This window comes from Schistocerca americana, chromosome 1 (assembly GCF_021461395.2).
Source record: "Schistocerca americana isolate TAMUIC-IGC-003095 chromosome 1, iqSchAmer2.1, whole genome shotgun sequence".
Lineage (NCBI taxonomy): Eukaryota > Metazoa > Arthropoda > Insecta > Orthoptera > Acrididae > Schistocerca > Schistocerca americana.
In genome coordinates, this window is record NC_060119.1 from 155,234,493 (window position 1) to 155,378,671 (window position 144,179).

Here is a 144,179-nt window from a genome sequence, read left to right on the forward strand (position 1 = left end):
CCCGCCATTGCGACGGAAACTCCCCCTCGACCCAAAGACGGTTGTAAAGATCGAGAAGGCGCCGCTGGCAGTCCACTGAAAGGTGTTTCAGCATCTGACAGTGGATGCCATCTGGCCCAGGAGCGGTATCAGGGCAAGCAGCGAGGCCACTGCAAAATTCCCACTCACTGTAAGGAGCTTTGTAAGATTCCGGGTGGTTGGTGCGAAACGAAAGGCTCCGACGTTCCAGCCGCTCTGTAATGGAGCGGAAGGCCTGGGAGTAATTCGCAGAAGCGGAACTCATAGCAAAATGCTCGGCTAAGCGATTTGCAATGACGTCGGAGTCAGTACAAACGGCTCCATTCAGTGAGAGCGCAGGGACGCTGGCAGGGGTCCGATAGCCGTAGACGCGTCGAATCTTGGCCCAGACCTGCGAGGGAGTGACATGGAGACCAATGGTGGACACATACCGCTCCCAGCACTCCTTCTTGCCTTGGCGGATGAGGAGGCGGGCCCGCACACGCAGCCGTTTGAAGGCGATAAGGTGGGCTAAGGAGGGATGTCGCTTGTGACGCTGGAACGCCCGCCGGCGTTCTTTAATCGCTTCAGCGATCTCAGGCCACCACCAAGGCACAGCCTTTAGCCGAGGGGACCCAGAAGAGCGGGGAATTTCAGATGCGGCGGCGGTAACGATACCGGTGGTGACCGATTGAACCACCGCATCAATGTCATCAGTAGAGAGAGGCTCAAAAGAGGCAGTGGAGGAGAACAAATCCCAGTCAGCCTTATTCATAGCCCATCTGCTAGGGCTATGAGAAGAGTGACGCTGTGGTAGTGACAAAAAGAGCGGAAAGTGGTCACTACCACACAGGTCGTCATGCACACTCCATTGGACAGACGGTAAGAGGCCATGGCTACAGATGGAAAGGTCAATGGCGGAGTAGGTGCCATGCGCCACACTGAAGTGTGTGAAGGCACCATCATTTAACAGCGAGAGATCGAGCTGCGACAATAAATGCTCAACGATGGCGCCTCGACCTGTTGCCACTGACCCACCCCACAGAGGGTTATGGGCGTTGAAGTCGCCCAATAGCAAGAAAGGTGGCGGCAATTGGGCGACCAGTGCAGCCAGGACATGCTGCGAGACATCACCATCCGGTGGAATGTAAAGACTGCAGACGGTAACAGCCTGTGGCGTCCACACGCGTACAGCGACAGCCTCTAAAGGCGTCTGGAGAGGGACAGACTCGCTGTGCAGAGTGTGAAGGACATATATGCAGACGCCACCAGACACCCTTTCATAAGCAGCCCGGTTCTTAAAATAACCCCGATAGCCACGGAGGGCGGGGGTTCGCATTGCTGGAAACCAAGTTTCCTGGAGAGCAATGCAGAAGAAAGGGCGAAGGCTGATAAGTTGGCGGAGCTCAGCTAGATGGTAGAAAAAACCGCCGCAGTTCCACTAGAGGATGATATTGTCCATGGCTGAGAAAGGCGTGAAAGGACTGGGAAGGCAATTTACGCCGCTTGTTCAATCACTGCCACCGATTCAGTACCCGTACGAGAGGCATCCATGGCGTCTGAGGGACCAGTGAGATCAAGGTCCTCAGCGGACGCTAGAATCTCGACTTCATCCTCAGACGCAGAGCGCGAAAGGTGCGGTGGGGTTGGTGCCACCGCAAGTTCTTTGGCCTTAGAGGTCTTTTTCTTGGTTTTCTCTCGCTGAACCTTGGGTTTCACCGGCTGGGAAGGCTTCACTGACTCAGTCTCCGGGACAGAGGAGGATCGTGAAGCCCTACGCCCGGCCGCTGGTGAGGACTTATGCCACTGGCGGCCGTCATCCTTCCTGCTGGTGGAACCCTGGGAAGGGAGGGTCCCAAGGGAACTCTTACGGGCGAGAGTAGCTGAAGAAGTTAGACGCTTCTCCGGATGATAAACGGGGACGGACGTCCACGACGGGTGGCAGGAGGTTGCTCCTGAGGTAGGTGGTGCAGGAGCAACCGGTGGGGTAGAGCCCCCCACGGGCAAGGGGGCAGGAGGAGTCTTACTGCTTATCGAGCTGGCTGGAAGTCTCGAAACTGATGGGGCTAGCACAGGTGTTGTAGCAGCTGCATAAGAAGATGTCATTCTCACAGGATGGAGTCTGTCATATTTCCTTTTGGCCTCAGTATATGTCAGCCGGTCCAGGGTCTTATATTCCATGATTTTGCGCTCTTTCTGAAAGACTTTGCAGTCAGGCGAACAAGGTGAATAGTGCTCCCCACAGTTGACACAGATGGGAGGCGGGGCACATGGAGTATCGGGATGAGATGGGCGTCCGCAATCTCGACATGTGAGGCTGGAAGTGCAGCGGGAAGACATATGGCCGAACTTCCAGCACTTGAAGCACCGCATCGGGGGAGGGATATAGGGTTTGACGTCACATCGGTTGACCATCACCTTGACCTTTTCCGGTAACGTATCACCCTCGAAGGCCAAGATGAAGGCACCGGTAGCAACCTGATTGTCCCTCGGACCCCGATGAACGCGCCGGACGAAATGAACACCTCTACGTTCTAAGTTGGCGCGCAGCTCGTCATCAGACTGCAAAAGGAGGTCCCTATGGAAAATAACACCCTGGACCATATTTAAACTCTTATGTGGTGTAATAGTAACGTTAACATCCCCCAACTTGTCACAATCAAGTAACCTGCGTGACTGGGCGGAGGATGCCGTTTGTATCAGTACAGACCCAGAGCGCATTTTAGACAAGCCCTCCACCTCCGCAAACTTGTCCTCTAAATGCTCGACGAAGAACTGAGGCTTTGTGGAGAGAAAAGACTCCCCATCAGCTCTCGTACAAACTAAAAATCGGGGCGAATAACTGTTACCTCCATCCTGAGACTTACGCTCTTCCCACGGCGTGGCCAGGGAGGGGAACGTTTTCGGGTCGTACTTCTGAGCATTAAACTGAGCCCGAGAACGCTTAGAGACTGCTGGCGGCTGGCCACCAGCGAGAGATGATGTACCACGCTTCATTGCGGGTCATCCGCCCTGATGCCACCTACTCCGACCAAGGGCCCTCCCCACGGGCGCCACCCAGCCACAGCAAAGGCCACCTGGCAGGATGGCCGTTGCCGGGAGTCCCGATACCCCAGGTTGGTTGGTTGGTTTGGGGGTTTAAAGGGACGAGACTGCTATGGTCATCGGTCCCTTTTTCCAAAGACAAAGAACACCCACAGAGAATAATAACGAGGAACAGAAGAGATCACAGACGATACAGAACAAGAGAAACCGAGTCAAAGACAAGACAAAACGAACTAAAACCACACAGAGTGTGATGGTGGTTGGCCGACCATAGAAATAAAAAAGGAAAAGCCAACCACTTAGAAACACATTAAAAAAAATCAGTTGAAAATCATAGGCCAAAGGCCAGAATCAACATAAAACAATAAAATAAACAGAAACACTCAAATTAAATGATAAAATTCCCCTGCCCGAATAAAACGTAAAACTAAGTCAGCCATAGTGGAGTCGTCTGTTAAAAGGGCAGGGAGCGTATCAGGCAGCGCAAATGTCTGCCTGACCACAGCTAAAAGGGGGCAGGCCAACAGAATGTGAGCCACTGTCAAAGCGGCCCCGCAGCGACAAACAGGAGGGTCCTCCCGGCGCAGTAAATAACTGTGAGATAGCCAGAAGTGGCCAATGCGGAGCCGACAAAGGACGACGGAGTCCCTGCGGTTGGCTCGGATGGATGACCGCCACACAGTCGTCGTCTCCTTAATGGCACGGAGTTTATTGGGTGTAATCCGATCGCGCCATTCAGCGTCCCAAAGTGCAATAACTTTTCGGCGGAGGACTGCCCGCAAATCAGTCTTGGGATGCCAACATCCAGAGATGGTTTACACGTGGCCTCTTTCGCCAGGCGGTCAACATGTTCATTGCACGGGATATCGACATGACCGTGGGTCCACACAAAGACCATAGAGCGGCCGCAACGCGCAAGAGTATGCAGGGACTCATGGATAGCCATCACCAGACGGGAACGAGGAAAACACTGGTCGAGTGCTCGTTAACTGCTCAGGGAATCGCTACAGATAACGAAGGACTCACCTGAGCAGGAGCGGATATACTCTAGGGCTCGAAAGATGGCGACTAGCTCAGCAGTGTAAACGCTGCAGCCAGCCGGCAAGGAACGTTGTTCGGAATGGTCCCCTAGAGTGAGCGCATAACCGACTCGACCAGCAACCATCGAACCGTCGGTGTAAACAATGCCAGAGCCCTGATACGTGGCCAGGATGGAATAAATGCGGCGGCGGAAGGCCTCTGGAGGGACCGAGTCCCTCGAGCCCTGTGCCAAGTCGAGCCGAAGGCAAGGGCGAGGAACACACCACGGGGGTGTACGCAGAGGCGCCTGGAGAGGAGGCGAAACAGGGAAAAACCCAAGCCCGCAGAGAAGCTCCTTGACGCGTATGGCGATCGGACAACCCGACCGGGGCCGACGTTCCGGCAGATGGACGACTGACTGCGGGAACAGGAGACGATAGTTAGGATGCCCGGGTGGGCTTAGAACATGGGCAGCATAAGCGGCCAGCAAACGTTGGCGTCGGAACCGCAGTGGAGGGACACCTGCATCCACGAGTAAGCTGTCCACAGGGCTGGTGCGGAAAGCACCAGTGGCAAGGCGTATCCCGCTGTGGAGAATTGGGTCCAGCACCCGCAACGCAGACGGGGATGCTAAGCCATATGCCAGGCACCCATAATCCAGACAGGACTGGATTAACGCCTGGTAGAGCCGTAACAGGGTAGAGCGATCGGCTCCCCAGCGGGTGTGGCTCAAACATCGCAGTGCATTGAGATGCCGCCAACACTTCTGTTTGAGCTGCCGGATATGAGGCAGCCAAGTCAACCGGGCATCGAAAACCACCCCCAAAAACCTGTGTGATTTCACCACCGAAAGAAGTTCGCCGTTAAGAGAAAGCTGCGGCTCCGGGTGGACAGTACGTCGCCGGCAGAAATGCATAACGCAGGTCTTGGCTGCCGAAAACTGAAACCCATGCGCTACAGCCCAAGACTGCGCCCTACGGATAGCGCCCTGTAGCTGACGTTCAACAGCTGCAATGCCAGTAGAGCTGTAGTAAAGGCAGAAGTCGTCAGCATACAGGGAAGCGGAGACAGAGCGTCCCACGGCCGCAGCAAGTCCGTTAATGGCTATTAAAAACAGACAGACACTTAAAACGGAACCCTGTGGCACACCATTCTCCTGGACGTGGGAGGAACTATACGAGGCCGCGACTTGCACGCGGAAGGTACGACACGACAGAAAATTGCGGATAAAAATCGGCAGAGGACCCCGAAGACCCCATCCATGAAGCGTAGAAAGAATGTGATGACGCCACGTCGTATCGTACGCCTTCCGCATGTCGAAAAAGACAGCGACCAGGTGCTGACGGCGGGCAAAAGCAGTATGGATGGCCAACTCCAGGCTCACCAGATTGTCGGTGGCGGAGCGGCCTTTACGGAACCCACCCTGAGACGGAGCCAGAAGGCCCCGAGACTCCAGTACCCAATGCAAGCGCCGGCTCACCATCCGTTCAAGCAACTTACAAAGAACGTTGGTGAGGCTAATGGGATGGTAGCTGTCCACCTCCAGAGGGGTCTTTCCAGGTTTCAAAACGGGGATGACAATGCCTTCCCGCCATTGCGACGGAAACTCCCCCTCGACCCAAAGACGGTTGTAAAGATCGAGAAGGCGCCGCTGGCAGTCCACTGAAAGGTGTTTCAGCATCTAACAGTGGATGCCATCTGGCCCAGGAGCGGTATCAGGGCAAGCAGCGAGGGCACTGCGAAATTCCCACTCACTAAATGGAGCATTGTAAGATTCTGGGTGGTTGGTGTGAAACGAAAGGCTCCGACGATCCAGCCGCTCTTTAATGGAGCGGAAGGCCTGGGGGTAATTCGCAGAAGCGGAACTCATAGCAAAATGCTCTGCTAAGCGATTTGCAATGACGTCGGAGTCAGTACAAACTGCTCCATTCAGTGAGAGCGCAGGGACGCTGACAGATGGCCGATAGCCGTAGACGCGTCGAATCTTGGCCCAGACCTGCGATGGAGTGACATGGAGGCCAATTGTGGAAACATACCGCTCCCAGCACTCCTTCTTGCCTTGGCGGATAAGGAGGCGGGTCCGCACACGCAGCCGTTTGATCTTTAATCGCTTCAGCGATCTTAGGCGACCACCAAGGCACAGCCTTCCGCCGAGGGGACCCACAGGAATGGGGGATGGCAGATTCGGCGGCAGTTACGATGCCGGTGGTGACCGATTGAACCACCGCATCAATGTCATCCGTAGAGAGAGGCTCAAAGGCGGCAGTGGAGGAGAACAAGTCCCAGTCAGCCTTATTCATAGCCCATCTGCTAGGGCGCCCAGAGGAGTGGCGCTGTGGTAGTGACAAAATGATCGGAAAATGGTCACTACCACACAGGTCGTCATGCACACTCCATTGGACAGACGGTAAGAGGCTATGGCTACAGATTGAAAGGTCAATGGCGGAGTAGGTGCCATGCGCCACACTGAAGTGTGTGAAGGCACCATCATTTAACAGCGAGAGATCGAGCTGCGACAATAAATGCTCAACGATGGCGCCTCGACCTGTTGCCACTGACCCACCCCACAGAGGGTTATGGGCGTTGAAGTCGCCCAATAGCAAGAAAGGTGGCGGCACTTGGGCGACCAATGCAGCCAGGACATGCTGCGAGACATCACCATCCGGTGGAATGTAAAGACTGCAGACGGTAACAGCCTGTGGCGTCCACACGCGTACAGCGAACACCTCTAAAGGCGTCTGGAGAGGGACAGACTCGCTGTGCAGAGTGTGAAGAACATATATGCAGACGCCACCAGACACCCTTTCATAAGCTGCTCGGTTCTTATAATAACCCCGATAGCCACGGAGGGCGGGGGTTCGCATTGCTGGAAACCAAGTTTCCTGGAGAGCAATGCAGAAGAAAGTTTGAAGGCTGATAAGTTGGCGGAGCTCAGCTAGATGGTGGAAGAAACCGCTGCAGTTCCACTGGAGGATGGTGTTGTCCATGGCTGGGAAAGGCGTGACGGGACTGGGAAGGCAGATTACGCCACTGGGTCAACTGCTGCTCTGATGGAGCATCCGTGCAAATGCCATCCATTGCGTCCGCGGGACCGGCAAGAGCGAGGTCCTCAGCGGACGCCAGAATCTCCACCTCGTCCTCAGAGGCAGAGCTTGTAGGAAGCGGTGGGATCGGTGCCACCGCAATACCGTTGGACTTGGGGACTTTCGTCTTTTTCTGCTTGTCACGCTGTGCCTTCGGCGGTTCAGGCTGCATGGGCTTCACTGGGTCAGTCTCAGGGACAGACGACGACCGCGAGGCCCGACGACCAGGGACTGGCGGTTGTTTCAACCACTTGCGGGCGTCCGCTTTTCCACTGGTCGGAACTTGCGAAGGGAGGTCCCCAAGGGATCCCTTCCTGGCGAGAGCAGCCGAAGAAGTCTTACGCTTCTCCGGCTGGGAAGGGGGAGCTGATGTCCCCGATGGTTGGGAGGGTGTTGCTCCTGGAGAAGATGGAGCAGGAGCAACAGGGTGTGGAGTGCCCCCACAAGCAAGGGGGCCGGTGGAGGCTGACCGATCGTAGAGCCGATACGTGATGACGGGAGAACCGTCGTTGCAGCAGCGGCGTAGGTTGACGGCATTGCCACAGGATGGAGCCTATCATATTTCCGTCTAGCCTCGGGGTAGGTCAGCCGGTCCAAGGTCTTATATTCCATTATCTTCCGTTCTTTCTGGAATATCCTGCAGTCCGGCGAGCAGGGGGAATGGTGTTCTCCGCAGTTAACACAGATAGGAGGCGGGGCACATGGAGTATCGGGATGCGAAGGACGTCCGCAATCCCGACACGTGATGCTGGAAGTACAGCGAAATGACATGTGCCCGAACCTCCAGCATTTAAAACACCGCATCTGAGGAGGGATATATGGTTTCACATCACAACGGTAAACCATCACCTTAACCTTTTCGGGTAAGACATCACCCTCAAAGGCCAAGATGAAGGCACCGGTGGCGACCTGATTATCCCTCGGACCCCGATGGACGTGTGGGACGAAGTGAACACCTCGTCGTTCGAGGTTGGCGCGTAATTCATCGTCGGACTGCAGAAGAAGATCCCGGTGGAATATAATACCCTGGACCATGTTCAGACTCTTATGCGGCATGATGCTAACGGAAACATCCCCCAACTTGTCACAACTGAGCAACCTCCGTGACTGGGCAGAGGATGCCGTTTTTATCAACACCGATCCAGACCGCATCTTGGACAAGCCCTCCACCTCCCCGAACTTGTCCTCTAAATGTTCGACAAAGAGCTGAGGCTTCACAGACACAAACGAGTCCCCGTCAGGTCTTGTACAGACGAGATACCGGGGCGAGTATCTTTCGCTCTCAGTCACAGCCTTTCGTTCCTCCCATGGTGTGGCCAGGGAGGGGAACGATTTGGGGTCATACACATTAGCCTTAAAGTGAGCTTTGGAACGCTTAGAGACTGTTGACGGCTGTCCGCCAGCGAGAGATGATGTACCACGCTTCATTGCGGGTCATCCGCCCTGATGCCACCTACTCCGACCAAGGGCCCTCCCCACGGGCGCCACCCAGCCACAGCAAAGGCCACCTGGCAGGATGGCCATTGCCGGGAGTCCCGATGCCCCAGGGTGATGGGCATCTACTCCTTGGCATACGTGGGGAGTTAACGGCGCAGGCATCAGTAGAGCGATCCCTGTGTTGTCAGGGGGCTACAACCAAGAGGGTACATGGCGGCCCCACCACAATGGACTGGCAACCGTGCTGGATCTTAGGTGCAAAAATGGCCAAGGTCGTCGTCGCAGTTAAAAGAAACACTGCAGAGGGCAGCGTGGTAATCGCCCAAGAGATCGAAAACGAGCGGGACACCATTGCAACGACGAGAAAGACGGCTAAAGGTCTAATTGCACGACGGATACAGTGCACCATGTAAGGCGCCCTTCCCCAATTGGCTCGCTCTTCGGATTAATTTAGAAAGATGGAGGTCAAACCCTAGAGGGGACCATCACATAAGGCCGAAACATGTGAGACTCCTTTTAGTCGCCTCTTACGACAGGCAGGAATACCGCGGGCCTATTCTAACCCCCGAACCCGGAGGGGGGGCGGGCAGCATATCAGGCAGCACAAACGTCAGCCTGAGGGCAGTTAAAAGCGCATAGGCCAACAAAATGTTGACCACTATGAAACCTGACCCGCAGCAATACAAAGATGGGTCCTCGCAGCACAGTAAATAACTGTGGGTAATCCAGGTGTGGCCAATGCGCAGCAGGCAGAGTGGGTTGGTTGGTTGGTTTGTGGGATTGAAGGGACCAGACTATTAGGGTCATCGGTCCCTTCCTCCAAAACCTTCAAACACCCACAAAAAATAAACGAACAATGGACATGACCAAAGACGACATAGGACAAGAAAGACGCAGACTGATACCAGACAAAAGGAATTCTAATCACACAGAGTGCGACAGTGGTTGGTTGGTTGGGGGATTAAAGGGACCAGACTGCTGCCGTCATCGGACCCCTTTTTCCAAAACTTGAAAACACCCACACAGAATAAAAACTAATAATCGGGATAACAACAGACGACACAGGACAAGACAGACTCAAACATAGCTCAGGCAAAACGAATTAAAATCAGACAGAGTGACAGTGGTTGGCCGACCATAGAAACAAGAAAGGAAAAGCCAACCACACAAAATATCGGAGTAAAATCGTAGGTCATAGGCCAGAGTCAACACAAAATGGCAAACACTTACATTAAGAGATTAAAGCCCCATGCCTGAATAAAACGCTAAACTATCTCCACCATGGCAGAGTTATCTGTTAAAAGCGCAGGGAGCGTGTCAGGCAGCGCATACGTCTGCCTGAGCACAGCTAAAAGGCGACACTCCAACAAAATGTGGACTACAGACAAAACAAAGCCGCAGCGACATATAGGTGGGTTCTCACGGCGCAATAAGTGGCCGTGAGTCATTCGTGTGTGCCCAATGCGCAGACTGCAGAGAACGACAGACTCCTTGCGAGACACTCGCAAGGAGGAGTGCCACACAGTCGTCCTCTCCTTCACCGCACAGAGTTTGTTAGGGGTGCTCAGACCGCGCCATTCAGCGTCCCAAAGCGAGATAACTTTACGGCGGAATACTGCCCTCATATCAGTCTCCGGGAGGCCTATGTCCAGGGGTGGTGTACTGGTGGCCTCTTTCGACAGGTGGTTAACAACATGGCCTGGGGTCCACACAAAGACCACAGAGCGGCCGCAATGGGCAAGAGTATGCAGCGACTCCTGGATAGCTATCACCAGACGAGAACGAGGGAAACACTGGTCGAGAGCTCTTAGACCGCTCAGGGAATTGCTACAGATCACGAAGGACTCACCTGAGCAGGAGCGGATATACACTAGGGTACGAAAAATGGCGACCAGCTCAGCAGTGTAAACGCTGCAACCAGCTGGCAATGAACGTTGTTCGGAATGGTCCCCTAGAGTTAGCACATAACTGACACGATAAGCAACCATCGATCCTTCAGTGTAAACAATGCCAGAGCCCTGATACGTTGCAAAGATGGAAAGAAAGCGGCGGCGGAAGGCCTTCGGAGGGACAGTCCTTCAGGCCTTGTGCCAATTCCAGCTGAAGACGAGGGCGAGGCACACACGATGGGGGTGTATGCAGAGGTGCGCGGAAAGGAGGCAGAAAAGGTAAAGCCCCAAGCCCAGAGAGAAGCTCTCGGATGCGGACCGCGAACGTACATCCAGCCCTAGGCCGACGTTCTGGAAGATGGACGTGCGACTGTGGTAATAATAGACGATAGTTAAGGTGCCCGGGCAAGCTGAAAACATGGGCAGCATAAGCGGCCAGCAAACGTTGGTGCTGTAACTGCAGTGGAGGGACACCCACCTCCACAAGTATTCTGTCCACTGGGCAGGTCCGGAAAGCACCAGCGGCAATGTGTATCCCGCTGTGGAGGATTGGGTCCAGCACCTGCAACGTAGATGGGAATGCTTAGCCATAAGCCAGGCTCCCATAATCCAGACGGGACTGGATTAACGCCCTGTAGAACTGCAGGAGGGTAGATCGGTCGGCGCCCCAGCAGGTGTGGCTCAAGCATCGCAGAGCATTAAGATGCCGCCAACACTTCTGTTTAAGCTGCCGAATATGAGGCAGAGAAGTCAACCGAGCATCAAAAACCACCCCCAAAAACCTACGTGATTCCACCACTGCAAGGAGCTCGCCGCTAAGATAAAGCCGCGGCTCCGGGTGAACAGTGCGGCGCTGGCAGAAATGCATAACGCAGGTCTTGGCTGCCGAAAACTGGAACCCATGAGCTACTGCCCGAGACTGTGCCTTACGGATAGCGCCCTGTAGCTGATGTTCAGCAGTTGCAATGCCAATAGAGCTATAGTAAAGGCAGAAGTCGTCAGGTTGGTTGTTAGTGGTTTGAGGTTTAAAGGACCTAACAGCAAGGTCATCAGTCCCTTGTTTCAAATATGGTCCATTCCGCTAATGGGACATCTCAGGAAAGTCAGGACAGTAAAAGGGAAAAACGTAAAATGGCAGTCATGTTTTCAATGGTAAAAAAAAATGAGGGAAGTCAGTAAGAGAACGAACCCAACGCTAAGCTCAAGCAGCATAGGCAGGACCACCTGTGACTTAAAAGGTGCAACCGCTACAATGTGGAAAGACGTATGGGAAAAGGAGACAAACCAATTCTTAAAAAAAGGTAAAAATTGAGTGAAAGGGGAAGAAAAGAGGATCTCGGTCAGGGAGGTGAATCTAGAGTCTCCAAATATGGCTTACAGTGGGAGACACCCAAACACTCACCACACTGCGCCAACACCAGAGAGATTAAGAACCTTAATACTGAGACGAGAAAGCACTTTCCAGGAAGAAACGGCGAACCAGAGAGACCATCCGGGAATCGTCAGCCAACATCAAAGGTAAAGTGTGGGTTGGTTGGTTTGTGGGATTAAAAGGACCAGACTGCTATCGTCATCGGTCCCTTTTCCCAAATACTAAAAACACCCACAGAGAATAAAAACGAGGAACAGAATAGATCACAGACGACACAGAATAAGTGAACCTTAGACAAAGACCAGACAAGACGAACTAGAATCACACGGAGTGTGATGGTGGTTGGCAGACCATAGAAACAAAAAAGAAAAAGCCAACCACTCAGATACGCATTAAAAACTCAGATTAAAATCGTAGGCCAATGGCCAGAATCAACACAAGAGAACCTAACAAACACTCAGAGCAAACGATAAAAACCCCCTGCCCGAATAAAACGTACAACTACGCCACCCATAGCAGGGTCATGAGACAAAAGGGCAGGGAGCGTATCAGGCAGCGCAAATGTCTGCCTGACCGCAGCTAAAAGGGGGCAGGCCAACAAAATGTGGGCCACTGTCATAGCCACCCCGCAATGACCGAGGAGGGTCCTCCCATCGCAGTAAATAACTGTGTGTCAGCCGGGAGTGTTCAATGCGGAGCCGGCAAAGGACTACTGAGTCCCTGCGAGTGGCTCGCAGGGATGACTGCCACACAGCTGTCTCCTTGACAGCACGGAGTTTATTACGCGTTGTCAGTTCGCGCCATTCATCGTCCCATAGCGCAGAAACTTTGTGGCGTAAGACTGCCCGCAAATCAGTCTCTGGGAGGCCAACATCCAGAGATTGTTTACTGGTGGCCTCTTTCGCCAGGCGGTCAACATGTTCATTGCCCGGGATACCGACATGACCGGGGGTCCACACGAAGACCACAGAGTGGCCACAACGGGCAAGAGTATGCGGGGACTCTTGGATAGCCATCACCAAACGAGAACGAGGGAAACACTGGTCGAGAGCTCGTAAACCACTCAGGGAATCGCTACAGATAATGAAGGACTCACCTTAGCAGGAGAGGATGTACTCTAGGGCACGAAAGATGGCGACCAGCTGAGCAGTGCGAACGCTGCAGCCATCCTGCAAGGAACGTTGTTTGGAATGGTGCCCTATAGTTAGCGCATACCCGACACGACCAGCAACCATCGAACCGTCAGTGTAAACAATGCCAGAGCCCTGATATGTGGCCAGGATGGAATAAAAGCGGCGGCGGAAGGCCTCTGGAGGGACTGAGTCCTTCGGGCCCTGTGCCAAGTCGAGCCGAAGGCAAGGGCGAGGAACACACCATGGGGGTGTACGCAAAGTGTCCCGGGAAGGAGGTGGAACAGTGAAAACCCTAAGGCCAGAGAGAAGCGCTTTGACGCGGACCGCGATCATACAACCTGACCGGGGCCGACGTTCTGGCAAATGGAAGACCGATTGGGGGAACAGGAGACGATAGTTTGGATGCCCGAGCACGCTAAAAACATGGGCAGCATATGCGGCCAGCGAACGGTGGCGCCGTAACCGGAGGGGAGGGACACCTGCCTCCACTAGTATGCTGTCCACAGGGCTGGTGCGGAAGGCACCATGGCAAGTCGTATCCCGCTGTGTAGTATTGGGTCCAGTACCCGCAACGCAGATGGGGAAGCGGAGCCATAAGCCAGGCTCCCTGAACCCAAACGGGACTGGATTAACGCCTGGTAGAGCTGTAACAAGATAGATCGGTCGGCGACCCAGTTGGTGTGGCTCATGCATCGCAGAGCATTTAGATGCCGCCAACACGCCTGTTTAAGCCGCCGAAAATGAGGCAGCGAAGTGAACCGGGCATCAAAAAGTACACCCAAAAACCTGTGGGTCTCCACCACAGCAAGAAGTTCGCCATCAAGATAATGCCACGGCGCAGGATGGACCGTTCGGCGCCAGCAAAAGTGCATAACGCGGGTCTTGGCAGCCGAAAACTGAAAACCACGCGCTACAGCCCAAGACTGCGCCTTGCGGATTGCGCCCTGTAGCTGACGTTCAGCAGCTGCAACGCCAATAGAGCTATAGTAAAGGCAGAACTCGTCAGCATACGGGGAAGCGGAGACAATTTCCCACGGCCGCAGCGAGCCCGTTAATGGCTACTAAAAACAGGCTGACACTTACAACAGAACCCTGTGGCAGACCATTCTCCTGGACGTGGGAGGAACTATAGGCGGCCGCGACTTGCACGCGGAAGGTACGATACGACAGAAAATTGCAGATAAAAATCTGAAGAGGACCCCAAAGACCCCATCCATGAAGCGTAGAAAGGATGTGATGACGCCAAGTCGTATCGTACGCCTTCCGCATGTCGAAAAAGACAGCTACCAGGTGCTGACGGCGGGCAAAGGCAGTACGATTGCCGACTCCAGACTCACCAGGTTGTCGGTGGCTGAGCGACCTTTATGGAACCTATCCCGAGACGGAGCCAGAATGCCCCGAGACTCCAGTACCCAATTCAAGCGCCGGCTCACCATCCGTTCAAGAAACTTGCAAAGAACGTTGGTGAGGCTAATGGGATGGTAGCTGTACACCTCCAGAGGGTTCTTTCCAAGTTTCAAAACGGGGATGACAATGCTTTCCTGCCATCTCGACGGAAACTCCCCCTCGACCCTAAGACGGTTGTAATGGTTGAGGAGGCGTCGCTGGCAGTCCACTGAAAAGTGTTTCAGCATATGACAGTGGATGCCATCTGGCCCAGGAGTGGTATCATGGCAAGTGGCTAGGGCACTGCGAAATTCCCACTCACTGAATGGAGCATTGTAAAATTCCGGGTGGTGGGTGCGAAACGAAAGGCTCCGACGTTCAATTTGCTCTTTAATGGAGTGGAAGGACAGTGGGTCATTGGAAGAAGCGGAACCAAGAGCAAAATGCTCTGCCAAGCTGTTGGCAATTTCGTCGGAGTCTGTACAAACTGCTCCATTCAGTGAGAGCACAGGGACGCTGACAGGGGCCCAAAAGCCACAGAGGCGTCGGATCTTGGCTCAGACCTGCGATGGAGAGACATGGAGGCCAATGGTGAACATATACCGCTCCCAGCACTCCTGCTAGCTTTGGCGGACAAGGCGGAGCGCCCGCGCACGCAGCCGTTTGAAGGTGATGAGACTTTCAATGCAGGGATGTCGCTTGTGACGCTGTAGGGCCCGCCGGCGATCTTTAATCGTTGCAGCGATCTCAGGCGACCATAAAGGCACAGTCCGCCGCCGAAGGGACCCAGAGGAACGGGGAATAGCAGATTCGGCGGCAGTAACGATGCCGGTGGTGACCGATTGAAGCACCGCATCAATGTCATCATTAGAGAGATGCTCAATAGCGGCAGTGGAGAAGAACAAGTCCCAGTCAGCATTATTCATAGCCCATCTGCTGTGGCGCCAGAAAGAGTGACGCCGTCGTAGTGACAAAGATCGGAAACTGGTCACTGCCACATAGGTCGTCATGCACACTCCATTGGACAGACGGTAAGAGGCTAGGGCTACAGATCGAAAGGTCAATGGCGGAGTATGTGCCATGCGCCACACTGAAGTGTGTGAAGGCACCCTCATTTAAAATCGAGAGATCGAGCTGCGACAATAAATGCTCAAAGGTGGCGCCTCGACCTGTTGCCACTGACCCACCCCACAGAGGGTTATGGGCGTTGGAGTCGCCCAGTAGCAAGAAAGGTGGCGGCAATTGGGCTATCAGCGCATCCAGGACATGCTGCAAGACATCACCATCTGGTGGATGGTAAGAACTGCAGACGGTAACAGCCTGTGGCGTCCACACACAAACAGCGACAGGCTCTAAATGTGCTTGTAGAGTGAGACTCGCTGTGAAGAGAGTTAAGGACATATATGCAGACGCAACCAGACACCCTTTCATTAGCTGCCCGGTTCTTATAATAACCCCGATAGCCACGGAGGGCGGGGGTTCGCATTACGGGAAACCAAGTTTCCTGAAAAGCAATGCAGAAGAAAGGGTGAAGGCTGTAAGTTGGAGCTCAGCTAGATGGTGGAAAAATGGTTCAAATGGCTCTGAGCACTATGGGACTCAACTGCTGTGGTCATAAGTCCCCTAGAACTTAGATCTACCTCAACCTAACTAACCTAAGGACATCGCACATCCATGCCCGAGGCGGGATTCGAACCCGCGACCGTAGCGGTCGTGGGGTTCCAGACTAGCGCCTTTAACCGCTCGGCCACTCCGGCCGGCTTATATGGTGGATAAAACCGCTGCAGTTCCACTGGAGGATGCTATTGTCCATGTCTGAGAAAAGCGTGACAAGACTTGGAAGGCAGATTACGCCACTGGGTCACCTGCTGCCTCCGATTGAGCACCGGTGCTAGCGCTATCCATGGCGTCCGAGGGACCGGCGAGATCGAGGTCCTCAGTGGACGCCAGAATCTCCACCTCGTCCTCAGATGCAGAGCTTGTAGGAAGGGGTGGGATGGGTGCCACCGCAATGTCGTTAGCCTTGGTGACTTTCTTCTTCTTCTGTTTCTCTCGCTGTGCCTTCGGTTGTTCAGGCTGGGAGGGCTTCACTGGGTCAGTCTCAGGTACAGACGACGACCGTGAGGCCCTACGATCAGGGACTGGTGGTTGTTTGAGCCACTTGCGGGTGTCTGCTTTTGTACCGGTCAGAACTTGTGAAGGGCGGTCCCCAAGGGACCCCTTCCTGGCGAGAGGAGCCGAAGAAGACTTACGCTTCTCTGGCTGGGAAGGGGGAACTGATGTCGCCGATGGTTGGGGGTGTTGCTCCTGAAGTAGAGGGAGCAGGAGCAACAGGGAGTTTAGTGCCCCCCACCATCAAGGGGGCAGGTGTGGGCCTTTGACTCAGAGCTGACTGGAGCTGATGGAACAGTAGGAGGAGTGACAGTTCCGGCATAAGAAGATGTCATACGCACTGGTTGAAGCCGATCATATTTCCACTTCGCCTCAGTGTACGTCAGTCGGTCAAGGGTCTTTATTTCCATGATTTTCCGCTCCTTCTGCAGAAGCAGACAGTCCGGCGATCAAGGTGGATGGTGCTTACCACAGTTCACACAAATTGGAGGCGGGGCACAGGGATGATCAGGATGGGATGGTCGACCGCAATCACGACATACGAGGTCGGAAGCACAGCGTGAAGACATATGGCCGAGCTTCCAACACTTGAAGCGCCGCATTGGGGGAGGGATGTATGGCTTGAGATCACAACAGTACGGCATCCCCTTGACCATCTCAGGTAACGTGTCACCCTCGAAGGCCAACATGAAGGCCCCGGTGGCAATTTCATCCCTCGGACCCCGGTGGACGCGCCTGACGAAATGGACACCTCGTCGCTCCAAGTTGCTGCGCAACTCGTCATCGGACTGTAGAAGGAGATCCCTGTGGAAGATAATGCCCTGGACCTTATTCAGACTTATGGGGCGTGGTAGTTATGGAGACATCCCCCAGCTTATTACAAGCAAGCAAGGCCCGCGACTGGGCGGAGGATGCCGTTTTTATAAACACCGATCCAGACCGCATTTTCGATAAGCCCTCCACCTCCCCAAACTTGTCCTCTAAATGCTCTACGAAGAACTGAGGCTTCACGGATATAAAGGAGTCCCCATCAGCTCTGGTACAGACAAGATACCTTGGCGAATACGTCTCACTTTCATTCAATGCCTTTCGTTCCTCCCATGGTGTGGCGAGGGAGGGGAACGATTTGGGGTCATAAACGTTACCTTTAAAGTAGGCCCCCTAACGCTTAGAGACTGCTGGTGGCTAGCCACCAGTAAGAGAAGATGTGCCACGCTTCATTGCTTGTCATCCACCCTGATGCCACCTACTCCGACCAAGGGCCCTCCACACAGGCGCCATCCAGCCACAGCAAAAGCCACCTGGCAGGATGGCCATTGCCCGGAGTCCCGATGCCCCAGGGAGATGGGCATCTACTCCTTGGTACACGTGTGGAGTTAACGGCGCAGGCATCAGTAGAGCGATCCTTGTGTTGTCAGGGGGCTACAACCAACAGGGTACATGGTGGCCCCACCACAACGGACTGGCTACTGTGCTGGATGTTACGTGACATATGGTCCATGGTCGCTGTCAGTGAAGAAAGTGGTCCTGCACATTGCTTGGCAGGAAGTGCACGCAGGAGCGTATCCATGCCCAAGAGATGGAGAGCAGGCAGGACTGCAACGCAACGACGAGTAAGCTGGCGAAAGTTCTCAACGCAAGATGGACACAATGCACCAAGCAAGGCGCCGTTCCCAAATCGGCTCGCTCTTCGGAAAAATTTAGAGATATGGAGGTCAAACCCGACAGGGGACCATCACATAAGGCCGAAACGTTTGAGACTCCTTTTAGTCGCCTCTTACGACAGGCAGGAATACCGCAGGCCTATTCTAACACCCGAACCTGCAGGGGGCAAAGTGTGGGCAAGTCTGTACTTAGCACACAGAGCCAAAAGAAGGGGGCATTCAACCAAAATGTGGGCTACTGACTGGAAGGCTCCACAACCACAAAGTCGGGGTGGCTCATCACGCAAAAGAAAACCATGGGTCAGCCTGGTATGCCAATGTGGAGACGACACAGTGTGGTCGAGTCCTTTCGGGAGAGGCGAAAGGAAGAACGCCACGGGCCTGGTGTCACCTTAATCGCATGAAGTTTATTAGACAGGGGAGTAGCCTCCCAAGAATTGGCCCATGACTGTGCGAAGTGGGATTTGATGTGAAGCCGTAAATCCACTGCAGGTGGGGTTACAGTAAACGAGGGGTAAGCGACTGCTCCCCCAGCGATCAGCGAGCTCATTACCCGGGATACCCACATGGCCAGGGACCCAAAGGAAGTAAATTGAACAAGCAGCACGGTGAATATCAGCGAGATGGTCATGGATGGCAGAGACGAAGGGATGGCGTGAAAAACACCAGTCAATAGCAAGAAGGCCACTCATCAAATCTGTACATAACAAAACGCGGTTGTGTTGGGACCGTTTAATAAAGGTAAGGGCCAGGGAAACTGCCATCAATTCCGCAGTAAACACCCCACATGTAGGTGGCAGCAGATGATTTTCCGTTCCAACAGAGGACGTGAAGGCATACCCAACATGATCAGCAGATTTAGAGCCATCAGTGTAAAAAACAACAGCATCCCGAAACTCCTACAGTATTTGGCGGAAAAAGGAACGGAACACCACCGGGGGGATGGAATCTTTCGGACCTCGGCGGAGATCCATCCGATTTCGAGGCCGAGGAACTAACCAAGGGGGGGTGGAGGGGAGGGAGCGAGGAAGACAGGACAAAGAAGGAAGATGAAAATCACGGCAAAGAGACGCAAGCCGGAGCCCAACCGGTAAACCCGACCGTGGGCAGGAGTCGGGTGGGCGACGTCCATGATCTGGGAACAGGATAGAATAGGAAGGATGAGTAGGAGAGGAACGGATAGCGAGTGTATAAGACACCAGAAGCTGTGACCGCCAAATAGAAAGGGGGGGGGGGATCCCAGCTTCAACCAGGAGACTATCAACAGGGCTAGTAGGGAAGGCACCAGTGGCAAAACAGATACAAAGATGGTGGACTGGATCCAGCATGTGCAGTGTGGAAGAGCAGCTGAACCATAAACTTGACAACCATAGTCCAAGGGAGACAGAACTAGAGCACGATGAAGACGGAGAAGGAGGGAACGGTCCGCACCCCAAGAGGAGTGGGCAAGGAAGCGAAGGACATTGAGTTTACAGAAACATCCTACCTTCGGGAGTCTGATATGGGGCAGCCAAGTGAGCTTGTTGTCGAAAAGAAGACCCAGGAAACGAAACTGGGACCACAGGCAATCGTTGTGCATCTAGATAGAGCTCTGGATCAGGGTTGGTCTTAGTACAGCGACAGAAGTGGACCACCCGCGATTTTGAAGGAGAGAATTGAAACCCGTGTGATAGGGTCCATGCAGAGGGACGCCGTAGAGCTCCCTGGAGCTCCCGTTCTGCAGATGCCATCGAGGAGGAACTAACCCAAATGCAGAAATCATCCACATACAGCGCAGGGGCGACCATGGGACCGACAGAGGCCACAAGTCGATCGATAGCAATGAGGAAAAGAAGGACATTCAAGACAGAACCCTGTGGGATGCCCGTCTCCTGGGTCTGTGGAGAACTAAAAACACTACCAACTCGAACTCAATGACCGATGGAACAGGAACTGGCGGATAAAACTCGGGAGTGGGCCTCGAAGACCCCACTGATGAAGGGTAAGTAAGATGTGATGGCGCCAGGCCGTGTCATAGGCCTTGCGAAGGTCAAAACACACTGCAACCAAATGGCAGTGCTGGGAAAAAGCCTGCTGAACTGCAGATTCCAAGCGAAGTAAATCATCGATTGAAGACCGTCCCTCTCGAAAGCCACACTGGTAAGGGGACAATAGATCCCGAGATTCGGGGACCCAATTGAGCCGACATGCTACCATCTGTTCAAGTAACTTACAACCAACATTGGTCAAACTAATTGGCCGATAGCTGTCAACAGATAGGGGGTTCTCACCAGGCTTAAGGACAGGAACCACGATGCTATCCCTCCACCGAGAAGGGAAGTCACCCTGGAGCCAGATATGGTTAAACACCCAAAGATGATGTCGCCGTTGTGGAGCACTGAGATGTTTAAGCAGTTGGTTATGATTGGAATCTGGGCCAGGGGCCGTATGATGAGAAGAAGATACAGTAGAAAGAAATTCCCATTCAGTAAAAGGTTCGTTGTACGATTCTGACTCACAAGGGGTGAAACATAAGGTGGAAGCTTCAGCCCGCTGTTTTTGGTGAAGAAAAGTAGCTGGATAGGAGGCTGATGCTAATGCCACTGCAAAATGGGTCGCAAGATGTTCTGCAAGAACTAATGGGTCCGTACAAAGGCCATCTGGGAGGTGAAGGCCTGGGAATGTGGACTGCCGATGGCAACCTTGGAGAGAGCGAAGTGTAGCTCATACCCGTGACAGAGGGACAGTAGAACCGAGGGAAGAAACGAATCGATACCAACATATCCGCTTGCTCTGTTTGATTAAATAACGGGCTTTAGCGCGGAGGCGTTTAAAGGTAGTAAGGCTGGCTACAGGTGGGTGCCTCTTAAAGCGTTGCAAAGCTCGGCAGCGATCACGGATGGCAATGGCCTTTAACGAAATTGGTCGTAATGAATGGAATTGATTTGAAATTTCGTTAAAGAAGAATAATAAATTTTATCTTTTGCTTTTGAGTTAATTTTCTTTCGTGCGAAGTTTGTTGTAGAACCACTCTCTTATTTTCGTGTGGTAATAAAAATTTTTACTTTCTTAAGAATTACGTAAATTTAAAGAAAAAATAATATTTACGTGAACTCTCATGAACTGGTTAAGAATATTAGGTTGAGAATTGAGTCCTTTAAATCATTCGGCCTTGGCATACACTATCCAGATGCAGTGGGTTTTTTGTTAAATATTTTTACTGAATTTTATCCCGGCACTAGCCATAGAACACAAGATTACCTCTATTAGCAGAAAATGTTTTAATTATTGCCAAGCCGACATTTATCACTGATCAAACCTACTTCATTACACATTTAAGATATTTTGAAAGAACCAAACTGTTTAAATTTCAATGTTAACTAACATTAGCTATCCGCCTACGAATGCACAAACGTATAATTAATTCAAATTTTATCAGCCACAGGATCACTGAAAAAGAAGAACAATTTCTTAAATCACTATTGATTTTTATGCTTCTATTCCCGATTTACGGGTTTGATAATTTTTTAAATGTGCCGCCTATTGCTGGTCGCGGCACAGCCCAGCAACACCGCTAAAAAATGCTGAAAAATTCTTAAAGAAATTTTATAGATGACGTGGGCAAGCTAATTTACATAAATAATTCACACTTTTGATAAACTCTAATATATTTAGATCAAACAACAATACAACTCACATTAATTCGTAACGCATCGTCTAATGGCGGCTAAGTCCAGACAGAGACAAAAGAAGTCTACCCATTCGTAAAAAACTCTTTCACAGTGTCCTACAGCAATGACTTCTGAACAGAGAAGACCAAAGAATACATAATACATTGTGCTTAAATAGTATTGCTGACTATTAACATTTCTTTGCAAATTGACGATATTATTCTCTTCTGACAACATTTTATATATATCTCTGCTATCGCAAATACTGACACATTTTACAATCACATAATCAATACAGAAAAATTCGTATCCTAAATACAGAGAAATATTACAACAAAAATATAAGGAGAATAACAAATGTCTTTTACACCACATTCAGTAATATTTTTTGTTCAATAATTACGATATATACAACTTGCCCAGAGCGGCGTATATGGTACAAATAAACTCTTGTTTAATAATGTGAGTTTGCCAGGGAACGTTACAGGCCGTACTCCACCATGGGACTTGCTGGCGACGAAATGGCCCAGATGAGCGCGGTAAGGAAGGCTAGCAGCGCGAACAATCGCTTCAGACACGTCACATAGGACGTAATCAATACAACCCGACAAAGAGGGAGAAAACACGACCTGTGCAGTATATACAGGCCAATCAGCACGTTGGAAAGACCAATGAGGTAACCTGTCCATCGGGGAGTGGGAAGGGAGCGAGATAATCAACGGAAAATGGTCACTATCACAAAGGTCGTCGTGTGGCGACCAGTGTAATGAAGGGAGGAGAGAGAGAAGAAAGAGAAAGATCAATGGCAGAAAAGGTACCATGACTGGCACTGAAATGAGTAGGGGAGCCATCATTAAGAAGGCACAGGTCGTGGTCTGCAATAAATTGGACTATAAGAAGACCTTGGCTAGATGGAAAGGCACTGCCCCACAAGGGATGATGAGCATTAAAATCCCCAAGGAGAAGAAGGGAGGAGGAAGTTGCTGAAGAAGAGGAGTTAAGGGAGCAGGTGTAAGACTCCTGTCAGGAGGGAGATAAAGATTGCAAACTGTGACCGCAGAGTCGAAGTGGACCCTAACAGCAACCGCTTCCAATGTAGTTTGAAGAGGAATCCACGTGCTAGCAATGTCTGTACAGACCAACGTACAAACGCCACCAGAATCCCGCAGGGGTCCGACCCGATTTCGACAGAAAACACGGAACCCACGGAGGGTCGGTGAGTGAGCATCAGTAAAATGAGATTCCTGGAAAACCACACAAGCTGCCGATTAGGACGAAAGAAGGGATTTCAATTCCGGAAGGTGATGATAGTATCCATTACAATTCCATTGGAGAACCACAGAACGATGGTTTAAATGGGGGCTGAACACGCTAAAGCCAGTCATACCGCCGGGTCCCCACCCGTCACCGACAAGGAGGGAGCGACATCCATGAGCGACAGGTCAGAATCCGGTTGTGAAGTTGGGGAAGGGACCTCTGGCGACAGCAGAGGCTCTTTGTCCCGGGACTTATGTTTCTTCTTCTTTTCAGGCTGAGATCGAGGAGGGCTGTGTGGCATGAAGGAGCCAGCTGCAGCAAGATCAGTAACAGAAAGAGATCGGGCGACCTGGGAGCCGACAGACTGCGGCTCTCGCGGTCGCCGCGCAGCAGCAGACCTTTGGCCTGGAAAGTGCCAAGAAGGGGCATCCTGGGAGAGGCGCCCTTGACTGTCAGACGCCGAAGTAGTGGGACACTTCTCTGGCTGGGGAGGGGGAGCAGCGCCCAGAGAAAGTGGTGTGGGAGCAGCAGGGGAGGGGGGAGGAGAGGGGTCTTGGATGGTGGTAAGGAAGGGGGAGGAAGGGGTTGAAGATTTAACCAAGGCATTACTACACGTCATGGGCACAGGGGGAAGACATGAATATTTCTTATGGGCCTGTGTGTAGGTTAAACGATCGAGGGACTTATACTCCAGTATCTTCTTTTCCTTCTTATATACTGGGCAGTCTGGTGAACGTGGAGAATGACTACCATGACAATTTACACACACAAGAGGGGGAACACAGGGACTCCCCTCAAGGAGTTGACGTCCAGTCACCACAGAGAGGGGCCTGTGAACAGCAGGAAGACGTGTGTCCAAAATACATACACTTAAAACACCTCATAGGAGGTGGGATGTACGGCTTCACATCACATCGATAAACCATAATCATAACTTTCTCAGGGAGGGTATCCCCTTCAAAGGCCAGGATAAAGGCACCAGTATCAATGCGATTGTCTTTAGGACCCTTCTGAACACGCCGAACAAAATGAACACCCCACCATCCGAGATTGTCCTGAAGTTCCTCATCAGTTTGAAGGATGAGGTCCGTGTGAAAAATCACACCTTGTACCATATTTAGAGACTGGTGGGGGGTAATGGACACAGGAATTGTGCCAAGATGGGTACAGGCACGAAGGGCCGCAGATTGGGCAGCTGAAGCAGATTTAATCACCAACGAACCCGACCTCGTCTTGCTCTGGGAGTCCACTTCGGCAAACTTGTCTTCAATGTGTTCCACAAAGAATAAAGGTTAGTGGTGAAAGTATCTCCATCAGTTCTGGTGCAAACTAGGTAACGGGAGAAAGGTTTCGCCCCTAGCCGACGGGCCTGACCATCTTTCCAGGGTGTAGCCATGGAAGGGAAGCCAGAGCGAGAGCACCAATAGCAGCGAGTACTGTTTGTATAAAGCGTTTATTTTGCATTTTGTTTACGACCTTCCACTAAGGAAGGGATTCTATTTGTGTTTATCTGCTCTGCATAGTAACTAACAGTTCTTGATAAAACTTTACGTAGTTTTCGTGTTAGATTTCTTAGTGTTTTCTTTATCATTTAGAACAGAAAGCGCCCTAAAACCATCTTTTGTTTGTTTCGCGGCCGTTAGCCACTAGTCACTTGAATCAGCAGTTGTCTTGTGACAGCCAGAGCGAGAGCACCAGCAGCAGCGAGTACTGTTTGTATAAAGCGTTTTTGTACTTATTTGCTGCGCTTAGCTTTTAAATAGTTTTTCTGGGAAAACCTAGCGTAGTTTTCGCGTCTCGTATTTCAGTGAGTGTTTCTTGATTATCAGAGTAGCTCATCAGAAGATTATCTTGGGAATTTGTCACCGTATAGAGTAGGGTAAACATAGTCATGTGTAGGGACTGTGGTTGTTGTGAGCGGACGCAAGGAGAACTGGCCACTCTTCGGGGGCAGGTGGAGGCTTTGTCTGTTAGGCTCATCGAGCTCGAGGCGCAGGCGTCGGCTCGTAGTGGCGTTGGGGCAACTGTGGTGAGACCTATGCCTACTTCGGTGGCCTTGGAACCACATGGAACCCCTGATGTCGCTGCGTCTTCCGGCAGTGAGCATCTTACCGGTCAGCCATCACTCCAGGGTGAATGGCGAACAGTGGTGGGCTCGCGCGTGCCTGGCCGAAAGGCGAAGGTGGGATCTGGCCGCGTGGCAGCTGCCTTCCCCCTTTCCAACAGGTACGGGGTGCTTCCTAGTCGTGATGACATCGTTTCCGAGCCACCACAGGATGCCTCGCCTGTTGGGCCAGTGGCCGATTCTCCGGCAAGGTCCCGACAGTCACAGAGGGCGGGTCTATTAGTTATAGGGAGCTCCAACGTTAGGCGGGTTATGGAGCCCCTTAGGAAAATAGCGGGTAGGTCGGGGAAGAATGCCAGTGTGCACTCGGTGTGCTTGCCGGGGGGTCTCGTCCGTAATGTGGAGGAGGCCCTTCCGGCAGCTATTGAACGCACTGGGTGTGACCGGCTGCAGATAGTAGCACATGTCGGAACGAATGACGCCTGCCGCTTGGGTTCTGAGGCCATCCTTGGTTCCTTCCGGCGGCTGGCTGATTTGGTGAAGACAACCAGCATCGCACGCGGAGTGCAAGCTGAGCTTAATATCTGCAGCATAGTGCCCAGAGTCGATCGCGGTCCTCTGGTTTGGAGCCATGTGGAGGGTCTAAACCAGAGGCTCAGACGACTCTGCGACTATAATGGTTGCAAATTCATCGACCTCCGTTATTGGGTGGAGAACTGTAGGGCCCCCCTAGACAGGTCAGGCGTGCACTACACACCGGAAGCAGCTACTAGGGTAGCAGAGTACGTGTGGCGTGCACACGGGGGTTTTTTAGGTTAGAGGGACCCCCCTTGGGCGAAACGATAAAATACCTGACGGCTTACCAGAGAGGACATTATCATCGTTGATAAAGAACGTCCGTCCTCAGAGACGAAAAACAGGAAAAGTTAACGTAATATTGGTAAACTGCAGGAGTATCCAGGGCAAGGTTCCTGAATTAGTATCTCTTATTGAAGGAAATAGTGCGCATATAGTATTAGGAACGGAAAGTTGGTTAAAACCGGAAGTGAACAGTAACGAAATCCTAGACACAGAATGGAATATATACCGCAAGGATAGGATAAACGCCAATGGTGGAGGAGTATTTATAGCAGTAAAGAATTCAATAATATCCAGTGAAGTTATTAGCGAATGCGAATGTGAAATAATCTGGGTTAAGTTAAGTATCAAAGGTGGGTCAGATATAGTCGGATGCTTCTATAGACCACCTGCATCAGCAACCGTAGTAGTTGAGCGCCTCAGAGAGAACCTGCAGAACGTCGTGAAGAAGTTTCGTGATCATACTATTGTAATAGGGGGAGACTTCAATCTACCAGGTATAGAATGGGATAGTCACACAATCAGAACTGGAGCCAGGGACAGAGACTCTTGTGACATTATCCTGACTGCCTTGTCCGAGAATTACTTCGAGCAGATAGTTAGAGAACCAACTCGTGAAGCTAACGTTTTAGACCTCATAGCAACAAATAGACCGGAACTTTTCGACTCCGTGAATGTAGAAGAGGGTATCAGTGATCATAAGTCAGTGGTTGCATCAATGACTACAAGTGTAATAAGAAATGCCAAGAAAGGAAGGAAAATATATTTGCTTAACAAGAGTGATAGGGCACAAATCGCAGAATATCTGAGTGACCACCATCAAACGTTCATTTCTGAGGAAGAGGATGTGGAACAAAAATGGAAAAAATTCAGAAACATCGTCCAGTACGCCTTAGATAAGTTCGTACCGACTAAGGTCCAAAGCGAGGGGAAAGATCCACCGTGGTATAACGATCATATACGAAAGGTACTACGGAAACAAAGAAAGCTTCATCATAGGTTTAAGAGTAGTCGAATCATAGCTGATAAGGAAAGGCTGATCGAAGCGAAAAAGAGCGTAAAGAGAGCAATGAGAGAAGCATTCAACGAATTCGAACATAAAACATTGGCAAACAATCTAAACAAGAACCCTAAAAAGTTTTGGTCATATGTAAAATCGGTAAGCGGATCTAAATCCCCTACTCAGTCACTCGTTGACCACGATGGCACCGAAACAGAGGACGACCGAAGAAAGGCAGAAATACTGAATTCAGTGTTCCGAAACTGTTTCACTGCGGAAAATCGTAACACGGTCCCTGACTTCAGCCGTCGCACGGACGCCAAAATGGAAAATATTGAAATAAACGATATCGGAATTGAAAAACAACTGCTATCACTTAGTAGCGGAAAAGCATCCGGACCAGACGAGATACCCTTAAGATTCTACAGTGATTATGCTAAAGAACTTGCCCCCTTTCTATCAGCAATTTATCGTAGATCGCTGGAAGAACGTAAAGTACCTAGCGACTGGAAGAAAGCGCAGGTCGTTCCCATTTTCAAGGAGGGTCATAAATCAGATGCGAATAATTATAGGCCTATTTCGCTTACGTCAATCTGTTGTAGAATAATGGAACATGTTTTGTGTTCTCGTATTATGACGTTCTTAGATAATACAAATCTCCTTCATCATAACCAACATGGATTCCGCAAACAGAGATCATGTGAAACTCAGCTCGCCCTATTTGCCCAAGAAATTCACAGTGCCGTAGACAGTGGCGAGCAGATTGATGCCGTATTCCTGGACTTCAGGAAAGCATTTGATACGGTTCCGCACTTACGTTTAGTGAAAAAAATACGAGCTTACGGAATATCGGACCAGGTTTGTGATTGGATTCAGGATTTCCTAGAAGAAAGAACACAACATGTCATTCTTAACGGTTCAAAATCTGCAGATGTAGAGGTAATTTCGGGAGTACCGCAGGGAAGCGTGATAGGACCTTTATTGTTTACAATATACATAAATGACTTAGTTGACAACATCGGTAGCTCCGTGAGGCTATTTGCAGATGACACGGTTGTCTACAAGAAAGTAGCAACATCAGAAGACTCGTACGTACTCCAGGAGGACCTGCAGAGGTTTAATGCATGGTGCGACAGCTGGCAGCTTTACCTAAACGTAGATAAATGTAATATAATGCGCATACATAGGGGCAGAAATCCATTCCAGTACGATTATGCCATAGGTGGTAAATCATTGGAAGCGGTAACGACCGTAAAATACTTAGGAGTTACTATCCGGAGCGATCTGAAGTGGAATGATCACATAAAACAAATAGTGGGAAAAGCAGGCGCCAGGTTGAGATTCATAGGAAGAATTCTAAGAAAATGTGACTCATCGACGAAAGAAGTAGCTTACAAAACGCTTGTTCGTCCGATTCTTGAGTATTGCTCATCAGTATGGGACCCTTACCAGGTTGGATTATTAGAAGAGATAGACATGATCCAGCGAAAAGCAGCGCGATTCGTCATGGGGACATTTAGTAAGCGCGAGAGCGTTACGGAGATGCTGAACAAGCTCCAGTGGCGAACACTTCAAGAAAGGCGTTACGCAATACGGAGAGGTTTATTATCGAAATTACGAGAGAGCACATTCCGGGAAGAGATGGGCAACATATTACTACCGCCCACATATATCTCGCGTAATGATCACAACGAAAAGATCCGAGAAATTAGAGCAAATACGGAGACTTGCAAGCAGTCGTTCTTCCCACGCACAATTCGTGAATGGAACACGGAAGGGGGGGATCAGATAGTGGTACAATAAGTACCCTCCGCCACACACCGTAAGGTGGCTCGCGGAGTATAGATGTAGAAGGGGCAAGAGAAGCAGCACTTGCAGAATCAGTTCCACGCAAAGAGACGGCTGCAGAAGAATGGCCAGAGTTCTGGACCCGTATGAGTTTCATTTGCATAGCGTCCGCCCCAATACCACCCACTCCAATCAGGGGCTCTCTTCACAGGCGCTACCCAATCACAGCAAGGACCGTCTGGCATGGCGGCCATTGCTGGGAGTTCTGATGCTCCAGGAGGACGAGCTACCACTCCAAGGCATGCATGAGGTGGTCACAGCTCAGGTATCAGAAGTGTGATTCCTGTGTGTCCAGGGCGCTCAACCAAACGGGTACATAGAGACCCTACCAACGGGCTGGCTACTGTGCAGGCTATGCACCCTAGCATCAGACAACGACATGAAAGAAAAAGTGGAATGTACTAGGAGGGCGCACGTCGGAGACACTAGGTAAGGTGCTCTTCCCCAAATAGCTCACACCACAGAGGAGAAATTTTGTAAAGGAGGTCAAACCCCAGAGGGGGACCAAGGAATGCCAAAAGGACGAGATGATTACGCAACAAAGCCGAATTATAAAACCAACAGAACCAGGAGGATAGCAGGGGCCAACATATGCAAAGACACCAAGAAAGGGAGAGGAAAGGGCGACAGGTAGGAGCAAGGAGGGGAAAGGAGGGGAAGGGGAAGGAAATGCAGCCCCAGAGAGAAAGACGGCTGCAATAGCTCGGGGCCCCATGCTCGCCACGCACGTATCCACAAAAGAGTTGTGGACCCCCTGGGGGGAAAGAAGTCGTCAGCATACAAGGAAGCGGAGACAGAATTTCCCACCGCTGCAGCGAGCCAGTTTATTGCAATTAAACACAGGCAGACACTGAGGACAGATCGCTGTGGTACCACTTTCTCCTGGACTCGGGAGGAACTAAGGGAGACCGCGACTTGCAGGCGGAAGGTAGGATATGACAGAAGATTTCGGATAAAGATTGGCAGAGGTCCCCGAAGACCCAGTCCATGAAGCGTAGAATGGATGTGATGACGCCATGTCGTATCGTACGCCTTCCGCATATCGAAAAAGATAGCGACCATGTGCTGACGGCGGGCAAAGGTAGTACAGATGGCCGACTCCAGGCTCACCAGATTGTCGGATGCGGAAGTGCCTTTATGGAACCCACCCTGAGACAGAGCCAGAGAGCCCCAAAACTCCAGTACCCAATGCAAGCGCCGGCTCACCATCCGTTCCAGCAACTTGCAAAGAACGTTGGTGAGGCTAATGGGACGGTAGCTGACCACCTCCATTGCGACGGAAACTCACCCTCGACCCAAATACGGTTGTAAAGGTCGAGGAGCCGTCGCTGGCAGTCCACTGAAAGGCGTTTCAGCATCTGACAGTGGATGCGATCTCGCACAGGAGCGGTATCAGGGCAAGCGGCTAGGGCAATGCGAAATTCCCACTCACTGAATGGAACATTGTACATTTGTGGATGATGGGTGCGAAACGAAAGGCTACGACGTTCCATCCGCTCTTCAATGGAGCGGAAGGCCATGGGTAATTCGTGGAAACAGAACTCAGAGCAAAATGCTCTGCCAAGCAGTTTTCAATGCCATCGGAGTCAGTACAAACTGCTCCATTCAGTGAGAGTGGTGGGACGCTGACAGGGGTTCGATGGCCATAGAGGTATCGAATCTTGGCCCATACCCGCGATGGAGAGACATGGAGGCCAATGGTGCAAACATACCGTTCCCAGTACTCCTGCTTGCGTTGGCGGATAAGGCAGCGGGCCCACGCGCGCAGCCGTTTGAAGGCGATGAGGTTTCTATGGAGGGATGTCGCTTGTGAAGCCAGAGCGCCCGCCGGCGATCTTTAATCGCTTCAGCGATCTCAGGCGCGCACCAAGGCACAGTCCTCCGCCGAGGGGACCCTTAAGAACGGGGAATGGCAGATTCTGCGGCAGTAACGATTTTGGTGGTGACTGAGTGAACCACCGCATCAATGTCGTCATTAGAGAGAGACTCAATAGCGGCAATTGAGGAGAACAAGTCCCAGTCAGCCTTATTCATAGCCCATCTGCAGCGGCGCCCAGAAGAGTGACGCCGTGGCAGTGACAGAAGGATCAGATAGTGGTCACTACAACACAGGTCGTCACGCACAGTCCATTGGACAGAGGCTAGGGCTGCAGATAGAAAGGGCAATTGCGGAGTATGTGCCATGTGCCACACTGAATTTTGGGAAGGCACGATGATTTAAAATCGAAAGATTAAGCTGTGCCAATAAATTCTCTACGGTGGCGCCTCCACCTGTTGCCACTGACCCACCCCACAAAGGGGTATGGGCGTTTTAGTCGCCCAGTAACAGGAAAGGTGGCGGCAATTTGGCTATCAGCGCAGCCAGGACATGCTGCACGACATCACCATCCTGTGGAAGGTAAAGAATGCAGACGGTAACAGCCTGTGGCGTCCATACCCGAACAGTGAGCCTCTAAAGGTGTTTGTAGAGGGACAGACTCGCTGTGAAGAGAGAAGGATATAGATGCAGACACCACCAGACACCCTTTCATTAACTGCCAGGTGCTTATAAGAACCCCGATAGTGTTGGAGGTCGGGGGTTCGCATTGCGGGAAACCAAGTTTCCTGAAGAGCAATGCGGAGGAAAGGGTCAAGTCTGATAAGTTGTCGGAGCTCAGCTAGATGGTGAAAGAAACCGCTGCAGTTCCACTGGAGGATAATATTGTCCATGTCTGAGGAAGGCGTGAAGGGACTGGTGAGGCAGATTACGCCGCTGGGTCACCTGCTGCCTCTGATTGAGCACCTGTGCTAGTGCTATACATGGTGTCAGAGGGACCGGTAAGTTCGACGTCCTCAGACACAGACCATGTAGGAAGCAGTGGGACGGGTGCCACCGCAAAGTCGTTATATTTGGGGACTGCTTCTCTCGCTGTGCCTTCGGTGGTTCAGGCTTGGATGGCTTCACTGGATCAGTCTCAGGGTCGGACGACGACTGAGAAGCCCTATGACCAGGGATGGGTGTTTGTTTCACCCACTTGGGGTGTCCGCTCTTTCGCTGGTCGGAACTTACGAAGGGATGTCCTCAAGAGATCTCTTCCTGGCAAGAGTAGCCGAAGAAGTCTTACTGTTCTCTGGCTGGGATTGATGGACTGATGTCCCCGGTGGTTTGGGGGGGGGGGGTGGGGGGTGTTGCTCCTGAAGTAGATGGGGAAGGAGGAACAGGGTGTTAAGTGCCCCCCACAATCAAGGGGCTGGTGGATTCTGACCGACCATATATCCAACTGTACGGGACGACACAGGAGATTTGAGAACCGTCGTCGTGGCAGCAGTGTAGGTTGAAATCATTGGCACAGGATGGAGCCTCTCATATCTCCGCCTCGCCTCGGAGTAGGTCAGGCAGTCCAGGCTCTTATATTAAATTATCTCCCATTCTTTCTGGAATATCCTACAGTCCGACAAGCAGGGTGAATGGTGTTCTCTGCAGTTAACATAGATGGGAGGCGGAGCACATGGTGTATTGGGATGCGAAGGACGTCCACAATCTCGACATGTGATGCCAGAAGTACCAGGGGATGACATGAGCCCGAACTTTCAGCATTTAAAACACCGCATCGGAGGAGGCATATATGGCTTCATGTCACATCAGTAAACCATCACCTTGACCATCTCGGGTAAGATGTCACCCTCGAAGGCCAAGTTGAAGGCACCGGTGGCTACCTGATTATCTGTCGGACCCCGATGGACGCGCCAGATGAAGTGAACACCTCGTCATTCCAGGTTGGCACATAGGTCATCGTCCAACTGCAGAAGAAGATCCCTGTGGAATAAAATACCCTGGACCATGTTTAAACTCTTATGGGGCGTGATGCTAACTGAAACATCCCTTAACTTATTGCAAGCGAGCAACCTCCATGACCCAGAGCGCGTTTTGACAAGCCCTCCACCTCACTGAACTTGTCCTCTAGATGCTCCACAAAACACTGGGGCTTGGTCGACATAAATTGGTCACGATCAACTGGCGTACAGCCTAGGTACTGGGACGGTTAATCGTCACTACCTTCTTTAGCCATACATTCCTCCCATGGAGTAGCCATGGAGAGAAATGATCTCTGATCAAATATCTTGTCGTTGAGGTTAGACCCCGATCTCTTAGAGACTGCTGGTGGAGGCCCACCAGGAGAGATAATGTACCACGCTTCATTATGGGTCATCCACCATGATGCCACCCACTCCGACCAGGGGCTCTCCCCATGGGCGTCACCTAGCCACAGCAAAGACCACCTGGCAGGATGGCCTTTGCTGGGAGTGTTGATGCCCCACAGGGTTAGGCATCTACTCCTCGGCATGTGTGTGGAGGTAGCAGCTCAGTTATCAGCAGTGCGATCCCTGTTTAGTCAGGTGGCTACCACCAAGACGGTACATGATGACCCCACCACAACGGACTGGCTACTGTTCTGATTGTCGGGTGTCGAATATCCATTAATAAACGGAGCAAAGATGGAAGTGCACAATGGAGGGAATGTATGCTACCCAGAACATACTACAGCTGATGTGGCCAGAAGCTCAATGTAAGTTGAACTCTATGACAATACCGGGTGTGCCAGATCTTAAAGCAAGATGGATTTAAGATGCACCACATAAGGCGTCCTTTCCCGGATGGTACACACTCACGGAAAATGTGGAAGGGTAATGGTCGAAACCCGTAAGGGACCATCACAGTAAAGGCCAAAACAGTTGAGACTCCTTTTATTCGCCTCTTACGACACGTAGGAATACAACGGGCCTATTCTTGCCCCTGGACCCACAGGGCGGGGGGGGGGGGGGGGTGCCGAAATCTGCGGTAAGCCAGAGGCATATCCCATCTCCCTTGAACCAGCAACGGTCGTGGGCAATAACCCTATCCCCTACTGAAGCACAATGCATTCCACCTACCGTCAAAGATGATGAGGACCTCAGTGCACTGCCCATGTTGACTGAAGATCAGGATATGAGTGAATGATTTCAGATGACTGAAGACCAGTACGTGTGTGAATGAGATCCAATGACTGAAGACCAGAACGTGTGTGAATGAGATCCAATGACTGAAGACCAGGACGTGTGTGAATGAGATCCAATGACTGAAGACCAGGACATGTGTGAATGAGATCCAATGACTGAAGACCAGGACATGTGTGAATGAGATCCAATGACTGAAGACCAGGACGTGTGTGAATGAGATCCAATGACTGAAGACCAGGATATGCGTAAATGTGAACTGATGACTGAAGACCAGGACATGTGTGAGTGGCCTCCGATTTTATTGACACTGAAGCAGGCTACACCAGGGAAAGAGCAGGACCACACGCCCACGTCCACAGCTCAAGGGATAATTTAGAATGAGATGGACACTTGGCCTGCCTTCGATGATGTCCTGACATGTGTAAGGCACGATCTGCTTTGATCTTTAAGGAAGGACCCTGCGCAACTACAGACTAGCTTGTAAAGAACAGGTGCTGAACACTTGGGCTCGTTGGGGTTAGAGTCATTAAAGCAAATCAACTGGGAAGTTGAAGTGTAGAACGATGAAAGAAAGAAAGCGTGGGAGTCATTGACAAGGCTCCTAACGTACCTGAACTAGTTTTCGAAGATATATTTGAACTTTTGTATTGTCTTGTAACTTTTAAAGCGTGCTGTGTTGATTAAAACAAGTTAATCTATAAACGTGTTGAAATTAATAACATTGAGATGGTCTACTTGAACATCCTACTTTATTAAACTGATAACGTTTACCTCTCTCTCTCTCTCTCTCTCTGAATATTGCCATTAGTAGTGTATCTGCAAGATTAGGTATCATTGAAAATAACACATGTACTGAATTGCACTCACAGTTGATACTAAGAGAGAATTTAAGGTTGTTAATTTTTTTATTTTGACAAAGGTAAATAAAGAGAGAAGCATGTAGTGTAGTTAGAAAATAACCTCAAAGATAAAATGAAGTAATGGCACATATATCTGGAAAGATTTTTTGTTGATGAAATTGCTGCCAATAATAATATACTAGGCTGCAATACTGGGCTGCAATGGCTCGGGGCCCCGTGCTCGCCACGCACGTATCCACAAAAGAGTTGTGGACCCCCTGGGGGGAGACTATGTTAAGAGAGTTAAGGACATACATGCAGACGCCACCAGACACTCTTTCATAAGCTGCTCGGTTCTTATAATAACCCCGATAGCCACGGAGGGCGGAGGTTCGCATTGCTGGAAACCAAGTTTCCTGAAGAGCAATGCAGAAGAAAGGGTGAAGGCTGATAAGTTGGCGGAGCTCAGCTAGATGGTGGAAGAAACCGCTGCAGTTCCACTGGAGGATGGTGTTGTCCATGGCCGAGAAAGGCGTGACGGGACTGAGAAGGCAGATTACGCCTCTGGGTCACCTGCTGCCTCCGATGGAGCACCCGTGCAAGTGCTATCCATTGCGTCTGAGGGACCGGCGAGATCGAGGTCCTCAGTGGACGCAAGAATCTCCACCACATCCTCAGACGCAGAGCTTATAGGTAGCGGTGGAGTAGGTGCCACCGCAGGTGCCTTGGTCTTACGGGTCTTCAATGTCGTTTTCTCTCGCTGTTCCTTTGGTTGTCATTGTTGAGAGGGCTTATTGGAGTCAGTCTTCGGGATCGAAGATGATCGCGAAGCTCGACGACCAGCGACCTGTGGCTTCTTCAGCTACTGCTTGGTGTCTGCTGTGCCGCTGGTAGGAACCTGGGAAGGGAGTGACCCAAGGGATACCTTCCGAGCGAGAGAAGCCGAAGAAGACTTACCCTTCTCCGGCTTAGAAGTGGGGACTGGTGTCCCCGGTGGTTTAGTGGGTGCTGCTCCCAAGGTAGATGGTGTGGGAGCAACAGCGAGAGTAGTGGCCCCCATCGTGAAGGGGGCAGGTGAGGTCCTCTGACTCTGAGAGCTGACTGTTTGTGTTGCAGCTAGAGGAGTTTGAGCAGGAGTGACAGTTGAGGCGTAAGATGGGATCATGTGCACGGGATGTAGCTGTTCAAATTTGCGCTTAGCCTCAGTGTGAGTCACTCGGTCCAGGGTCCTGTATTCCATGATTTAGCGTTCTTTCTGTAAGATCCTGCAGTCTGGTGAATGAGGCTCTCCACAGTTGACACAGATGGGAGGCAGAGTACATGGAGTATCGGGATGAGATGGGCGTCCGCAATCTCGACATGTGAGGCTGGAAGTGCAGCAGGAAGACATATGGCCGAACTTCCAGCACTTAAAGACGCGCATCGGGGGAGGGATATAGGGCTTGACGTCACAACAGTAGACCATCACCTTGACGTTCTCCGATAATGTATCACCCTCGAAGGCCAAGATGAAGGCACCGGTAGCAACCTGATTGTCCGTCGGACCCCGATGAACGCGCCGGACAAAACGAACACCTCTACGCTCTAAGTTGGCGCACAGCTCGTCATCAGACTTCAAAAGTAGATCCCTGTGGAAAATAGCACCCTGGACCATATTTGAACTCTTATGTGGTGTGATGGTAACGTTAACATCCCCCTACTTGTCACAAGCAAGTAACCTGCTTGACTGGGCAGAGGATCCCGTTTTTATCAAAACTGAACCAGAGCGCATTTTGGACAAGCCCTCCACCTCCCCAAACCCGTCCTCTAAATGCTCTACAAAGAACTCAGGCTTCTCGGATACAAAGCATTCCCCATCAGCTCTGGTACAGACGAGATACCGGGGCGAATACGTGTCACTGTCATTCATTGCCTTTCGTTCCTCCCATGGTGTGGCCAGGGATGGGAACGATTTGGGGTCATAAACGTTACCTTTAAAATGAGCCCTCGAACGCTTAGAGACTGCTGGTGGCTGGCCACCAGCAGGAGATTATGTGCCACGCTTCATTGCGTGTCATCCACCCTGATACCACCTACTCCGACCAAGGGCCCTCCCCACGGGCGCCACCCAGCCGCAGCAAGGGCCACCTGGCAGGATGGCCATTGCCGGGAGTCCTGATGCCCAGGGAGATGAGCATCTACTCCTTGGCATACATGGGGAGTAAACGGCGATGACATCAGTAGAGCGATCCCGGTGTTGTCAGGGGGCTACAACCAACAGGGTACATGGCAGCCCCACCACAACCGACTGGCTACCGTGCTGGATCTTATGCGCAAAAATGTATGAGGTCGCCGTCGCAGCGAAAAGCAACACTGCACAGTGCAGCGTGGAAATCGCACCCATGGAAGTATCCTCGCCCAAGAGATAGAAAACGAGCTGGACACCATTGCAACGACGAGAAAGCCGGCTAAAGGTCTCAATGCACGACAGATACAGCGCAGCGGTCGATAGCCTGGAGGCTGCTCAGGGAGTCACTGCATATGGCGATGGACGTACCTGAGCAGGAACGCCTATGCTCAAGAGTGCGCAATATGGCCACCAGCTCTGCAATAAAAATACTGCAGCCAGCCGGCACGGATCATTGTTCATAATGGTCCCCTAGAGTTAGAGCATAACCGACACGACCAGGAACCATCAGTGTAAACAAATCCAGAGCCCTGAGATGTGGCAAGGATAGAAAGAAAGCAGCAGCGGAAGACCTCTGGAGAGACTGAGTTCTTGGGACCCTGTGCCAAGTCGAGCCATAGGTAAGGGTGGGGCACACATCATGGGGGTTTACGCAGAGGGGCCCGTAAAGCAGATGGAAGAGGGGAAAACCCCAAGCCCAGAGTTAAGCTCTCACACAGACTGCGATCGTACAACCTGACAGGGAGACGTTCTGCGAAATGGACGACCGATTGTGGTAACAGAAGACGATGGTTAGGATGCCCGTGCAAGCTACAAACATGCATAGCATAAGCGGCCAGCAAACGTTGGGACCGTAACCGCAGTGGAGGGACACCTGCCTCCACAAGTATGCTGTCCACAGGGCTGGTCCGGGAAGCACCAGTGGCAAGTCGAATCCCGCTGTGAAGGATTGGGTCCAGCATCCGCAACGTTGAAGGGGATACTGAACCGTAAGCCAGGCTCCCATAATCCAAACGGGACTGGATTAACGCCTGGAAGAGTCGTAAGAGGGTAGATCGGTCGGCACCCAGCTGGTGTGGCTCAAGCATCGCAGAGCATTTAGATGCCGCCAACACATATGTGTAAGCTGCTGAATGTGAGGCACCCAAGTCAACTGGCCAACAAAATCTACACCTGACAATGAATGTGTCTCCACCACACCAAAAAGTTCGTTAGCTAGATAAATCTGCGGCTCAGGATGGACTGTGCGACGTCGGCAGAAATGCGTAACGCAGGTCTTGGCAGCCGAAAACTGGAAGCCACGTGATACAGCCCAAGACTGCGCCTTGCGGATAGCGCCCTGCAGCTGACGTCCAGCAGCTGCAATTCCAACGGAGCTATGCAGAAGCAGAAGTCGTCAGCATACAAGGAAGCTAAGGGAGACTTTCCCACCGCCTTAGCTAGCCTGTTAATTGCTATTAAAAACAGGCAGACACTTAGGACAGACCAGTGTGGTACCCCGTTCACCTGAACTCTGGAGGAAGTATGGGAGGCCGCGACTTGCACGCGGAAGGCACGATGCGCCAGAAAATTTCGTAGTAAAATCGGCAGTGACCCATAAGACCCCCAATCATGAAGTGTAGAGATGATGTGATGGCACCATGTCTTATCATACGCCTTCCGCATGTCGAAAGAGACAGCGACGAGGTGCTGACGGCGGGCAAAGGTAGTACGGATGGCCGACTCCAGGCTCACCAGACTGTCGGCGGCAGAGTGGCCTTCACAGAACCCACCCTGAGATGCAGCCAGGAGGCTCCGCGACTTGTGTACCCAACTGAGTCGCTAGCTCACCATACATTCGAGCAACTTGCAAAGAATGTTGCTGAGGCTAATGAGGCGGTAGCTGTCCACCTCCAAAGGCCCCCCTTGCGGGTTCGGGGGTAAGAATAGGCCCGCGGTATTCCTGCCTGTCGTAAGAGGCGACTAAAAGGAGTCTCAAATGTTTTGGCCTTAATGTGATGGTCCCCCTTGGGGTTTGACCTCCATTTTTCAAAATTCTACAGAAGTACGAGCCTTTTGGGGAAGGACACCTTACATGGTGTACCACTAGTCCTAAGTGCACTAAGACCTTGGCACTCAGCGTTGCACCGGCGTTGTCACCATACCCATTATTCCTCAAATTGGGCCTAAACGCCTGATGGGTTGTCCAAGTTACGCCCATAGTGCATCTCCATCTGCACCAGCGATCATGATGGACTTTCCATGGCACCAGAAATCCAGCACGGTAGCCAGCCCGTTGTGGTGGGGTCGTCATGTACCCTCTAGGTTGTAGCCCCCTGACAACACAGGGATCGTACTGCCGATACCTGAGCTGCACCCTCCCCGCGTTGGCCAAGGAGTAGATGCCCATCTCCTTGGGGCATCAGGACTCCCGGCAATGGTCATCCTGCCAGGTGGCCCTTGCTGCGGCTGGGTGGCGCCCGTGGGGAGAGCCCCTGGTCGGAGTGGGTGGTATCGGGGCGGACGTTTCGCACATGAAACGTCAACACGTATCAGGTCGCTCTGCGGCCGAGTCTTCCAAAAGAAAAGGTACCGTTTCTAGTTCTGGTTCTCCTGCCCTTTCCCCCTTGGCCACTCCATGGGAGGAGGGACAGGCCCGCCGGCTTGGGGCGAAGTACTTCCCCCGCTATTTGGTCTGTTCTCGAACAGATGGGGGGACGTTCGCCACCTCCAAGCCCATGTTCTTTGTTCAACACATTGAGGACGTCTTCGGGGAAATCGAGGCTCTCAGCAAGATGCGATCAGGGTCCGTTCTTATCAAGACCACCTCTGCCACACAATCGGCGGCACTCCAGGCGTGCGACCGCCTAGGGGACATCCCAGTCTCCATTGTCCCACATCTGGCACTAAATAGGACGCAGGGGGTTATTTTTCATCGTGACCTCCTGCTACAATCTGATGAGGAGCTCAGGGCCAACTTGGAGCGCCGCGGCGTGCATTTCGTCCGGCGAGTCCAGCGCGGCCCCAAAGACCGTCGCATCGACACCGGGGCCTTTATCCTCGCCTTCGAGGGGGACGTTCTCCCGGAGAAGGTAAAGGTGATGTGCTACCGGTGCGACGTGCGACCTTACGTCCCGCCTCCTATGCGCTGTTTTAGGTGTTTGCGCTTTGGGCACATGTCGTCCCAGTGTGAGGCTGAGCCCCTTTGTGGCGACTGTGGACGTCCTCTTCGTGAGGAACATACTTGCACCCCACCACCTCGGTGCCCTAATTGTCCTGGCGTCCACTCGCCTAGGTCCCCAGACTTCCCCGCCTATCAGAAGGAGAAAAAGATACAAGAAATGAAAACTTTGGATCGGCTCTCTTATTCTGAGGCCAGGAAGAAGTATGACCGCCTTCATCCCGTGTCACTGGCCACTTCGTTTGCCTCAGTTATGTCCACTCCTTCCGCTGTATCCTCACCTCTATCCTGTCCCCCCTCCGCCTCCTCTGCCCATCAGGGGGCTCTGCCTCCGCCTCCCAAATCCCTCCCTTCCAACTCCTCCTCCCCCGCAGCCCCCACCCCCCCTGCCCCAGGGGCCACCCTTCCTCCTCCTCCTCCTCCTCCTCCTCCCCCCACGCCACCTGAGAAGCGATCCTCTTCTCAGGCGTCCATCGGGGAAACGTTCCGGACCCCAGCTTCCGAGGTCCGGCGTTCCAAAACGGACCCCGCGCGTGAGGACCTTCTTCGGGTCCAGCCCCCCATCCCTGTGCCTCCTCGGCCTTCCAAGAAGGCCTCCAAGAAGAAGTCTCTATCCCCCTCTCCACCCCGGCGCGTTTCATCTGACGCTTCATCCGTGAGTCGCTGCTCCCGGCCGTCCTCAGTTTCGCCGGGACGCTCTGCTGCCAGGCGTTCCGCCAGCCTTTTGTCGGCAAATGATGCGGCCCCTCCTACACAATCAGGGACAGCGGCCGCAGCTGGCGACGAGTCGATGGAACCGGATCCGCCTGCCGTCAGTTGTAGCGTTGTTGCCTCGCAACCTGGCCCTCTGCGGCCATCGAGGTGACCAGCTCTTCCCCGTCTCGTTCCCCCAACTTTTTGACTAGCAATGGCGTTGTTTCATTGGAACATAAGAGGTATTCGATCTAATCGGGAGGAATTACAACTGCTCCTCCGCCCGCACTGTCCGCTCGTCCTTGGTCTCCAGGAAACCAAGTTGCGCCCGACTGACCGTATTGCCTTTTCCCACTATACCTCAGAGCGGTATGACCTCGCCCCTGTGGACGGTATCCCAGCTCATGGTGGGGTCATGTTGCTCGTTCGGGACGATGTCTATTACCATCCCATCCCATTGACCACCCCACTCCAAGCAATAGCTATCCGCATTACTCTTTCTGCTTTTACTTTTTCAGTTTGTACCGTCTACACTCCACCGTCATCTGCTGTTAGTCGGGCTGACATAATGCACCTGATCGATCAGCTTCCCCCGCCGTTCTTATTGTTTGGCGACTTCAATGCCCATCATCCCCTTTGGGGCTCTCCTGCATCCTGTCAAAGAGGCTCACTCTTGGCGGATGTCTTCAACCATCTCAATCTTGTCTGCCTCAATACCGGCGCCCCGACTTTCCTCTCGGACTCTACTCATACCTACTCCCACTTGGACCTCTCGATCTGTTCTACCACTCTTGCCCGTCGGTTCGAGTGGTATGTCCTTTCTGACACCTATTCGAGCGACCACTTCCCCTGTGTCGTTCGTCTCCTGCACCACACCCCATCCCCACGTCCTTCGCGCTGGAACATACTGAAAGCTGACTGGGGACTTTACTCCTCCCTGGCGACCTTTCCGGACCACGATTTTTCCAGTTGTGACAGTCAGGTCGAATACCTCACGGCTGTTATTATCCATGCTGCCGAACGTTCCATACCTCGTACTACTTCTTCACGTCGCGTTTCCGTCCCCTGGTGGAACGAGGCTTGTAGGGACGCTATCCGTGCTCGACGACGTGCTTTACGCACCTTTCGCCGCCATCCTACGTTGGCGAATTGTATTGAATACAAACGACTCCGAGCGCAATGCCGTAGAGTCATCAAAGACAGCAAAAAAGCTTGCTGGGCCTCTTTCACGAGCTCCTTTACCAGTTTTACTCCCTCTTCCGTTGTTTGGGGTAGCCTGCGCCGGCTGTCGGGCATTAAGGCCCACTCCTCAGTACCTGGCCTGACCTCAGGTAATGAGGTCCTTGTTGATCCTGTGGCTGTCTCCAACGCCTTTGGCCGCTTTTTCGCGGAGGTTTCAAGCTCCGCCCATTACCATCCTGCCTTCCTTCCCAGGAAAGAGGCAGACGAGGCTCGGCGACCTTCCTTCCACTCGCTGAATCTGGAAACTTACAATGCCCCCTTTACTATGCGGGAACTCGAACGTGCGCTTGCACTGTCCCGGTCCTCTGCTCCGGGGCCAGATGCCATTCACGTTCAGATGCTGGCACACCTTTCTCCGGCGGGCAAAAGCTTCCTTCTTCGTACCTACAATCGCGTCTGGACCGAAGGTCAGGTCCCCATGCGTTGGAGTGACGCCGTTGTTGTTCCTATACCCAAACCCGGGAAGGATAGACACCTTCCTTCTAGTTACCGCCCCATTTCTCTTACAAGCTGTGTCTGTAAGGTGATGGAGCGCATGGTTAATGCTCGGTTAGTTTGGATTCTTGAATCTCGACGACTACTTACTAATGTCCAATGTGGCTTTCGTCGCCGCCGCTCCGCTGTTGACCACCTTGTGACCTTGTCGACATTCATCATGAACAACTTTTTGCGAAGGCGCCAAACGGTAGCCGTGTTCTTCGACTTGGAGAAGGCTTATGATACCTGTTGGAGAGGAGGTATCCTCCGCACTATGCACAAGTGGGGCCTACGCGGTCGTCTGCCCCTTTTTATTGATTCCTTTTTAACGGATCGAAAGTTTAGGGTACGTGTGGGTTCCGTATTGTCCGACGTCTTCCTCCAGGAGAACGGAGTGCCTCAGGGCTCCGTCTTGAGCGTAGCCCTTTTTGCCATCGCGATCAATCCAATTATGGATTGCATTCCACCTAATGTCTCAGGCTCTCTCTTTGTCGATGACTTCGCGATCTACTGCAGTGCCCAGAGAACATGCCTCCTGGAGCGCTGCCTCCAGCGTTGTCTAGACAGCCTCTACTCATGGAGCGTGGCAAATGGCTTCCGGTTCTCTGAAGAGAAGACGGTTTGTATCAACTTTTGGCGATATAAAGCGTTCCTTCCGCCATCCTTACATCTCGGTCCCGTTGTTCTCCCATTCGTGGACACAACTAAGTTTCTAGGGCTCACGTTGGACCGGAAACTGTGTTGGTCTCCACATGTCTCTTATTTGGCGGCCCGTTGTACACGTTCCCTTGATGTCCTCAGAGTTCTTAGCGGTTCATCTTGGGGAGCGGATCGCACTGTCCTGCTTCGCTTGTATCGGTCCATAGTCCGATCGAAGCTGGATTATGGGAGCTTCGTCTACTCGTCCGCTCGGCCATCCCTCTTACGCCAGCTCAACTCCATCCACCATCGGGGGATACGTCTTGCGACCGGAGCCTTCTACACTAGTCCTGTCGAGAGTCTTTATGCTGAAGCTGCTGAGTTACCATTGACCTACCGGCGCGACATACTGCTGTGTCGGTATGCCTGCCGGCTGTTGTCTATGCCCGAACACCCCTCTTATAAGTCCTTCTTCGCCGATTCTCTCGACTGTCAGTACGGGTTGTATGTGTGTGCCCTGCTGCCCCCCGGAGTCCGCTTCCGTCGCCTGCTTCGACAATTGGATTTTGCCCTCCCTACCACCTTCAGAGAGGGTGAGAGCCAGACACCACCTTGGCTCCAGGCTCCGGTTCGTATTTATCTCGACCTCAGCTCACTCCCGAAGGAGGGTACTCCGGCTGCAGTGTATTGCTCACGGTTTGTCGAACTTCGTGCTCGACTTGCTGGTCACACCTTTATTTACACCGATGGCTCCAAAACTGACGATGGTGTCGGCTGTGCATTTGTCGTCGGGACTGCCACCTTTAAATACCGGCTCCTTGACCAATGTTCCAGCTTTACGGCCGAGCTTTTTGCTCTCCATCAGGCCATTCAGTATGCCCGCCGCCACCGCCGTTCATCGTATGTACTCTGCACTGACTCACTCAGTGCTCTTCAGAGCCTTGGGGCTCCCTATCCGGTCCATCCCTTGATTCAACGAATACAGCAGTCCCTCCATTCTTTCGCTGATAATGGCGGTTCTGTCAGCTTTCTGTGGGTCCCCGGACATGTAGGAGTGCCTGGGAATGAGGCTGCGGATGCTGCAGCCAAGGCTGCAGTCCTCCAGCCTCGGCCAGCCTCCCATTGTGTCCCGTCATCTGACGTTTGTGGGGATGTATGTAAGAGGCTTGTGTCCTTGTGGTGGGATGCTTGGTCATCCCTCCAAGGAAACAAGCTCCAGGCAGTAAAACCGCTCCCAACTGCTTGGACAACTTCCTCCCGACCATCTCGGCGCGAGGAGGTCCTTCTGACCAGGTTGCGGATTGGGCATTGCCGGTTTAGCCACCGCTATCTGCTCTCTGGTGACCCAGCCCCGCAGTGCCCTTGTGGTCAGGCATTAACGGTGCGCCATGTTTTATTGTCGTGTCCCCGTTTTAGTCAATTTCGTGTTGTCCTGTCCCTGCCATCTACCTTACCGGATGTTTTAGCTGATGACGCTCGAGCAGCTGCTCGTCTTCTGCGTTTTATAACTTTAACTGGCTTGACCAAAGACATTTAACCTTTTTACTTATTTCATCTGCATCTTTGTCAGGTCCTTTTGATGTCCCCCCATCCCCTTGAGTTTTAGCAGGTTCCTTGTGCTCTAACACCAGTGACTGGGCGCTAATGACCTCAGCAGTTGAGCGCCCTTAAACTCTACAAAAAAAAAAAAAAAAAAAAAAAAAAAAAAAAAAAAACACCTCCAAAGGGTTCTTGCCAGGTTTCAGAACGGCGACAACAATGCTTTCCCGCCATTGCGACAGAAACTTACTCTAGACCCAGAGACGGTTATAAAGGCCGAGGAGGCGTCGCTGGGAGTTCACAGAGGTGTTTCAGCATCTGACCGTGGATGCGATCTGGCCCGGGAGCTTTATCAGGGCAAACAGATAGGGCACTGTGAATTTATTACTCAGTGAATGGGACATTGCAGGATTTAGGATGGCGTGTGTGAAATGAAAGGCTCCGATGTTCCAACTGCTCTTTAATGGGGCGGAAAGGCAGTTGGTAATTTACAGATGAGGAACTGAGAGAAAAATGGACTGCTAAGCGGTTGGCAATTATGTTGTCAGTACAAACTGCCCCATTCACTGACAGTGCAGGGATGATACAGGGGTCCGATAGCCATAGAGGCGTCTAATATTGGCCCAGACCTGTGGTGGATAGAGGCCAATGGTGGAGACATACCGTTCCCAGCACTCCTGCTTGTGTTGGCGAATGATTCGGCGGGCCCACGAACGGAGCGGTTTGAAGGCGACGAGGTTATCTTAAGACGGATGCCGCTTGTGACGCTGGAGCGCCCGCCAGCGATCCTTAATCGCCTCAGCGATCTCCGCCGACCATCAAGGCAATGTCCTCCGCCAAGGTGACTCGGAAGAACGAGGAATCGCAGATTCTGCGGCAGTAACGATGCCGGTGGTGACTGAGTGAACCACCGCATCAATGGCTTTATTAGAAAGAGGCGCAATAGCGGCCATGGATGAGAACAAGTCCTAGTCAGCCTTATTCATAGCCCATCTGCTAGGGCGCCCAGATGAGACGCTGTGGCAGTGACAGAAAGATCGGAAAGTGGTCACTACCACACAGGTCGTTCTGCACCCTCCATTCGACAGACGGTAAGAGGCTTGGGCTGCAGATCGAATGTTCGATGGCGGAGTACGTGCTATGCGCCACACTGAAATGTGTGAATGCACCGTCTTTAAAATGGGAAAGTCTAGTTGTGCCAACATGCTCAACAGTTTTGCCTTGACCTGTTGCCACCGACCCACCCTACAGAGGGTTATTTGCGTTGAAGTCGCCCAATAAGAAGAAAGGTGGCGGCAATTGGGTTATCAGCACAACGAGGACATGCTGTAGGACATCTCCATCCGGTGGAAGATACAGATTGCAGACAGCAACAGCCTACCACAGGCAGAAATACCGCGGTCCAGTTCTAGCCCCAGAGCTCATAGGGGGGGGGGGGGGGGGAGACAACGTTCTGGGGCAAGAATTTCTGACTAGTAGACTAGTAACTAAGTAAAAATCCGAAATACCATTTAGCCATCGCAGCAGTACTAAAGCTTTTTCTTTTTAAATAAATCTGTTTTAAAGAATAAGTAAGCTTTATCAGTAAAATTTCTATTGCTTTAATATATTACGTGTTGTAGAAAATGGGAAAATTTGTTGGTTGGTTTGTGGGATTAAAGGGACCAGACTGCAATGGTCATCAGTCCCTTGCTCGAAAATTTAAAAGCACCCACGAAGAGTAAAAAACCTATAATGGAGACAGACGACACAGGACAATAAAAGGACAGACAAACCGAAGTAAAATCACACAGAGTGTGACAGTGGTTGGCCGACCATAGAGACAAAGGAAAAGCCAACCACCAAGAATACATTAAAAATTCAGACTAAAACCGTAGGCCAAAGGCCGGACTCGACACAAAATATAGACAAACACTTAGATCATGTGATAAAAGAACCCTGCCCAAATAAAACACAAAACTAAGTCCGCCATGGCAGAGTCATCTATTAAAAGGGCATGGAGCATATCAGGCAGCGCTAACGTCTGCCTGAGCACAGCTAAAAGGCGACACTCCAACAAAATGTGAAAGACACACAAAACGGAGCTGCCACAGTAAGTGGCCGTGCGACAGCCGAGTGAGCCCAATGCACAGCCGACAGAGGACAACAGCCTCAATGCGAGAGACCTGCATGGATGACCGCCACTCAGTCGTCGCCTTCATAGGACGGAGTTTGTTTGGCAGGGGCAGGTTGCGCCATTCAGTGTCCCATAGTGTGAAAATTTTGCGGCGCAAGATCGCCCGCCAATCAGTCGCCGGGAGTCCAATCACCAGAGATGGTTTACTGGTGGCCCCTTTCGCCAGGCAGTCTACGTGTTCATTTCCGGGTATCCCTACATGGCCTGGGGTCCACACAAATAGCACAGAGCGTCCACAACGGGCAAGAGAATGGAGGGATTCCAGGACACCCATCACCAAACGAGAGCGCGGGAAACACTGGTTGATAGCTCGTAAACTCCTCAGGGAGTCGCTACAGATAACGGAGGACTCACCTGAGCAGGTGCGGATATACTCTAAAGCACAAAAGATGGCGACAACTCAGCAGTGAAAACCGCTGCAGCCAGCCGGCTAGGATCGTTGTTCGTAATGGTCCCCTAGAGTTAGAGCATAACAGACCAGACCAGCAACCATCGAACCATCATTTAAAAAAATGCCAGAGCCCTGATACGTGGCTAGGATGGAATAAAAGCTGCGGAAGGCCTCTGGAGGGACTGAGTTCTTTGAGCCCTGCGCCAATTCGAGCCAAAGACAAGAGCAGGGCACACACCACGGGGATATATGCAGAGGAGCCCGGAAAGGAGGTCAAAAAGGGAAAACCCGAAGCCCAGAGAGAAGCCCTCTGACACGGACCATGATCGTACAACCCGACCGGGGCCGATGTACTGGGAGATGGACGACCGACTGTGGAAATAGAAGACGAAAGTTGGGATTCTCGGGCAAGCTAAAAACATGCGTAGCATAAGCGGCCAGCAAACGTTGGCACCGTAACCATAGTGGAGGGACATCTGCCTCCACAAGTATGCTGTCCACAGTGCTGGTCCGGAAAGCACCAGTGGCAAGTCGGATTCCGCTGTGAAGGATTGGGTCCAGCACCTACAACGCGCAAGGCGATGCTGAACCATAAGCCAGGCTCCCATAATCCAGACTGAACTGGATTAACCCCTGGTAGAGCCGTAGGAGGGTAGATCGGTCGGCGCCCCAGCTGGTGTGGCTCAAGCATTGCAGAGCATTTAGATGCCGCCAACATCTGTTTAAGCTGCCGAATGTGAGGCAGCCAAGTCAACCGGGCATCAAAAACCACTCCCAAAAACCGATGTGTCTCCACCACACTAAGAAGTTCGCTGGCAAAATAGTGCCGTAGCTCAGGGTGAACAGTGCAGCAGAAATGCATAACGCAGGTCTTGGCTGCCGGAAACTGGAAGCCCTTTGCTACAGCCCAAGCCAGCGCCTTGCAACTGACGTTCAGCAGCTGCAACGCCAATGGAGCCATAGTAAAGGCGGAAGTCATCAACATAAGAGGACGCTGAGACATACGTTCCCACCATGGCAGCAAACCCGTTAATCGCTATTAAAAACCGGCAGACACACAAAACAGATCACTGTGGCACCCCGTTCTCGAGAACTTCTGAGGAACTATGGGAGGCCACGACTAGCATGTAGAAGGTACGATGCGATAGAAAATTGTGTATGAATATCTGCAGTGGACCCAGAAGACCCCAATCATGAAGCAAGGAGAGGATGTGATGACACCATGTCGTATTGTACACCTTCTGCATGTCGAAAAAGACAGCGATGAGGTGCTGACAGCGGGAAAAGTCTGTACGAATGGCAGACTCCTACCTCACCAGATTGTCGGCAGCAGAGCGGCCTTTACGGTATCCACCCTGAAATGAAGCCAGAAGTCCCCAACACTCGAGTCCCCATCTCAACCGCTGGCTCACCATCCGTTCAAGCAACATGCAAAGAACGTTGGTGAGGCTAATGGGGCGGTAGCTGTCCACCTCCAAAGGGTTGGTTGGTTGGTTTAGAGATTAAAGGGACCAAACTGCAAAGGTCATCGGTCCCTGGTGTCATAAAAACAGAAAGCACATTGAAACTATCCACCAGTCACGCTAAGCACTAAAATAAAAATTCCGGGGGAAGAAAAGTGCCAAGGTAAATGGTAAGACAACACGGAAAACGGAGCACAGCAACAAAAACAATACATAGAAGAAAGGCAGATGGAATCGAAACTTTACAGCAGAGGACTGTGTCTGGCCGATCACGAAAATAATAGGATGAGCCAGCCACTCTGCAATACGTTAAAACCTCCAGCCTAAAAGATCAGGGTGGAGTCGAATTACAACACAAAACTAATTAAAAGGCACAGCTCAAAAGAGGATGATGTGATAAAATTAAATGGACCTATAAAAGCCGCTTGAGCGAATAAAACTTAAAACCCGATCCGCCATAGAGAAAGTGTCACCGAAAAGAGATGATAAATCACCCCGGAGATTAAAAGCTCGCCTGAGAGCGGTGAAAAGAGGACATTCCAACAACATATGGGCCACCATCATGATTGCATCACAGCGACTATGAGGGGGGTCCTCTCGACACAACAAATGACCATGCATCAGCCAATAGTGACCAATGCAGAGGCTACAGAGAATTACAGAATCTCTGCGACAGGCCCGCATGGAGGAACCCCACACAGTGGTGGTCTCCTTTACTCGCCACAGCTTGTTAGGTACAGACAGAGTGCGCCATTTGTCTGCCCACATCCGAAAGACCCGCCGGCGCAATAGCGATCGGAGATCAGTTGCCGGGAGGCCGATCTCCAACGTCAGTTTGTGGGTACCTTCTTTGGTTAACATGTCGGGGAGTTAGTTTCCCGCTATCCCAACGTGTCCCGGGGTCCATATAAACACCACTGAATGTCCACGCTGTTCAAGGGCATGATCGGACTCCTGGATGGCAACAACAATGGGATGGCGTGGGTAGCACTGGTCAAGAGCCTGTAGACTACTGAGAGATTCACTGCAAATGACAAACGACTCTCCAGTGCTGGTACGAGTACGGTCAAGGGCACGAAAAATGGCTGTTAGCTCTGCAGTGTAAACACTGCAGCCTTCCGTCAAGTAGTGCTGGTCTACATAGTCCCCATCAGCATAAGCGTACCCCACACTGCCATCAACCATCGAGCCATCTGTATAGATAGCCTCCAAGTCGCGGGATGCGTCGAGGAGAGCAAGAAATTGGCGACGCAAGACTGCAGGAGGATCTGAATCCTTTTACCATCGTGAGAGGTCCAGCCAAAGCTGCGGCCGACGAATACACCAAGGTGGTGTATGTGAGTGGACCTGAAATGCAGATTGAAGAGGCAAACACTCGAGTTCACTAAGGACTGACCAAACACGGATCCCAATGATATTGTCTGATCGCGGCGTGCAGTGTGGGATATGGATTGCCGCATTAGCGAAAAGGAGACGGTAGTTAGGGTGACAGGGCGAAGACCGGACGTGGGTAGCATAGTTGGCTAACAGTTGACGCCAAATGCGAAGCGGAGGAACCCCAGCCTCAGCAAGTAGGCTATTAACAGGGCTACTGCGGAATGCTCCTGTCGCCTGTCGAACCCCACAGTGGTTAACGGGGTCCAGCAGTTGCAAGGCTGAGGGTGACGATGAGCCATATACCACACTCCCATAATCCAGTCGAGACAGCACGAGGGCTTTTTAGAGCGGCAGCAGCGTTTTGCGATTGGCACCCCAAGTTGTGTTGCTGAGGCTGCAGAGGGCATGCAGATGCTGCCAGCACTGATGCTTGAGCTGACGAATATGTGGAAGCCAAGTAAGTCGGGCATCGAACACCAATCCCAGAAAACGGCAAGTGTCAACAACACTGAGCATGGCATCCTGAAGATAGAGCTTAGGGTGGAGATGGACAGTTCGACGCCGACAAAAGTGCGTAACTCAAGTCTTCGCAGGAGAAAATTTAAACCCATAGGCTAGGGCCCACGCCTGCGCCTTCCGTATGTCTCCCTGCAACCTACGTTCTGCAACACTAATGGTGGAGGAGCTGAAAAAGATGCAGAAATCGTCGGTATATAACGTGCTGCTGCTAGGCCATTAATGGCCACAAGGAAAAGGGGCACACTCAATTCAGAGCCCTGTGGATATGAAGTGAACTATGGGATGTGCCAATTAAAACGCGGAATGTCCCAACAGATAAATTCTGAATAACAATGGGGAGAGAGCCCCTGAGACCCCAATCGTGCAACGTGGCGAGAATATCGTGCCGCCATGTCGTGTCATACGCTCTGGAGAGGTCGAAAAATACAGAGACGAGGTGTTGGCGCCTGGAAAAAGCAGTGCAGATTGCAGACTCAAGGAAGACCGAAGTATCGGCGGTGGAACGGCCCTGACGGAAGCCGCTCTGGCACGGAGCCAGAAGACCCCGAGACTCGAGCAGCCAACACACTCGTCGACTCACCATACATTCCAGTAGCTTGCACAATGTATTTGTCAAGCTGATGGACCGATAGATATCCACATTAAGTGGGTCCTTACCAGGCTTCAACACTGGAATGATGGTACTTTCTCGCGACTGATGGAAAGACACCATCGCCCCATATGCGGTTGAAGATGGCAAGAACACGTCGCTGACAGGCCGGGGACAGGGTTTGAGCATCTGATTGTGGACGCCATCAGGCTCAGAGGCTGTATCGGGGCACTGTGCCAGGGCACTTTGGAGTTCTCACGAACTAAATGGGGCGTTATACGACTCAGGGTAGCGAGAAGCAAAAGAAGGCCGTTTGCCTTCCTCCCGGCGTTTTAGCGCGCGAAACGCTGGCGGGTAATTACCCGGCGCAGAGGCCCGAACATAGTGCTGTGCGAAATGCTCGGCGATTGCATCGGCATCGGTGGATAACGCCCCGTTGATGTAAGCCCTGGGACACCTGTAGATTGCTGCAATCCAGAGATGCGCCGTATCTTCATCCAAACCTGGGAGGGTGAAGTACGGGAACTAATGGTTGAAACGTACCTCTCCCAGCTCTCCTGTTTCCGCCTTTTCATGAGCCGCCAGGCCTGAGCACAGAGACGTTTGAATAAAATGAGGTTCTCCAAAGACAGCTGCCGCTTAAGTCGCTGAAGAGCCCGCCTACGTTCTTTAATGGCTTCAGCGACCTCCAGAGACCACCAAGGCACTGACTTTCGCTGGAGGCACCCTACCGATGGAGGAATGGTACGTTCCGCAGCAGTAACAATCGCTGCAGTCAGTGTCTCAACCGCCACATCGATGGTACCGTGGGGGGGAGATTCAACAGTGGCAGCAGAGGAGAACGAGTCCCAGTTTGCCTTGCTAAATGCCCATCTAGGCAAGCGTTCTTGGGAGCGACGCTGGGGTAGTGAAACTAAGATGGGAAATTGGTCACTACCACATAAGTCCTCATGGACTCCAGTGGACCCATCGTACAAGCCCCGGGCTGCAAAACGACAGATCTATGGCCGAGAACGTGCCATGCGCCACACTGAAGTGTGTGGCGGCGCCAGTGTTTATGAGGCAGAGGTCGAGTTGGGAGATGAGATTCTCGACATCTCTGCCTCGGCCAGTAATCTTCGTTCCACCCCACAGGGGATTGTGGGCGTTAAAATCCCCCAGGAGAAGAAAAGGCGTGGGAAGTTGGGTGACAAGTGCAGACAATTCGATCTGGGAGACTGTACCACCTGGAGGGAGATAGACACTGCAGACGGTTATGTCCTGGGTAGTCCTCACGCCGACAGCCACAGCTTCCAATGATGTTTGAAGGGGCACAGGAGCGCTGTATACGGAGTTAAGGACACACACGCAGGCTCCACCTGACACACTATTGTAAGCGCTACGGTTGCAGTAATAACCCTGTATCCACGAAGGACAGGGGTCCGCATTGCCGGGAACCAGGTTTCCTGGAAAGCAATGCATTAAGCAGGTGTCATGCTTATAAGATGACGTAGCTCAGGTAGATGGCTGGAATAACCGCCACAATTCCACTGGAGGATTGTACAAAGCGTGTCTTGTAGGGGCATGCAGGCACTGAAAAGGCAAATTACTTAGCAGGGTCACATGCTGCCACCGACTGAGTGACGGACGTCGCTACGTCCATCGTTTCTGAGGAGACTGCGAGACCCAGGTCAGAGGATGCAAAGAGCTCAACCTCATCCTCAGAGGCTGAGCTGACCGGTAGCGGTGGCGCAGGAACCACTGGGTTCTTATGCTTCTTGGAGAGCTTCCTCTTCCGTCTCTTGCCTTTGGGAGGAGGGTTTGCATGCTTGGAGGGCTTTCCTAACGCATTATCAGGAACAGAGGAAGAGCGTGAAGCCCTTCGACCAGCAGCTGGTGGGATCTTCAGCCACTGGCTAGTGTCTTGTGAGACACTGGGGAAGTCCTCGGAAGGGACTCCCCCCAAGGGATCCCTTCCCAACAAGTGAGGCCGGAGGAGGCTGTTGCATCTCCAGCTGAGAGGTGGGGACTGACGTCCCCAGTTGTTCGGGGCGAATTGCTTCCAAACTGGGTGTTTTGGGAGTAGTGGAAGAGAGAGTGGCCCCTACCAGTGGTGGGGCAGGTGTAACTTGGCTGTTCTGTGGGCCAACTGTGAAAGGAGTCCTTGCAGGAACTGGTGGTGGCAGTGTTACAGCAGAGTAACTCCTCAACATAGGTGTGGGGTTGAGCCGTTCTAATTTCTTCCTTGCCTCTTGTTAAGTTATACGGTCCAGGGTCTTAATTTCTTGTATCTTCCGCTCTCGTTGATAGACTGAACAGTCTGGCAAGCAGGGAGAATGATGCTCCCCACAGTTAACGCAGGTGGGAGGCGGAGCACACTGAGCATTGGGATGCGTAGGTCGTCCACAATTTCGACACGTGGGGCTGGAAGTGCATCTGGAGTACATGTGTCGAATTTCCAGCACTGGAAGCATCGCATAGTGGGCGGGACATAGGGCTTGACATCGCACCAGTAGATCACGACCTTTACCTTCTCGGGCAAGCAGTCGCCCTCAAAGGCCACAATGAAAGCACTGGTAGCGATCCTATTATCCTTGGGTCCCCTAAAGACACGACAAACAAAGTGTACACCTCGTCATGCCAGGTTCTCCCATAGCTCGTCTTCAGACTGTAGCAGAAGATCTTTATGAAAGATAATCCCCTAGACCAAATTTAGTGACTTACGGGGAGTGACGTTAACGGGTATGTCACCAACCTTCTCACAGGCTACAACATAGAGGGTACATGACGAACCCATCGCAACAGGCTGGCTACCGTGCTGGATGTTGGGTGCCATGGGAAGTCCATAATTATCGTGGGTGCAGATGGTGAGGCACTAAGTGTGTAACTTACGCAACCCAGGAGGTGTTTATGGTGGGAGAAGTTACAACGCCAACACGACGAAGAGCGCCAAGGTCTTAGGGCACAGAGGACTTACGGTGCACCACATAAGGTGTCCTTCCCCAAAAGGCTCGTACTTCTGTGGAATTTGGAAGAATAGAGGTCGAACCCTCATGGGGAACAATACATGAAATGCCGAAGCAATTGAAACTCCTTTTAGTCGCCTCTTACGACAGGCAGGAATACCACGCGCCTATTCTTACCCCCGAACCCGCAGGGGGGTCCAAAGGGTTGTTGCCAGGTTTCAAAACGAGGATAACAATGCTTTCCCGCCATTGCGACGGAAACTCCCCCTCGACCGAAATACGGTTGTAAAGGTCGAGGAGACGTCACTGGTAGTCCACCGAAAGGTGTTTCAGTATCTGTCAGTGGATGCAATCTGGCCCAGGAGCTGTATCAGTGCAAGCAGCTAGGGCACTCTGATATTCCCACTCACTGAATGGAACGTTGGTTTCAGGATGGTGGGTGAGAAAAGAAAGGCTCCGACGTTCCACCCGCTCTTTAATGCAGCGGAAGGCTAGAGGGTAATTCGCAGAAGCGGAACTCAGAGCAAAAAGCTCTGCCAAGTGGTTTGCAATTACGTCGGAATAAGTACAAACTGCTCCATTCAGTGAGAGCTCAGGGACGCTGGCAGGGGTCAGATAGTGATAGAAGCGTCTAAACTTGGCCCAGACCTGCGATGGAGACAAGGCGGCAAATGGTGTACACAAACCGCTCCCAGCACTCCTGCTTGCGTTGGCGGGTAAGGCGGCGGGCCCGCGCACGCAGCCATTTGAAGGGGATGGGTTGTTCCATGGAGGGATGTCGCTTGTGACGCTGGAGCGCCCGCCGACGATCTTTAATCGCTTCAGCGATCTCAGGCGACCACCAAGGCACAGTCCTCCGCCGAGTGAACCCAGAAGAACGTGGAATGGCAGATTCTGCGGCAGTAACGATGCTGGTGGTGACTGAGTGAACCACCTTATCTATGGCCTCATGAGAAACAGGGTCAATAGCGGCAGTGGAGGAAAACAGGTCCCAGTCAGCCTTATTCATAGCCCATCTGCAAGGGCGCCCAGAGGAGTGACGCTGTGGCAGTGACAGAAAGATCGGAAAGTCATCACTACCATGCAGTTCGTCATGCACACTCCATTGGACAGAAGGTAAGAGGCAAGGGCTGCAGATCGAAAGGTCGATGGCGGAGTACGCGCCGTTTCCCCACATGGCAATGTGTGGAGCACCATTTTTTAAAATCTAGAGGTCTAGCTGTGTCAAAACATTCTCAATGGTCGCGCCTCCACCTGTTGCCACTAACCCACCCCACAGGGGGTTATGAGCGTTGAAGTTGCCCAGTAACAGGAAAGGCGGAGCAGCCAGGACATGCTGCAGGACATCATCTGGTGGAAGATAATGACTGCAGACACTAACAGCCTGTGGCGTACACACCCAAACAGCGACAGCCTCTAAAGGTGTTTGCAGAGGGACAGACTCGCTGTGAAGGGATTGTAGAACATAGATGCAGACGCCACCAGATAACCTTTCATAAGCGGCCTTGTTCCTATAATAACACCAATATCCACGGAGGGTGGGGGTTCACATTGCCGGAAACCAAGTTTCCTGTAGAGCAATAAAGAGGAAAGGGTGAAGGCTGGTAAGTTGTTGGAGCTCAACTGGATTGTGGAAGAAACCGCTGCAGTTCCACTGGAGTATGACATTGTCCATAGCTGAGAAAGGCGTGAAGGCAATTTACGCCGCTTGTTCACTCTATGCCACTGATTCAGTACGCACGCGAGTGTCATCCATGGCGTCTGAGGGACCGGCGAGATCCAGGTATTCAGCAGACACCACAATCTCGACCTCTTCCTCAGTCGCTGAGCTTGTAGGAAGCGGTGGGAAGGGTGCCACCGCAATGTCGGGATTCTTGGGAACCGTTTCCGTTTTCAGCTTCTCTCGCCGTTCCTTTGGTGGTTCAGGGTGGACGGCTTCACAGGGTCAGTCTCATGGACAGACGACGACCGTAAGGCCCTATTATCAGCGACTGGTGGTTGGTTGAGCCACTTGCGGGTGTCCACTTTTAAACCAGTCGGATGTTGCGAATGGAGGTCCCCAAAGGAACTCTTCCTGGCGAGAGGAGCCAAAGTAGTCTTACACTTCTCCAGCTGGGAAAACGGAACTGATGTCCCCGATGGTTGGGGAGGAGGGGGAGGTTGCTCCTGAAGTAGATGGAGCGGGAGCAACAGGGAGTGAAGTGCCCCATACCATCAAGCGGGCAGGTGCTGTTCTCTGGCTCAGAGCTGACAGTGTGTGGTGCAGCTATGGGAACTGTAACAGGAGCGACAGTGGCGGCATAAGTGGACATCATGCGTACTGGATGTAGTTGTTCAAACTTACACTTAGCCTCAGTGTAGTTCAGCCTATCCAGGGTCTTGTATTCCAATATTTTCCGTTCCTTCTGGAGAATCGTACAGTCCAGCGAGTGAGGGGGATGGTGCTCCCCAAAGTTGACACAGATGGGAGGCGGGGCACATGGACTATCAGGATGGGATGGTCGACCACAAATGCGACATATGAGGCTGGAAGCACAGCGAGAAAACATATGGCAGAACTTCCAACACTTGAAGCACCGCATCTGGGGAGAAATATATGGCCTGACATCACAACGGTACACCATCACCTTGACCTTCCCAGGTAATGTAACACCCTCCAAGGCCAAGATGAAGGCACCGGTGGCAACTTGGTGATCCCTCAGACCCCAGTGGACGCGCCAGACGAAATGGACCCCTCGTCGCTCTAAGTTGGCGCGCAGCTCGTCATCGGACTGTAAAAGGAGATCCCTGCTGAAAATAATGCCCTGGACCATATTTAAACTTTTATGGGGCGTGATATTAACGCGAACATCCCCTAGCTTAGTACAAGCTAGCAAGGCTCGTGACTTCGCGAAGGATACCGTTTTTATCAATACCAAGCCGGACCGTATTTTGGACAAGCCCTCCACCTCCCCAAACTTGTCTAAATGCTCTATAAAGAACTGAGGCTTCACGGATACGAAGGATTCCCCATCAAATAAGGTACAGACGAGATACCTGGGCGAATTCGTCTCACTTTCATTCATTGACTTTCGCTCCTCCCATGGTGTGGCCAGGGATGGGAACGATTTGGGGTCAAACATTAGCTTTTGTCATCCACCCTGATGCCACCTACTCCAACCAAGGGTCCTCCCCATGGGCGCCACCCAGCCACAGCAAGGGCCACCTGGCAGAATGGCCATTGCCGGAAGTCCTGATGTCCCAAGGAGATGGGCATCTACTATTTGGCATACATGGGGAGTAAACGGCGCAGGCGTCAGCAGAGTGATCCCTGCGTTGTCAGAGGGCTATAACAAACAGGGTACATGGCGGCCCCACCAGAACGGACTTGCTACCATGCTGGACTTTAGGTGACATGTAGTCCATGGTCGCCGTCAGTGGAGGAAGTGGCATTGCACATTGCATGGCGGTAAGTTCACGCTGGAACGGATCCATGCCCAAGAGATGGAGAGCAGGCAGGACTGCAATGCAACGACGAATAAGCTGGCGAAAGTTCTCAACGCAAGATGGACACAATGCACCAAGGAAGGCACCCTTCCCCAGTCGGCTCGCTCTTTGGAAAAATTTGGAGATATGGAGGTCAAACCTGTCAGGGGACCATCACATAAGGCCGAAACGTTTGGGACTCCTTTTAGTCGCCTCTTACGACAGGCAGGAATACCGCAGGCCTATTCTTACCCCCGAACCTGCAGGGGGGAAATGGGAAAAGTGATCAGTGGTATTTTAATATCGATGCCGACAGAAATCAGCAATAAACAGATGGCATAAAAACTGGTATAGTGTTGCTGAGACAATAATCATGTGGTGTGGCGTATTATGTGATGCGTGCAGTGTTCAAGAGTTGGCTTATCTGGTCTGTATGGCAGTTTCTCACAGTAATCTTCAGACATCAGTTCTATCGCAGAAATGCAGATTTCCAACTCAGGAAGTATCTTACGAAGTACAGTATCAAGACAATGCCCCATTTGCTTCAAAAGATTAAAAATGGTTGTTGCCACAAGGAAGTAGTGACTTCTAAAATAACAGTTTGTTGATGGTTTACAAAAAGTATGAAGTATCTGATATGCTGCCTGTATCTACGCACTATACCTTTATCTGCTGTTAACACCTGAAAACGGCCAAGCTAACACGAAAAATACAGTTCTGCAACCTCAATTTCAGCCTTTAGTGCTGACAATTCGTACTGTCCAAATAGTGGCATTACGCCCGAATACAACGTCATATTTGAGTCTAGTTTCAAAAAATTGAAATGAGTGAGAGGATACTCAATTTTTTTGGTAGTATTCAACCACTTATCACTTCTCGAGGTAATCAACGAAAGTGGACAGACTAAGTGTTTTTTTTATTTTGTATTTAACTTAATATTTGGTTTAAATGTACAGTGTGACAATTATTGAACTATATGAGAAAACCAATTAGTTACAAATTACGTCATGCACACACTTTATTCGACATGTAAACGGCACTTATTTTTATTTAGGTTGACATGTGGTCCCTAAAGTACTCCTGCAGGACATCAAACACTCTCCCCCTTCGATGGGCTCGAGCTCCTTCATGCATGAACCACATATTGTAGAAATCAGTCACAGTGGGTAATGAGGATGAAATCTTCCAAAACCTTCACTTACCGATCGGTAGTCACCGTGCCGTCACGGAGTATCGCACCGATTATTCCGTGACTGGAAACTGCACACCAGTCACCCGTTGAGGGTGAAGAGACTTCTCCATCGCTAAATGCGTATGCTCAGTCCCCCAAATGCGCCAGTTTTGCTTATTGTGGACCCATCCAAATGAGAATGGGCTTTGTCGCTATACCAAACCGTACAGAGCATACTAACTGCCATCATACTCCATGGCCAACCGTGCAGTTTGAACGACCTAACGAAAACCGTTCAGACATTATGATGATTTTATTTCATGTAGTTCAATAATTGTCACACTATATTGCGAGTCAAAATTTTTCAATATTTGTTCTATTTCCACGTTTTTTATAGGAAATAGTAAGAGTGAGAAACAGAAAACCGGTTATTCGTAAACCAGTTATGTAGCGTGGTTTTAACAGTCCGGTTAACCTAGCGTTAAAATAATGATATAACCAAAATTAGTTTGTTTTAGGGATAACTGCCCATACTTGGTGGAAGGCGCACAGTTCCCAAGGTATGCAAAGACTCAGTTTTCTTTCAAACCTATCCAACGCCCTTCCTTGGGCAGTAGTGCCAGTGTCGTCTGCGCGTACTAATCTCTAGTGTTGCTGGTCCTCTGTGTACATACTGCACAGCTTAGGTGAAACAACTGTCCTTTGTGATAATCCTTCCTCTGGTTAAGAAGAGTAACGAATATTCATTATTTGTCCCTTAAGTATTTCGTAAGCCACTCATTTCGTGGATGAATTACATCTTCTTGAAGATTTTGCCAATGAATCTGAGCCTGGAATCTGGCTCTAGATTTCGTTTGATATGGTCATATCACTTTAGCTAAGCGTTTTCTCATAGGTATCTCCCGGTTGTTGCGGCTTCCAGAGGTTTCTCAGCAATAACGTCTTCGAACAGTATGCGCAGTACCTAACATCTAATCTCACGGTGAACTACCAGTCACTGTCCTAATCATACATCCTCCAGAAGTTTTACTGTATTACTCTAGAAACTTTTGGTACTGAAACATCACCTGCAAACAGCCTTATTGAAATTCTAAGTAGTCCACCTAGTAATTTATATGTACTGTTAAAAACGACTATCCCGTAACACCGGCTTGAGGTATTCCTGAAATTACTTTTACACCTGTCGATTGCGTCCCCTTAAGCACTAAGTACTGAGCTCCGTCCACTAGGAAGTACACCTCTCATAAAGTGAGTAGATGTTTCAGCGGCCAGATAAGCCGAGAGAACGAAGTTTAATGTATTGGAGCCATCGCCAGAACAGTTTGAAATCATATACTCTCCTTTCACTTTCGACCTTGTACCGCATCTACTCACTGTCGTCTTGGCTAGTTCCCGATTTGGCAGGGTTAATTTTAAGGGGGGGGGGGGGACATATGCACTTCCTGTTGCCACACCGTTACCCACCGGGACTGGATGTGAATACACCAGCTGGGCGGGTCTGCACGAATCACGGAAGCCTCGAACTGAAAAGCGACTATTCCGGGTCCTGAACAGTAGTCGGATATATTGGGAGATATTTTGAACATTTCTGCTTTTTCTTTCAATTGTACCTTGATTGCGGAAACAGAAGGTACAAGACATCCTTTCCTGGTGGCAGATAGAAAGCCCTCTTTGAAGGCACGTCTTTCTTAAAAAGCTGAATGCAGGTACGTTTAGAAAATTGCGCTTAGGCTATGTTAGGCATAGCCTACTTCGTTTTGCATTGCATTCATTGCTGTCAAATGCAATGATGTTTTGGAGCGTCACCTGCAGTAGATTACTTCTAACCAATTTGTGAGCCACCGATACCACGCGGGCGTTTTGTCACAAAGCCTAACAAGGGAACCTCCCCATCGCACCCCCCTCAGATTTACTTGTAATTTGGCACAGTGGATAGGCCTTGAAAAACTGAACACATATCAATCGAGAAAACAGGAAGAAGTTGTTTGGAACTATGAAAAAAAGTAAGCAAAATATACACACTGAGTAGTCCATGCGCAACAAAGGCGGCATCGAGAAGGGAATGAACTCAGGAGCGCCGTGGTCCCGTGGTTAGCGTGAGCAGCTGCGGAACGAGAGGTCATTGGTTGAAGTCTTCCCTAGACTAAAAAGCTTAATTTTTTAATATCAGACAATTTGTTGCAGTTTGTGAGAAACTCTTGTGTTTTCATCACTTTTTTGGAGTGATTATCACACCCACAAAATCTAAATCGGGCAAGGTGGAAGAAACTTTTTACCCATTCGCCAAGTGTACAAGTTAGGTGAGTCGACAACATATTCCTGTCATGTGACGCACAATATTTCAGACGTGTTTTCTTGTGGAGGAATCGGTAGACCTATGACCTTGCGATCAAATGTTTTCGGTCCCCATTGGAGAGGCACGTCCTTTCATCTAGTAATCGCACGGTTATGCGGTGCGGTCGCAAAACAGACATTAAACTTTTTACAGTCAACAGAAACGTTAATGAACGAACGGACAGATCATGACTTTGAGAAAATAAAGTAAATTTTTCACTCGAGGGAAGACTTGAACCAAGGTCCTCTCGTTCCGCAGCTGCTCACGCTAACCACGGGACCACGGCGCTCCTTAGCTCATTATCCTTGATGTTGCCTATATTGCACATTGACTACTCAGTTTGTACATTTTGCTTATTTTTTTCATAGTTCCGCACAACTTCTTCCTGTTTTCTCGACTGATCTGTGTTCAGTTTTTTAAGGCCTAGTCACTGTGCCAACTTATAACTAAATCTGAGGGGGGTGCGAAGGGGAGGTTCCCTTGTAAGTAGATCTCTAAATAAAGAGCTGAAAAATGTATATACCACAGTGCATCTACTCTGTTGTCAATGGTATGTGGTTAATCACCTCAACTCGATGCAAAGGAAAAGTCGGCTGCGTTAAACGAACACAGGAAAGTAAAGTGGCCGTATGTCACGAGCCCATCTGTAACTGATAACAGAAAAATACGCAGCATACGTTTTGAATGGATAACAGCTGTTTACGACAAACAGGTTTTTCCATCTCAACATCAAGAATTTTATTTAAAAATCTTTTATCCGGCCCCTGCCATAATTAGTTACATCTATTTCTCTGTTTTTCAAAAATGTAACATTTTTCTTGGAGGTAATGACTAACATTTTGTGTAGGTCTTGAGGCTTTCGAGGCCAGTTACACTGAAGGTAAGATATTCTAGCTTAACAAGCCGTGGGATATTTCTAGTATGCTACCCACGTTTGGAACCATCAGCTGGGATCTTCTCCAGGATCTTGTGGTATCCAAGGTTAAATGAACAGTGCCAAAGACCAGTGTCGTGTTGTCTTTGGCGGGCCACCGTCATTGGATAGAAGAGAGATGAGCCAAGCAAGAGAAGCACCCTGTGATCAAAACAGGAATATAAACACTCCACCAGCATAAGCGCGGTAAAACTTCCGTTTACAGAAGAGCGCGAACGGGTCTTTGACAGTTTACGGTTAACCATGGAACCACGAAATCCTGAAGACTATCCCAGAAAGGCACCGAAACGTCGACGTAACAACCCGCAAGATTTTACGTTCAGTTAGTATTTTGACACAACCACAAACAATGTTTTATATTCTTAAGCGGTGTAGCCGTCATAGATCAACAGAACGACTTAAAACTGCGTCGTATGGACACTAAGTAACGCTCTATCTATTTAATGATGCTATAGCTGCAAACCACAAAACGTTTTCGGAAGAATGTAAGTTGTTTGTGCAAAGTAGACACGCCCGTGTTTAACTCATCCAGGCACTTTGAGTTTAATTTGCCATTTTCGTAAGACATTACAGTCGAATTTCGGCAACATTTCGAATTTCAGGCTGCGACAAAACTTTTTCCTGCCGTTGGTCTTTACTAATACTTCTAACTCATAAAACCGGGCTCGTTCTCTACCTACCTCAAGTAAAGAAAATGGTTCAAATGGATCTGAGCACTGTGGGACTTAACAGCTATGGTCATCAGTCCCCTACAACTTAGAACTACTTAAACCTAACTAATCTAAGGACATTACACAACACCCAGTCATCACGAGGCAGAGAAAATCCCTGACCCCGCCGGGAATCGAACCCGGGAACCCGGGCGCGGGAAGCGAGAACGCTACCGCACGACCACGAGCTGCGGACCCGCAAGAAACTAATGAAATTATTCCGTTGTATTATATGATTTAGAACAAATTAAAAATCTAGCTACCTCAAATGATATGGATTTTAGCGTCAGTGACGTTAAGGAAAAACTTGAAATCGCCGAAACTTAGCAGCCTAGGGCCGAGTGGCTTCCCGTATGATTCAGTACAGAATTTTCAAGTAAATTTTGCTATCCCTAGACGTAGTTCCCTAGAAAGAAAGAACTGCGCCCTGTAATTTATATGAAGTGCAGGCTACACCCACCTACAAGAAGGGGAGCAGAAGTGATTCACACAGATACCGCCCAGCAGTAAGCCAGCCAGCATGGATTGCGAGGAGCAGCGGTCACGAGAAACACAGCTTGTGGTTTTCCTACTTCATATCCTGACAGCCACGGATCAAGGAAAAGAGCTGGACGTGTCGTTTATTGATTTCAGAGAAGTATTTCATTCTGTACCAGTCTGACGATTAATAACCGAAGTACTATCAAATGGAGTAATGTTTTAGATTTATTAATACTGTACGGATCATTGTAGCGTGACGCAGACGCCTGCGAGCTGCCATTCTCCTGAAGTTATTGAAATCGCTGGAGTTAAGTGTTAATGGCTCTAAGCACTATCTGACTTAACATCTGAGGTCATCAGTCCCTTGGACATAGAACTACTTAAACCTAACTAACCTAAGGACATCACACACATCCAGGTCAGAGGCAGGATTCTAACTTGCAACAGTAGCAGCAGCGCGGTTCCGGACTGAAACGCCTAGAACCGCTCGGGCACAGCGGCCGGCTTTTAACTGTTGGCCGTGGCGAGGGCACGCAGCTGGCCCGAACCGCGGGCTGCCGCTTAAGGCCAGAGCGGCTTTGGTGAACGATTTAGGGGTATGGAAGTTGGGTAACAAAAGCTACCCCAGTTGGGGAGTCACAATAATTGAATATTCTTATGAGTACGATTGAAAATTATGAACAGCTGGACGTTTCGTGGCATCTTAATGAACTACGGGATGAGAGCTTCGTACCCTAGCTATCATCCCTGACAGCCACACATTTAGACGTATTTTATTGAGTTGTCACGTTTTCGATCTATTAATATTTTAAGTATGTAATTGTGTCAGATCATGTTTCCACATCAAATGAATCCTGTAAGGCATTCATTTAAATATATCTCCACTTAAGATACGTCTAAGATATTTTACTTCTAATCTATTTAATATCGAGGTTAATTCGGCTGTACTAGAACCTACTTGTAACTTTAGAGGTAAATTGCTTTTAGTATTTCATAATTAATAGACCATTAAAGGCGCACCATCTGATTAAGCCAACTTTGTTCTGACTGTCTTAACAGCTATGCCTTCATTATTTGTCGAAAGCGCACATGCACAAAATTCTTGTTTTAACTGATTACGTTTACAACGATGTGTGTGGCCTGATGGGGACCGGAAGTAAAAGCTTATTTAAATTATTTGAGAAATATGTAATTTATTTTTCTTCGAGTAATAGTTCATTTTCCGTATTTTGAGTACGTTACGCATTTTGTTGCGGTGAAAGGAGATTTTAAAAGCGCGAGCGAGGAGTTACTCCAGACCGTTCTGCGTCTGGCGATCTACCCGTATGGATCAGTCGAGACGTAACGTGTTTGTGAGCTGGTAGTGCAGTTCCAAACCTGTGAAAGTGATATAATTTGAGTGGCAAGCTGCCGAGTGATTATTTGTTGGTACCTTTAAAAATTGCAAGCCAAGTGCGACACAAAATCGGTGAAGCGACTAGAAATTTAACATTTCATGAGATTTAGACGATGACCGGCATTGAACCTTAACCTAGATCTGTTGGATTCAGGGAATTAATATTTTGCGTGTTCTAATATGTTGATCACCATAGTGGGCGTCATTTTTACGAGCTGCCGAATATTAGTTTAACAGTAGAGGACTCCAGTTTTCGAGTTCCGGTGATGTTCACATGGTATTTGGTGATTCTGGTACCATTTTAATTGTGCTTTTACGTAAGCTTAACTGCAACTGGGAATCATTTTTATTTCACTTCTGCATGAATTTTAGGACCACCATTCTTAATTTGTGTGTCTCACTGACTATAAATCAGTTTATTCAGTTACAGTCATTTGGTGTCATCCATACCGGTTATTTAGCAGATTGTTATATTTATTTTCCACCTTGTTTTTATTACATAATTCGCATTGCATGTCAATGTTTGCCTGAAAAGCCTGCTGAACTGCTGGGCATGTGTATTTTGGCAGCTAGTTTCGCTGCTGGGCATGAAAGACATGTTTGGCTCGACCCTGCGACCATATCGAGCCACAGTTCTAAATAGATCAGTGCATCGCCCAACAGTGTCTACTGCTAAATCTCCTCTGGTCAGATTTATGAAGTGAAAATGATTAGTAACGGTAATTCGTACAATCAAAATAAACCTACGCAGGATTAAAAGGCATGTATTCACTCACGCCCTGCTCACATTAGTATGAGAGGACATACTCCCACATACCTTTCAGTTTATTACCGATGAATTTGTCTCAAGCTACGACTACCGAGGTTACTTCGTATTTCACAAGTTCCTACTAGCATAGTTTTATGAGAGTTAAGCTCAGTAAAGGTAGAACGTGAGTGCCCTAGCTTATGCAGCTGTTGCTGTACTTTAGAGATCGTCCGTTACTGTCTTCCAACTTCTAGTAACTTTTATACAAACTGCACTTGGAATAATCTTAACTTTGTAGCTTCTAGACTGAAGGTTAGTTTTTGACCACTGTGCACTTTCCTATCACGTTTAACGTTTATTGAGTTCAGGACTTCGTTTAAGGCATTCCGATTAAGTGGTATGAAAGAGCTCAACTGAATGTTTTGATTTGATTTGATTTTAAGGGGGGTAGGACGTCAGACGGGACGACTTTGCGCAGGAGAGACCACAGGAATTTTTAGCTTCCACTGTATACTTTTAAAAATAAATTCATAAAACTGTCAGAACGACCAAAAAGGATTCAGGATTTACACATAGTGGTGGCAGCACAAAAATGTAGGAAAGTACTTTATTTTTTACATTTGTATTTCACCTTTTCTCACTTACCATTAGCTTCATTTGTTGCTATAGGTACACTTTTCTTCATAAGGAAGGGAGATTATTCGATTAATTTTGCACAGCATACAAACCATACTTACAGGTGTATGAAACCAGAATATTCCAAACATATTAAAAAGTGGTAAAATTGAGATAAGTATAATATTTGAGTTTTTATAAACATATAGTTTAAAATGTAACATCACATTCATTTTTTCATAAATTAAATAGTTTCTAGAGTTTCATACACCTATGAGTATGGTTTGTATGCTGTGCAAAATTCATCGAAGAATCTCTTACTTATGAAGAAACGTGCACGTATAGCAACAAGCGCAGCCAGTAGAAGTGAAAAAATGAACTTTCACATGTAAAAAATTTATTTTTTTTGAACTTCCACTGGTATGATTATGAATCCTGAATAGTTTATGGTCATGCTGACAAAGTTTCATGAATTTATTCGTAGAAGTATAGACAGTGGAAATTTGGAAATTAAAATGTCCTGTGGTGTCTCCCCTGCTCCAGAACGGCTCGTTTGACGTCCTACCCCCCTTAAGAGTCTCAGCCAGTGGTGCTGCTGGCAATCAGGTGTCTACTCACATATCTGTTGCGATGTAAGAGTGCTTCCGCTTCCCGTCCATCCGATAACCTCAAGTTGAGTGGGGCGCGCCGTCGTTGCTATTGGCGCCGCGCAGGTCGAGTTGGGCGGGTTCTCACACCTGGCGCCCACATCACTCCAAAGACGTTGGTGGTTACAACTTGGTGTCGGACGTGAGGATTGTTTTAATAAAATTTGAGTCTGGAAAATTGAATAGGGAATGAAACAATTGGGTCAGCCCAGAGAACCTCTGCCGAAAATACCCAGCGCTCCCCTCCCCTACCACTTTCCAGGCCGCCACAACAGGTATTTTTCTTCAAGCCTTGGCTTATCCGAAATGCAGTTTAGAGCAGGAACTTGACCGCTTTATAAACAGTAACTAGCCCAATGGAATAAACAGGTACTAGCCTGATCAACACACAGAACATCAGCGGATAGCTTCAGCAGCATCAACGTTCTAGAGTAATTTATAACTAAAGAATAAGGGACAGTTCTCACTGCAGTACTTTGCAGATGAGAGCTGGACGCAGCCACAGGAGTGGACGACTACGACAACAGAACACGTCCAATTTTCGTAGTGCAATACCAGGGCACAACTTATTAAGCATGCACAAGTTCGTAAAATAAGTAGCACCGACAAGTACAGCAAGCCTTCATGTAAAAAACAAGTAACTCGTTTCTTAGAAGTAGCTGAAACAACGGCAATCCTCAGGTCACACGCTGATCAGGACACTAAGTCGACTTAAATGAGCGGACGTGTGTTCAGCACAGGAGTGATATCAAAACCACTTACAGACTACCCAAAGCAAACAGAACAAGGTAACAACGCAACTAAGCACGTCCACGTTCGTTCATCGAATGATGTATTGCGAATACATAGAAAGAAGGATCCTTTATTGTATGATTATATGATAGCGAAACAAACACTGGTAGCAGTTACTTCTGTAAAATATCTGTGTGTGTGTGTGTGTGTGTGTGTGTGTGTGTGTGTGTGTGTGTGTGTGTGTGTGTTTGAGGTTTACGGGCGCTAAACAGCGAGGTCATCAGCGCCCAAACGTATAAAAACAGGAACACATGCAGTGAAGGGACTAAGACGAACAGCGAACAAGGGGAACAGCGAAAAGACGCAGTTCCAAATCCTCACGTACAGAGGCAAAACAAGAGGAGAAGCGGTGCACGAAAAAAGGAAAGCAAACACAAGGAAGGGAGGACAGAAACCGAAGGGAAACAAGGAGGTATTCGTGACTGGCGGACCTCTTACCTAAAATCTGGGTGAGCCAGTCATCCAGCTGCACATTAAAACCCTCTCCCTAAAATCCGTGGCAACAAATTGGACAGGACACAAAAACGTAAAACCTTCACCACAGACGATGCGTCGTCTTGCAAAATAGAGGGCAAATCCGGTGGCAAAGAAACCACCGCCCTCTGGTCAGAGAATAAAAGACAATCAAGTAAAATGTGGCGGACAGTAATTTGGACGCCACAAGCACTGCAGATTGGGGGATCCTCCCGCCGGAGTAGAAAACCATGTGTGAAGGGACTGTGCCCGATGCGGAGGCGAGTGAGGAGAACCTCATCCCGCCTGCATGACTGGGAGGAAGTACGCCATGGCCGCGTGGTGGCCTTCACCAGACGCAGCTTATTTTCACCGACGGCCAGCCACTCCTCTTCCCACTGACGCATAACGCGAAAACGCAGGAGGGAGGTAACAGCATGGAGGGGGACGGCACATTCAACAACGTCAGGGAGGGAACATGCATCTTTGGCAGCCACATCCGCCAGCTCGTTTCCCGTAATTCCCACGTGCCCCGGCACCCAGCAGAAGGAAACCTCCTTCCCCTGCCGCTGCAGGTGGAGTAGGGCATCATGGATGTTCTGGACGACCGTATCCGCTGGGTACAAGTGTTGCACGGTCTGAAGGGCACTCAGGGAGTCAGAACAGATGAGGAACTTACGACTGGGGAAACATCTCATCTGCTCCAATGCCCGCATGATCGCAAACAATTCGGCATCAAAGATGGTAAACGCCGCAGGAAGCCGTAACTTGACGAGTCGATCAGGGAAAACAACAGCACAACCAACAGAGTCCCCCTGTTTAGAGCCATCCGTAAATACTGGTACATGGTCGGGATGCTGGTTTAAAATATCGTAAAATAAGGCGGTAAAAACAAACGCAGGAGTGCAGCTCCTCCGGTACTCCGACAAGTCTAAAACGACGCTGGGCCTCTGGAGCAACCAGGGAGGCAGGCGAGTAAAACCTTGTCGTTGGGGGGCCACACGCTCCACACCAAGGGACTCAAGCAAATGCTTGGCACGAATCCCAAACGGTCTCGTTGCCCTGGGACGACTGGAAAAGAGACGTTCCATAGGCGGTCGGGCAACGATAGGGTACGCAGGGGAGGTAGGACAGGCAAGGAATTGACACACCCGTCGCACCATGAGGAGTTTCCGCCGGATGGCGAGCGGCGGTTCCCCTGCCTCAGCACACAGGCTGGGGATGGGACTAGTACGGAAGGCACCAGTGGCCAGCCTGATACCCTCATGGTGTACTGCGTCAAGAATCTTCAGATACGAAGGCCTTGCTGACCCATACACGGTGCAACCATAGTCAAGTCGCGATCGGACGAAAGCCCTATAAAACTGCAGCAGACGCGCCCGATCTGCTCCCCAGGACCGATGGCTCAGACACTTCAAAATATTCAGTGCCTTCAGGGCCCGCACCTTGAGGTCTTTAAGGTGAGGCAACCACGACAACTTTGAATCAAAAGTGAGGCCCAGGAACCGCACAGTGTCGCTAAAAGGAAGAATGGTGTCCCTCAGACGCAATTCAGGGGAGGTAAAAGCACGTCGAGAACGATTGAAATGAACACACACACATTTGTCTGCAGAAAAGGTAAAACCCGTCTTCGCAGTCCATGCCTCTAATCGCCGTATCGTAAGCTGCAACTGTCGACCAGCAGTGACAAGACTGGAGGAAGAACAGAAAACAGCAAAATCGTCCACAAACAAGGAGCATTGGGCAGGACTCCGGATAGTGGACGTAATACTGTTAATGGCGACGGCAAAGAGGGTGACACTTAAAACGCTTCCCTGAGGAACACCATTCTCCTGCACATACAAATCAGATAGCACATTACCAACCCTATAGCGAAAGAGGCGGTGGGAAAGAAAGGACCGAATGAAGATGGGGAGACGGCCACGAAAGCCCCACTCATGGAGTTGATTGAGGATATGGCGGCGCCAAGTAGTGTCATACGCCTTATGAATGTCAAAGAATACACCTAGACAATGCTGGTTACGCAGGAAGGCCTGCTGGATGGCCGCCTCAAGCAGGGTCAAGTTGTCTATAGTGGAACGCCATCTCCGAAAGCCACACTGAGAGGGGCTAAGGAGCTGCCTGGTCTCGAGCAGCCAAACCAGGCGACGATTGACCATGCGTTCCAACGTCTTCCCGACACAGCTCGTCAAGGCGATACTTCGATAACTACTGGGATGCGTTCGGTCCTTCCCTGGTTTGAGGAGGGGTATCAAAATCGCTTCCCTCCACGAGTCAGGGTACGTGCCGGATAACCATATCATATTAAAACAATTCAGGGTAACTTCCTTGGAAGGCAGTAACAAGTGCCGCAGCATGCTATACCGGATTTGATCATGACCAGGCGCAGTATCATGAGCCACAGACAGCGCCGAATCCAGTTCCCACATTGTGAAGGGGCAGTTGTAGGGTTCAGAATTAGGAGACCGGAAGTCCAAGTGACCCCTCTCGATGGCAGTGCGGTAGCGGCAGAAATCTGGATCACAGTTAATAGTGGCGGTAGATTCCGCAAAATGCATTGCCAGTGTCTGGGCAATGTCTCTCGGCGCCGTGAGGAGACTTCCCTGATGCAGCAAGGCCGTGATGGGTAGCTGGCCGAGTTTCCCGGAAATCCTCCTGATGGCTTCCCATACTTTCGTAGAACTAGTGGAGCGGGAGATGGAGTTCAAGAACGATTGCCATGACCGTCGTTTGCTCTCTTTAATCACGCGTCGCGCTTGAGCCCTTGCCACCCGAAAGGTTGCAAGATTGTCAGCCGTGGGACGGCACTTGAAGCGGCGCAGAGCGGCACGGCGGGCTCGGATGGCTGAGCGGCACTCAGGGGTCCACCAAGGGACAGGACGCCTCTTGGGATGACCGGATGACCGTGGGATTGACAATTCAGCAGCATGGGAGATCACAGCTGTAACATGGTCTACCCATTCGTGGACGCTGTCACGGTGTTCCAAAACGGCCAGGTGGCTAAAAAATGTCCAGTCAGCCCTGCAGAGGTGCCACCGGGACGGTACCAGAAATGCCATAGCCTCATCCAGGAGGCGAATCCAAAGGGGGAAGTGGTCACTAGAATGGAGGTCAGCATCAACCTCCCATAGAGCAGAATCCGCTAGCGCTGGAGAGCAGAAGGAAAGGTCAATAGCTGACGACGACCCAGAAGCAGTACAGAAATGAGTGGGGGCACCAGAGTTGAGGATGCACAGTTCTTCAGACACCATGAGGCGTTCCACAATGCGACCCCTGGGGCAAGTAGTCGACGAGCCCCATAAGACATTATAAGCATTGAAGTCCCCCAGAAGAAGAAAGGGGCGGGGAAGGTGGCCAATAAGGTCTGAGAGAGCCTCAGAGTCTATCGCATCCTGAGGAGGTAAGTAAAGTGAACAGACTGTGAGCCTCCGACCCACAAGAAGGTCAACTGCAACTGCTTGCAAGTCTGTAACGAGAGGGAGCTCAGATGAGGGGTGCGTGTCACGGACAAAAACCGCAACACCACCCTTTGCCCTTTCCCCCGTCAGATCATCTTTCCGATAGACGGTATAGCCCCGTAAAGAAGGAGCATCAGTGGCCCGAAAATGTGTCTCTTGGAGACATAAGCACAAAGGGAACTCACGTACAAGGAGTTGTAGTTCGGCCACATGCGTCCTGAACCCATTCAGGTTCCACTGTAAGATGGGAGCCAGTGATCAGGGTGGCTGAACTTTCACCCTGCCTCTGTGTTTTGGAGGAGAGCCCATACTGGCCGGAGATTTATTCCTGGGGCGAGAAGAGCGCCCCCGGTCGACATCAATGTCCATCAGCTCCGATGACGACCCACGGGAGATGTCAGACAGTACGATGGTCTCGTCATCGGACCGACCCTGATCAGTCTCCGCAGGTGGCAAAATCTTCACCTTCGGCGTCTTGGTCTTAGGGGGCTTAGAATGCAGAGCCTTGTCAGCAGTTGGAGCTTTACTCGCCTGGGCAGAAGGCGCCATAGGGGAAGAGGCAGGAAGTACCCCAATGTCAGCAACCACGGCCTTGTCCGACGTTGCGGGGAGAGCCGCAGGTTGCAAAACAACCGCAGCAGCACAAGTGCACTGGCAAACGCAGGTATTAGTGCTAACACTAGCAACCTCCGTTTGCGTAGCAACAGTGGCCATTTGTACCGGTTTTTTCAGAACGGAAGCGAAAGATGTAGTAAACACAGGAGGTTGCATGGCCTTAAAGAGCTTCTTGGCCTCACCATAGGGTATGCGCTTAGATGTTTTAATCTCCTGTACCTTCCATTCGTCGAGATAGATGGGGCAGACCCGGCTCCAGACAGGGTGACTCCCAGAGCAATTCACGCACTTCACAGGCGACGAACAATCAGCTCCTTCATGGGCAGGCTGACCACATTTACCGCAAGTGGCTATCCCATTGCACCCCAATGTAGTATGCCCAAAGCGCTGACATTTAAAGCAGCGCATTGGGTTGGGGAAATATGGCCGTACTGGCAAACGTAAGAACCCCGCTTTAACATGCTCTGGAAGTCGCGGGCAACTGAACGTGAGAATAAACGAGTCGGATTTTACTAGGTCCCCATCGACTCGCCTCATAATATTCTGCACATCAACAATACCTTCGGCAGCCCACTCAGATTTCAACTCGTCTGTGGAGATATCCGCCAAGTCCCTACATGTCACAACACCCTTACTATAGTTGAGTGTGGAGTGGAGCTCGGTCTCGATAGCGTACTCTCCGAGACAGGGTGCTTTCCGAAGAGAAGCGACTTGACGGGAACTAGAAGTCTCAACTAAGAGAGTACCATTGCGCAGTCGCTTAACAGATTTCAGTGTACCTGCAATTCCTTCAAGACCCTTGTGGATGTAAAAGGGAGAAACCCTCTCAAAGCTACCCTCCTTTCGTTTAATAATCAAAAACACAGTCTGATTATCAGCCTGTGCTCTGTTACAACAGTCTGATAAATCTCTAGCAACACCAGGAGCTGGAGGACTCTAAGCACGAAGTCGCTTTTTCGAAGGGGTGTGTTTGCCTACCAGTGGCCCACCCAATCCACTGGTAGGGGGAAATGTAGAGGTCGAAGGGTCCATTGTGGTCCCACGAGCAGCTAGGGAACTAAAGGTCCGGTCAGACAGAGCCCCGCGTGCCTGAGTAAGCCTAATACAACTGGGGTGTGGCAGGTGCCCCAGAGGTTGCCCGCTTGCGACTGTTCCACCTCAACAGCCATGCATCTCATAGGCGCGGAGCACACCGGAAGATTGAGGGGTTTTTTATAGAGGTTTGTTCCATCCTCGCGATCCGGGCGGCCAAGCCAAGATCCCCATTCCCTGAGACACACAACATTCCACCGCCGCGCCGCACGGTGGTCGCTGAAGTGTACTCAGAGCTTACGGTGACGGGGGACAGGTGGCGCTTACCAGTCCCCAGCTCAGGAACCCCGGGGTCGCCAAGCCCGTACCCAGCAAATGAATGCTGAGCCCCTGGGGGGTGTAAAATATCTGGGAGTATGCGTACGGAACGATTTGAAGTGGAATGATCATATAAAATTAATTGTTGGTAAGGCGGGTACCAGGTTGAGATTCATTGGGAGAGTGCTTAGAAAATGTAGTCCATCAACAAAGGAGGTGGCTTACAAAACACTCGTTCGACCTATACTTGAGTATTGCTCATCAGTGTGGGATCCGTACCAGGTCGGGTTGACGGAGGAGATAGAAAAGATCCAAAGAAGAGCGGCACGTTTCGTCACCGGGTTATTTGGTAACCATGATAGCGTTACGGAGATGTTTAATAAACTCAAGTGGCAGACTCTGCAAGAGAGGCGCTCTGCATCGCGGTGTAGCTTGCTGTCCAGGTTTCGAGAGGGTGCGTTTCTGGATGAGGTATCGAATATATTGCTTCCCCCTACTTATACCTCCCGAGGAGATCACGAATGTAAAATTAGAGAGATTAGAGCGCGCACGGAGGCTTTCAGACAGTCGTTCTTCCCGCGAACCATACGCGACTGGAACAGGAAAGGGAGGTAATGACAGTGGCACGTAAAGTGCCCTCCGCCACACACCGTTGGGTGGCTTGCGGAGTATCAATGTAGATGTAGATGTAGATCAACAAAATCATGACAAAAAAGACAGCCAGTCTAATTTAATACCGAGACAGCTCTAGAACATCGTATTCCGTCTAACACCACAGCAGAGTGACCACATAACGGTGCCTCCAGTTTCAATTTAGTTGCCCAAAATTGCGCGCAGTACACACAACTGGTACAGCTTGTTGTCCTCGAGTGACAAGCAAAACTTATTTCCTCGTCAATGAACTCACCGTACCACTGAGATACGGAATAACATTTCAGATAGCTGCCACAAGGGTCTCAAAAGATCTTTTAATACAAGATACCAGACTGACAAAGCAACCAATATTTCAAGTAGTTTGGCTACCAAAACGCGACAGACACGTGTGTGTTACCACCGATCCCACGTCATAGTCTAACCGCTCACAATGGAAACTAACAAATTCTCGAACGCTTGATACATATTAGGGGCACATACCAAGCGAATTTATTACCAACAAGGTGTCTATGCCCGCCGAAGTGAACAGACTAATCTGACGCTAAAAGAAGACTGAGGCTAGCCAGCTGGCTAATTTCATATTTCAAATTAAGTTACCAAGCAATGCGTCATCGGAGGGAAGAAATTCATTAACACTTCCTCTTCCAGGCGCATATTGCATAGGATCTAACACTACCGATTTCACTGCACTTGATCGAATTCAATGAGTGAATGCAGCAACAACAGTTACGGAAATCGAATATAGGATTTCAGTCCGATTGCGCGACACTGGTTTTAGAGTACAGCCTACAGTACTAAGCAACGTTGCTATCATAAGGAATGGAACATCTGGCTGGATACCGTGCCAAGCGATCGAAACGATTTCTCTTTGCGTGGTGCCATGCCCTGCCGGTGAAACACTCTTTCACTGGTGCAGAATGTTAGACAAACAAAAACAAACTATTCGTACTCGCAGCTCGCACGTTGAACGAACAACACGTATCCCTACTCAATAACCACGCGTTGTTTGCGAAACCACTCCCCGTGCAGCCAACGTGTTTCACAACACGAGATTCATGATAGATCAAGAACAGAAACACACACTACGTTCACCGAAAACCACGGGTCGCTCAGCTTTCCGGCATCTACAAGAAAACTCTACCTACATAAAGTGTAAAGTAAGCATCCAGTCAGACGCTTACAACATTTGACCAATGAGAAACGGAGATCGAACAACAGGACAAAGTACTTTAAGCACTTCAGCTAAACGTAAGAACGCTGAACAGTATGCAAGTATAGCGCACTGCCCATGACGGCATGACGGAAAGCCAGTCGCAACCACCTCGAAATTCACGACCTCACACCTCAACGATACAACTAGTAACAGCTATCACAACAGCCCAAAGTGGGACAGCCCCATACTGCCAGCTACTTCCGCTCTGTTCCATGTCACTGCAGAGAAAACCTGGTCTGTCCAGCCGCTGTTCGCCTCAACTTGTGAAAACAGCCGCCAGGGAGCGTCACTCCGACAGCAGCGCCGTACATGGCAGGTGGCGGTACTTCAAAAACACCGGAGGACAGCACCACGCAGCACAGTTGCTACGAGTTGTTTCGAGTAATCCTGATACCGCAAGACCTCATACTTTCAATTTTCAATTAACTGAGCAGTACTTAACTGAAACTGTAACACTGATAAATGGCTGCAATACAGACGAATGTGACATGTTTAAGCGTAGTAACGACATATGTTATTATAGAAATTATAAATATGTATCTCCCTTTCAGACCGTTATCTAATAATGTTGACAGACTCAGTCGATTAATAATATAACTCATAAAGGTCTCACCTAAATATGATAAAGAAGGAGTCACACTTCCTGCAACGTTATATTCTTCTGCTACTTGCCAGCGTTTAAGTGACCTCCGAACCATCTCCCCTCGGAAGGACGAAGGGCGCCGACCGCCCGCGGTGACATCATAGGTCCATAGGCGTCACTGGATGCGGATATGGAGGGGCATTTGGTCAGTCCACCGCTCTCCGGGTCGTTGTTAGTTTTCGAGTGCGGAGACGCTACTTCTCAGTGAAAAAGCTCCTCAATTGGCCTCTCAAGAGCTGAGTACACCGCGCTTTCCTAAACCTCTCGGCAGACACGAACGGACATACATCCAAGTGCTACTCAACCACGGCAGCGCTTAGCTTCGTTGATCTGCCGGGAACCGGTGTTACCACAGCGACTAGTTCGTTGACATATGAAGGGCTTATTTCTATAGTGGTACAAGTCCATTTTTGTTCATTCTGAGATACGGAGTCCTAAAGTTAAATGAGCGCTGCAAAAACTGCAGTTGAGATACCAGAAATATTCCAGAATGTACTTGAATATTTGTGGTATCTCAACTGCAGATTTTTCAGCGCTCATTTAACTTTAGGACTCTATATCTCAGAATGAACAAAAATGGACTTGTACCACTATTGAAATAAGCTCTTCATATAAGAACTAATATCTAAAAATTTCAATAAGAGTGGTTGCACAGAGCACAGCAACTAATGTGTTGCAGGCATGCACAGAATGTCATGTAGAAGAGGCGGTAAGACACTCTCGGGCGACGATGCTGTTAGAAACACGATAGGCCAGAAAACGCAGAACATCCAGTACGCGGAAATATACTGGCAGGTTCATGCCACGTGCACACCTTCCGAAGTGTGAGAAATTCTCGGAATCACAGAGTTGTAGAGAATTTTCCAGAGGTGGTCTACTGACAATTATGGAAGTATTTATGACGTCACAGAACACTAGGCCGTTATAATTAACGCGTCCTGCCCATTGGCCGAAACTGGACCTATTTTTTTCCCAGTGCAAATCGCTTCCCGACTAACGCATTAGAATATCTACGAAGTTTCACCGCAACAATATAATTACATTCCACACTGGACCTCTGTGAGTGGCAGCACTTACATTGTGACCACCATGCAGTATTCACATGGAATTAATCTTTCACGCTACAAAACTTTTGTTAGTTACAAACTAAAGTAGAATGAGTCCTCACTACTAGATACATAGATATTAGTTTCGAGTTTTGAGGTTGACAAGAGTAATTTACTTTGCGGGGTCAGACATAAAATGCAGGGAAGTGGCAGCTAGTTTTCAGTGGGCGCATAGATTTGCGTAGTCGACGGACACAAGTTATAGCGCTTTGTAAAAACGTTAAACTCAGTGATAAGAATGAACGTCTACAATTTACCACACAATCCAGACACTACTACAAGTGTGCGGAACAATTTCCGAGTAATGGCAGGTTTTGTTTCCGGACACATACGTGTGCATTACGGGTCCATGAAGGAATTATTTTTGTTCAGTGAAAAATTATGTCTTTTGCTTGTGAATCTATTTAGGATGATGATAGTGGCCGTTCTTTGTATGGACCGAGCGAGGTGGCGCAGTGGTTAGACACTGGACTCGCATTCGGGAGGACGATGGTTCAATCCCGCGTCCGGCCGTCCTGATTTAGGTTTTCCGTGATTTCCCTAAATCGCTCCAGGCAAATGCCGGGATGGTTCCTTTCAAAGGGCACGGCCGACTTCCTTCCCCGCCCTTCCCTAATCCGATGAGACCGATGACCTCGCTGTCTGGTCTCCTTCCTCAAACCAACCAACCAACCTTTGTATGGAATACTGCTATGTCGGAATGGTTAAATGATTCTGGTGTATGGTTTTGCATTTGTATGATTTTCGATGTTTTTCCTAGCTTTCGCACATTCTGATGGCCTATAGGTCGTATAACAAAGTTCCAGCTTCCTAATTATCATCAAGTGCAGGTGATCAAGTACTTCAGTTTTTTGCTACATTCTATGATCTGATTTTAGAGGACCATCAGAAGATCCAAGTGGCAATGTGTTTCCTGTTTCCAGTATTGTTAGTTTCAGAGTCTTATCCGCTCATATTTATGATAGAGATTACTTTTGATTACATTATGGCTAATATTTGTCTTTATTCCTTAGTGTGTATTCAGGCTCAAGAATTTTTGGTACAAGCACGACTGATGTCCACTTTGTTTAGGCACACATGGCGAGGCGGTTGCATGAAATCACCAACTTTCTCGTATTCTTGCAAAGTTCTTAGTGCTGGATATGACAGTTTGACAAATCCCTCTGTTATATTGCCAATCATGAGAAAACTACACAGCTCGACAATGAGCACCATCTTAATTATAGTATTTTGCAACGTAATATTAGTAGTTAAACCGCTAAATCTCAGGCCACCTCTGTATTAGATTCCAAGCGGGTGAGTTACTGGATATAAAAATGGTTCAAATGGATCTAAGCACTATGGGACTTAACATCTCAGGTCATCAGTGCCTTAGACTTAGAACTACTTAAACCTAACTAACCTAAGCACATCACATACACCCATGCCCGAGGCAGGATTCGAACCTGTGGCCGTAGTGATCGCGCGGTTCCAGACTGAAGCGCCTAGAACCGCTCAGCCACACCGGCAGGCTACTGGATATAAGAAAAATTACAGTAGGCCTACAGGGGGAGTACCTTCAAATGCTATAACACAAAGTACTACACTGTCAGTGGTGAAGGTGCTCGCATCCTTATATGGCAGATATTTAATAAGCCACCAAACATTTAAGTTATTCCACACAGACATTAAGCAAGTATTAAGTATAAGGGGCGATCAAGAAGTTTCCGTTTGATGACCGAACAGTCCAGAGTCGTATGCCAATCGAGCAAAATCACTCTTAGCACTGAGACAAACATCCCACAGACACACCATGTTGAAAACACATGTCTCGCAAAACACAGTTTTGTGCTGCGTGAAGAAGTCGATAACTGCCTTCTGCACAACATCACCCGACAGGAATTATCCACTCTTCAACGCGACTGGGCCGGCCGCGGTGGTCTAACGGTTCTAGGCGCTCAGTCCGAAACCGCGCGACTGCTACGGTCGCAGGTTCGCATCCTGCCTCGGGCATCGATGTGTGTGATGTCCTTAGGTTGGTTAGGTTTAAGTAGTTCTAAGTTCTAGGGGACTGATGACCACAGATGTTAAGTCCCATAGTGCTCAGAGCCATTTTTGAACGCGACTGAAGGCGTGACAATTCCATCAGGAGAGATCAGGACTGTAGGGCGGGTACTGGAGCGTCTTCCAGTTGGCAGAACTTCGGCGTTACGTTATTTGCGGTACGGGGACATGCGTTATCATGAAGCAGCAGCACCCTTTGGCGCACCGCGCGTCATTCCACAACGGTACTTTTCAGCAGGCATGCTGTCCTACACACTGTCTTCATTCTCCGATGGACGTCTCCCTGTATTTGTCCATCGGCAGCCAAGAAAACAATAACACCACGCTGGTGCACTTTGGACGCATTTGATAATAATGTCGCCATAGTTGACGTTTCTACATGTACGTCACGCACGTCGGAAAGACGCGAAGGCCTCACTAATCCCTTGCCTACATATAGGTGCTTACATACGCGCATCGGGCTCACGCTGTTTTATACACTGCAGCAAAGCGCTGAATTACAAATCTGGCGACCGCTCTAAACTGAAACGTCGCGTAGAAAGACAGAGAACATCTGAAGCCAAACTAATTGTTAATTGCTTATGAAAGAGCCATAATTTACATGTCTGCAGATTTCAAGCAACTGAAGTCAACTGCGGGTTTGGTGGGGTGCAGAATGGCAGGTGGTGGACGGTTTTGGTGGAGCTGAATGCACGTATGTGGTGGTCCAAAAAACACTACTGTCAATATGTCCTACTCGGATATTTGCAGTCAGCCGATATGGGGCGGCGACCCCTAAGGAAGTGGCCGCGGTTCACGTACCCGGAATGGAGACAGCTAGAGCCTAGTTGGCTGACTGCAGTACACGCATCCTAGACTGCTGACGCCAGTGACTAGTGTGCAACACGCGACTCGACTCGGCAAGTTGCTCTACGAACACACGGCGTCAGTGGCGGTCGGGTGCAGCTGCAATTCTTGAAGCAGTAGCCAGCTGCCCTGTGGCCGGCTGCGTCTCGGCAGAGTAACGATGGCTGTGGTTACTCGCTCCTGTGAACGTGAACGCGTTATGCAGATCTTGGTGTCTCTCGCGTCCATCTAGAAAAGATAACCTGAAGATGCCTAAATAAGGCGAAACGCGTCGTTGAAAAATAATGAAACTAAAATTGCAACCAAGACTGTTTTTAACCAATACTAAAAAAACTGAGTAAAAGAATCAACGATGAATTTGCACGGATGTCTCGTGACGTCTGTCCAGACCAAACGCAACAAACAATACCGACCAAAAAGAAAGAAAAGAAAAAAAGCGTTGTTAATAGCGTCACAGTTCTGTGTAAAGATTGTAATATAGGGCAGTGGTTCGCGTCCTGTAACTTACAAATTTTCTTTCCTATCATTTTCGTCTTTATTAGGTTCTGATACTTTCTTATTGGTTTAATGTAAGCATATAGTATAATATTTGATGTTATGTAAATATAAGTTCACCTTTTTTCGAGTGGTGAGTTTGTTGGATTGGTTTAATCTACAGGACAGCTTGCGCTAGTTGTATAAAGATATTTTGCTCCTTTTTCTTTTACGCTTCGTAATTCACATGTTGGGGAGATTCTGCCACTGGGTAGGAACAGTGATCAAATAAGACTGACCTTGGGGTCTTACTAAATTGTGGGAATGATCAAAACTGTTTGTCTTATGTGGAGAAGTATTGCAAATTTATTTTTAATTGAGCTTTTAAAGCCTGTGTGACTGATTGGAAGTAGTACTTTCCTTTTCGTGGACGATCTAGGAAATGTGGGTTTTAATAGAGCTAACGTGTGAATTTTACTCGCACCCATTTAGTAAACAGTGTGATTTACGAACTAGAAACATCCCGCAACTGCCGCTGGAGTGCGTGGTGATCTCGTATACCACGTTGGAGCCCACGTACCGTATGCACAAGTCACAGCATTTCTGGATGTTCAGCAGCACGTTGAACTCAACAGCCTCAAAGTTGACGTTCTACAGTACGGTCCGTGTGCCGACGGCTTAAGGCTGCTGCCGTACCTGGGGCTTGACACTCTGGACCTATCGGCAGGAGTCAGGTTCACTGATGGAGTGGGCGCGGGATATCCCTGCCGCGCCTTGGCATCAAGGCTGGAAGCTGAACTTAGCGCAGGTGACAGGTATGGCGACGGACTCCCGAACTCATGAGTGCTGCTGGTGGCTCCATAACGTCCCATCATCCGGCGTAGTCTCCAAGTTCTGCTAGTACTGTTGGATGCCGATGATTCCGCTACAAAATGACAACTTTTTACATCGGATAGCAGCACACCTGTTATGCCAATGCACCGGTCGTTTGCAGACATATTCTTGACAACACCAGTGAACACAATCCAATCAGTAGAGAAGTCCCCTTTCCTGTACTGCAAGGCTGTGCTGGCAAGTTTTACATAGTCAAGTCTGGCCCATTTCACAATGGATGGACAGCCCAATTACAGTAACTTGAATGCTGAACCCACGTATTGACCAGATTCCACCGGCTGCTTCAATACTTTACCTCCACGTTCCTGTATATTTGCCTACAAAATACTAGTGGTTCAACACTACGCATTACATTTTACGGAAATAGTTTCCACAAAAAGAATATCTGGCAGCATACACCACATGTTTCGAAGACCACATCTAACCATCTAAGCTTACTCCCTAGGCTTTGTTTTACGCTACTTGGCTACCTATTTATTATATCCCTCAATAATCCTTTAGTTCCCTTGTAAAACACATCATGCATTTACTTTTTTATCCTACTAGTTACGTGCACTTTTCAGTTCCCCCGCCATACTCTAATGGCTTGTTCTGTAGCTTGGTATCCACAAAAATTATAGGGAACGCATTTCTCATCAACACTCACACTACAATATTCCTCACACACTAATCTCAAGCTCTAGGAATCCAGTCTACTGGAAAATACCCTTCTGGTGGATCAGGTGTCTCTCTGCCTTAGGTAGATGACGACCACACATGCAGAGTTGGAGCCACTACGGCGCTAGATGTCGTAACAGTCAAGCTCACAGACTCTCATCGTTGCCCTGTGTTCGTCCAGATAGCTGAGTGGTCAGCGTGACAGATTGCCGTCCTACGGGCACGGGTTCGATTACCGGTTGGGTCAGAGATTTTCTCCGCTCAGGGACTGGGTGTTGTGTTGCCTTCATCATCATTTCATTCGCATCCGGCGCGCAGGTCGCCCAATGTGGCGTCGAATGTCATAAGACCTGCTCGGAGGTGCCAAACGCTCATTTCCGTTTTCCATCGTTGCCATTCCCTATACTACCGAACATGATGTTCTGCTGAAATCCGTAGTTATCGCGCGGCTACGAGTTGGTTCATGGAATGAATCAGATCTGGTTTCAGTGTGTTACTGAGTACCTATAGCAATTTCTTTTTGGCCAGTATAGCTGTGGTTGTGTTATATTCAGCTTGGTAACCCTCGCGACCGATGCTGGTAGATGGAATGTCACATGGTGTCCTATGAGTCAACAACGCACTAACTCCCAGTTCCATTCTGCTTGCCCCTATGAACCTACCCTGCTCGTAGCAGTTTGCCACCACTACCACAATGTTGTGCACGGAATAAATCCAGTGTTATCCTGCTTCCCAAAAACAAAGAGTAATGCGTGATGAATAGTTCCCTGCTAGCTCGTTATCTCCACCTCTGCGACCAAAATTCTGTCCAATAGTCATTGTAAGAGATATGTTGTAGTGACTCCACATCCAGTGCGACCACCCACCCTTGGGTTTCTCCCAGATCTCGATTTATGGCTGCCGCTGATGCCTTTGCATATTCCACCATCTCGCTCGTCAGTTTTTGTAATTTACGCTTTTTATTCAACACATCACTCTCCGAGCTTATCATTTGCGTTGTATGTCACTCTACCACTGACTTGTCTCACCTGTAACCGGTCATAAGATTTATGCATCTCTTTGCATTCCCCTCGAACTTCGCCTAGTTCAATTCTGCTCTTGGCTTCCCATCTAAGAGCAGGAAACACGTCTTCCAGCTTTATCATTTCGTTCCTTAATTCACAAGCATTAAACTGTGAAAATCCATTGATGGCTGGTGACCACTTTGGCCTCTTGCTTGACAAAACTATCTCCTCCCTTCATGTTCTGGCTTCGAAGCAACTCCACGACTAATCATTCATTCCATCCTCCCCCCTCCCCGCCCCCCTCCAGTTTACAACAACCTGGGGTCAGCGTCTACAGTCACCCTCCGTCGCCTCAAAAACACATCATCTGTCACTGGTCACCATTCTCATACAAGTGAAATTATAAGAAATCTTTACTTTAAACGTTATTATGCACAAAACTTCGTCTTACCCTCACTTTATTCCATCCCAACACTCTCCACATTATACCCTAAGCAATTACCGTCAAACACAGAAAAATACTTCAGTCACTTCCTTGTCCTGAAAACATATGCCAGCTCCTTCACTGATCCATCCACATTCTCACGTCGACTCCTCTGCTTCCTGCTCTTTGCTATCTCGTCAGGCTTCGTTTATAACAATGCTGGGACTCCCTCCGGAGCATCATGGAACGGCTGTAGGCGTCCAACCTGCTCTATTACTGGTCTTTTCGGCAACTCTAGCTTAATGTCGACTGGTGACGTAGTCTCAATCACTTGGTAAGGTCTCCGGTGTCGCATGGCGAACTTCTTGGTCCTACCGACATACCCAGCAATGTGGTAAGTAAGCTTCCTGTGCATTTCACAGCTGCTTCCTACTCTTCTAGTAACCCCGTGTCACTTTCTGCAGTCGTCTCCAAACATCTTTTACCATTTTAGCAAAATTATGGGTCGACTCTCCGTCATTGCCCCTTCCAGCCTAAATCATATCGAATGGCGACGGCATTTTTCTGCCGAATATATCTCTTACGGTGGTAACCGAGTACGAGTGGCAACCTGCGAATTTTACGCTCCCACGACAAATGAGAGGTATATTCCCCAGGTATTATGACACGAGATCTCATACTAACTTAACAGACTTCCGCTTGTATGGTGCTCCCATTTCATTTTACCAATTACCTATGGGTGAAGGAAATCAATTCTCACTTTCTTCCTATGTCACAAGTGGTGTAATTCTCTCATCAAGGCAGACATAAAATTCTTTCCTTGGTCTGTAATCATCGTCTCCGGTGCCCCAAATTTCAGTAACCAACTTCTGACAGTTGCTTGTATGACTGTTCCTGTTTGCTGGATTGGTATAGCGATAACCTCCACATACCGAGAAAAGTGATATCACTACGTAACAAATATTGTTTACGTTGATCCCTTTGTAATTATTGTACAAAACGAACAAGCTGAACTGAAATATGACATTTCCTTAAAGCAAATGTCGCTGTTTTTTGATATTTTAAAGCTGTTTGAAAAATTGTCAATTTACTATCTTTTCTACAATCGTAGCTGTTAAAGGCGATCAACACTAAATCGTTCTAATGTGATGTTCCTACTTCACTAGAAACTAGATGGTGTTTTGTTGATTTATATACTGCACATCTGTTTTTACCAAAATGGCCCTTCCTACTGGACTGGGCCTCCAAAAGACTATTTAAATTGGCGTTAAGCCTGTTTAATTCAATGCCAACAAATTTTAACTTAAGATAACATCTGCATATTTTGCGCATTTTGTATGGGTTTTCTAAACACATTGTCTTTTGTTATTGCTACCACTCATTTTTTGGATTAGTCTCAATCTATGGTTTGGAGCTGGATGGCATTCCATAGCAACGCCGTCCATTTGATCGTGATACTGACCGTTACGCAGAATATAATAACACATAAAATTGTGGCTAAATAGCCCTAGCGCGTCACTTACAAAGAAGGCTGAGTTATTGAGTTCGGTGTCCTTTCTACTGGCCGGCCGTGACGAGAATACTATTCCACTATATCCTGTGGTATCCCATCATATTGGCACCACCGTCTCTAGGAGGCTATTTCATCGTGCTAGCTTCGCACTGCTACGAGAAAGGATTCAAAACATTAGGCAACAGTTAGATGCAAATGTACATACTCTTATGGCCTTTCATCAGCAACTATGAAGGTCGCTCACAGATTTTGACAGGGATGGCGTCGATGCAGCTACGATTTATCAACAAATGTTATCACGGAAATGAACTACAGAGAAACAGAAGGAAAATTCAGCCATATTTCGCAATGACAAAGCGGTGCAAACCGCAGAACTTCAGAAAGAAACGTCATCAAACTGACAATGTTGGCACTTAAGGAGGGACTTAAATTTGCACGTTCGCCGCTGGACACGCCTGTCTCTGAAACGAGAAGTGGCGTCGAAAAGGTTCCGCAAGCTCCCATGTGAAACAGCGTACGAAATACGGTGCGAAACGAAAGCAAAGCTGCCACTACCCAACATGACTAGGGCTGAGCGCAATGGCCTGTGGGCACTGTGCGATGATTAACCACTGCAGTCCATCCTGCTGGCAACGGGAATGTAGAAAATTTACGTAACAGACGCCCTCTGTTTCGGAATTAGGCACGCTACTGGTCGAAGCTCCAACGCTACCCGACATCGAGAATTACGAACAGACTTCAGGGATTAAGTGCTCTTCGACGGAAGAGACAGTGGTCAAGAGTCCTCTCCTTCAGTTTCCTAGACCACCAGCTGCTAACGCTCTACCGAAGATCCGTAAGGACGGGACGTCATCCCGCCTCATTGTATCCACCATTGGTTCACCAAAATACAAGCTGGTGAAGTACTTCGCCAATTTACTCGCTGCACATGTGCGACATTGTGAATATCATATTAAAAACTCCGAATTAGGCGTTTTAGATTTAGTGAGAGTGACATAGTGACACTGTGGTCAGTTTTGATATGGTGACGCTGCTTACGAGTGTGGCTGTCAAAGTCCCTTTGGGCCAAGCATCCCAGTTTTGTGTATGTCACGTGGTCGAGCAATTTAGGCACACTGTTGCGTCTCCTTATTTTCTGTTCTTTGGACATAATTACGATCAGACGAACGGTGTTGCGATTGGAAGCCCGTTACCTCTAGATGTTGCAAAAGTTCTTCATGAAGAATTTCGAGGATATTGCCGCAGGCACGGCTCCGTTAAAGCCTAGTTGTTTCTTTAGATACGTTGAAAGTGGGATTCTTGGCCATAGCGTCTATAGGACAGCTACTCACACTGATCTGTACTTGCACGCCATCAGCCCTCATTTGCTGGCACAGAAGCACATTCTGCTGTAGACACTGGTGCACCGTGCAAGAATGATATCAGATGCTGATAACTTGCCCCACGTCTTCAACTGTATTCAGTCCTTTGCAGTGGTGAAATATTAAACAAAAACCAACATCCATGATAAAAACTGACCATCTGGCATCACGGATGTGCTCAGCAAAGGCCGAGCGGTTCTAGGCGCTTCAGTCCGGAACCGCGCTGCTGCTACGGTCGCAGGTTCGAGCCCTCCCACGAGCATGGATGTGTGTGATGTCCTTAGGTTAGTTACGTTTAAATAGTTGTAAGTCTAAGGGACTGATGACCTCAGATGTTAAGTCTCATAGTGTTCAGAACCAACTGAACCACTTTTTGCCCAGCAAACTGCTCGAAAGGGAGGTTGCCCATCAGTTGTGCTGGGTTCTCGGATCTCTGCGCCTATTGTTCCCCTATCGGTGTGGTTTACCTACATCCATAACTGACCATCTGGTTAGATTGGAAACGGCAGTCCAGCAGTCTGTTTCTAAAGGATAACAACCCAGTGCAGTATTTTTTTACCTACACCAGGCATAAAAGACCTCTAGACTCAATAGAGGATCCCTATCTACATTTATTCGTCACTTTTTATCCCACTGGTTGTTCTGAGAGTTGGTAAATCACTCAGCTGCTCATGGATTCAAGAGAACGGCATCCCGCAGGGCTCTTGGCTGACTGTCACTGTCCTCGTTAGTATCAAAGAGCTAGGGACCTATGTCAGGCCTCTAGTAACCCCTATGCCATATGTCAACTACTTTTGCATTTGAGATAGCTCCCGCTCTGTAGCCTTAGCTGAACACCAGCTGTAAGGCGCCATCGGAAAGACATCTGCTTGGACCGTTTCCCTATTGTTTCCAGTTCACAGCTGCAGAAACGTGGGTCATGCATTCCTGTCGTTGTAGCATGGTCCATCCCTACTCAGAACTCTACCTGGAAACCTAGCTCGTTATAGCACAGTCCCGATTTTTGGAAATCCTCTTTGGTATAATGCTGGCTTGGTTGTCCCATATGCATAAACTAAATGCTAGATCAATACGGAAACTTAACACTTTCTGTTTTCCTCCATATTTTCCAGGAGCTAGCGTTGTCCTGACTGGGCTATGGTCGTCACTTACATCAGTCTAACACACTCTGAAATCAACATAAATACCGAGAAGACTAATTTCACAATTGTCAAAGTATGTACCCTAAAACAAGGATGTAGCAATGAAGACAAAGAAGTTTTTCTCCAGAAACTGGGAGATAAAAACCTGGAAAACAACGTTATGGTAATAGATGCTTTGAATGCTCATAGTGGAGTAAACAGACCTGGATATGAAGAGGTGATGGTTGCTTTTGGGATAGGGAAGAAGAAATGTTGAAGGAGGAAACGTTGGACTTCTGTGTAGTAAATAACCTCTCCATAAAGAATACTTTCATCTTTGGTAACGGACAAACACTTTGGAGGAAGAATAAGAAATGTAAAAGCCATACCGTAAATATCATTGGACAGTGATCATAGACATCTTATGAAGGAGAATGTGTGTTAACTTGTTCAGGAAAGATGCGTAAGATCAAAGAATGGAGACTAAAGCAAGCAGAAGAAAAGAACCTCTGTCAAAGTCTGATAACTGCGAAATTGCCAACAAATGAAACAGATAGTGCAAAAAAAGCGGGAAACATTTAAGACAGTTTTAGTAAACTTTGCTATATAAGTCAGTGGTAAAGCAAGTGGTAAAGTAAATAAACAGAAACTATCTAGTGGAATGACAGAGTAAAGGAAGGTATCAAAGAGTGGAACACGCAAATGAAATCAAAGAAATGCACAAACAAAAAGAAACAAATGTGATTAAATTAGTGCTCAGAAACCACCCACACTGGAAAGGGCATACAGGGACTAGAAACAGAATTAACAAGGTTGGGAAAGAAGAAAAGTAGACAATCTGGGAAATATTCGCTCACTGACTAAAGGACACCGGGGGAACCACGAAGATACTATATGAACTGATATGGAGCAAAAGATAAAATAACAAACATATAAAAGCGATAGAAAGAGAAATCAAGCGAAGGCACTTCTACCGGTATTGTCTCGGAAAAGTTGCAGTTTCACCAATAGTGCGCTCATTGGGTTACCAGGCTACTTACTGAGAAACACAAAATAAAAAGACTGGCTTTTACTCCTGATTTTTTATACCTTTATGATAAGGAACGTGATGAATTGTTATAGAACATTGTCACAGGGGACCAGACTTGGTTTTCCCAAATGATCCCAGAGTCTCACGTCAATCAATGGAATAGCGTCACATGACATCATCAATCAAAGTCAAGGCCAAGCAGACAACATCAACAAGCAAGGTAATGGCAGTCACGTATTGGGATTGACACGGGGTCCTGTTAGTAAATTTTATGCAGCAAGGAAGAACAATAAATGCAGCTGATTACTGTCCTACCCTGACTAGACTTCGACAGTACAGAATAAGCGACGTGGCGTTCTGATGTCTGAGTTTTCTTGGCTGCATCATAATACCAGACCTCATTCTGCGATTGACACCTAAAATCAGATCTCATCTCTTGGAGGGGAACAAACTGTTGGTCCAGAGTAACTGCAGACTTAGCCCCGAACGATTTTTACTTGTTTCGCTGTTCCGCTACCTCAAGGAGTTTCTCGGTGACAAGCGCTTAGCAGTAGATGACGAGACGAAAGAAACAGTTATCCTCTCAGGTCACAAACGTCTTTGACCTAGGGATACAAAAGCTTGTAGAACGTTATAACAAATGTTTAAACAAACATGGAAACTACGTAGAAAAATAGACAAATATGTAAGGAATTAAATAAAACAGTGTTTGGGAAAACTTTAATGATTTATTTTATAAGATATCAGAAGTTACTTCCCAAATAACCCTCGTATATTGACACATTCGCTTAAGTTTTTAAAGAAGTAAATATGTGGAACCCAACCACACGTATACCAGTAAATAGATCCAGTATGCCTGAGTGGTGTGGGGTCACTCAGAAGGATTTCGGAAAGCAAGGGTGAGAGTGCAATAGTGCCGTTCATCAGTACAGCGCTCTTACTACTTCGTCATGTCTTACTCCACATGCTATTCCAGAATACGTTTATAACGTACTACTAGTAGAAGAAAACATCCCACATTCCAACAACATCGGAAAGCCATGGAAATGAGAAGACCGTGCCGTAAGATAGTAACGTGTATCTTTGCATTGTGCATTAGGAGTTGGGAAATAGAGTATAGAGTGATTACTAGCTTCACAATCGGTAACATCTGACATCAGTCACCATCAGTTTATTGTAGTGACGCTATTGCTTAATAGTGTGTGAGTGTTGCTGCTGCAACCACGCATATCTTATGAAAGACTCAGTTTATTTGAGTACATCTTTCATTAGCCTAAAGCCTATTAAGCAGATACGGTATCTAATCGTTTTCATACGTCATTTTTTCTACTGAGATCTAAGTCTATGATACGTGAATGGTAGGGTGTTTTATTTTAATCCTGACTTTCCCTCTATGGCTCTGAGCACTATGGGACTCAACTGCTGTGGTCAGAAGTCCCCTAGAACTTAGAACTACTTAAACCTAACTAACCTAAGGACAGCACACAACACCCAGCCATCACGAGGCAGAGAAAATCCCTGACTCCGCCGGGAATCGAACCCGGGAACCCGGGCGTGGGAAGCGAGAACGCTACCGCACGACCACGAGATGCGGGCTTTTCCCTCTATGATCGGCTGCCAGTATTTCATGAGTATTCCCTGTCTTGCATGAAATACATTCTGTTATTTGTCTGTAGACTAAGGCGAATTTTCAGCTCCCTCCAAGCTTTGAAACTGAGGGCTGAACTGATGGAATGGACAGGACAGTAGCAGGCTCCGAAGGGTGCGAGGGGGAGGAACTGAAGAACAAGGAGGGAGATGATGGCAGAGGGCACCAGCCCCATCTATGTTGGTGTACATGAGTCGGGACACGTAGTTGGAACGATCTTTCCCGCCTCATTCATGGGTGTGTGAATCCATTGGTTGCTGGAATCTTGCGGTAGAAATTTCGAGATCTTTCGAGAGAGTCTGTCCTTTAAAACGGGCAAACAAGGAATCCATAGAGCGCGCTTTTGAAGCAAGCCGATTGGGGCGTCATGTTGCACCCAGAAGCTAGAGCCATGGTTGTTCGGATGATGCGCCAAAACGTGCGTCCTCTCGTGGATATTGGGGAGCAAATAGGGCTGTTGAAGGCGGGATGAGCAACAGTGTAGACGTGTTGGATATACTGTTGGCCAGTGGGTATGCACTGTGCAGCTGTACTATGAGGAAAATGATAGTGAGACGCAATACAACTGGTTTCAGGTGCACCGCTAGTTAGTTCGTGATAAGAGCTAGTTACTAGTCCCAATTCCTTGCACCAAACTCTTTCCCAATTGCTGAAGCTTTTGCCACATGTGTCGTAAATAAAATTTCTTATACCCCCTGCTTTAGGTTGATCAGTGTGTTGGTTCTCTTGTTTCAGTGACTGTATTTAGCATCCTTTCTTTCTCGTACTGTTCTTGTCCAGTACAAACCGGTTCACGAAGTTTTAAGTTATCACGACTGCGAATTTCTGTGAGTGGATAACAATTTTGCCTCAGCAATGGTTATCTCTGTTGCAATGTGTTTGATCTCGCACAAGCTTACAAAATCGTTTCTCTTGCTCTCATAGAGGCTCAGAGGCACCCCCAACAGATCATCACTTCGACTCCTAAGTTATTGTCAAGTCTGTCTTTCGTAAGTGACAGCAGCATTTAACAACATTATCTGTTAAGCAATTTGAACTTTCTCCACGTAAAAGGTATCTGTAATATATTCTAAGGATTAAATTCAGTCTTTTACTTTAAGCATTCCAGATCATTTCCAGATGCATCAGGCAATGGATTAAAAATACGACGTATATGACGTACGACTTAACTATGGTTTCGTCTCCGTAATGTCATACTATGCTGCTTGTTTCCATTACAACTGAATAAAGAATTTTTTTTTACATGTTTACAGAACAGAAAAACCTTCTGCTTTAATTGTCGGCAGTGTGGCCACTGTACTTACAAGGTGTGACCTTTTCATCACTTGTTGTGATAGAAAGACAATATGGATTAGTAGTTAAATGTACTGGAGTTTCATTTTTATATTCTTTTCGACCAGGACGACAGATAAAGTTCACTAATTCACGAACACTGTACTCCATGCTACCACCATTTTATACATATTTCAAAGAAATTATTCCTGGAGCGTACTATTACTAAGGATTGAGAGAAAGGTGGGTATCATTCTGCTTAAAGGGAAGCTATCATGACTCCTCTTCTGTAACCATGGAAATAGGGAGTGTGTAGAAGTAGTAGTTATTGCAAAGTTGAACTTACTGTGTGGGAAAGAGTCTTGTAGAGGTGATCAAGTCACATTGTGTGAATACAAAGACAAAGTTTTCGGGTCACTTAATGTGTGATTTCAGTAGTTACCTTTATGGTTCATCGATGGGTAATAATTCCTTGGATTGCTGTAATCAAGTGAATGTCGTATATTAAGCAAGTATTTTAAGTCTTATGCGCGTCGTCACTGCTTTCAACACTTCTCAGATTAAAGTGAAGAGTTTTGTTGACTGTTAGTTTCATGTGGACAACTATTTGTGTCAATCTTCTCTTTGTCTTACTATCTTGCAGCACATCTCATCAGCTTCAGATGAGGCTCGAGAAGTTTGAGAAACGAGCATACACTTCAGCTCCGTCTGGGCACGTACACAGGCAGTCGTCCACCTGTATTGAATGTCTTTCATCCAGAAATTGTTTAGTGAGTTCATGATACGTGCCGCTTGGGCTACGAACTTCAAATAACAGTTTACTTTCTGCAAAAAGGCTTAAAGCTCTTGTAATTTTTTAGGGAGGGGTAGAAAGTCACTAACTGAATGGCAGCGATCAGTAGGCTGGATCGCTTCCTTGTTGATTAAGTACCAGGGAAATTCCACTTCCTACTGGAAAACTGGCATGTGTCTGAGTAGATGAAGTGGAAGAGATCCTGAAGGCGAGCGCTTGTATTAGTACAACCCATAGGGAATTTGCGACTCCCCGTCCAGTGGGAGCAGAAAAATATTCTGCTCCCAAAATCTTTGTTGGGACGTCTTGTGGATGTGGTGTAGGGTGGGTTTCAACTGGTGCATTGACACTAATTTTTGTCATAAGTAGCGTGGCAAAGAGAGTCCTGGTGCACTTTTAATATCACCCTGATATAGTACTTACTTAAACTAATCGATTAAACCATTCCTTGACCTCCCCACCCCTGAACCTAACTTTCTGCTAAATGATTTGTGACACCCTAGGGTCGATGTATCATACTCTGCGGGTTGGGGGATGATTTATGAATCCTGGGGATAATCCATAGTTCTAAGAAACTCATCACCCCTCCCCTTCTCCCTCGCTCTTCCGCACACCACTGGGGAAAGGGACATTTTAGTTATCCCTTTCCCAGTTCCATTCTGAGACACATTTCCCTTCCTGGGAAATCCTCCAGCTCTCTCTCCACTTCTCCCCTCCCCAGCTTGAAACTGGTGGGAAAAAGACTGAGTCTGTTCTTAGCTGTTGGTGTGGAAGGCTCTCGTGACATGAAATTCAAGTCAATGTCAGTTAACATATTGATATATTGTTCAGTTCAGTTATAATATTCTTTGTGTATTCAGTTTGCAGGAGACAGGGCTCCTCCCTCCCCTCCCTAACTTGGGTAAGTTTCACATCTTTACGCATTGCCCCCACTTTCCATGATGTAATAACAGTAAGTTCCGAGGAATAAAATGAGGCGTGATATATAAGGAGCCATTATGGGTCGCCCGCGCATGTAGCAGCCGGCCTGGTGTCGCTGGCACCAGGGGGCGCGTAGAGTACCGATAGTTCTGTTTGGTGTGGAAGCCTTTGGGTTACTGATGCATTGCAGGATTGTGCACATCAGCTAGTGCAACCACACAGTGACCATCAGAAATATGCAGCAGGACGACATATATGCAGGATGCCTTATCTCCATGCCCCACAGAGAAACCCCTGTCAGGGACTGTGCAGCCTGCCACAGGGAATTCCACATGCTGATACCAGTTTGAGCGGAGGCACATGGTTATCCACCCAAAGGACTGCCATTTCTTCTCACTGCCCCTGAACAAAGCATCATATGATGCCATTTCTGTGACCAGGAATTTCCTGTTTTTGTCACTCTCAATTGCTTACTTACTGTTAGTGTAAACATCTCCATAAACCCACGTGTCAGAACAAGCAGACAGAAGTTTTCATATCTCTTCAGAGTACTGTGTTCCCATAGGCTGATGCTGGATCAGTATATCTATAAAAAACCTACCCCCACCCCTATTTGTCCTCATTCTGCTATCGTCTGTGGCTGCATCAGGTTTTTGCGTTCTTATCGGCGTTCCCAGTCCTAGTGCGTTTGCATGAATGCTATTCATATGTCCTTATTAGTTAGCTATTGCAGGATGACACATTCAGCCAGCAACATTAGCACTGCCAGTGGCAAACACTTTACGCAAGGAGAATTACCAGGTAAGCAGATATTTTTTTCCCTCGCAATTTTTTCACTAAGAATTTTATAGTATGGTGTAGAGGTCTTGTTCGTGTTGTTTCAGCACATGCCCATGAAATACTAGATCAACTGGCACCATGGAGGCAGTAACAACAGCTTTAGAATCGTAAGTAGACATTTTATTCTTTGTAGTAGTGTGTGTATATCTAATATGTTGATGAGGCATATTCTTTTCAATAAAGAAAATTATTTCTAAAACTTCATCATAATGCTGTGCATATGTGTAACATGCTGTTGCCTCAGACATGGTATTTGTGGCTCTAGGTGATTTCAAACAAGAGGAACAGGAAGCGGCAGAAGCTGTGATACTTTCCCTGTCACAGCTATTGTGCAAGTGTACTTTCTAAAAAAAAAGTTTTTGAAGTTTTGTGTGTATGGGTACTTTTTTTTATTAAATCAATGCTGTTGTAGGTGATTTTGGCAACCTTGGTCAATGGATCCCCAATGGTCCAGGTGACAATCATGACATGCCAGAACAGGTGGAAGAAATGGTGGGAGATCTGCACTGTTCTGAGGAGATGCCAGAGGTGATCCCCAATGACCTGAGGGACCTCACATTTTGTGCTTATAATCTGTGTCCTTTCTTTCCTTACATCAGCAGCAGCAAGCAATATATAGAGCATTTTATTAAACTTTTCTCATTATTGTACTTGTTCAAGAAAGTATCGCACTGCAATACTCTGTGGCAAAGGCACTGGGTGTGGCAAAGAAACCACCCACAAGACATGATGATGTGCTGCTTACTTTGCCATGTAAGACAGACCTCACTGCTGTATGGGAAGCCGTAGCCGTTCCTGCTACTGCCGTACCCACACCACTCTGGCGTCCATGGGCCAATCTCCCTCTATTAACTGGCTACAGATTGTGGCAGCAACTATTTCTGCAATCACTGCCAGGCTGCTCACACTGGGACAAAACACCATCTCCTCCCCACCTTCTCACCAACTCACAAGCTACATGCACCTCCCTGCTTCTCCATGCAGCTGTCATCATTGTCACAGCCAGAAGCAGCAGGAGCAGTATCGTCAACTAGTTGTACTAATAGTAATAGTATTATTCCAGTAGCCTGAGGCAGCTACCTTCCCTGTCATTTTAGTGACAGACATCAGGTTAGTAAACCTTACCACAATTAGAATACCTGGTGATTGTGGACGCCTGTGAGGAGTGAATCTCATTATCTAGGATCGAGAGCCCAGCAGGAGGGTATCATGACGCTGTAGGGTTTCTGAAGTGTGCATCCCTGTTCAGGAAACGGAGTTCCTCAAGGTTGTTAATGGTCTGTGGCACTCTGACATTAAAGGCAGCGCATTGCTGTGCATCTAACTATTGCACCCTCCTCAAATAAGCCTCTCGCATTGAGGAGATAAGTCTTCATTAACTTTGGGGGTGAAATCGTAAGAAGTTATGGAGCACATCAATCGCTGAGTGGTTTCTTGAGTCCACCTTGAGTGCTATACTGAACCGGTTTTTTGAGATGAAAATATGAGGTTCAGCTAAAGCACTCAGCTGAATACTACACCTCGACGTCCTCATGCACGTGTAAATGTTTGGTCCAGCTACATCAAGCATCCTAAGGATACATCTGATAAGAAGGCATCTTTTAATGTCAAAAATAAAACCGACCAGGCTTGTTCTGCATGGTCAGTCCTAGCTTGTGAAAGAACCTACACTAAAGATCCACAGTGCACATCTCGATACTTCATGGGTATTAACGTTTGTAGGGTTTGATGGTATAAAACTTACATCAGACTTCAAGAAATACCTAAATTTGAGGGGCAGAGTATCAGAATATCGGTTCATGTTTATGGTATGGAGATATGCAGATGAGCACAACAAGCAGTATAAACACATAATTTCCAGACCCCTCCATTTCCCAAACTTTGCCAGTGAATATAGCAGACATGTTAATTAGCTCCAAATCCCCAGTTGAGACAGACATCATTATGTGTGGGCAGGGGGCATGTCCCGGCTCCCTTCATCCAACTAAGTATATATAATGGTAAGTGGTATGTTTCCTTAAGGTGTTTGAATGCCTTTTCCTAAGACAAGTTATTAGTAAAGCATCTGGTAGACTGCACTTTCAGGAAACTAATAGGTGCTATTACACTTACTGTGCAAAGAAATTTGTGACGTTTAAGAATGCTCATCATCGGGATCGATGCCTATTGGTACGTGCCGACTTTGAATGCCTCCTCGCTCCTGTGACTGGCTGTGAAGATGACTCTACAGCCTCACACACCACCTTCACAGGAAAAGACATCCCATATGTGACAGCATATCAAGTTGCACTGTCCTATGATGCGAGTCTTAACTAATACAAATCTTACGTTTGGGAGAATCCTGCGGCTTGGTTACTCAAGTTTTACAGCGACAACATTCACTTGACCATCTCGAAGGAGAATGAAGATTTGTACATTAAGGTGGTTGACTGACATTTTTCTGAGTTCCCTTTTAGAAACGTGGAAACGCCTCATAGGGGAACTGTCGTCCTACGATGAAGTCCGGTGGCGTGACACGTACCCGTTTTCCTTCACAATTTAGACGAATATGACGCTCACTTTCTTGTTGAGGACTTGACTAATTTCGGTATGGTCAAGGATCAGATCACTGTTCTGCATGAGAGTTTTGAGAAATATGTCTCGTTCTCGAAATGAATGACATAAGAATGATACTCTGCTTCCTCGACTCTCTACGTTTATTGCAGACACCACCTCAGGTGCTTAATAAAGCTCTGCCTCAAAAGGATATGCACGTTACCTGAAATGCACCGCCCAATGAGGAAAAGTTTCAACTTGCGATTAGCAAGTGAGTTTTTCCATCGTTTATTGTGACAGTTTGGCGAAACGCAATGAAACCAGGCTACCCGACATAACTGCATTCTCCAGCAACCTTACAGGAGATGCCATAATGGATGCAGAGTATGAGCATGCTGTAAATGTCTGGCAGGAATTCAACATCTCCGCTTTAGGGGAGTACACACAGCTTTACATGGACACAGGGGTGTACTTACTTGAGGCAGTTTTCGATAAATCCAGAGTCTATGCGAGACAACATATTCTCTGGATCCCTCCTTTTATTACACATCACCTGGCTTATCTAGGGATGCTATGCTGAAGTAAACGAAGCACAGCATCGATCTATTGGTCGATGCCAACATGCTTCTTTTCTTTGAGTGAAGAATTTGTGGAGGACTTCGTCAATGCGTCCATAGGCGCTCCAAGGCAGATAGCCCATGTGTGGGTGAGAGTATCACTGCATCCCTTGATTCGTGTTACATCGTTTACTTGGACGTCTCTAACCTACATGGGCATGGCATGCAACGATCACTGCTAATTTATGAGTTCTGATGGGTGCCCGAACGCAAATGCTAGGGATTAGGTGGAAAAATCGAGAATATGGTGGCTGATTTTAATGTGGGATATGTGATGGAAGCAGAACCCACACACCCTATTAGTTTGCGCACGCCGATTTGCCACTGCGTCCAGATGCACACTGTTCCGCAGTGAGACTCCACCACAAAACTGATGATAACACTGGGGAACAAGCATAGATACATTATTCACTATCGCTATCTCCAGTAGTGTCTCAAATTGGAGATGAGGCTGGTTAAAATCAACTAGACTATTGCATTCAAGCAGTCACCCTGGTTGAAACCACATACTGATTTGAAAACGACATTGAGAGCTTCTGCGAAGTGTGACTTTGAGAAAATTTTTAAAAGTAATGAGTAATTCAGTTTGCGAGAAAATGGAGTATTTGAGGAAACATCGCGACATTTTCATTATAGTCTCATGGGATAGGCGTTATGGCTTAAGAAAAAGCATCGCCTTACCGAATTTTAAATGGGTCACAAAGTTCTATTAGAATTTTTTTGCTGTGAAGGTTCCAGGAGATTTCACAAAACTTATCTATGTGGGAATGTGCATAATCGGCCTGTCCAAATTCCACATGTACTGCTTTCATTGTGAGTTTGCGAAACCTCATTTCGCTGATTCCAAGTTACTTAATATGGTTACAGATAGATTCATCCACAGGGTGAAAAAATGTGATGTATATGATGTAATGGGGTGCCACAGTAAAGAATTCGACACGTCTTCATAATCCTTACAGTACTGTTCCACAGAACCAGAAGGCTATCGCCCTAATGGAAGAAGAGTTGAATGGGTCACCGATTGTGGACCTTGTAAGTCTGTGAGCAAAAAGTTGTGTATGTCGTTTATTGGAACATGGCATCCAGAGGTGGACTAAGGGTGTGCGTCATGCAGCATCAGGAGCCCTGTCCACTGAAGACTATTTGCAGTGTTTGTACAGCAGTATTTACCATGCTGTGCCACAGGCATGGAATACGATGCAGCAGACTAGTACTCGATCAAGAGGACACAAGGTGTACGCTGTGCTGCAGTCTAAAGCATACCTGTTGCCTCATAATGATAAGACGGATATTTGTGATGACAGTATTCAAAGTCTCTTGTACTTACACTACCCACTTGAGAGAGAGGTGTGGAAGACTCTGAGTGTGAGGGAGAGAATGATACTGACTATAAATGTTGCAGATTAGCACAACTCTTTTATCGTAACTTAAGTAACTGTGTGTGTGTGTGTGTGTGTGTGTGTCATGTAAATACTTCCTTATTTATTTATGCATGACATGTATGTGTGAGGAATGTGTAGTCAGGCTCGGTAGCCGAGCGGTTCTAGGCGCTTCAGTCCGGAAACGCGCTACTGCCACGGTCGCAGGTTCGAATCCAGCCTTGGGCAGGGATGTGTGTGATGTCCTTAGGCAAGTAGTTCTAAGTTCTAGGGCACTGATGATCTCCGATGTTAAGTCCCATAGTGCTCAGAGCCATTTGAACCAATTTTTGAAGAATGTGTAGTGTGCACACTTGTAAATATACAGGGTGTTACAAAAAGGTACGGCCAAACTTTCAGGAAACGTTCCTCACACAGAAATAAAGAAAAGATGTTATATGGAAATGTGTCCGGAAACGCTTAATTTCCATGTTAGAGCTCATTTTAGTTTCGTCAGTATGTACTGTATTTTCTCGATTGACCGCCAGTTGGCCCAACTGAAGGAAGGTAATGTTGACTTCGGCGCTTATGTTGACATGCGACTCATTGCTCTACAGTACTAGCATCAAGCGCATCAGTACGTAGCATCAACAGGTTAGTGTTCATCACGAACGTGGTTTTGCAGTCAGTGCAATGTTTACAAATGCGGAGTTAGCAGATGGCCATTTGATGTATGGATTAGCACGGGGCAATAGCCGTGGCGTGGTACGTTTGTATCGAGATAGATTTCCAGTACGAAAGTGTCCCGACAGGAAGACGTTCGAAGCAATTGATCGGCGTCTTAGGTAGCACGGAACATTCCAGCCTATGACTCGCACCTGGGGAAGACCTAGAACGACGAGGACACCTGCAATGGACGAGGGAATTCTTCGTGCAGTTGACGATAACCCTAATGTCATTGTCAGAGAAGATGCTGCTGAACAAGGTAACGTTGACCATGTCACTGAATGGAGAGTGCCACGGGAGAACCAGTTGTTTCCGTACCATGTACAGAGTGTGCAGGCACTATCAGCAGCTGATTGGCCTCCACGGGTACACTTCTGCGAATGGTTCATCCAACAACGTGTCAATCCTCATTTCAGTGCAAGTGTTCTCTTTACGGATGACGCTTCATTCCAAGGTGGTCAAATTGTAAATTTTCACAGTCAACATGTGTGGGCTGACGAGAGTCCGCACGCAATTGTGCAATCACGTCATCAACACAGATTTTCTGTGAACGTTTGGGCAGGCATTGTTGGTGATGTCTTGATTGGGCCCCATGTTCTTCCACCTACGTTCAATGGAGCACGTTATCATGATTTCATATGGGATACTCTACCTGTGCTGATAGAACATGTGGCTTTACAAGTACGACACAACATGTGGTTCATGCACGATGCAGCTCTTGCACATTTCAGTCGAAGTGTTCGTACGCTTCTCAACAACAGATTCGGTGACCGATGGATTGGTAGAGGTGGACCAATTCCATGGCCTTCACGCTCTCCTGACCTCAACCCTCTTGACTTTCATTTATGGAGGCATTTGAAAGCTCTTGTCTACGCAACCCCGGTACCAAATGTAGAGACTCTTCGTGCTCGTATTGTGGACGGCTGTGATACAATACGCCATTCTCCAGGGCTGCATAAGCGCATCAGGGATTCCATGCGACGGAGGGTGGATGCATGTATCCTCGCTAACGGAGGACATTTTGAACATTTCCTGTAACAAAGTGTTTGAAGTCACGCTGGTACGTTCTGTTGGTGTGTGTTTCCATTTATGATTAATGTGATTTGAAGAGAAATAATAAAATGAGCTCTAACATGGAAAGTAAGCGTTTCCGGACACATGTCCACATAACATATTTTCTTTCTTTGTGTGTGTGGAATGTTTCCTGAAAGTTTGGCCGTACCTTTTTGTAACACCCTATATACCTTGTAAATAAAATATGCACACCATGTTTGTTGACAAGATTTTTTGTTGAGTATCTGTGCACCATGTGCATTAACAAAAATATCCTACATCAGAAATATACTCACTCAGCTTAGATACCACGTAAATAGAATGGTTTCTAAGTTTCATCTACAACTAGCCATCTGACTAGTTTTTAAGTGTAGATGCATGTGTACATAGTTCACAATCCATCAAAATTTTTGCTGTATAACAACAAGGTAACAGCAGTCACTGAGACTGTGGAATTTATTTCTGGTGTAAGAATAAAAGTATCTTTCCAATAGGTTTCAGCATACATGTATATATTTGAAAATTGTAAACATCTGAACGAGTGTTTTTTTTTGTTATTGCATAAAAAAAACCTATGTGAGGAACCAATTTGTACCTCAAGAACCAAACGATCTCAAGAACCATGTGTCAGAACTGAATAAACGAAAATAAACGGTACCATACGTTAACAGAAATGACGTTATTTTGAACATGAAGGTAAAGTTGAGCATTAAAGACACCAAAATACAGAGGATGGTGGCATTGTTCTATGACTACAGTGCACCCCTAAATTGACTTATGGAAGCAAGAGGTACGCTACCACGTCAGCTTGCAAAGACGTACAGTATGGTATTATGCCTATCGTGCAGCTTAAATTGGCTTATGGAAGCAAGAGGCATGTGACCATGTCATCTTCCACAGACATACAGAAAATATGTCTAAAACTGTATCCCACTACTTGAAAGAAGCGCACGTGTAGTATCTGGGCAACGCTGTATGCAATTAAGATGTGAGCAGCGTGAAAAGAAATCATACACAAATTGAGAGCCAAAAATTTCGTTTTCATTACCAGAGGCTACACTATTTTTGCACATATTCAATGGATTGCAGGACGCATGTAGATTTCCACGTCTTGAATAGCAGCAGAACTGAAGATTCGACGCTTCCTTGTGATCTTTTTCTCGCCTACGTCGTAGATGACGGTATCTGTGTGATAAAATAATCGAAGTGAAGTCACCATATCTTTATAGGATACACCAGAATCATATCAGTGAATTCAATTTGAAGAGTAGCGCCGTATACCGATCCTGCCTTGGAGGCAGTTAAGTGGTAGATGTGTCTCAGAGCTGGATAGTGACAGATGGTGACGCGAGACTGGACGCGCACGTGGTTTATGTATCAGCCTATAGAGGAGAATATTGGATAGGGAACTGATTTAGTTTCGATTGTGCCGACTAGAGTGCACTAAAGTAATAGAATGTTTTTCATAAACTGTTCTCGTATTTTCATAAAGTGTTATTATGTCTTTTTGTGTAGGTAAAATGTTATAAATGTGTTTTAGCAGTATGAATGATGCGTGAGTGTGGTTTAAGGTTAATAAGAAGGTAATTGTTTAACTAGTTATGTAGTAGGATTTAGTGTGGGAACATTTCGAAGAAGTATGGATGAGGACAAAGGGGATTTTTGTAGAATAGATTTGTAAAGTAAGTTTTTAGTAAATGGAAAGTTAATTCAGGTATAAATAACAATAGTAAATAACTTTATGCATAAGCAAAATTTCAGCATATTAGATAACTACGTCGGTAAAATGTGCAGTCGTTGGGTTTACTATTTTGCGACTGGTTATAGATGAAAATCGCGGATTGACGCGGGAGAGTGTTGTTTTGCTATTGGCTGTTGAGTAGACTGACCAATGGTACAGCAGTATTCTTCGCGCGCCTTTCTCTGCTGGTAGAGAAGACTTAGAGAATTCTAGAGAGGAGTCGAAGTCTATCCATGAAACAGATCGGACGTGTGTAGTAGTAGTTCCGATGGAAATCGTAAGTTGCCGGATCTAGCAGTGTTTCATACATCAAAAGTGTTGGAAAGTGACGGCATAATTATTCTGATGTGTGTGTAGAAATTTCGGAATTTTTAAGTGAATTTTGTGACGATAAGAGACACATATCCCGCGTGGCGTATTGAGAAGGTCGGTGGCTAAAAACTGTGATTGCATTTGGTACCGACAGACTTAATATTTGGCGAGCTTTCCCAATCAAAAGCAATCAGTGTTTTTGTAGCTATTACGTTTTTGGGAAATGCAACATCATAAACTTGCTAACGTGATTGGAAGGGATTATGAGTCACTGTGTTAAGACTAGCACGGGCTTGGCAGTGATACTTATTCACCTAAGTTTCAGAATATATTAATTGAGGACAAAATTTCCAAACTTTCATTTGTGTGAAAACTTTCTCCCGATACGTAGATTAGTGACTTAAATTGCAGCCTGGTTCACGTCGAAGTACAGTAGGTTTCACTCGGCTTTCCTACTGATGATCTGCTGAGACAATGTTCACAGGTAGGTGCAGGTCCGTCGTAAAGGGACGGAATGAACCGCGCCGCCGCACATGACAGAAATATGTTAACCACTTTGCACTTCTCAGTGTTTTAGCACACTTCACATTCTTGAAAGACCTCGATGATCCAGTGATTGGTGAGAATTATTATACTGACATCTTCTGTGTATGCTGCTAATGTAACTTCTTTAAATATGAGCTGTCTATCCTCATCTCCATTCAAACACTAAAGGTCTGCAATCATGTTCACCCACTGAGATGCCCTTGTGAAACACTCAGGGTATAGGTCAGCACCTGGTCATTCACATAGCTCGTTTCACAATATTGTGGGCGGGTAGTAGTTCACCACAGTCATGTAGAGATAGAGCATACGCTGCAGTGTGTTCTGGGAAATCTGAAGATTCCAATTAAGTTCGTACATCTATAGATCCAGATTTAATTATGTCATTCTGCTTTGAGCAGTGTATTACAATGATTGGTGCCAGCTACAGAATTTTCATGGGCTGAGTAGACAACATATCTCTTCATAGTATGAAGAATGGAACCAAGCATACGTGTCATGTGCTGGACTGTATACATTTTTATTCCACTGCAGGTTTAAGTTACCATACTGGTAGAATATGGTGTTCAGATAGACTCTGGCAATAGTTAACATGCAATTGTCAAATTAGGTGGAATCATTTGCTACATTTCCTCTTGTATAGGGCTGAAACGCAGGTATGATGAACCTTGGCGTCTCCAGTTGAGCGGAGATTTTAATAGACAACGTTTGTTTGCACTGGGTACTCGAAAACCTTTCGTGAATGGAAAGGTAGAGGTAGAGACATACCAACATTCAGAACTTTTAAAAGCTTCAAACACTCATTGATGTGTAGCGGTTTCCATATTATTTTACTGATGGAGACCTCATTCTCCTCTTGCGCTCCTTGAATGTATGAGTTATTATACATTGCACTACACACCAGAATAAGGTAATGTTTAGCATTCAGAACAATGCGCCGCATGGCTTCAAAGTATCCTATAAGCAGTTTCAGAGGTATACATGCAGTAAATCTCTTGTACTCTAGCACTGTTCTACCCACTGGCTCGTCTACGAACCATCTGACATTTTCTGAATCGTTCATATCCGAGTGAGAAGCAGAGTCATGCGTTTTAAGAGCTGATTCTATGCTTGAATTGCGCTACGGTCAATCTTGACCCCAATAAGTGCATATTGCATCTCACAAAACACGTATGTTAGAGCATTACGTGTAAGGTACAACGCCACTGTAGCAGTACCATCCTTTCCGTAAGTTATACAAGATATATGAAACTCTTGCTTGGGAGAATTAAAGCATCTGGGTGTTGGACGATAAACTTAATTTCTTCGTTCTTCTTAAATGTGTTTGAGGCATAAAGTTTATACGAGAAGTACTCCTAGTAGTATGCTAGTCATATTCTCCCAGACTAGTTATATCAAACGACAATCACTGAGACATTTCAGACCTACTGATTTAAGAAACTCGTAGTTCGCATGGTGATCATGCTGTTCTCTTGTGAGTGCTGTGCTGTGCATTGTGAACGTTGGTTTTATACCTTACTACTATCCTGCCTTCGCTGATAGTACGAGGATGCTGAGAAGCTGCTGCAGGTCCCAGATGGTTGGATGTCACTGCCACCGCCGCCAGTCCAGCAAGTTAGAGATCGCCGTTGCCGCTTATGGCCTCCCAGCGAGTCGGGATCTTTCTTCTCGCCGAGAGGTTGGCTTCGATTAACTGCAGGTCCTGGACAGTTGCAGGTCGCCGCAGCTTCCGGGTGTCTGCAAGTTCGAGGTCACTGACGATTCCACTTTAGATGTAATCGTAAACTGATGCCCTTGCCACGGAAGTCGATGAGTTGGTTGTCCTGGTCAACAATGTGCAGCCCCATTTAGTCCAATGTCTAAATTGCTACTCGGACAAACATAGCGTTGGTAGGAGTCTCAACGATCGTATATCCTGTTCCAACTGGTGGAAATAATTCGTAAATTTTATGATCAATCTGTTGTTGAAACTGGAGTTCTTTTCAGTGTTAATCTCGACATGGGTTGTGCTGACAGGAAGTATATCCACTGAGTCTCAACGATCTTATATCCTGTTCCAACTGGTGAAAAGAATTCGTAAATTGTATGATCAATCTGTTGTTGAGATTGGAGTTTTTTTCAGTGTTACACTCGACACGGGTTGTGCTGACAGGAAGTATATCCACTGATTGGTTAAATCCAAAATATTTATTAGAGCCCGTCTTCAAAACCTGTCCTTTTGTGAAACCCAGAAGCCATTCTGTAGAACCATTTTGATTAGAGTCACTCGATGCATTCGGTGTCTTTATTTCAGATTTGAGGTTATTGACGTTTTCACGAAGCGCAATCCTTTTGCCAGAACTTTTTAAAACGTCGTTGAAATCGTCAATATCGTATGCACCAAGTTCTATTTCCGCAATTTCCTTTCCACCATTAATTTCGAGATGAAAATTATTCTTAGCCTTTATGATACTCGGAATGCTTTTATATGTTTCCAGTCCAATCAGCGCAATACTCCAAACCCTGTGGCTTAAATCAATCGGTGGGACGTAATTCGCAATACTGACGAACGTTCTTTTAAAGTCAGGGTATATGACATTGCATCTGAACTTAATCTGACAGGTTAATGTTTAATGCATCTCCTTGTATACATGCTCCTACGTAAATTCTGGGAGGAGCATGATGCACAGACACCCAAACAGTAGAGTATTAAAGTCTTGGTAGGGATGAAAATTGTAGAACACACGTTTTCTGCCAGGGAAATATCATTGTAGCTCGTCTGGTGTTTTAAATAGTAGACGTTATTGTTAGTTTTCTTAACATATGCCTCCCAGTGGGTTCCTTGGCGCCCAGCAACATCTAAATTGTCAGTTCCACATTCTCTGCATTTACAATTAATATTTGGTAATGTATCCCGCACAAACACACCAGGGAAACTTGGAATGCAGAATTTTTTCCTAACAAACTTCAGCAGATCTGTATTTGTAAGTGACCTATCTGATAGGATAGCTAACGAGCATTTTTTTCGTTTATGAAGAAACATAGTCCTTTTCTGTATGCTTCCACTACCTGCTCCTACGAGTACTGTGCGTTCTAGACTGTTGTGGTTACAGCTGCAACACCATCAGTGAACCCCTTAATGGGAGATCAGCGAGGGGAGGAATGAGGAAAGAGATAATTCCGACCTGATGTCTTTCGTATTGGCAGGATCTGCTTCCTTTATCCGGTCGTTTATGCTTCAGGGCGCTCTTAACTGCATACGTCACTGTCAGGATACAATTTTTTAAATGACCCCATTGGCTTCTCCTTCTTCATAGTTATCTTCCTCTCCGTCGTGCACGACATGCAGCATTCGTAACTTGCTTGAAATTCACACCTGAGCCCTACTTAATTTTGCCACACATGGTTTTATCAACTACAAATGCTGCGAAGCACTTTCTGTGCAAATATCTTTTCTCAAACGTTAGACAAAATTCGATCAGAATCGAAACATCCTGCAAAATCTTTACGTCTGGCATATGCAGTGTCGTGTTCCAAACAAGCCTCGTCAGGCAGGTTAACCTCCTTATCACCATGAGCCAAACGTTACTGAAGCTTTGTACCAGGTCTACAGTAGCTATACTCTTAAATGTTCAATTAGACTGGAAGCATGTTGAGAACTCCATCACCTCCTATAATGTGCTTCTTATTGTGCATGTTATGCTACTGTGCTGACTGTGTTCTGTACACGCTATTATACAGCAAATCGTTGGCATCAATCCAACTGTTAGGTTTTGTGGCCATTTAACTTGTGCTTTATTCCGTCAATGTCTTATAACATGCTCTATGAGAGTCACCTGTAGTTCAGAGCTCTTCTACAGTTCCTCTGTGTAATAACAGCATCCGGAAATTTCAGTTCCCATGCTATCCTTTAAGATATAAGTTCTACGAATTTTTCTCTGCATTTTGAAAACTGTGAAAATGTCACTAAACCTGTTTGGGAGGTATGGCTTCTCCAACAGTGTCTTATGTTTTGAGAGATACGCAAATCGCCTGTTAAATTTATGTTTATGTTAACTCCAGCATTTTAATACAATAGCATACCTTATCCATGAATCCATTATAACAAACATCGATTGGTGTCAACTTAATTGTGCTTTGTTTAGTTTGATTATAATCTGAAACTTTTCTCTGGGAGGATATCCGTCCATTTGTATGAGCTGTAAAGATTAAACCACATCCATATTTTACCTTTTCTTGTTCTGCTCAGACGTTCCACGAGACTGTCAAGTGGGTGAATGTTAAGTAGTGATGTATTCCATAGTGCTGCATCACGGTCTGAAATACCTATCTAGAAGCTCTCCACCATAATCTGTTTGGAGTTGTCTGGGCAGTGATAAGTCACTATCTGCCACAAATGCTCAAACACCTGTTTTAACAGGTAACGCCCAATCAAATTTGGAATATGTATCAATAACCACTAAACCATATTTGAATCTGTTATTCCCATGTGAATATTCCCCAGGATCTACAAGACCAGCTTCTCAGAAGTCATCCAAACCTTTAAATATAACATTCCTACAAGAGTATGTTTTATTCGCTGGTTTTTGCATGTCTTGACTACTATCTCCATACTTATTTGATTACATCTCTCTGTCTAAGCTCGGATATTACTGAAATTACTTCATGCTAATGAGCAGTATTACCAGCACCAACTGATGCCATGAGCAGTTACAGTTGACTTATTAGCTCATTTAGATTGTTGTAGTTTACATACTACGGGGGATACTTTGCTGACTCTTTTTTTTTTAGGTGCCAATACCATCACCAATGCTATATCGACTATATAACATAGGTTTTACAATGGCTCTGTATTTCACACTGTGCCAGTTTCCCAGTTTCCTATGTTCACCAGTAAACTGCAGTACTTCACCATACATATTCGGATCTTTGGATGAATAATTTACAGTTTTTGGGGAATTTAGGAAACTGTTATTTGAAATTTTCTATTGCCTATCTGTAACTAAACATACAGTCTACATACCCAACAGGTATCGTTTCTCGCCACTGACACTAAATGTTTTGTGTGTCCTAGTAGCGTTGTGGTAGTTGACGAAACCAGCAACATACATCTTCGCTGAGATTTTAACAAGAGATTCTGTAACTGGTTTAAAGGTTTTCTTGGTGTCTGCTCTCGATCCAAATGTCCCAAACTTAACACTCATAATTTCTCTAGAACAGTCTGTGCCGTGATTATCTTATGCTTGGTGGACATCTTGTTATATACTAAACAGACTCCTTAGTGGTGTACACCATATATGCATTTCATCCAGTTCTATCAATACAGTTACGTCTTGGGCTAAGTGCCTGACATACATGTGAGCCTGTCCCCATAGTGTTGTAAACTAACGTACTCAACACTTGCCGGCCGAAGTGGCCGTGCGGTTAAAGGCGCTGCAGTCTGGAACCGCAAGACCGCTACGGTCGCAGGTTCGAATCCTGCCTCGGGCATGGATGTTTGTGATGTCCTTAGGTTAGTTAGGTTTAACTAGTTCTAAGTTCTAGGGGACTAATGACCTCAGCAGTTGAGTCCCGTAGTACTCAGAGCCATTTACTCAACACTTTTGTCATTGCTATTGCATATAAAGAAACAGCTAGAACTTCGATTTATATCTACCATCATTCAGTTTTCTTGATTTATCAATAAAAAGAAACCCACACTGTTTGCAACTCTAGCAATCTCCACATATCCTTAGGAAATCATTGAATGAATGTCACTCCGATATGTGCCTGGCAAATGTGTTTAAATTCTTGTTTTCCTGTTTGTAAGCTATAATGAGACTTGAATGCTCCTCCACCACCGGTCTCGGGAATTTGGAATATGTTTTACTCACGCGAAATATTTGAGCACTCATACGACGACTAAAAGAGAAATATCGTAGAATTTGATCCTTGTATTCCATACCAACATCGTCAAATATAAACACAGTGTTTGGCTTTACTTTTTCTGGCTGAGGGACTCTACTGATTTGACTAAAAGTCGTGTATGTTACACGATCGACCCCTTGGAGTGTCCTTTACGCTGAACGATACTTAGACTGAAACAGCGTTTTCAAAAATATACATTTGTGCTCAGAGGAGACTCTTTCTGGGTGTGTTAACACTGATGTAAGACGTCTGTCTTGCCACAGCTGGACGGACCTACAAGCATAGCTCGTATTTTGTCGGTTATGAATTTTCCAGTCTCTTTCTTCTTCTGGTCTTCTTCCTCATCTTCGCAGGACCAGTCATATACAACAAAAAAGTCCTGACGTTTCACTCACCCCATCATGATACCGACTACATCAGGTTTTGGTGTACAATGGGTTTTTATACAAATATTTGTCATTAGCTAAGTTACAGGGTATAAATACACGTGAAAAGTTTCAGCTATCATTTAGTTTAAGGCTGGCTGAAGGCATTGACTGTTGTGGCGAGGCGATTCAGTCAGCTTGAGGTACTATACATATCCTTATTCAACAGTTATACATCTAGTGCACTACATCAAAAAAAGCTACTGGTTCTTTCTTTACCTTCAGACCTGTACAGAATTTCGCAAATAAAGTTTTCTACTATGCGCAGAATTCTGCGTGTAGTTCTCTGAAACTGATGGGTGTTCCTTTGGTTTCTTCTTTTGACATCATGATGATGCAGTGTCCTAAATTATCGGCATGCACACCATACATACAATGTCTTTATACACTGTTCGAACACACGGCAGCCTACGGTTAAGACTTTCTGACAGAAAGGATAGCAACAACCATACACCAAACAAGTTTGTAATGGTGGAGTGTGACAGATAAATGGACCGATCTCTAGATCCCAGCATGAGCGCCACTCCATCTTACAATGACATTATAGATAGCGTCAGGACAGAATAGCAGATGTCTAGGGCTGAACGAGACAGACAATATTAAGAGGTCATGCATAAATCGACGAGCAAGTTGGATAATAGCAGCTCGTTGTCATGCTCGAACATGCTGGTCAGAGGCATTATCCCTCTGTGCTGCTGTCATTGCCGGTCCTGACAGGCAATAGATCCCTGCAGCTCCTGACAAGCCAGTGGCTGTTGCTGGCCCAGACACACTGGAGGTCACTTATGTTCCAGACATGCTGGAGGTCACTGACCATAGAAGAAGAAACAATAAGAATCCCTTAACAAAGAGATTGGGTTGAACAAAGACATGGAGCTGAACAGAGACATGACTGTGAACCACATGTGTTTATTTTCAGACTTCTTCTGAGAGACAGAGATGGATGAGGATCTTAGTTGCTGTTCACACTTCAAGCTTTTGCCAATACCTCACTGTGACTGAGAGCACATCCATCTTATACAATCTTGACGTCATGATCACGACATCCAGATGTAAAGTTCCTATGCTCCTATTGGTTCCTGCCAATTTTCAGATAGAGGAAGGGTTGTATACTGTGTTCCAATAGGTTCCTGATGGAAGAGCAGGTGGGCGGGGGTGTGGGGGAGGGGGGGAGAGCGATCATAATTTAAGCATCCTTTGTCACAGATTTTTGATCTAGCTCGGTTAAGGGCTATGCAGCACAATGAAGGCCTCAGCTTCATTCTGTCCAGGGTAATTGAATAGGGCGAAGTTTTCCCCTGCACTGTGGATTGACTATCCATTTCAAAAAACACAAACAGCTCCAGCACAGTTAGTAAGTCTATGAGTTGCAAAATGTCTCTTCGGCCTATCCTGCTGTGTCTCCATTACTTGCTGACTAGGATTCATCCCTGGCTCATCCATTATCACCTCTTTCCACTCCTCATGTAGGGGGTGACGGACACAGTCATAAGCTGCATGCTTACAGGTAATGTACTTATTAAACTATGGCTTGTCCAACACAAACATCTCCTCAATTGAATGCACTATGAGAGTCCCTTCCCTGGAGGGCACTATGTACTGAGACGCTGCAGTAACATAGTTCTGAACTAAGTTAAAATATCCACAAAAGTGCACAGTGCACCAAGACATCTCTCAATATTTTTCATCATAATTCAAGCACTCTGCAGTGAGATCCTTCTTGTCTGACAGCTCAACACAGACTGAAAGATTTGGGCGGGGAGGGGGGAACTTGGAACCCCGCAGATACCTAATGGCAGCACGTGTAACTAGAGCCTCAGTAGCAGCCTGACCTCCATGATGTACTGATGCGTGCGCTCAGATTAGATTAGATTAGATTCTCATTCCATATATCAGTGCTGAGGAGATCCTCATGGATGTGGAACATGTCATTTTTTTAAGCTGAAATCACAATACTAATAGTATGAGTATATACAATACATCATTTTTAAGCTGAAATAGCAATACTAATAGTATGACTATATACAATACATCATTTTTTTCTATTAAATCATTCGTCAATGGAGTACAAGGAGTTGGCCACTAGTAAGTCTTTCAGGGTCCTTTAAAACTGATCTTTATTTGTAACATAATTTTTAAGTTTGCTGGCAAATTATTGAAGATGAGTGTTCCTGATTAGTGGACCCCTTTTTGAACTGAAATAAGTGCTTTTAAGTCCTTGTGCAGATCATTTTTGTTCCTGGTATTGTATGTATAAACTGAGCTGTTTGTTGGAAAAGAGCTATATTATCTAGGACAAATTTGATTAAGGAGTAAATATACTGAGACGCAGTAGTTAGTACACCCAGTTCTTTGATGAGATTTCTACAGGATATCCTTCAATTTACTCCAAAAATAATACGTATTACACGCTTTTGGACTCTGAAAACTTTTGTTTGACTTGAAGAGTCACCCAGAAATATTATACCATATGAGATTATGGATTGAAAGTAGGCAAAGTATGCAAGCTTTTTCATTTTTGTGTCGACTATGTCTGCTAACACTCGAATTGCAAATACGGATTTATTAAGGAATTTCTGCAGTTCTGTGGTGTGCTCCTCCTAACTGAATTTAATATCAAGTTGTAATCCTAGGAATTTAAGACTGTGAACCTCTTCTATCTGCTCTTCTTCATACTTTACGCAAATGCTGGGAGGAAACCTCTTACAGGCTCTGAATTGCATATAGTGAGTCTTTTCGAAGTTTAATGTCAGTGAGTTGGCTTTAAACCATTTATTAATATCCATGAAAATATCATTAGCAAATCTTTCTGGAACTACACTCGACATAATATTTATTGCAACACTTGTGTCATCTGCAAAAAAAAAAAAACGAACTCTGCCTTTGGCAGTGTAACTGATGAGAGATCATTAATGTACACAAGAAAAAGCAATGTCCCTAAGATGGATCCTTGTGGGACACCACATGTAATTTCTTCCCATTCTGATGATTATTGATGACTTAATTCACTAGTCCCTTGCACTGATACCCTTTGTTTCCTGTTAGCGAGGTATGACTTCAACCATTATGAAGCACTGTCCGTGACACCATAGAATTCTAATATATTTAAAAGGATGTTGTGGTTCACACAATCGAATGCCTTTGACAAATCACAGAAAATACCTGCTGCTTGTAATTTGTTATTTAATGAATTAAAAACATTTTCACTGTAGGTGTAAATAGCCTTCTCAATATCAGAACCCTTCAGAAATACAAACTGTGTTCTTGATAATATGTTACTTGTGGTCAGATGATTGAGAAGCTGCCTAGGCATTACTTTTTGTACAATTATTGGGAATGCTGGCAAAAGTCAAACCGGTCTGTAGTTTGATGGTATCACTTTATCCACTTTCCTGAATAGAGGCTTAACGTCTGCATATTTGAGCCAGTCAGGAAATGTCCCAGTTATAATTGACTGGTTACACAAGTAACTTAGAATTGTACTAAACTCACAAGAACATGCCTTAATTAACTTTATTGATAATTCATTGTAACCACTAGAATGCTTTGTTCTTAAAGATTTTATTATGGAAGTTATTTCTTTTGGAGAAGTGAGTGACATATTCATGTACCTGAAGCAATTTGTAAAGGCTAGTTTCAGATATTCAAGGGCATTAGGCATTATTTACCATCCGAAAATTACCTCGAGCAATTAAACAGAGAACCGACTCGTGGAGATAACATCTTGGACCTACTGATAACAAACAGACCCGAACTTTTCGACTCTGTATGTACAGAACAGGGAATCAGTGATCATAAGGCCGTTGCAGCATCCCTGAATATGGAAGTTAATAGGAATATAAAAAAAGGGAGGAAGGTTTATCTGTTTAGCAAGAGTAACAGAGGGCAGATTTCAGACTACCTAACAGATCAAAACGAAAATTTCTGTTCCGACACTGACAATGTTGAGTGTCTATGGAAAAAGTTCAAGGCAATCGTAAAATGCGTTTTAGACAGGTACGTGCCGAGCAAAACTGTGAGGGACGGGAAAAACCCACCGTGGTACAACAACAAAGTTAGGAAACTACTGCGAAAGCAAAGAGAGCTCCACTCCAAGTTTAAACGCAGCCAAAACCTCTCAGACAAACAGAAGCTAAACGATGTCAAAGTTAGCGTAAGGAGGGCTATGCGTGAAGCGTTCATTGAATTCGAAAGTGAAATTCTATGTACCGACTTGACAGAAAATCCTAGGAAGTTCTGGTCTTACGTTAAATCAGTAAGTGGCTCGAAAAAGCATATCCAGACACTACGGGATGATGATGGCATTGAAACAGAGGATGACACGCGTAAAGCTGAAATACTAAACACCTTTTTCCAAAGCTGTTTCACAGAGGAAGACCGCACTGCAGTTCCTTCTCTAAATCCTCGCACAAACGAAAAAATGGCTGACATCGAAATAAGTGTCCAAGGAATAGAAAAGCAACTGGAATCACTCAATAGAGGAAAGTCCACTGTACCTGACGGGATACCAATTCGATTCTACACAGAGTACGCGAAAGAACTTGTCCCCCTTCTAACAGCCGTGTACCGCAAGTCTCTAGAGGAACGGAGGGTTCCAAATGATTGGAAAAGAGCACAGATAGTCCCAGTCTTCAAGAAGGGTCGTCGAGCAGATGCGCAAAACTATACACCTATATGTCTTACGTCGATCTCTTGTAGAATTTTAGAACATGTTTTTTGCTCGCGTATCATGTCATTTCTGGAAACCCAGAATCTACTATGTAGGAATCAACATGGATTCCGGAAACAGCGATCGTGTGAGACCCAACTCGCCTTATTTGTTCATGAGACCCAGAAAATATTAGATACAGGCTCCCAGGTAGATGCTATTTTTCTTGACTTCCGGAAGGCGTTCGATACAGTTCCGCACTGTCGCCTGATAAACAAAGTAAGAGCCTACGGAATATCAGACCAGCTGTGTGGCTGGATTGAAGAGTTTTTAGCAAACAGAACACAGCATGTTGTTATCAATGGAGAGACGTCTACATACGTTAAAGTAACCTCTGGCGTGCCACAGGGGAGTGTTATGGGACTATTGCTTTTCACAATATATATAAATGACTTAGTAGATAGTGTCGGAAGTTCCATGCGGCTTTTCGCGGATGATGCTGTAGTATACAGAGAAGTTGCAGCATTAGAAAATTGTAGCGAAATGCAGGAAGATCTGCAGCGGATAGGCACTTGGTGCAGGGAGTGGCAACTGACCCTTAACATAGACAAATGTAATGTATTGCGAATACATAGAAAGAAGGATCCTTTATTGTATGATTATATGATAGCGGAACAAACACTGGTAGCAGTTACTTCTGTAAAATATCTGGGAGTATGCGTGCGGAACGATTTGAAGTGGAATGATCATATAAAATTAATTGTTGGTAAGGCGGGTACCAGGTTGAGATTCATTGGGAGAGTGCTTAGAAAATGTAGTCCATCAACAAAGGAGGTGGCTTACAAAACACTCGACCTATACTTGAGTATTGCTCATCAGTGTGGGATCCGTACCAGATCGGTCTGACGGAGGAGATAGAGAAGATCCAAAGAAGAGCGGCGCGTTACGTCACAGGGTTATTTGGTAACCGTGATAGCGTTACGGAGATGTTTAATAAACTCAAGTGGCAGACTCTGCTAGAGAGGCGCTCTGCATCGCGGTGTAGCTTGCTCGCCAGGTTTCGAGAGGGTGCGTTTCTGGATGAGGTATCGAATATATTGCTTCCCCCTACTTATACCTCCCGAGGAGATCACGAATGTAAAATTAGAGAGATTAGAGCGCGCACAGAGGCTTTCAGACAGTCGTTCTTCCCGCGAACCATACGGGACTGGAAAAGGAAAGGGAGGTAATGACAGTGGCACGTAAAGTGCCCTCCGCCACACACCGTTGGGTGGCTTGCGGATCATCAATGTAGATGTAGATGTAGATCCTGACAATCCCATTCTATCAGTAACGTATATAAAGTACTTGTTAAATGGATTTGTCACACTATGCCCATCGGTTACTAATGTGTCAACTACCCTTAATGCTATTTGGTCCTGTTCCTTTCTGGTTCTACGATTCTCCTCTTTCACTATATCCCATATTGCTTTTATTTTGTTCCCTGACATTGCTATCTTCTTCTCGTAGTGCATTTGTTTAGATGTCTGAATAACGTTTATTAATGTTTTACAGTGTTCCTTGTATTTAGCTAAATCATCAGAATTGGAGCTATTATTGGTCGACAGATACATTTTCCTTTTTTTCTTACAGGAAATCATTATTCCTTGTGTAATCCATGGTTTTATTATAGACTTCTGTTTAATTTGAGTAACTTTTAGAGGAAAACAGTTTTCAAACATGTACTGACATTGTTCATGAATGTGTTATATTTTTCATTCATGTCATGAGAACTATAAACATCTTTCCAGGTCATATCTTTGAGAAGTTTTCTAAAACACTCAATTTTTGGTTGATTGACTACTCTCTTGTACTCAGATTTAGCAGTCTTGATAATCTGCTTAGAATTTACATCTAAAACAAGGAGCTGCATGTCATGATCTGATAGTACATTTATTATAGGTTTTATGATATGATTTGGTTCCTTTGATTTATCTATAAAAATGTTATGAATAGCTGCCCTTGAGGATTTTGTGATCCTAGTTGCAAAGTTCACAGTGTGAGTTGGATTGAAAGACAACATCACTAACTGCAGTAAATGGTTACTCGAAGATTGTATTAGAAAATCTGTATTAAAGTCACCAGCAATCAAAATTTCTTTGTTTCTTTCTGTTATATAACTCAAAAGAGCTTCTAGATGATTTATGAATAGATTATAATTTCCTACAGGTGCTCGGTAAATAGTTACTATTATATAGGATCTGTTATGGAACTCTACTTCTGTTGCACATGCTTCTGGATGCTGCTCTAAACAGAATTTATTAATGTCAATGTTCTTGAATTTATGGCAGTTTTTAAAAAATGTGGCAACTCCTCCTACATCCATATCAACTCTGCAGAAGTAGGAAGCTAGCTTAAATCCTGAAATGTCTAACATATCTATTCCAGGGTCACATGATGTTCAGAGAGGCAGATTATGTCAATTTCGTTAAATGAATTCATTTCATCAATACAAATGAGTAGTTCATCAACTTCGTTTCTGAGTACCGGAATGTTCTGGTATAATAAAGATAACTGATACTGCATACTAATGGGATTATAACTGCTTTGGCGAAGATGAACTGGCAGTTTCTGATTACTTTCCGTTAAACATTGTTTAAATGGAGGCTGTATGCTAAAATCTGACTCCAGTTCATCTGTTTTCTCAAACTGAGTGTGTCTGTCAATTACTCTTAAAACTCGTTTTCTTTCCCCTTCCTTATCCTAAAAAAGGTATCCCTGCCAGCCCAGTGCCAGTGGTGCATAGCTGGCTGATATTCCTTTCTCTCTGGCAGTTCAGCACAGACTGAGTCTTCCACCCACCAATTTCCAAATGGCGAGGGCCATGGGAGGAGAGGAGAGGAGATCTCTGGAAGATTTCCCAGGATCGGGAAAAGTAGCTGAGAACTGAACTGGTGAGGGGTGACAAACAAGTGTCCAATTTGCCAGATGGGTGAGAGAAGAGAAGAGAGAGGGGCGGTTTAATTTATCAGTTTAATTAATTATCTTATCGGTTTAATATCAATAGTGTGCCACAATTCACTTTGCTCCACTGCTGATATATGCCTTCCTGATACATCTGAAACAGCATTAATCCGAATATTCAATTTACTGTGGAGACAGACAGTAATAGGCAGTTGAGTTTTCTGGATGTGTGTTCCCACAGGGCGGAACGATGGACCATAAGGTGTAAAGAACAGCCACACATGCTGATCGTTATTTGCATAAAGATTCAAACCACCATCCCAGACAAAAAAAGAGGTGTAATAAAAACCTTGGTTAAGAGGGAGTACAAAATTTGTGAACCTGTTTATTTAAAATATGAGACTGAACATCTAATGACAACTTTCGTGACGAATGGTTTTTCTAGTAAGGACATGGATCGAGCACTTCGCTCTAGGTAGAGAATCAGGAGCAACAACGAAAAATAGCCCCCCAACGGCAAGATTTCTCCTCCGTTCATTAGCAAGGTGACAGATTACATTGGGAAAGTGTTAAGCAAGTACGTGGTGGTAATTATTTTCAGACCCACGAGAAAAATAAAAGAATAGTTAACATCGGCAACATCTTCAGGCTACACATGGGGTATATAAAATTCCTTTTAGTTGTGGACAGGTTTACATCGGTACCACAAAGAGAAGTGTGAACACCCCCGTCTTGTTGAACGTAAAGGGAATTGCCGTCTGGGTAACACGGAAAAATCGGCCGTAGCAGAAAAATTTAGCGAGATTAACGTCATATCTAAAAACTCGCATTATTATGCGCCCATGTACAGAGAGGCTATCGAGATCGATGAACAACGCAATAGTTTTAACAGGAAAGAGGAAGGTGTTAAACTGGATAAAATTTGGGTATCAACGTTGGACCGGAAAATGGATGATCGATTACTTTCAATCGAAAATGTTGGCATTACCAGAGACAGTCTCATAGCCGAAGCCACGTGATGGACAGTGGTGCCCTCTGCGCTGCCCATATAATCAGCGATTAATCGGCTTCTCTTTGCAGTTCGCCGCTTTACCTCAGAGAATATCTCCCGCAGTCGGAGACGGGAAGTCAGGGTCGAGATTTACACATCGACCACGATCTATCAACCCGGAAGTTTTAACTGAAGAGAATACTGTTTAAAACAATTTCTGTTTTTTAAAAGGATTTAGACACAAGTTTGAGATTGTTGTTCGGTTCTTGGCAGTATTACTATTCAGTACATAATGGATAACCGATCTATTTTCGAGGATCTAGCTGTTCTGAGGAAATTGCCGTTGCAAGACAGAGTTATCGTTTTGCTCTGTCTATAAGACTTGCAGTGCTGAAATACGCTCTACGGTTTCATATTAGCAGGTCGTCCATATATTCTGCCTGCCGACATACATCCGCAAGTTCATATGCAGTGAAGCAGGCTTAATCAGAATGCGAGTTATTAAATATTAGCAACCCGCCGCAGCTACTCTCTGGTAATTTTAAGTACCTATGGGCAGACGTCTTGCTTATCGGCCAAAGCGTATAGTTCTGAACGAAATTCAGAGAACATTAAATAAACGAATATCATTATTTTCATATAACCTACGTAATGTAAGAAGCACAAGGCAGGAACTTTATCTGGAGGTGTGAATATTACGTGTTTCGCGCGGCACTGACATTCATGGCAATGATGGCAGCAAGTGTTGATGTAAGTTATACGTTTACAACCAACAAAACTATAGTATGCGAATCGTGGTTGTATGAGTACGTGAGCTGTTCAGTATGTATAAGAGACTGGCTGAGGCGGTGCTAATAAAAGAAAAAATAACCAAAAGCTTTCATGAAGTAGACCTTCTGATCGTGTTACAGCATTCGGTGAAGCTTAGTATGCACTGTGATGCGTAGTCCACACTCATAGCCACGATGCTTCGCCTTGGACCCTTTATGGCAGATTTCGTCACCGCGCCACGCAAAGCATCGTGTCCACATCTAGATTTTATTCAAGGAAAGCAGAGAGTTGAATGATGAGTCATTTGTTGTGGTGCTGAAAGAATGTGTTGTTTGAAAACGAGTCAGAGTTATTCAAGTAGTTTTTCGGAATACGTTTCGCTTGTTGTATAAAACTATTATTATCGTTGTTGGTCATACTTATCACGATAAGTCAAAATGTAGTATCTCACTGTCCGTTGCTCGAAAAATTTGGATTGAATTAACTGCGCTAGCTCTGCCTGGTAAACTGAAGGAAACGGAAAACTTTGGGTTGAAATTGTCGTGATATTTTGAAATGTGTTCTTTAACCATCTGTGGAAGTATTTCGAAATTTTGTGAATTCATTCGTAAGAAATTTCTAGATCCCATTCAAGAAGATGGAACTCATGTCTTTGTGATCATAAAAGGCCTAAATCTCTTTTTAGAAACTGGGGATTCCTTTACCAGTCGTCTGCACAATTTGAAAGTGTCCCAAAAAATAAAAATGATTCAAGGAAAACAGAAAGCGGCACTACTGCAAAACTTTCTTTGTATAAGCTAGGTCAAGCTGCACCTCACTCGGAAGTACATTTTCGGCACACGTTTTCATTTACGCATAAAAACTGAATACCATAGGTTTTGGATTGACTTTTCTCTTCGCCATCCAGTTGTTTTGAAAAAAACTGTAATAAACTGGGTGTCACTTAGGCGATTTGCATGTCCCTATCCACTTTACCAACGATGGAAAGGGGTCCTTCAAGTGTAACGTGGAATCCGAGGCCTGTTTCGCTTCTGGCAGATCTTCACACCATTGACAGGTAAACACTACGTTAAAAAGCAGAGTGAAAAAAATGACAAAGGTGGGACTGGATTACACAGCCTCTCAGCTCCAGCCACGTGCTCTACCTGTAGACCGCCCAACCAAATCATAGTGTTTGGAATTCGGCGGCTGTTCGCTAGATAATAATGCAATCGTTTTCTTGGTGTAACTTTAATTCATCATAAATCAGAAAATTTGTACAAAATATTTATCATTTATGTACGAAAACCTTCTTCATGAATTAGTATACCTGTTAGTGGAAACCAGATCAGAATACCTGCATCCCTACAACGCCTCGTGAAACTAACCTGCACATATAGAAGAACGAGAAAAAATGACTTCATATACAGGATGAGTTACCTAAGACTTGCACTGCAAATATTGCGGAAATTGAAAGTGCTATTGATGGGGCTTGTACTGTTAGCCAGTCAACATATGAAATAATTAATATACTTAGAAAGTGTTCTTTTTGTGCAAACATACGCCTTTTTAAATGAAACAATGCCTATTGACTTTAACAAAGTAAAAGCAGGATAAATTAGAATGTCAGTGGTGTTTGGTACAGGATTCAAGTGTCAATCGTTTATGAGATATTGTATTTCGGAAAGTTTCGACACCAACCTTGGATAACACCTATAGTAGCACACACTAAAGGACAACACAAGTGCATACAATAGTTTATAGCAACACCGTCTGCTACTGTTATACTACACTCCTGGAAATGGAAAAAAGAACACATTGACACCGGTGTGTCAGACCCACCATACTTGCTCCGGACACTGCGAGAGGGCTATACAAGCAATGATCACACGCACGGCACAGCGGACACACCAGGAACCGCGGTGTTGGCCGTCGAATGGCGCTAGGTGCGCAGCATTTGTGCACCGCCGCCGTCAGTGTCAGCCAGTTTGCCGCGGCATACGGAGCTCCATCGCAGTCTTTAACACTGGTAGCATGCCGCGACAGCGTGGACGTGAACCGTATGTGCAGTTGACGGACTTTGAGCGAGGGCGTATAGTGGGCATGCGGGAGGCCGGGTGGACGTACCGCCGAATTGCTCAACACGTGGGGCGTGAGGTCTCCATAGTACATCGATGTCGTCGCCAGTGGTCGGCGGAAGGTGCACGTGCCCGTCGACCTGGGACCGGACCGCAGCGACGCACGGATGCACGCCAAGACCGTAGGATCCTACGCAGTGCCGTAGGGGACCGCACCGCCACTTCCCAGCAAATTAGGGACACTGTTGCTCCTGGGGTATCGGCGAGGACCATTCGCAACCGTCTCCATGAAGCTGGGCTACGGTCCCGCACACCGTTAGGCCGTCTTCCGCTCACGCCCCAACATCGTGCAGCCCGCCTCCAGTGGTGTCGCGACAGGCGTGAATGGAGGGACGAATGGAGACGTGTCGTCTTCAGCGATGAGAGTCGCTTCTGCCTTGGTGCCAATGATGGTCGTATGCGTGTTTGGCGCCGTGCAGGTGAGCGCCACAATCAGGACTGCATACGACCGAGGCACACAGGACCAACACCCGGCATCATGGTGTGGGGAGCGATCTCCTACACTGGCCGTACACCACTGGTGATCGTCGAGGGGACACTGAATAGTGCACGGTACATCCAAACCGTCATCGAACCCATCGTTCTACCATTCCTAGACCGGCAAGGGAACTTGCTGTTCCAACAGGACAATGCACGTCCGCATGTATCCCGTGCCACCCAACGTGCTCTAGAAGGTGTAAGTCAACTACCCTGGCCAGCAAGATCTCCGGATCTGTCCCCCATTGAGCATGTTTGGGACTGGATGAAGCGTCGTCTCACGCGGTCTGCACGTCCAGCACGAACGCTGGTCCAACTGAGGCGCCAGGTGGAAATGGCATGGCAAGCCGTTCCACAGGACTACATCCAGCATCTCTACGATCGTCTCCATGGGAGAATAGCAGCCTGCATTGCTGCGAAAGGTGGATATACACTGTACTAGTGCCGACATTGTGCATGCTCTGTTGCCTGTGTCTATGTGCCTGTGGTTCTGTCAGTGTGATCATGTGATGTATCTGACCCCAGGAATGTGTCAATAAAGTTTCAACTTCCTGGGACAATGAATTCACGGTGTTCTTCTTTCAATTTCCAGGAGTGTATATACTATAACCTCCAAGCAGGCAGTTCGTATAAGGAAATTATTTTTATTAAAGCAATTACAGTATAAAGAAGCAGAGCAATGTTACCCTCTGAAAAGAATTTTATTTTGTTGACCGTGATGTACCTAACGGAGGTGGTTTATCGGAAGTGAAAGTCAGAATTACGTAAATATTTAAACAGTAACAAACAATAGTTTACCTATCCACAGTGTCCAATTGATAATAAGAACGGTCGCCAGCCTAATTAGGCATAAGAATGTTAACATTCTTGTTCAAGAAACTGAAAATAAGCAACATCAATGGGCAAACACAGCCTATACTTTCGTCACACGTGAGTGAATGATCTCTGGCACCTGCATATGTTTACGTTAAGGTTGGGGCTGACAGAGCAGAACAATCTATTTGCATCAATACAACAGATAACAATACACGCTATTACCTTCAGGGCTTATTTAAATGAATGGTCTCAATAACATTAGTATTAATAGTCAGTCTCTCTTTTACTAATTACTTTTCTATCTGACACGGAAAAGAAATATTTCACTAGCAAACTGTTTCTCACTGTCCTCTGAATAAAGGAAATTACTGTTTCCATACATAGTGGTCTTTCTGTTACTTGTTACCTAGCATAAACACAATAGACAAACTGTGGATCCTGTAACATTATTAATATGCACTTTCGACACACAAGAGACAAGTACTTAGCAAACATGAGTATATAACTTTCCACAAATGCCGTTCACGACATTTACTGCGGTGAGACACAATATTAACATATTTGTAAGAAACTGACTCACCTTTTACAATTTACAACAGGCAGCACTATGACCAATAACTAAGCAAAACTTTATAAGCCACAGTTTTAAGAACTTTTCATTTTTAAAAGTAACAGCAAATTGTTTACTAAGAAGAACATTTCAAGCCAAACTTAAGTAATATTTACTTTTGGAACTAACCTCAAGATGGTTTATTGCCTGTCTTTATTATCACAGTCTTCTACCTTCAAGTCAATGATTGAGTAGGTAACTTTGAAAGTCCACAAAACTTTAAATTGGCCTGTTTCAATCACTGTGAGGCTTTCACAAAGCTACATTTACTACCTCCCACAATTTTACCAAATCCACAGTAAATCTGAATACTCCATTCTTACCAAATATCAAACAACATTATTTAATTAACTGTTTGGCATTGGAGATTTCATTTTTTCCACAACAAGGACACTCGGTAATCGTAGTTCAAACGGAGAGAAACCTGAGAGGTGTCGTGATAAGGAAAAAATCAAGGTATGTACATAAATTTAGTTATGTTAAATTATATTTGAGTACACTATAACATCCAATGAGCTGATCTTTCACTGTACATTACTATAGATCTTCTGTTCCATTACAGTGATTGCGCAGTGTGGTGGCGAGTACATGTTGTTTGGTGGATTTGCAGGTACAATTGTTGGACTCTGTCATTTATTGGTGGCGATGATAGATATCAGTCCCAACATAGTTCCAGCTAGTTACTGCATCCATCCGAGGCTTTGGCACATTGGGAAACGGCACAAAACGAACCTATCGGCACCAGCGCAATTCGCAACCTTTTCGTGAGCTGTTGGTGGTTCAGTAGCTCATCCCCGACTGACTCTTGGTTCCATCTTTCTATCCATGACAACAACAATTTGCGCGCGCAACAAAGTTCCGTTGCCGAGGGGAACCACACCACCTCTTACATACAAAATAACTAAAAACCCTAAGTGAAGGTCAGCAGTTTACATAACGGCAGCCAAACATATTAAATAAAACAGAATATTTGCACATATTGACATTTCTACAAAAAATTATTCACCCAAATTCCATGTATATATAGTAAGTTTTGTCTCTTCCAAATCAGAGAAAGAATTTAAATGATAAAGACAATGCATGATATATGATTAAACCAGGACATTAAAGTTTCTACAAGTAAAAAAGGACACATTTTTATACAGTACCGAATTAATCATAGAATAATTACAGAAAGTCAACGATATAACACTAAACAAAACAAAAGGCAAAACAAATCAGTACAGCATTAGAGCTATGGCGTTACAAGTTATGTGGATTCTGGCCAGTAACGAGGCAACTGACCATCACAGATTGTATTCAAAATAACCACCAGCAGTGACTATACACGCTTTTAGTCTTGTGTGCAAGTGCTAGAACTGCAGCACAGATGACAGAGCAGGCTGCGGTAAGACGTCGTTTCATATCACCAGATGTAGTTAATATGTTCACGTAGATAGCGTCTTTCAGCCTTCCCCACAAAAATAATCTATATAGGCAAATGCAATAGGTTCGTCCGAGTCTGCAGAGGGACATCATCTAGCATCCATGGAAGACGGTCTGTTACAAGGCTGCAATGCTTGCGCTCTTTCAGCGTTCATCTATGAAAACGGGCCTATGAGCTAATGGGTCACCACCCCACACCACACATTTACATTCCAAGGACGCTGACGTTCCACATGACGAAGCCAACAAGGATTGTCAACAGACCAGTAGTGTATGTTTTGGCTTTTTACCGGTCCATGATTGGTCTTGATGCACATGTTAACGCGTTACTCATAATCGTTTCCATGCAGCTTTTGGTGGAGAGAGATGTGATGGGAATCAAAACGATGTCGACAAATACGGCATCGGACACTTGCCTGACACATACCACTTTCTCGTGACATGGCACGGGAGCTGACTTGCGGAACTGGAACAGCAGCAAGAACATTAATACCCCCTATTTTGTATTCACTTGTTTGTTTCTGTCACGTTTTCTGGAAGTTGCACTATCTCTACGTACTTGGTTGAAGATACTGCTAAGATGGTTGAGATTTGTGGGGGTATCTCGCTGCATACACTGTATAAGAACGAGCTGCATTCTTCCTACACTTTCCTAAGGCCACGAGAATATCGGCTGTTTTTACGTTGGTAAATTCCATCGTCCACTCACGACCTGCTGCTCGGACTCACAAACTAACTGACTAACAAGTCGCAGTGCACGCAAAGAACACACAAGAACACTGTCAGCACATATGGTAACACCTTACCTAGCAACCATCAGGTTCAATGGCACAAGAAAGTTTCGATGTGGAAACTTCTCAGAATACCATATATCGCAAACGACTCATACAAGAATTCTGCAAGAAACACCACTGACATTCAGATTTACCCAACATTTAGTTTGTTAATGTCAACAGGAAATATACCATTTAAAAAAAAGGAAATGTTTGCACAAATCATACACTTTCTAGGTATTTTTTCAATCTGTTCATTAGCTAAAATTACGAGCCCCTGATTACCAATCCATTGTGTGAAAACCGCACATTAGTAGCGCTTTCCATTTCTGCAATATTTGTGGTGCCAGTTTTAGGAGATCCAACCAGTATATATCGTATATTGCCGTTTTCTCATTGGTTATACTTAACAGAGGAGACTGTAGTGGAGAATATTACGACTATAGATAGAAATCAGACGTCTATAGATATTAATGTAGTCGTATTAACGTATTTATGAGCTGGCGTATGCGTTACGTTTGTCATCATATTATTTTTGTTTATTTGTTATTGATTGTAGGTCTAAAGGTTTCTGGTTGTAACAGCCTCGTAAGTTAACGACTCATTAGTGTTAATGACTCATTAGTGGTATTCGTGAATGTATGTTTCGATTGTTCTCTCACAAAGAAAAATTGGAATTGTCATGTTGTGCTCTGTCTGACAACTACGTAGTAACTCAGTCGTGAGAGCTGTTAGAAGGCATGAGTGTAATTCGTTTAATAATGAACGGCGCATGTAGTCTTGCTTCTCAGATAAGTGGTCACAGTTTCCAAAATGCAGTTAGACCCATATATCTTATATTCCAAATATTTGGTTTGGCTCACACAGTCACTGATAACAAAGATTCTGCACCTTGTCGCTTCCGGCCGTCATTAAACAGGCACTCAGGCTACGTCATACCGTTGATGTGGTTTATCTGCTTCAGTGCCTCTGGCCTTTACTGTCACAGGGGATGTTGAACTACGGCGCAGTGCGGATTGGATGAAACGAAATTCGAATTGTTTTCCATGAAATAAACACTTATTACCTTGTAAGATCTTCTTTCTTAATTTGCTTTCTTAATTTGCTTCTGTGTGTCCCAGGAGAAATGGTCAGTATTTGGGGATATGACCGAAACATTTATTCGAAGCAAAAAAGTTCAGTAAACATGCGGTCTTAAGAGCTATCAGCACTTGTTCAGAAAAAGAAATGTATTTACAGTAGAGAAGGTGAGCAAGTTCTCATAGCTCTAAGGCATGCAATTTAGAGTCTACAGTTCCCGGATATTTTTTCTTCATAAGAAATATGAAAATCAAAGACCTAGCAATAGAAGGGATTTGTTTCACACAATGAAAGATGAAGAACTGCTCATATCTGCTAAGTTACACATTTTGAAGCCCATGTTTGCTAGATATTTTTGCTTCCAATATTCGTTCTTGTCATACGTCTGACTTTTGACAATTCCTCCTGGAACATTCCGTACAGCTTTTCTGTTCAACAAGGAACTTCATATTAGGTCGATCAAACAGCTTGTCACTTCATCATAACGATCTTTTTGAACAATCAGTGAGTATCGCCATCCACTACGACCAACAAAACCTATTGTCATTCTCTATTAATGGGTCATTATGTAACCACATAAGATTTTTGGTCTACCACTTCCATAGTGCTGTTTATTGAAAAAGAAGTTCACGATGAAGTGAAATGATTCAGCCACTGACATACTATTGTCGGACGCATCTGCAATCAATAAGTATGATAATATGCTAATGCCCACAGGAATCGTACCTGAATGTAATTTTTCGTCAGGAAACAAAATACTAAGAAAAATATACTTCACGACAAATACTGAGAATCCAGCAGGTATCAAAGTCACAGGGAAGACATATCATAACAACGTCCAAAACAGCAACGACAAATAATATAGCTCTTCACCGAGCTCCATAATTTTGTCACGATGCTGCATAACATACGAGTACATCCCAAGATTGATGAATACTTTGTTCGGTTCATTTGGTTGCCTTTTAGAAATAAAAAAGTTCAAGAAGCGTCGAAATAGTGACACGTAGCACATTGGTTACAAAGCGTTTGCGGCTAGACTAAACCCAGAGTATATAACATCTTAGGATAAACAAAAATGAATTATGCGATGCGAAAGATATGAGACATGTCATAGCAGTAATTAATTTAACCAATTAATCCCGAACATAGCCGCCGTCAGTGCGCATCCTACGTAACTCAAAATCTTACTTATACTCCAATCAAAGAAATATCGTAATACTTATCACACTCTTTTAGCAATCCGTCTTATTTAGGAATCGAAGCAGACATATCATAATATTCACCAAGATTAAATGTCACAGATGATGTCGATATTGATATCATATTCAGGACAACTTAGCCTTTAGCATTACACGGGTAAAAAGTATCATGACAGAAATATCTTCATAAATGATGAGACCTTTAGTATGACTCAAGAAACCTGATCGTGCCCTAGCGTAGTTAATTATGAACCACTCCGAAATTAGTGAATTATAGTACTCCGCACTGTATGGCATACTAAACTTGACTCCCTGTAGGAACATATTACTCGACCAAGCAGCAAGGTGGGCTACGCTAGCTTCTTCAGGCGGCATCAATTGTGACAAAGGGCATTGATGAGCTACTGGACGCTTTAAAATACGCGTAATATAAGAGAGTTTTTCACAGTTAGTGACACAAATGTTTTCTAGAAAGAATGAAAGAACCACAGACTTAGCTATAAACAGTATGAGACAAAAAGCGACGGTGAATGTGTTGCAGGAACTAGAGAAAAACCTACAACGAGTACCAGAGTTTGATTACACTTGTCTGTAGAACAGCAACTGAATCGCTTCTGAGAATTTACAATTCCCGTCAGTTATAACGAGCCAAAATAAAAGTACCATAGTCTTTGTTTCAATCGAAATAGAGATTTTATTTTTAGTCTCGTTCACAAATCGCGATTTATCTTGGGATAGCGGCAAATGGTACGCCCATAAAGCTGTCGTTTGGATTATTCTAATACTGACTAACAATTTGCTACTCGATTTAGTACAAGCGTTTTCTTACGTCCCTTGAGTCACAATGTATAAATACCGCCGCGTTACTTACCCCTGGAACAGTACAGCTCCGAGGATGATAAACGGAAGCATCACGTACGTCATAACGTCCTCCGTCTTGACAGAGCTTTAGAATATGTGTTTCCACGGATACGTCTACCATGGGACATGAATTGTTGAGGCTACGGCAGCCATTTTCTGGAAGCTTGTCGGCTCTGGCGGTAATTATTAAATGCTAATACGAATCAGTTTTCAAAATAGAATGCAGCACGAATGTGCAAATGTTCTTTCACGAACAACGAAATGACACGAATGAAACTGTAAAACTGTCAACTTTAGCTGCATTTGTCTTGCGAATGCAGATGGTTTAGCGAAGTTGTGACATTCCAATTCTGATTAACATACCCTCTCCGAAAACGACAAATAATAATATCTTCATCCTCTCGATCTGTAATTACGCAATACTCTTACTAGTATCAAAAAAACTTGGCATTTTTGGAAAATTATCATTTTAACATCCTAACTAACGAGACTAGGTTTTTAAAACGTCAAAAGGACATGCCACTGCTACATACCGTGTGATCTGTATTGGATATGACTGAGTTTTTGTCAATATGTGAAACAAATGAGGCTCGGCTTTTCCTTATACGTCCATACCCAACGATCTGTCTCCACAGATGCGATGTGCACAGACAAATTTTTGCATATGGATGAGTCTTTCGAGAATAGCAAAGACTACAAGCCACAGACGGAAACGCGCTGAAATTAGCGGTGATAGGTATTAGCGAGGGTGTGGTACTAAGGGCAGCAACAGTCTGCGTTATATCTCTGAAAATTTTACTGGTAGTGTACAAGTACAGCTTTGAGACAGCGTAGCAGAACAGTGTAATTCTGCAGATGCGACTAATGGTAGGGAGTTGGCATTTCCTTGCATAGAGCCATACCAAGATGCTGTGCAATGCGACAATGCCAGAATTCTTCGAGTGGCCCTGATGATAATAAAGTGATGATGCCGATGTCAGCATAATATAACAACCACGACTGCCTGAGAACTGGATGTGATGATGTCATGTGCTCAGTGATAAGGAAGTGTTGTTGCTGATAAGGAAATACTGACAGATGTTGATTCGCCATTGCTGACCAGAAACTGAAGTGATCACTACTCAATAGAATATGTCAATGGCCAGAGCAGATGCTACGGTAGCAACAAGGTGCAGCATGCAAGCAAGAAAATACAAATCAGGCGGATATCGAAGATACACATCGACCATTGGCTGCTGCTGCAAATTATCAGAAAGTAACTGTAACACATGTCACCAATTAGCTTACACATGATGTATATAAGTGAAGACTGAGTGGACTTGATTTCGTGATAGTATACAGTCTATATCTATTAGGTTCGTAGTGGATAATTTGTAAGACAGCTATTACATTAATTAGTATAAAAAAATCCAGTCTGAAACCAAAAACCGTGAGTTGCTTGGGAACAGTGTAGTAATACAAGTAAATGATAATTGAGAGTAATGCCTTCGAACAGTTGCAAAATATTCCAAAATGTGAGGTTAGAGACAGTACAGATGATGATAATATTTCTCCAGAAAACGACAATTCCATTCTATTGAAATCTGATTGTAATCTAAGGGACAACACATCCGATAAAGGCATTAAAATGAACATGGAAAGCGAGTTGCAACAGGTTATGCAATCTATAGAGCACCCATAGGGGCCTCTGGGGAACAGAATACTAAGCTGAGAACCCAGATTGAGTATAAAAGAGGAAATTGCTTCTCAACTTGTGGCGAGATCAGTGTGTTATATTGTCAGTCCACCTAACTGTCAGTATTCTTCTGTACAATTACATCTCAAATATCTGAGCTCTCTTTTCCGGTTTTTCCACAGTGATGTCCACCATAGAATGCCATGCTTCACATGCACATTCTCACGAATTTACATTGATAGAACCACTAAAATGCTTTAGATGACAATTCTACTGAACTGAACAGAAACCAAAGTGGATTGTGCTTATAGCTTTGTTATCTGTTACCATTCTACACATTAAAGGTTTGTTCAGGATACATCCATGAATTTCCCCCTAATATCTATACAAGTTCGATATTTATAGTACTATTGTACAATTAATCATACTCAGTTAGTATTCCTGTGCTATTTTGACTCTCACCTTTATCACTTAGACATGAAACCGCGTCTTCTGCTATACAATATGCCACACTGGTAATGCAGATACCATAGCGGAACAGACTGCCGTAGTACGTCTCCTACACTGATACAAGTTTCATATCGTTGCTATTCCCCTTCGAAACTCACATTCGTATTGCCAAGGCTCTCCTGTATTGCAGAAGCACCTTAGCAAAGAACAAATTGGGGTTAATCCTGCCTGTACCTCAGGCATAGGTGATATATTAATAAAATGTAATTATTATTAATGAGACATACTGAGGAGTATCAGTGAATTGGATATGATTAACATATCACTTACATTTGAGGTACAGGCAGGGTTAACTCCATTGTGCTCACTGCTAAGGTGCTATTCCAACATCCTAGAGCCAGATCAATACTGATGTGAGTTCAGAAGGGGAGAGCAGGGAGTTGGAACTTGTATCACTAAGGGAGACATACTACGCTAGGCCGTGCACTGTGGTATTTGTGGTGCCAGTGTAATGTAATGGATAACGCACATGCCTAGCAAGCTGGAGACCTGGCTTCCAATACCAGTTCTCGTACTACTTTTCTTTATTGCTTTGTCCTGCATCATCATCATACATAAAGGTGAGACATAATGTTTCTCAGGAAAACAAGCTATATTGATTAATATACCATTTATGCTTACCATGTACCAAAAACAGAACGAGCTTCCTGATATGTTTTCCAAAGTGGATGCTTTATCCATTCCATGTCATCATCAGCAAGAGATAATTCGTATAGGCACATTGTAATGTCATAACCTCCAACCTGTAACTTTCGTTAACATCCAAACATTTACGCCGATTAACAAGAAGCTAGAGGAGAAAGGTAGATTGGATTCTCACACACATAAGCAACATTATTACATTTGGACCAAGGGAGGGTGAGAAATTAAGTTCACCATGCTGGCTAAAATCCTGATAATTCTGTGAAATCCCAAACTATCAATATCTCCCCTGGCTTTTAACTGTTCATAATGAACTGTAATAGAAAAATTGGTAAAAACAGGCATACACAAACTTGCTTATGTAACTCGGTATTCGATATATGCACCTGCGAATGCTCTGGTTAATTATTACGATGAGGATTTGATTCATAAAATCACACTCGTACTTCGTAAAAAAAAACCAACAGGTCTTAGAAAATCATAATTTCATTCACCAAAGAAGGTCCTTTATTGTCTGTATGCCTGAATGTAGATCATTTAAGGATCCTAGCCGTAAAAGAAATAATACTCGACGAGTTGGTAACAGCATGTCTTACTACCCACTTTGACACAGCCAGAGGGCTGTATACATCAGCCGCAGGGTGACGAACTCAACTTGAGGAAGTGGAGCGGTAGATGGCCAATTACAAAAATACCCAGAAGGCGACGGCCACGTACACAGTCGGGTGGGAGCTACCAAACTGCCAGAAAGATCGTTGCCTTGCTCTTTGTGAAGTTTACGGAATAAAGTTAGAGCCTGCAGTGGACATTTCTACAGCTTCCCTCATTGGTTTTTACACGACACATACTTCAATAAAGAGTGGACGCACTTCACCATGGCCACATCCGGCCAGAAACAAGGTTTGAAATGAAAATACAAAGAAAAATTATCCAGCATCTAAAGACAGAAAGACCAAACTACCTTGAGCACTTCCATTTATTCCGTACTTCATACGTTGCGCAGCTTGTCAACGTTGGGGATGATGGAAACAGGATAACACAATTTGTAAAGAAATAAAATCAATAAGTGATGGTTCCCTGCGCAATCCTCCTCCCAGCTACGATTTACATGAAACAGACAGTAGAAATTTATATGAGGAGTGTCCGTTCTTTCAGATATATTCGAATCAATAGACACCACACATATAACTATATGGACCTTGATGGAAATAATGTTACATTCAGTGCAGATGTATTCTTCGTGTAACATCTTGTGAGAATGAGATGAGGCTATGAGCAATGAGGATAATGGTCGAGGGTGGGAAATTGGTCTGGACAGGATGTGTGCTCAGCTAACCAAAGAGGTTAAGGTGACGATTCGCAATAAGAGTGAAATCCAGGTTCCAGTCCCAGTCTGGCACAAATTTTTACTTGTCCCCTCTGGATTTATTTCAGTAGCCAATAGCAGCTGCTGTCACAATTTCCTTTGCGTCAGACAGCACAAGCATAATCTGCTCGACTAACAGAACGTAAATTACGTATTCCAGATCACAATTATATGAAAGGCGTTGAGACAGGACCCTTTCATTACACCAATGCTGAGGAGGAAAATTACACTGGAGTTATTGATGTCATATGACATCAGGGACATGTGATTATTTTTTTAATTTTTTATGTCCTATATACTATAGTAATAACAGCTAAGGGTATATCTCTTGACCTATGAGGTCAGTGTGAACGGGTTGGTGCTGCTGATGAGCAAGAGGAGACCAGCTTGCATTTGAGTCGTAGTGCAGAAGCGAACCTGCTCCTGCCATGTACCATGGACACATGACGTGTTGTGTCACTCACAAACAACAACCCTTTAAAGAGCTCTAACGAGAAGTCCTTCCCAGATGTCCAGGTGATTTGTGGTGAGAAATTACACTATTTCTGCGCATCGCAATATGCCTGTCGTACCAATTAGCTACTTTTCAGCTGATCCCACCAATTTTCCGATTTTACAGGGTATCTTAATCGTTTTCTGTCAATTTTACAGCCTACATTGCCAGTCACCAATTTTATTGCCTATCCTACCAATTTACTGCCATTTTTATGGACTATCCTGCCATTTTGAGTATTTTACAGCCTATTACAACAATTTTTTTATTTGGTGATACACAGTTGGTCAGATTAAGGGTACTCCTCTCAATACTGGCAGAGAACTGATTATCTGAGGGCAATGCAGCCCTAGTTTAGGGGGAGGTGCACTCCTCGAAAAAAATTGCGTAACGAAATTTAACGAATACATGAATAAATGCATAATAATTAATAATATTATTAACAATAATGGATGGAAAGTACACTCATGTCCAGAAAAGCAGAACATTATTAATCACTAGAGATAGTACGTTCGTATTCACTGGACATGTACATTAGTATGTCCTGCAGAAATGATTAGCATTTCAGTCACCTCGGTTTAGTGTGTGTCATATTGTCTAGTAGGCACAGCATCTGCCGTGAGCCCAGATAACATGTCCCATGTATGATGTCATCGATGCGTATCAGGCACAAAAGGCGTCCTGTGGTATAGCCATACGGGCGGCATTCACCTGGTTCGAAAGTTCATCTGTGGCGGTTGGCATTGGGTCACAGCATTCCACTTTCAAATTTTAGATTTGTGACAAATCTGGTGATCTGGCAGGCCAGAGGGAAAGGCATGCATGTTGCTGTGTTGAGATTAAAACCAAGTTGTAATCAGTACAACCGAGGTGGGAAGTGCAGTGAAGTGTAGTTCGTGTGTGTCCCAAATTCATAAATCAGACACCTTACCCTCATCACGCTTTGGTAAAAAATTCAGAGATAGTTTGTTACGGCCTTGACTAAAAAGTAAATTTCGGTTGTGTTCCACATAGTCAACAAGTTTGTTGGAAGTCGCTAAGTGCTCTCATTTCTTAATACTGCATGAGACATTCAGGGTATTTGCGTTCCGTCAGTTACGCTGACACTCAGTTTCTGACTGTAACAGTTTCTTATTATTTTAAGTGAAGTTTTCTTTTTTTTTCAAAGTACGAACGAAACGATGACAAACTACTGAGGAAGCATAAGCGACACCAGTGCTGGAAACCATGTATTTCACGAACGTCGCTTTTTGTGACAGCACAGCGCAGAAACGGACGAACGAATAGCTGATTCTGCAACAAACAGTATTTAAACAGTGCTGCAAGTAAAAGCACGTTAACTTAAATCACATCGTATGTGTTATTTTCATAATTAAAACTTTAGTTCCCGGTACGAAAAGTTATACGTTCGATTTCACGCCATCTGTCTTTAAAAATTTGGCGGACAGGTTAAACGGCAATTAGGCGGGTCGGTTATAAATGCGTTTTGTAGGATGTGTTAAATAAAAGGAACCATATCACTAATAGATTGCGTTGTGGGCGGTTCTTGTTGCCAAAATTAGAAATTCCTAAAAGAGACTCACTACAGGGCATGCAGTAGATCACCGACTCTTTGAAGAACCGAGTTTCCATGTATAAAAAAGCTTTAAACATCTGATTACTTTACAAATGAGGTAAGGTATTAAATATTTGACTGTAAATATGTATGGGAGGAAAAGCGTTTGAAAGATTTGAAATTACGTTTGACTGTAAATATGTATGGGAGGAAAAGCGTTTGAAAGATTTGAAATTACGTTTAAAGTTTGTTGGAAGTCGCTAAGTGCTCTCATTTATACATACTGAATGAGACATTCAGGGTATTTGCGTTCCGTCAGTTACGCTGCCTCAAGACATAGCTCAGTTTCTGACTGTAACAGTTTCTTATTATTTTAAGATTTTAACATAATGCTATACGTCTTAGTGAGTAGATTATGACAGAATTTTAAATACTGAAATTCGATCAATAATTACATGAAGTATACGAAATCAAGTTGTGTTGCACCTGGTAATCGTTAGCTAAAAACTATCAACTGGTATTTGGTTCCAGGATAGCGTTTTAGTAATATAGATTGTTCGTAAGTCCTTGGCACCGGTGATAGTGGCAGAACCTGACTCCCTGCTTCATAGATGGCAGTGAGATACCTCGACGTGTTGGATAAATTTCTTTACGAGGGTGACAAGCTATGGAAAAGAGGAGCCACTTCTAGTTAATAAAATGAGCATCGTCTTTATTGTGGCGTGATGTTGTATGTAAGAGTAGCTGTTGCTAGTTTAGTCTTCAGTCCGAAGACTAACTTGTTGCAGCTCATCATACTGTTTTATTCTGAGCTAGTCGTTTCATTTGCACGTAATTACAACAACCTGCATTTATGTGACACTCCTTACTGTATTTGAGTGTTGATCTCCATCTACTTTCCTCCATCACTAAACTGAACTTGCTGCATCACGACGTAAACTAATAACCGAATTCTCCTATTTGTCTGGTTGTGTCTTAATTTTTTTTTTTTCTATTTTAGAATCGGTAGCTCCTCATTGGTTCTTGAATGTACCCATCCAACACTTAGTATTTTCTCGTAGATTGGCATTTCAAAAGCTTCACTTCTGTTCTTGTCTGAGTGTTTACTGCCCATGTTTCACTTCTGTACAAGGCTGTCCTAGAGACAAATAACTAAAAAAAATAATTAGGCTTCTAACGTCTAAATTTATATTCGCAGTCGACAGTTTTAAGATTTTCTGGAACGTTTTACTTCCCATTGCCAATATACATTTTACATCCATTCTACTTCGGTAATCCACATCTATTTTGCTACTCAAATAGTAAAACTCATCTTCAGCCTTACGGACTTCGTTTTCATATGTTATTCCTGCAGATACCTTTGATTTCATTCAACCACAATAGCCATGTTTTATTTCTGTTGATGCTCATGCTACCTTCTAGGACACTGTTCATTGTTGTATACATTCCAATGAGATTGTCTTGCACATCAGCAGCACCTAATTTCTGTACGCCGTTTATAGAAATTCTAAACAATAAATTTGAAAAATTTGTAGATTAGAAATATATCACTGTAGCTGAACTTCTAAATATGAAGGTCTTGTAGAGGAAGTTATTGGTCAGAAATGGGTACCCTAATGTGCAAGTGCTTTGCATCAAAATTAAGCATAAACAAGACACATGAGAAAGTGTGGTGCCCAGGCATTTCATTGCCAAACTTCTCAGTCTCGGCAGAAGATACATTTTGTTACCTTTAGGTACAAACAAAGTGTCAACCTGTTATAAATATCTTATAAATCGTTCCCAGAGCTTACAGTAGTACAGAATGAAGGAAAAATTAATGAGAGAGTCGTGATAGCAGCAATAATTGTTTTTAATTCTTAGTAAACATTATTAATCAAAATTTAATTAATTATTGCACTTAAAGTGACAGCAATACAATATAATTTGTCTTTGACATGAAAAAGTGAATCAAATGAACGTTTCACTATTACCACCATTATAATTATTATTTATAGCACTTAAATTATTATTATTTTTTTATAGTATAAACAAAATTATTTGTATGTGTAGGACTATATTCCTAAAAAGACTGTATATGATCAGGTAAAAGAAGTGAAATTAATACTTAATTATAACAGGATTTAGAAACACATGGAAGCATGTATTTCTTCAGGAATCTTTATAAGAAATAGAATTTGACATGGAGACTAGCAACCAAAGGAAGTAAACAAGTAAAATATAATACTAACAATGTGTGCACTGATGCTTGGCAAATTCTAGGATTATCTTTCTCTGTGTCAAATATATCGCAAAATGATTGGCATATTGGTTTTTTACAAGGTAACCAGCGCCAAGTCAAATAATTGTGCAGTAGTGATAACCTGTAGGACAAAGCAGTGAATTAAAACTAGTACCAGTACCAGAATTCGAGCCCAGGTTTCCTACTTACTAGGGAGACGCACTATTCCATAGGCCACACTGGCACTGTAGGTACCACATCTCCATGGACTACCCTAGTGTGTCTACCTCACCAACACAAGTTGCAACTCATTGCTATTCCCCTTCTAAATTGGCATGATCACTACCAAGGCACGCCTATGTTGAAATAGCACTTCAGCAGTGAACAAAATGGGGTTAATCTTGCCTGTACACCAGGCGTAGGTGGTATATTAATCAATATAACTGGTTTTCCTCACACATATTAAGTATCATCTTAAAATATGATAGTGATGTAGGCCAAAGCAATAAAGAAAAGTAGAACGAGAGCTGGTATTGGAACCCACATGTCCTGCTTACTGGGCATGTGCGTCATCCGTTACATCACACTGGCACTACAAATACCACAGTGCACGGACTACCTTAGTATGTCTCCCACAGTGATACCAGTTCCAACTCCCTGCTCTCCACTTCTAAAGTCACATCAGCATTGCCCTTGCTCTAGGATGTTGGAATAGCACCTTAGTAGTGAGCACAATGGAGTTAATCCTGCCCGTACCTCTAATGTAGGTGATATATTAATCATATCCAACTCACTGATACTCCTCAGTACGTTTCATTAATGCTAATTATATTTTATTAATATATCACCTATGCCTGAGGTACAGGCACAATTAACCCCAATTTGTTCTTTGCTAAGGTGCTTCTGCAATACAGGAGAGCGTTGGCAATACGAATGTGAGTTTAGAAGTGGAATAGCAACGATATGGAACTTGTATCAGTGTGGGAGACATACTTGAACAGTCTATTCCGCTACGGTATCTGTACTACCAGTGTAGCATAATGTATAGCAGAAGACACGGTTTCGTATCTCAGTGCTGGCAACGTTTTAACTCATTTATTTTGGTCTACATCATTATCATAGATGAAAGTGAGAGTCAATATAGCCCAGGAATACTAACCACATATGATTAATTATACAATAGTACTTTAAATGTCGAACTTGCGTAGATATTAGGAGGAAATTTATGGGTGTATCTTGAAAAAAGCGTAAGTGTGTAGAATGGTAACAGGTAAGAAAGCTACAAGCACAAACCACTTTGGTTTCTGTTCAGTTCAATAGAATTGTGTCAGATAAAACATTTTAGTGGTTCAATCAATGTAAATTTCTGAGAATGTGCTTGTGAATCACATACTGTGGAAAAACCGGAAAAGAGAGCTCAGACATTTATGATGTAATTGACAGAGGAATACTGACAGTTAGGTGGACTAATAACATAATGCACATTGTATACTTAGTACTAAATAAAACTACACACTGATCTCTCCACAAGCTCAGAAGCAATTTTTTCTTTTATAGCCAATCTGGGTTCTCAGCTTACTGTTCTGTTCCCCAGAAGTACCTATGGGTGCTCTATAGATTGCATAACCTGTTGCAACGTGCTTTCCATGTTCATTTTAATGCCTTTATCGGATGTGTTGTCCCTTAGATTAGCATCAAATTTCTATAGAATGGAATTGTCGTTTTCTGCAAAAATATTAGCATCATCTATATTGTCTCTAACCTCACATTTTGGAATATTTTGCAACTGTTCGAAGGCATTATTCTCAATTATCATTTACTTGCACTACTACACTGTTCCTAAGCAACTCACAGTTTTCGGTTTCAGACTGCATTTTTATACTAATTAATGTCATAGCTGTCTTACAATTTATCCACTATGAACCTAATTGATATACACAGTATACTATAACCAAATCAAGTCCACTCAGCCTTCATTTAATTTCATCATGTGCAAGCTAATTGGTGACATGTATTAGAGTTAGTTTCTGATAATTTTCAGAAACAGCCAATGGTCGATGTGTGCCTTCGATATCCGCCTGATGTGTTCTTTCATGCTTGCATGCTGCACCTTGTTGCTACCATATCAACTGCAGAGCCCATTGATATATTCTGTCGAGTAGTGATCACATCATTTTCTGGTCAGCAATGGCGAATCAACATCTGTCAGCATTTCCTTATCAGCAACAACGCTTCCTTATCACTGAGCACAAGACATCATCACATCTTGTTCTCTCAGGCAGTCATGCTTCTTATATTATGCTGACATCAGCATCATCACTTTATTATCATCAGAGCCATTGCAAGAATTCTAGCATTGTCGCATTGGAAAGTATATCTTGGTATGGCTCTACGCAAGGAAATGCCAACTCTCTACCACTAATCCCATCTGCAAAATTAAGCTGTTCTGCTACGGTGTCTCAAAGCAATACTCGTACACTACATGTGAAATTTCCAGAGATATAACGCAGACTGTTGCTGCCCTTAATACCCACCCTCGCTAATACCTATCACCGCTAATTTTAACGCATTTTCGTCTGCGGCGTGTAGTCTTTGCTATTCTCGAAAGACTCATCCATACGCAAAAATCTGTCTGTGCACATAGCATCTGTGTAGACAGATCGTTGGGTATGGACGTATAAGGAAAAACCTCATGTGTGTCATATATTGACAAAAACACAAAGTCATATCCAACACAGCTCACACGGTATTTTGCAGTGGCAAGACTTTTCGACGTTTTAAAAACATGGTCTCGTTAGTTAGGATGTTAAAATAATAACTTTCCAAAACTGCCAAGTTTTTTGATACTAGTAAGAGTAGTGCGTAATTACATATCTAGAGGATGAAGATACTATTTGTCTTGTCGAAGCGGGTATGTTAATCAGAATGCGAATGTCACAGTTTCGCCATACCATCTGCATTCGCAAGACAGATGCAGTTAAAATAGTTCTCCAGTTTTATTCGGCAGATTTCGTTGTTCATGAAGGAACACTTGCACATTCGCGTTGCATTCTATTTTGAAAACTAATTCTTATTAGCATTTCATAATTCCCGCCAGAACCGAAAAGCTTCCAGAAAATGGCTGCCGCAGCTCCAACAATCGATGTCCCATGGTAGACGTTTCCGTGGAAATACATATTCTAAAGCTCTGTCGAAATGGAAGACGTTATAACGTACGTGATGTTTGCGTTGATCGTCCTCGGAGCTGTACTGTTCCAGGGGTAAGTATCACGGCGGTATTTATACATTGTGACTCAAGAGACATAAGAAAATGCTTGTACTTAATCGAGTAGCAAATCGTTAGAGTTTGTGTTATAATAATCCAAACGACAGCTCTGTGGCAGTACAATTTGCCGCTATCCAAAGATAAATCGCCATTTGTGAAAGAGACTAAAAAAGAAATGCCTTTTTCGATCGAAACAAAGACTATCATACTTTTATTTTGGCTCGTTATAACTGACACGAATTGTAAATTCCAGGAAGCGATTCAGTGGCTGTTTTGCAGACAAGTATAATCAATCTGTGGTACTCATTGCACGTTTCTCTCTAGTTGTTGCAACACATTCGCCGTCGCTTTTTGTCACGTACTGTTCGTAATTAAGTCTGTGGTTCTTTCATTCTTTCTAAAAAACATTTGTGTTACTAACTCTGAAAAACTCACTTACATTACGTGTATTTTAAAGCGTCCAGTATTTCATCTACGTCATTTGTCACAATTGATGCCGCCTGCAGAAGCATGCGTAGGCCAACTTACTGTTTGATCAAGTAATAGGCTCCTACAGGGAGTCAAATTTAGTATACCGCACAGTGTAGAGTACTATGAGTGACTAATTTCGGAATGGTTTTTTCATACTTGCTAGAAAATATTTGTGTTACTAACTGTGAAAAAAACTCACTTAAATTAATCGTGTGTTCAAATTTACATCCACAATTTCAATATCACCAGAGATTACCTTAGCGCTAACACTCGTAAATCTGTAAGAGTGCATCTTTATAATAGAATTTTGTTTTCGACTGTTTTATGATGTTTCGGATCGACGCAAAAGTTTTGTAATGGGTGGCAGCAAGCACTTCGGTCTTTCCTAATCAGAAATTAACCCCAGAGATAATTGTAAAGTAAGTTCCTGTTTTGTCTGCCAACAAATAGTCTGGTAGCCTCACATAGGCCCACTTATTTGATAATTTCATCTATTTATTTGGCAACAGTCATTTGTCTCGGTAGTCCTAAGTACAGTTACTTTCAACGGATAGCTACATGTAGGTAGATGGGTACGTACTGACAGTAAAAGTGTTCTGTCTATGTAGAGAAACCAATATTCTTCAAATAGCCAACTTGCTTATTTCCTGACATCGGTAGACACTGAAGTCATTTGCAACCAGTCGTCGAGACTGCAGATTATATACAGCCTCGGCCCACAAGTCTTAAGAGAATATCCACGTTGTGTTTCCTGGTATTAGGAAGTAAATACGACATTTGTCATCTCTTCCTCCTACCTAAAAAAGCATTTTGGTGTATCAGACACACCTATCTAAAAGTGGTCCACTGACCATAACGTTGCCTTTACTCCGTATAGTATGTAGAAAGTAAAAACCGAGGCCCGGTACTTGATGTTTCTCCTACTTCCTGTTACACGTATTTTAAAGAGTCTAGTATTTCAGCCGTGTCCTTTGTCACAACTGATGTTTCCTGAAGAAGCTTGGGTAGCCCAGCCTGCTGTTTGATCAAGTAACAGGTTCATAGAGGGAGTCAAATTGAGTATGCCATACAGTGTAGAATCCTACCATTCACTAATTTCATTGTGGTTCATAATTAACCACGCTAGGGCATGATCAGGTTTCACGATTCGTACTAAAGGTCTTATCATTTACGAAGACATTTCTGGCATGACACTTCTTACCCGTCTAATGCTAATGGCTAAGTTGTCCAGAATATGGCGTCAATATCAACATCATCTGTGACATTTAATCTTGGTGAATATTATGATATGTCTGCTTCGATCCCTAAATAAGACTGATTACTGTGATATGTTTTACGACATATTTTAGATCGGAATATGAGTAAGATTTGAGTTACGTATCACGCGCACTGAGGGTGGATATACTCGGGATCAATAGGCTAAATTAATTACTGCTTTGGCAGCTCTCATATCTTTCTCATCGCATATTACATTTTTTGGTTATCTTAAGATGTCATATACTCTGAGTTTAGCTGCGGACTCTAGCCGCAAACGCTTTGTGGCTCTGAGCACTATGGGACTTAACATCTATGGTCATCAGTCCCCTAGAACTTAGAACTACTTAAACCTATCTAACTTAAGGACATCACACAACACCCAGTCATCACGAGGCAGAGAAAATCCCTGACCCCGGCGGGACAAACGCTTTGTAACGACTGTCCTACGTATAACTATTTCGAGGCTACTTGAACTTTTTTATTTCTGAAAGGCTACCAAATGAACCGAACACAATATCCATTAATCATTGCATGTACTCGTATGTTGTACAGCACTGTGACAAAATTAAGGATCCCGGTGAAGAGCTGTATTATTTGTCTTTGCTATTTTGTGGGATTTGTTCGACCTGGGACTTTGATACCTGCTGGAGTCCCACTATTTGTCATGAAGTACATTTTTATTAGTATTTTAATTCCTGACAAAAAATTAAATTCTGGTATTATTCTTACGAGCATTTGCGTGTTATCATACTGCTTGATTGCAGATATGTCCGACAATAGTATGCCAATATCTGAATCATTTCAGTTCCAAATAAACTTCTTTTTCCATAAATAGCACTATGGAAGTGATAGAGCGAAATTCTTATGTGATTGCATAATTAGGCATTCTCCGATAAAGACAGTAGGATTGGTCGGAGACGGTAGGTGACGGTATTCAATGACTGTCCAAAAAGATCGTTATGATGAAGTGACAAACTGGTTGATCGACCTAATATGAAGTTCCCTATTGAACAGAAAAGCAGTATGGAATGTTTCCAGAATGAGATTTTCACTCTGCAGCGGAGTGTGTGCTGATATGAAACTTCCTGGCAGATTAAAACTGTGTGCCCGACCGAGACTCAAACTCGGGACCTTTGCCTTTCGCGGGCAAGTGCTCTACCATCTGAGCTACCGAAGCACGACTCACGCCCGGTACTCACAGCTTTACTTCTGCCAGTACCTCGTCTCCTACCTTCCAAACTTTACAGAAGCTCTCCTGCGAAACTTGCAGAACTAGCAGGAGAGCAGGAGAGTCGTGCTTCGGTAGCTCAGATGGTAGAGCACTTGCCAGCGAAAGGCAAAGGTCCCGAGTTCGAGTCTCGGTCGGGCACACAGTTTTAATCTTCCAGGAAGTTTCAGTATGGAATGTGTCAGGAGGAATGGTCAAAATTCAGGCGTATGACAAGAAGGATTATTCGAAGCAAAAATGTCTAGCAAACATGGGCTATGAAATGCGTAACTTACCAGATACGAGCAGTTCATCTCTGATTGTATGAAACAAATCTCTTCTACTGCTAGCTCTTCGATTTTCATATTTATTGTGAAGGTAGTATATACAACAATAAGAAAAAATATGCGGGAACTATGGGCTGTAAAATGCATACCTGAAGAGCTATGAGAACTTGTTCACCTTCTCTCCTGTAGATCATTTTTGTTGAACAAGTGCTCATAGCTCTTATGGTATTTGCTTTAGAGGTCATGTTTACTGGACTTTTTTGCTTCGAATAACTATTCCTGTCGTATCTCCAAATACTGGTCATTTCTCCTCGGACACACTGTACAGACTCCGAATCTCAAAGAACTCCAGTCCACGTTGGACTATCGAAAGCTAGTTGAGCTCACTACACTTTCTTATCATGTATTTCCGATGTGAAGGAAAATGTCAATAGTTTATTGGGGAATCCATATTTTGGTACTGAACAGACGTAATGTACCAAATGTGTTTAAATTCTTTGGAGAACTGTAATTACTATGGTGGAAGTGAATGTGCCTAACACCTATGTAAATTATATATCCACGTCAGTTTTGCACAAATCATTTTGTGAACTAATTTTCCTGCGAAAAATTTAACAATTCTAAAAATATTACATGTCCCTATGACTGTAAAATCTGAAGTTCTGTAATACCGTGCTTTATTTAGTATATAACACATTTATTCTAAAAGTTTATATTTGACTGAATTGATTCAGGCGCTGATATTCTAACCTACTTTTTGTTTTTAATGTCAATGGGAACACTCCATTTAAGAAAGTGTATATTTACATAAAAACAACCAATCCATTCTGTGAAAACCGCACTACAATAGCTCTTTCAATTTCCGCTATATTTCCGGTACAAATTGTACGTGATTCACGCTGCATATATAATAAAACAAATGCAAAAATATAACATTAGTAATAGTCATGGGAGACTGGAATTCGAGAGTAGGAAAAGGAAGAGAAGGATAGTAATAGTCATGGGAGACTGGAATTCGAGAGTAGGAAAAGGAAGAGAAGGAAACATAGTTAGTGAATATGGATTGGGGATAAGAAATGAAAGAGGAAGCCGTCTGGTAGAATTTTACACAGGGCATAACTTAATCATAGCTAACACTTGGTTCAAGACTCATAAAAAAAGGTTGTATACATGGAAGGATCCTGGATATAGTAGAAGGTATGAGATAGATTATATAATGGCAAGACACAGATTCAGGAACCAGGTTTTAAATTGTAAGATATTTCCAGGGGCAGATGTGGACTCTGACCACAATCTATTGGTTATGAACTGTGGATTAAAACTGAAGAAACTGCAAAAAGGTGGACATTTAAGGAGATGGGACCTGAATAAACTGACTAAACCAGAGGTTGTACAGAGTTTCAGGGAGAGAATAAGGAAAAAATTTTCACGAATGGGGGAAAGAAGTACAGTAGAAGAATGGGTAGCTTTGAGGGATGAAGTAGAGAAGGCAGAAGAGGATCAAGTAGGTAAAAAGACGAGGGCTACTAGAAACCCTTGGGTATCAGAGGTAACACTGAATTTAATTGATGAAAGAAGAAAATATAAAATTGCAGTATATGAAGCGTGCAAAAAGGAAAACAAACGTCTCAAAAATGAGATCGACAGGAAGTGCAAAATGGTTAAGCACGGATGGCTAGAGGACAAAT

The 144,179-nt window shown here is 46.1% G+C and overlaps 1 non-coding gene across 1 annotated transcript; it reads right to left on the reverse strand.

Moving 5' to 3' along the window:
* Window positions 1-16,037: 16,037 nt before the first annotated feature.
* On the reverse strand, window positions 16,038-16,119 carry Trnas-gga. Its single transcript is given in 2 exon segments — window positions 16,038-16,072; window positions 16,082-16,119. It is a non-coding gene; the product is annotated as a tRNA-Ser (tRNA).
* Between the last annotated feature and the right edge of the window lie 128,060 nt (window positions 16,120-144,179).